This window comes from Bos taurus, chromosome 5 (assembly GCF_002263795.3).
Source record: "Bos taurus isolate L1 Dominette 01449 registration number 42190680 breed Hereford chromosome 5, ARS-UCD2.0, whole genome shotgun sequence".
Taxonomy (NCBI): domain Eukaryota; kingdom Metazoa; phylum Chordata; class Mammalia; order Artiodactyla; family Bovidae; genus Bos; species Bos taurus.
The window spans coordinates 30713462-30832168 of NC_037332.1; the positions used below are offsets into that span (position 1 = coordinate 30713462).

The 118707-nt window shown below is 51.4% G+C and overlaps 6 protein-coding genes and 1 non-coding gene across 26 annotated transcripts; all 7 read left to right on the forward strand.

The window, feature by feature from the left end:
- The first annotated feature begins 471 nt into the window (after nucleotides 1-471).
- On the forward strand, nucleotides 472-12867 carry LMBR1L (limb development membrane protein 1 like). Of its 4 annotated transcripts, none has more exons than XM_003586053.6 (17): nucleotides 472-702; nucleotides 3255-3339; nucleotides 4354-4387; nucleotides 5389-5528; nucleotides 5715-5818; nucleotides 6705-6831; nucleotides 7342-7410; nucleotides 7548-7612; nucleotides 7910-7982; nucleotides 8074-8157; nucleotides 8255-8331; nucleotides 9293-9370; nucleotides 9522-9595; nucleotides 9831-9921; nucleotides 10050-10116; nucleotides 11939-12100; nucleotides 12263-12867. In XM_003586053.6, exons 1-17 carry the CDS (start codon nucleotides 631-633, stop codon nucleotides 12328-12330), a joined length of 1470 nt encoding a protein of 489 aa, XP_003586101.1. In that variant the 5' UTR covers nucleotides 472-630; the 3' UTR covers nucleotides 12331-12867. The 4 variants fall into 4 exon arrangements, with proteins under 4 accessions (XP_003586101.1, XP_059742888.1, XP_059742886.1 ...); XM_059886905.1 differs by having other exon boundaries at nucleotides 472-525; XM_059886903.1 differs by lacking the exons at nucleotides 472-702; nucleotides 3255-3339; nucleotides 4354-4387 and adding an exon at nucleotides 4823-5244.
- An 82-nt stretch (nucleotides 12868-12949) lies between these two features.
- Nucleotides 12950-24012, forward strand: DHH (desert hedgehog signaling molecule). Its single transcript, XM_024992456.2, has 4 exons — nucleotides 12950-15507; nucleotides 18213-18474; nucleotides 18739-19318; nucleotides 19842-24012. The coding sequence occupies exons 1-4, from the start codon at nucleotides 15205-15207 to the stop codon at nucleotides 19900-19902; spliced, it is 1206 nt and encodes a 401-aa protein (XP_024848224.1). The 5' UTR covers nucleotides 12950-15204; the 3' UTR covers nucleotides 19903-24012.
- Nucleotides 24013-39285: 15273 nt separating this feature from the next.
- Nucleotides 39286-42513, forward strand: RHEBL1 (RHEB like 1). The gene is made up of 8 exons (NM_181668.2): nucleotides 39286-39521; nucleotides 40131-40202; nucleotides 40562-40629; nucleotides 40906-40988; nucleotides 41079-41135; nucleotides 41336-41383; nucleotides 41720-41801; nucleotides 41973-42513. The coding sequence occupies exons 1-8, from the start codon at nucleotides 39470-39472 to the stop codon at nucleotides 42060-42062; spliced, it is 552 nt and encodes a 183-aa protein (NP_858054.2). The 5' UTR covers nucleotides 39286-39469; the 3' UTR covers nucleotides 42063-42513.
- Nucleotides 42514-45518: 3005 nt separating this feature from the next.
- Nucleotides 45519-85637, forward strand: KMT2D (lysine methyltransferase 2D). 13 transcript variants are annotated; one of them, XM_059886906.1, is made up of 56 exons: nucleotides 45519-46702; nucleotides 50889-50974; nucleotides 51224-51350; nucleotides 51525-51748; nucleotides 51864-51973; nucleotides 52107-52269; nucleotides 52839-53004; nucleotides 53097-53211; nucleotides 53361-53518; nucleotides 53715-53860; nucleotides 53999-55621; nucleotides 55709-56814; nucleotides 57591-57704; nucleotides 58052-58162; nucleotides 58703-58807; nucleotides 59500-59681; nucleotides 59833-59997; nucleotides 60091-60200; nucleotides 60294-60341; nucleotides 61004-61225; nucleotides 61740-61859; nucleotides 61947-62060; nucleotides 62275-62405; nucleotides 62492-62639; nucleotides 62823-62888; nucleotides 63072-63182; nucleotides 63342-63479; nucleotides 63584-63668; nucleotides 63901-64142; nucleotides 64239-64312; nucleotides 64524-64574; nucleotides 64698-66509; nucleotides 66597-66776; nucleotides 66854-66990; nucleotides 67209-69070; nucleotides 70620-70743; nucleotides 70890-70974; nucleotides 71065-71146; nucleotides 71238-71470; nucleotides 71571-74531; nucleotides 74667-74807; nucleotides 74932-75099; nucleotides 75258-75417; nucleotides 76046-76121; nucleotides 76304-76479; nucleotides 76588-76718; nucleotides 77369-77501; nucleotides 77580-77707; nucleotides 77861-79001; nucleotides 79962-80098; nucleotides 80213-80343; nucleotides 80832-80879; nucleotides 82036-82321; nucleotides 82554-82627; nucleotides 82756-82864; nucleotides 82997-85637. In XM_059886906.1, exons 2-56 carry the CDS (start codon nucleotides 50926-50928, stop codon nucleotides 83087-83089), a joined length of 16932 nt encoding a protein of 5643 aa, XP_059742889.1. In that variant the 5' UTR covers nucleotides 45519-46702; nucleotides 50889-50925; the 3' UTR covers nucleotides 83090-85637. The 13 variants fall into 13 exon arrangements, with proteins under 13 accessions (XP_059742889.1, XP_059742897.1, XP_059742893.1 ...); XM_059886914.1 differs by having other exon boundaries at nucleotides 75327-75417; XM_059886910.1 differs by having other exon boundaries at nucleotides 71080-71146.
- MIR2426 (microRNA mir-2426) lies at nucleotides 71162-71235 on the forward strand. Its single transcript, NR_031000.1, has one exon. It is a non-coding gene; the product is annotated as a microRNA mir-2426 (primary transcript).
- Nucleotides 85638-86140: 503 nt separating the features above from the next.
- PRKAG1 (protein kinase AMP-activated non-catalytic subunit gamma 1) lies at nucleotides 86141-100972 on the forward strand. Its single transcript, NM_174586.2, has 12 exons — nucleotides 86141-86149; nucleotides 91157-91205; nucleotides 97953-98062; nucleotides 98277-98358; nucleotides 98455-98513; nucleotides 98652-98697; nucleotides 98800-98854; nucleotides 99145-99271; nucleotides 99369-99534; nucleotides 99683-99720; nucleotides 99989-100135; nucleotides 100266-100972. The coding sequence occupies exons 1-12, from the start codon at nucleotides 86141-86143 to the stop codon at nucleotides 100368-100370; spliced, it is 993 nt and encodes a 330-aa protein (NP_777011.2). The 3' UTR covers nucleotides 100371-100972.
- An 89-nt stretch (nucleotides 100973-101061) lies between these two features.
- DDN (dendrin) lies at nucleotides 101062-107963 on the forward strand. 5 transcript variants are annotated; one of them, XM_059886743.1, is made up of 4 exons: nucleotides 101062-102235; nucleotides 104070-104141; nucleotides 104567-106379; nucleotides 106613-107963. In XM_059886743.1, the coding sequence occupies exons 1-4, from the start codon at nucleotides 102093-102095 to the stop codon at nucleotides 106619-106621; spliced, it is 2037 nt and encodes a 678-aa protein (XP_059742726.1). In that variant the 5' UTR covers nucleotides 101062-102092; the 3' UTR covers nucleotides 106622-107963. The 5 variants fall into 5 exon arrangements, with proteins under 5 accessions (XP_059742726.1, XP_059742725.1, NP_001095771.1 ...); NM_001102301.2 differs by lacking the exon at nucleotides 101062-102235 and adding an exon at nucleotides 103039-103219 and having other exon boundaries at nucleotides 104020-104141; nucleotides 106613-107959; XM_059886742.1 differs by having other exon boundaries at nucleotides 104567-107963.
- The last annotated feature ends 10744 nt before the right edge of the window (nucleotides 107964-118707 follow it).

Here is a 118707-nt window from a genome sequence, read left to right on the forward strand (position 1 = left end):
GGATCTTGGGTTACTGAGCAGCGCTACCTTTCAGAACCCCTATGGTACTCTCACATCCCACCTGGCTGGCCTGATTCAAATGGCTCATCTTGCCAAGGTCATACTGGTCGTTTATCAACTAAGGGAGGTGAAAAAGGCAGTTGCTTAGTTTTAGAAGGAGCACCGGTAGGCCCCAAAGATCCCGCCTCTTTCCACGGGGCAAGCCTATCAGCGTTCCTCTAGCGAAGAGCGGCAGCTCCCTAGAAGCCAATGAGTTCCGCTCCCTAGAATTATCCCGCCCATCCGTTGTGTCGTCACTCGGCCTCCAGTAAAATAGAACCAAGACTACGCTTCCCCTTAGCTTGCCTGTTGGCGGGTGTTTGCGTTGAAACTATACTGAAAGCCTGACCTTAAAGGGGAGGAAGCAGAGGGGACCCGGGGCCCTTTAAAACGAGGCCAGCTGGTGCCTGCCCCTTTAAGGGCGGGGCGCTCAGACGACAGAATCTGAGCCCCAGATTACTCCGAGTTTCCGTCACAGGCTGCAAGGTAAGGCTCCTTCGCTGGGTCCGGGTGCTTGGCGGCGGCGGTTTCATCGCCGCTGGTCCTCCCCGGGCCCAGAGACACCCCAGCCCCAGTCATGCTGAGCAGAGTATGGAAGGAGCTGACTACGAAGTGCTATCCGTGCGAGAGCAGCTATTCCACGAGCGGGTCCGCGAGTGCATTGTGAGTCCGGGATCCGGGCTGGAAGGGTAGGACCAAGTTGGGGAGAAGCACGGGTGTCGCGGGAGAGGGAGACGTCCAGATCGGAGTGAGACCCCCTGGGCACAGCGCCGGCAGACCCTGTTTGGTCCAGGGGCGAGAGACCAAGAGCCCTGGTCCGACTAGTGCTCGGGCTGGCGAATCCCTAGATCGTCTCCAGCTGAGTAGCTGTGCGATAAACAAAGCCGATCGGTTTCCGTTCCTCCCCTCTACACGCCCCTCCCCTCCCCGCCCTCCCTCCTGTCCGCCCCCCCGCCCCCCGCGCGCCAGTGATCGGAGTGCGGGTCTTCCCGTGTCTGGGAATCTACTGAGCCTGCCGATTTCAGTCAGATGGTCGGAGAGGGATGGGTTTAACTTGGGGAAGGCTTGTTTGCAACGACTTCTCAAACCCAAATGATGTTTGATGAAGGGGAGATGAACCGGGAACTTTGGGGGGTTTCTCACTTTGGAGGAAAGGACTCTTCCTGGGGTGGATTCTACCGTGTAGAAATGGAGAACAACTAAAGTGTCCCCTTCTTTTCCTCGCCCTTATTGGTGTTTTGTTAGAGACCCTGCAAGCCGAGTTTCCTAGCTTCGCAGCCATTCAGGGATTTCCTCTGAAGGGTCGTCCCCGGTGCGACGGAGGGCTTCTGGCTGCTTTCCTTACTCGCTCACTGCCACCTAGAGTAACAGCTGAAACTGTCACACAGCTAGGGACTCCTCACTTCTGGGCCAGGGGCACCCAGGGGAGCTTAGGGGATCGCATCTTTCTTGCACCTGCTCTAAACTCTCATATCTTTCCTTTCTCCTTTCCTTCCTCAGAGCGCCTCAGGGTAGCCCTCACCCCCAAATACTAAAGGGAAAGGGAAAGGTTTAGAAGAATAGAAGTTAGTGAGTGGAGGACCCACTGTAGGGGTCGTCCTTCATTTTTCTCAGACTGGGCTCCAGTCTGCCCTGGGCAGCTTCAGATTGGAGGAGGGCTAAAGTGAGCCAAGGCATAACTAGGTCTGCCTTTATCTGTGAGGACTGAAAAGTAGGGAGTTTATCAGTCCATGCGTGGGAACTCCAGATCTGCTTTCAGAAAGCTTTCCTTGTACGTTTCTTAGTGGGGGGTTGCACATGGCAGGGTTGGGCATATCCTGGAGTCATACCCGGGCCTTGAGACAGTGGAGAGCCAGAGACCCACTTTCCTAGAGAACAGGGAGGGAAGAGATCTTGGAGAGAGAAACAGCCTCCTGGATGTCGTCCCATCCTTTAGTCCCATTAGCTGAGGACATCAGCGCTGGTCAAGGGCATCCTGAGGGCTTCTAGTACATCTCACACGTGGCTCCAGTCCCCTGCTCTAGAGAATCACCTAGCCTCTGCTGGACCTGCATGGAACTCCAGCCTGACCTTTTGAGCCCTCCTGCCTTCCTGCTTATTACGCCCGCCCAGGGCAGAGCACTAGGCAGTAAAAATCTTGGAGCTGAAATCCAAGTGGCTCATTCTACTCTACTTCCCTATTGTTAAAAGCTACAATTTTGTCCTAGACCCATGTTTCTCCTGGGGTCTGTGTCTTCTCTCTTTGCTTAGATAGCTGTATGCAGATTCCCTGTAGGGTCAGCTTCTCTTGGGGACTGGAGCACCTATGAGACTGATCCTGCCTTCTTAGCCCACTTCAAACACAATAGCATCTCAAGATTCTCTGACCCTGATTGTGGAGCCAAGGTGACCAGTGGCTCCTCCCCTGGGCAATAGCAGCTTACTTGGGGTAGGGTGGGAATGTATGCATGTGTAGGATAACCTGGTCAAGTCCTGCCATAACTGTCCATTGGAGGACTAGTCATGAGGGGCATGGGACAGACCCTGAGAGACCTACTCTGGGAGCTGGAAATTACTTTAGGTAGGGACCATGGATTGATAGCTTTTAAAGGTTTTGATTCCAGCTCTAGAAGCTTTATAGATGTGGAACCCCAATTAAAGCCTACTATTGTGGGCAGGGCATGAAAGAGACTCTGGTTTGGCCCAGAGCAGACCTGATCTTTTAGGGCCCCTGAATAAACAGAGTAGAAGTTCTGAGTTGGTCTAGGAACACAATTCCTACTTATTCTCTCCTGGAGCTTAGATCAAGGTGGGAGTGGAGGGAGAGGGAGTGAAGTGCCAGCACAATGAAGACATCCCTTTCTTCCCCTCAAATTTGCTTTTCTCAAATTATGTACTAGGAAGAAATCCTCTCTGGTTCTGTGGCCTTTTTCAGATGTGTGGATATGTGCATCTCTAGGAGTCTTCTCTGCCCATGCACCAACCAGGGTTCAGCTGAAACTATTTTCTCCCGGGGAAAAAACCCTCATAGAGCTGGACATGGTGCTCTGTCCCCAAGTGCATGGGTCAGTCCCTGAGGCCTTGATTAGAAGGAAGTACTGGGGAGAAAGATGGAACCCCTGGATGTATGGAGTCTAGTTTGGGGAAAGTGTCCCCATGGAATTAACAGAGAGGCCGCTGGAGCTGTGAAATGTTTGGGGATTAGCGCTTTTCATCTTGCTCTCTTTCTGCCGCAGATCTCAACACTGCTGTTTGCGACTCTCTACATCTTCTGCCACATCGCCCTGACCCACTTCAAGAAGCCTGCTGAGTTTACCACAGGTACCTGTGACTTCCCTCCCTCCTGCCTGCCCTCTGCCAGTGTTCCTGTTGCTATGGCACCAGCCTCAGGGGAAGAGGGCTGTGTTGCTTGCTGGGAAAGTAGAGGTGTTTGTTCTTGAGCTTCTGCCTCCCTTCCTCCACAGGCAGAGACAAGGCGGTAGAGTGGAGAGTCTAGGAGGGCCAGTCATGTAACTTTTATGACCTCAGTTTCATTCTCAAAAAATAAAATAAAATGAGCCTAACAATTTCTACCCAGTCCATTGTTATTGTGTGGACCAAATATGATGGCTAATGTGAAAACTCTCTGTGAACCTCAGCAGGGCAACTGCAGGGTGAATGTTGTCATGGGCACAAGCCCTGTCATGTCCTCTCCTAGAGCTCCTACACCCAGGACCAGAGGCCTCCCGGACCACTGGGTCCCACCCCAGTGGTGATGGTGACCTTTCTCTTTGCAGAGAATTCATATTAAGGCTTTCAGTAGGCATTCTGTGATTGAGGGGGACGCACTTGTCCCAGTTCCTAACTCCAGATCGTCCGGTCCTGACCGGAACCTTTCCTCCCCTCCAGATGGCTTCATGCACCCTCAGCCAAGGAGGCAGCTACTCCTCAGCGTGATTCCCCTGGGGACTTTCTCTGTGATTTCCAATCCCTCTCCCCATTTCCCTTCACTCTACCTTGCCACTGATGTAACCAAGCTCACAGACTGGTCATTTATTGTATTTTCAGCTTACAAAGAGGAACCTATGGTGGAGAAGATCTGGGGAAGGAGGGAAGTGGGGGAATTTCATGCTCTCACCCCCTGGGACCACTGATCTTTAAGCTGCCACCCAGGCAGAGTGGATTGTGGGGTTCATAGTGTGAGCTCTCCTGAGCCTCCTGTCCAGCTCTGCCTCAGTGGGCCCAGGCCCCTCTTCAGGGGACAGAGAGGGAGCAGGAGGGTGCTGTGTGACACAGATCGTTCCCAGAGCTGCCCACTGATGACCTGCCTCTTCCCCATGCCTCTGTCTTTTGTAGTAGATGAAGAAGATGCCACGGTCAACAAGATTGCGTAAGTACTGCTGCCTCAACGCCGGCACTTGTAGCCTTTGGAAGCTGGGATCTAGTGAGGCCCTGGGAGCAGGGAGAGAGTGAAATGTCAGAAACAATTTCTGCTTCCGCCCCATTTCTGCTTTTTTCCGGCTTTACACCATCCTGGGGACACTTGGAAAAGCTGCTCTTCCTGTCCGCCTGGTTTGGCTGGGAGCTTCAAGGAGCCTCTTGGCCAGGAGCTGTCTGCTGGGGGCCTGAGTCACCAGAAGCAGCTCCAACTTGGCTCCACCTCCCAGCAGCCATTGGAGAAGGGGTGGGGTAGGGTTGCAGACTGATGGAAATGCCAGGGGATAGGGAAGGTGGAACCCCCAAGGGTGGGGCTTGCTTGGTTCTGAGAGAATGGCCCTAACTGTAGGCTATTATTATCTACTAGCACTTATAGAGAAAAATAAAGAGATGACTCCTGTGGTTCAACAGACAACAAATTAAAAGGCAACCCCCACTCTCATCCCTCATGGACCAACTAGATAAGTGTCCCTTCTTTTGAGCTGATGCAATCTAGTGCACAGGTCTTGGCTGTGAAGCTGGGTTTCAACTCCCCTTGTCTCCCTTTGCCTTAGTGCCCTTATGCATATGGGGTGACCCTACTCTCTCCAGGCTCAGAAATCCACATCCCTGAGGTGAGCAGAGAAGTCAGGCCCATTATCTTGGCATCATGCCTGGCACACCCTACAGACACTGCAGGAAGACCGCATTCCTGGGGACAGTCTGGGCAAGTGACATGGCTGGTGACCAGGTTCCCATGAATTCCTGAGATGTGCCCATCCCATGTGCCAAGGCTTCCCTGGAGGTGAAGGCTGGGGTATGAGGCAGCAGGTAGAGTGCCAGCTCTTTCCCTGGGTCTGTCATTGCTCCAGCTGGTTCTAGGAGTCACAGGTGCCCATGGGATGGATGGGGCTTCTTAGGCCCAGGGAAGTGAATGTCGGAGCTAAGCAGGGGCACTACCCCTTCTCTGCCCAGGCTTGAGCTGTGCACCTTCACCCTGGCAGTTGCCCTGGGCGCTGTCCTGCTCCTGCCCTTCTCTATCATCAGCAATGAGGTGCTGCTCTCACTGCCTCGAAACTACTACATCCAGTGGCTCAACGGCTCCCTCATCCATGGTGCGTTGATCCTGGTTGCAGCTGAGGGTGGGGACCGGGAGCAGATAGGGTCAGGCAGACACAGCCTGGGGCTAGTCAGTCATAGATCACCCTATCCCTTCCACTTTCCCTTGTCACATGGTCAGTCCTCAGTGGGTTGGGGCGTCCCCCTTAATGACCATCTCTGCTTTTCCTTTTTTGCACTAGGCCTCTGGAACCTTGTTTTTCTCTTTTCCAACTTGTCCCTCATCTTCCTCATGCCCTTTGCATACTTCTTCACTGAGTCTGAGGGCTTTGCTGGCTCCAGAAAGGTGAGTCGGGGAACGTATCAATCAATCAATGCAGACCGGAAACAGTATTCCACTGAGATGGTTCAACTGAAGAGTTTTTAATGAAGAGACTATTTGCAAAGGAAGGAAATGGCAACCCACTCCAGTGTTCTTGCCTGGAGAATCCCAGGGATGGGGGAGCCTGGTGGGCTGCCGTCTATGGGGTCGCACAGAGTCGGACACGACTGAAGCAACTTAGCAGCAGCAGCAGTCAGCACTGAGGAGCTTGAGGCACTAGTGACAACAGGAAGTCATTACCATCCTCGACCTGAGGGAGCCAAAGGAAGAAATAATTTCTAGAACCCACTGGTAGTTGAAGCTGAAGAGGTGTGGCCACCCAAGAGAGGAGTTAGTGTCAGAGGTGCCAAACAGAAAAAACAGCCTGGCCTCTCTTTCTTCCTACCTTCCACTCTCCTGCCAGCCCTCTCCATTGGGCAAGATGAACAGAAAACCAGAGCTTGATTTTTTTTTTAAGTGTCTTGTGGGATCTTAGTTCCCAGTCCAGGAATTGAACCCATGCCCCTTGCAGTGGAAGCTCAGAGTCTTAACCACTGGACTGCCGGGAAAGTCCCAAGAGGGCAAAGAGCTTGTGTGATGCAGACCTCGGGGGTCAGCTTCCCAGGGCAAGACAAGGATGGAGAAGGGGTCTGGGAAGGGGGGTTGCAAATGAAGAATATCCAGTAGAGGGAATGGCCCCAGATTGCTGGGTAGGAGGACAGAGTAACTAAGCAGAATAAGAAGGAAACACCCTCTGCTGCCTCCTGAATCCAGTCCTCTCTGGTTCCCAAGCCAGGCTGCCATCTCCCCTGTCTCCTTCGTTTCCCACACTGCCATCCCCACCCCCGAAACCTACTGCCTCCTCCCACAGGGTGTCCTGGCCCGGGTCTATGAGACGGTGGTGATGCTGATGCTCCTCACTCTGCTGGTCCTGGGCATGGTGTGGGTAGCCTCTGCCATTGTGGACAACAACAAGGCCAGCAGGGAGTCCCTCTATGGTGAGAAGACCAGCTTCCTCCCCACCCCTCAGCTGGCTCACGTTCCTCTGTCTAGAACCAATATATCCCTCTAAAACGGCGGAAGTTGGGACCTCCTCCCTTAGACTGAAGTTTCAAAACTGATGGGCTTCAGGCCACATCTAACCTGTGGAAGTGTTCCGCTGGGCTCATGCAATGAGTTAAAAAATATATGAGTCTGTTGAAATTGGGAAATTTCACACTGATATCCAGGTTTCTGGTTGTGCTTAAGCAGGTTGAGGACCTGGCCACACTAGGCCCCGGTGACTTGGGCCAAACAGTGGCTGTGCCCTTTAGAGAGGGCTGAGGAGCTGCAGTTTGCTGTAGTCTCTGCCACTCCCTCTCTTGTCAGCCAGTCTTCCTCATCTTCATGACTTACCTTGCCCCTACAGACTTCGGTGTCGCACCCCTGCCTGGTCTCTGGGGCCTGTCAGCCCCGAGTAAGCAGGAGGAGAGAGCTGGGCTGACAGTCCTTTTTTTTTTTATCTTCAGACTTCTGGGAGTACTACCTCCCCTACCTCTACTCCTGCATCTCCTTCCTTGGGGTCCTGCTGCTCCTGGGTGAGTGTCCAGAGCCCAGGAGCGGGTGGGGAAGGTCCCGGGGCCAGAGCACCCCCTGTAGAAGGCGGAATGCAGGGGCGGGCAGGGCAGGCGGTGGAGAAAAGGCTCTGGCGGGTGACTGCCTCCTGTCCCCACAGTGTGTACCCCACTGGGCCTCGCCCGCATGTTCTCGGTCACTGGGAAGCTGCTGGTCAAGCCCCGGGTATGTAGTGCTCCTTGTCCTTGGACCCTGCCGGGGGAGCTTTCTGAAGAGCTGGGGCCTATCTATGAAGCCACTGTCCAGCTGTTCTGTTCATACCTTGCAGAGGGCCACAGCCTTTGCTGGCAAGCAGAGCACAAGATAGTTGGGAGGGACTGGATAAGGTCACCAGTCACAGGGTGATGATGAGGGGAGGGGAAGGAAAAGGACAATGGATCCTTAAGGTGAGCAGGGAGCTCTTGGGCTCTTGTGATCAAGGAGCCTCTGACAGTCCATCCCTCCCTTTCCTGACGCCCACAGCTCTTGGAGGACCTGGAGGAGCAGCTGCACTGCTCAGCCTTTGAGGAAGCAGCTTTGACCCGCAGGATTTGTAGTGAGACACAGTCCTTCCCAGCTGGCATGATGGGCGTGGCTTGGGCAGGGGTGGCGGGACTAGGACACAGCACTATCATCTCTGCCCCCAGATCCCACCTCCTGCTGGCTGCCCTTGGACATGGAACTGCTGCACAGACAGGTCCTGGCTCTGCAGACACAGAGGGTCCTGCTGGGTATGTGGGTTGGTAGGCATTGGGATGCCTGGCTTTCCCCAAGGAGAGAAGCTCCTCCTTTCAGGCCCTTGCAAACTGCTTTCCCATTCCTGCACAGAGAAGCGGCGGAAGGCTTCAGCCTGGCAGCGGAACCTGGGCTACCCCCTGGCCATGCTGTGCTTGCTGGTGCTGACAGTACGTACACCAGACTTGGTGGGGGTGGGCAGCGGTAGCACCTTGAGTACTTTAGCCCTTCACAGGGAGGAGGAAGGAGGTGCAAGGACCTCCTTCAATAATAGTAGCTGCCTCTCAACGAGTACCTACTTTTGTGAAGCACATCAGTCCCCATTTTGTAGATGAAGAAACAGAAGTTTAAAAAGTTACCCAAAAAGAGGGAAAAAAAAAAAAAGAATTTACCCAAGGTCACACAGGGCCTAAGCCATTATGCAGGTTTGCTCTGGGATGAAAATAAAGGTTAAAATCCAGTCCATCCCCTCAACTTGCTACATCATGGACTTGGAAATAAGTCTTATTGGTTTGAAGAAAGATGTATCTTTTTCTCTTTTGCCTTTTGGGGACTTCCCTGGGAGCTTTAGGTGGCGCTAGAAGTCAAGAACCTGCCTGCCAATGCAGGAGACATAAGAGATGCAGGTTTGATCCTTGAGTTAGTAAGATCCCCAGAGGAGGGCATGACAATCCACTCCAGTATTTTTGCCTGGAGAGTCCCCGTGGACAGAGGAGCCTGGTGGGCTACAGTCCATAAGGTCACAAAGAGTCAGACACGACTAAAGTGACTTAGCACGCACACATGCACAGGACCTCCCTGGCAATCCAGTGGTTAAACCTGCACTTCCACTGAAGAGGGCATGGGTTCGATCCCTGGTTGGGGGAACTAATATCCCATGAGCTGTGTGGCACATCCAAAAACACCCCAAACAAATAAAACTATTTGGGCTTTTTGCATCTGTACCTGTAAGTTCGATATAAGGTACTCTCAAAGGTGCTCTGTTGCTAGCATTAACCTTTGGGAGGTCCCACACATCTAACTGAAAACTGAAAATGATGGACCAGAGAGTCTGCTCTTAACATTCTCAACTCATTGGATACATTTGTGGGCTCAGACAGGGGTGGGAGTCCATGACCTTGCCTCCCACAGGGCCTGTCTGTGCTGATTGTGGCCATCCACATCCTGGAGCTGCTCATTGACGAGGCTGCCATGCCCCGGGGCATGCAGGTACCGGGCTGCCCACCCACCACATCTTTTTGGGGAGGGCCTAAGCAAGGCTGGGTGAGGGGGCAGAAGGTGAGGCCAGAGGGGAGGCCGGGCGCTGGTGGTGGTGATGACTATGGGGAGTGCTGCACAGTGACACCTCTTTGTCCCTCAGGGTGCCTCCCTGGGCCAGGTCTCCTTCTCCAAGCTGGGCTCCTTTGGTGCTGTCATTCAGGTCGTCCTTATCTTGTATCCTTCTGGAAATCCACCATTGCTTTTCTTCTTCAAACCCGTCTCCTCTGGGGCTTTGGGCAGAGCTACAGTGGGAGTGAGGGGGAAGTGGGCAAGACTTGGCCAGCCCGAGGTTCAGAAAGAAGAAAAACAGTTGATTCAAAAGGAGGGCTGGAGGAAGAGAGGGCCATCCCCTTTGAGACAAGGCATTGATCCTTGGGAGTGGGCCAGTTCTTCCCTAACCCAGTGGCAGTTACCTGATGGTCTCCTCAGTTGTGGGCTTCTACAGCTCTCCACTCTTCCGGGGACTGCGGCCCAGATGGCATGACACGGCCATGACGCAGGTAGGCCATGATGCAGGTAGCCGGGAACCTGCCAGACGGGAGTGGAGGAAGCATCCTGGGGGCGTACCTGGGCACTCAGTGCTGGCAGCTCTGTGACCCTGACCTCCCCTTTCCTCACTCCCACCCAGATAATTGGAAACTGTGTCTGTCTCCTGGTTCTAAGCTCAGCACTTCCTGTCTTCTCTCGAACCCTGGGTAAGTAGCAAAAGGAGGTAAACAAAGTGGCTTGTTTTGAGTAGCTAATGGTACTAGGCAGACCCCTTATATTCTTGCTCTCTCTGATTCCCACAACAAACCTATGAGGAGGTATTACTTTCATTATACAGATGGAGTAACAGAGGCTCTATAAAGTGCTGTGCTGGGCTTCAGAGTAGTGTTGCTTCAAAGCTCATATTTTTTTCCATTTGCTACATCCCATGGCCTCTCTTATTTATTTCCATTTTTTCAGTGAAGAAATACCACTTTCCCCAAAATCTTTCTTTGGGGGATCATCTGATAAACATTTTTTTTTTCTTTTGTCTGCACCCATAGGGCATGTGGGATCGTAGTTCCCCAACCAGGGATTGAGCCAATGCCCCCTGCAGTGGAAGTATTGAGTCTTAACCACTGGACCACCAGAGAAGTCCCAACATTCTCATTTTAGAGATGAGAAACAGGACAGCTACTTGATTTACCCAGAGTTACACAGCTAGCTTGAGGCAAGGCCGCGTCAGGCCAGAACCTCTCTACCCTGAGCCCCCGTCCAGTGCTTTTTCTGCACACTGGGCATCAAATGTTAAGCTCAATTCTCCTCCCATCTTTAGAGCTAGGATCTAGATGATGATGGGGAAGAAGGGGAACCTATGCGACTCCCCTACTACTTCGGGGTAAACTAGTTACACTTTTGAGCATTACCTGGTAAAAGTGTTCACCCCAAGGTAGTCGGGGAGTTGCATAGGCTCCCCACCTCTCCCACCATTATCGTCCATCTATTGTACATTATCAGTCGTGTTGGACTCTCTGCAACCCTATGGACTGTATCTTGCCAGGCTCCTCCGTCCATAGGATTCTCCAGGCAAGAATACTGCAGTGTGTAGCCTTTTCCTTCTCCAGGGGATCTTCCTGACCCAGGAATCAAACACAGGTCTCCTACACTGCAGGCAGATTCCTTACTGTCTGAGCCACCAGGGAAGCCTTATTTAGTATTTAAATCAGTTCTATTTGGTTTTTAAGTTTATATTCTCTCTACTCTGCCATTTCTACTTTATGCCTTGGGATTTAGGATACTTGGCCTGTGTGTCCAGCAGTTAGTTCCTTTTAGGTTGGAAGCTGGTAGGAATATTTTTTTAAGTAGGGGAGGGGCTCAAGAATATTAATTTATGATAATTATATTATTATTGTTAGGGGCTCAGTAAGTGTTGGAATAGCACCTGGCACATATGGTTCCTCATGTGTGTTGTCTCATTTAATTCTCACAGTCCCATTATTTTGTCTACTTTTTTTTTTTTTAATTCCCTACTTTATAGTTGAAGAAACTGAGGCACAGACGTTTAAGGAAGTTGCTTCAGATCACAGTTAGATGAGGTGGAGTTCAGATATGAACCAAAGCAGCCACAATAAGAGCCCAGTTTCTCAGCTGCCACACTGCTCTGTCTACTGAAAAAGAACACTTGGTGACCAGCTTGAGGTTTCTGGCCCAGGAACAAGGAGCAGGCCCAGGGAGCTCCTTGGGACACGTGGAGCCAGAGGGGATCCCCCCAACCCCAACACACACAGACACATACACACACACATACACACTCCAGGAGAGGATGCCAGACTCTGGAAGGGAAGTTGGAGCAAGCCTAGCAGCTGATACTTGCTTCAGCTGCCCTGAACTGTCCCTGAGACAAGTTGGGATGTAGGAACAACTAATGTGTAGAAGCCAACCTATCCGTTGCAGTGTTGAGATGTGGCCACCAGGAGGCAGCAGAAAGCTCGGCTCTGAGCCAGGGAAGGATTGGGGAGCCTACCTCCCATCCTGGCCTTTGTACTTCAGGGCTCACTCGCTTTGACCTGCTGGGTGACTTTGGACGCTTCAACTGGCTGGGCAACTTCTACATCGTGTTCCTCTACAATGCAGCCTTTGCGGGCCTCACCACTCTCTGTCTGGTGAAGACCTTCACGGCAGCTGTGCGGGCAGAGCTGATCCGGGCCTTTGGTGAGAGGGTGTCAGGGAGAGGCTGGTGGGGTGGTTGTAAGATGGAACTGTCTGGAACAGTGGTCATCCCAAGCAGGGGAGATGGCATATTCACCACCCATTCTGTGGCTTCTGAGGACTGACCTAAACCCTGCTTCTGACTATCCCCTGCCTCTTCTCCAGGGCTGGACAGACTACCGTTGCCTGTCTCTGGTTTCCCCCGGGTGTCTAAGAAGACCCAGCACCAGTGACCTTCAGCTGGGGGTGGGAGGGAGAAAACTGGACACTGCCATCTGCTGCCCAGGCCTGGAGAGGCGCCCAGGGGTGGGTGACCCTCAGGACCTGGAATCTGAGAGGGTGGGTGGCAGAGGGGAGCTGAGCCTTCTGCACTGCTGCATAATCTGAGCCAGAGTTTGGGACCAGGCCCCCTTGCTTCTGCAGATTTAACTGTGGGCCCCAGCATGGGGTGGGGCTGAAGACTGGGTCTGGCTCCTGGTCTCAAATCTGTTTACACGTCAATCTGCCTCACTGCTGTTCAGGGCCATGCCCTTAGCCATGTTTACATGATTTGATGTGCAATAGGGTGGGGTGGGGGCAGGGGAGGGTCAGAGCCAGTGGCCAACTTGGGAGGCAGATTGTCTTCCCTTGCCTCTGGCCCAGCAGAGCCTAAGCACTGTGCTATCCTGGAGGGGCTGTGGACCGCTGGAGAGACGAGGGCATAGGGAGGAAGAGGCCACAATCATCAGCAATAAAGTTGATACCAGGGTTTTCTTTGGTATTTTTTTAAAGGTCCTGTCTGTCTGTTTGAACAGCTTTGCTCCCACCAGTCCTGAGTCTACAGAGGGAAATAGAGGGGTCCTTCCCACCATCCTTTCCCTCTTCTCTATCTGCATTCTGGGGACTTGGGTCTGGTGTTAGGCCATACAATCAGGCAGTGGGAAGCTCCTCCTCCCTTGGCCTTGCTAAAACCTGGCTGGTCACCTGACTTTTCCTTATACCCAAGCCTTATTTCTTGGGTGCCTTGGTTATTGGGGGTAAATGGGCATCAGCATAGGAAGAGGTAAAAGAAGGGGCTGCCTGACAAAGGTTTGTGATTCCTACCTCTGAAAAGAGCCTAACTCTGTATTTCCAGAGGCTATCGGTGCCTTGAATATTCTGCAAGCCCTCCTGCTATATTGGGGGTAGGGACAATGTTTCTGCTCATGGTTATGCAGATTATACATTGCACAGCTTCCAGGGGCACCATTCACCTCTTAGTCACTGTATGCATGGTTACTACAACTATTTTTTTGCAAATGGCAAGCCAATGGCTTGAGGAAGGGCTGCTTTTTTCTAAGGTACACAGGTTACTGTGAATACTAGCCATGGAGCTGAGTGAGTATGGGATCCAAAAAAAGAATGTAGTTGCCACAGATACACAGATATAGTAGGCTGAACACCTACTATAGGCCAGGCACTCAGCTAAGTTTGTATTTAGGAATTGCTTTGTCTAGTAAGGGTGCGTGTTTATGTACATGCATGCTAAGTTGCTTCAGTCACTCTTTGCAACCGTATGGACTGTCCATGGGATTCTCCAGGCAAATATACTGGAGTGGGTGCCATTCCCTTCTCCAGGGGATCTTCTTGACCCAGGGATTGAACCCGCGTCTCTTAGGTCTCCTGCATTGGCAGGCAGGTTCTTTACCACTAGTGCCACCTGGGAAGCCCCCTGATAAAGGTGACATAATTTTAATACCATACTGCGATAAATGGTGGTTAATTTCTCATTCTCAAGGAAACAGAGGTCCAGTGTCAGTACATTAAGGAAGGCTTCTTAGAGAAAGACTTCTAAATGACAGTAGATCAATGGGTGAAGTGTTGCAACTTCAAAGCCTTTGACATGAGAGAGACCTGAGTGGCTAGAAGCAGAGCTCCAGAAGGTTTGGAGAAGGAAAAAGATAGAGATGCCATGTGTGTGTGTGTGTATGTTAGTCGCTCAGTCGTTTCTGACTCTTTGCAACCTCATGGACTGTAGCCTGCCCAGCTCCTCTATCAGTGGAATTCTCCAGGCAAGAATACTAGAGTGGGTAGCCATTCCCTTCTCCAGGGGATCTTCCCAACCCAGGAATTGAGCCTGGGTCTCCTGCATTGCAGGCAGATTCTTTACCATCTGAGCCACCAGGGAAGCCCTAATAAGATGCCCTGATGGAAGGTAAAGGGAAGTGATCATCAGTCTGTTAGAGACTATGACTTTTAAGTACCTGCTGAACAGGTCCTCCAGCAGTTTCCAATCCACAAACTGGGTATCCGGCAAGGATAAGAGAGGGGACAAAAGTTTGAAGTCCTGAACCAGACTATCACTATGAAGATCTGTTCCTGATTCTGAGGAAGCTCCTAGCAGAAGACTACAAAGCTACCAGGGAAAAGGGTTCTCTGGTACCCATCCCTTCCAGTCCTAGTTACTGCTAAGGAGGAGAGATGGAAGTGGGGGAGGCTGGGGGAGGACACAGAGAAAGGAGTTGTGTGCCCAAAGGGCTTTATTGGCCTTGGGCAGAAATTGGATCCCATACCTCCTAGACGGGACGCGCTATCAGGGTAGGCTTGGGGAGAGCAAATATCTAATTCAAGTATCAGAGGAGGATGGTTTGGTGCCACGCATAAACTTAGAGGTAGAAGGATGCTTATCCAGGCAGCCAAGGATTAAAGCTGCTAGAATTTCCGAGGCAGGTGCCTGCCTGGCTTCCGGGATGGAAATGAAGTGGACCAGTGGTGGCCGGCTAGAGCCCCCGCCCCGGTGGGAGGGGGCGGGACGGTCCTGGGAGAAGGGCGGGGGGCGGGGCCAGGGGCCACTTAAGGCGGAGCCGGCGTTCTGGCAGCGCCGGAGCCAGGCGGCAGAGCCAGCAGGGTTGGCACTTACCCACGACCCCCCCTTCCCTGCTATGATGGCCCGTCAGTAGCAGGTTCCAGACCCCCCAAGGGTATGTAGGCAAAGCTAGCAGCAGCCAGGTGCGCAGAGCCACAGAGCTCTAGGGCACTCTGGGGGCAGCTCTGCCTGCTGCGCTCTGTGGTGCCTGGGGAGATGCCCAAGTGACGGGCGAGCTGGTGAGAACAAGAACGTTCCCTTTTGGCCCGAGTCCGCTGCATCTATGGCGCTGCCGGCCAGTCTGGTGCCCCTGTGCTGCTTGGCACTTCTGGCGCTGCCGGCTCAGAGCTGCGGGCCGGGCCGGGGACCGGTCGGCCGGCGCCGCTATGTGCGCAAACAGCTCGTGCCGCTGCTCTACAAGCAGTTTGTGCCCAGCGTGCCTGAGCGGACCCTGGGCGCCAGTGGGCCAGCTGAGGGGAGGGTGACAAGAGGTTCTGAGCGCTTCCGGGACCTGGTGCCTAACTACAACCCCGACATCATCTTCAAGGATGAGGAGAACAGTGGTGCAGACCGCCTGATGACCGAGGTAAGGAGGGCCTCTCCCCACCTGCTCGAGGGCACGTCAATTTCTCTGCTCTCCTCTGGCAGCTGGGGGGGAGGGATGTTGAGCTGAATTTCATCTATAGAGACCTTAATCTCAAGGACCTACCTCCACTTCTCACCCCCTCCCCCCCCCCCCCAAAAAAAAAGAACACCTCTGCTGGCTGGATTTACTGATCTAGAGGGATCCAGGGAGAGGCCGGGCTGGGGAGGGGGAGGAGGGACTAGTGAGAGTGAAGCTGGGAGAGACAGGGAGGGCGGGGAAAGGAGGATGGCGGCAGGCGAGACGGGAAATGGCTGAGGCGTGGACCGGGGGTCAGCTACCGAGCCAGGCAGGAAGGGCTGGGGTGAGCTGGGGGCCAGGAGCTGGCTAGGCAGCAGACAGAACTCTACCCTTAGCCTGGCTCCTGACCCGGTAATGTTAAAGCTCAAGGGCCAAAGGTACTGATGGGACTGGGAAAGTGGTGACCAAGGGACAGATCATCAGGGACATCTACCTGAGGAGGGCTGGGCAAGAATTGTCTTTGGTATGGGGGAGGCATCCCAGAACTGGGTAAAGCTATCTATCTAGAGTCTAAACCACTGTCCTGGAGCAAAAACCAATCTCCAATGGGAAGAATAGATGGACACACCTGAGACCCAAAGGGTTCCTGTGTCCCTCAAACACAGTTTAGCTCAAGGACTTTCCTTGGAATTAAAGGGTTAAAATGAATTCAACGACTATGTATTGAGCATCTGCTGCAGACCAGAACCTAACCAACAACCTAGGGTGCGAGGAGAGGGACCACCTCTGGCCTGTGATCTCAACTGTCAGAGCTGGAAGGGAACTTGGAGGTCACATTCTTCCATCCTCCACCTCCCATTTTTACATCTCCGAGCTGGGCCCCAGGAGGAAAAGTGATTTAATCAAAGTCTTAAAACTAATTAGTGGCATGGCTGAGTCTAGAATTCAGGACTCCTGATTCTAAGTCCTATACACTTTCCATTACACCACCTAATTGTGTATGGAGTGGGAAGGTGGGGGGAGCGGGAGGGGGACGGATTTCCTCTGATTAACTGCCATAGTTTTCCAGGTTACTTTGTTAGGAAAACCTGTCCAGGGGAGAAAGAATTCCCTGAAGCCTTACCTACCCAGAGACTGGGAAGGGGAAACGCCTTCCCTCCTTGGTCATGGAGTATCCTGGCCCTTTCCTCTGGCTTCCACCTGCAGCAGAGGGGGCAGAACAAGGGACAGGACCAGGAGAATTTCTGACAGGCACGGGAACCCCCTCCGTCCTGCTTATCTCCCACACCCTGGCTGCAAAAGGCCTTCATTGAGTTGGCTCTGCACTGGGCTGCTGCCCCCGCAGGTCAAGGCCTCAGGGCCTCCGTAGGGGACAAAACGACAAAAAGTTGGAAGGAGTTACCACTTTTCCTGTCTTCCCCCTCCCCTCCTCTCCAACCCTGCGGAGGTGTAGAAGACTCGGGAAAGAAGGGCAGGGGGGAAATGTCCCTCTGGCCAGTTAGGAAAAAACCAAGTCCGAGGAGAGACCGGAGCGGGGAGAAGAAAAGGAAGCGGTCCTCTGCGCCTCCTCCCGTGAGGTCCGTGCTGTGGTGCGCGCCAAGGTCTCCGGCTCCCAGACTGGAGCAGCCGAGATAACCGTGGTCTCCCTCCCCCGGTGCAGGCTTCCAGCCGCGGCTGCTTTTCCTCGTCTCCACTCCCACCCTGCAGGGGGCCCCCCAGATCCGCGCAAGGGCAGCTCGCGTTAGTCTCAGGTGCTACTCCCACGCCTTTCTGCGCGGCCTCCGGAACAAGAGACCGAGCGAATGGGGGGTTCTCTAGGGCTGGCAGAGCCTGAGCTGGAACTGGGAGGGCTGGTCGCGCTGGGGGAGGGGACCCGGCGGGCCGGAGCTGGGATGGGGGGCGCGGCTTTCTGCCCTTTCCTCTCCCTGCGCCGGGGCGGCTGAAAAGCGCCTTTGTGGATGGAGCTGCTGAGTCCGCTTCTCCCGGCGCGTCCCCGGCCTCGGCCCGGGATTCTCGTTCGGTTAAGTCATCCCGGAGAATGGCCATTGTACTTCGCGCAGCCCCCGCCACCCCAGCCCTTTTTCCAGCAGCCTAGATCCCGCACGGCTCCGCTTGGGCACCTCTGTGGGGGGCACTCGCACCACGAAAGGGTTAATGCTAGGGGCTGAAAGGAGGAGGAGGAAGGAAGGAAGGAAGCGGTGCCCGGTGCCAGGGAAGGCAACGAAACAAAAGATGAATCAGGAGGAGGGAGGGGAGCCGGGGCTTGGGGCGGGGACCAGGCTAAAACAGGGGCTCCTCTCGCGGAGCCAGGCTGCTCAGCCCTTCCTTGACCAAGCTCCCACCCGCTTTCTTGCCCTCTACCAGGTTGAGCTGAGGTTCCAGAACAAAGTTCCAGAACAACTAGAGATGAAGGGCAGAAATCAAAAGTAGGGGAAAGAACTAGGTTTGGGTGCTCCCTTTCAACTTCAGGGTGACTCCGCAGGTCGCAAAGCCGCCCTGGAGGGCGTAGATTAACGACGACACCCATTCAGATTCTCACTTCCCCAGGGCACTCAAAATCTAGGAGGGAGTTCGGTGTGGGGGGAGGGGTGCGTCGGGAAAACAAGAATCAACTCTCCCGTCCAGGTCGCTTTTGCCCCCGTGGTGGTGGTCGTGGTACTGAGCAGATTGACTTTATTCCCCGCCAGCGTTGTAAGGAGCGGGTGAACGCGCTGGCCATAGCCGTGATGAACATGTGGCCCGGAGTGCGCCTACGGGTGACCGAGGGCTGGGACGAGGACGGCCACCACGCGCAGGACTCACTTCATTACGAAGGACGTGCCTTGGATATCACCACATCCGACCGCGACCGCAACAAGTATGGGTTGCTGGCGCGCCTGGCCGTGGAAGCCGGCTTCGACTGGGTCTACTATGAGTCCCGCAACCACGTCCACGTGTCGGTCAAAGCTGGTACAGTAGGGGGTGGGTGGTGAGGTCCCTTCGGGAAACTGAGGGTGCACAACCCGGTTGCGACCCTAGGGGAGACCAAAGAGGCGTTGGCGTTGTTAAACCAGCCTTCCATTTCTGCCCGGTTGGGACCCGATCTGGGGGAACGTGCTTGTTGTTCCGGGACTGGTGAAGTCTGTCCTGAGCTTGACCCACGTCCTTCAGAATCTTTACTAACATTCTGGAACCGCTGGTCTTCAGTCCTCTCTCTCTGCTTGTTCCTTGCAGATAACTCCCTGGCGGTCAGGGCAGGCGGCTGCTTTCCGGGAAATGCCACCGTGCGCCTGCGGAGCGGCGAGCGGAAGGGGCTGCGGGAACTGCATCGCGGAGACTGGGTGCTGGCGGCAGACGCGGCCGGCCGGGTGGTGCCCACGCCCGTATTGCTCTTCCTGGACCGGGACTTGCAGCGCCGGGCCTCTTTCGTAGCTGTGGAGACCGAGCGGCCCCCGCGCAAGCTGTTGCTCACGCCTTGGCACTTGGTGTTCGCGGCTCGGGGGCCAGCGCCCGCGCCAGGCGACTTTGCACCGGTGTTCGCGCGCCGGTTGCGCGCGGGGGACTCGGTGCTGGCGCCAGGCGGGGACGCCCTTCGGCCGGCGCGCGTGGCCCGCGTGGCGCGGGAGGAAGCCGTGGGCGTTTTCGCACCGCTCACAGCGCACGGGACGCTGCTGGTCAACGATGTCCTGGCCTCATGCTACGCGGTTCTCGAAAGTCACCAGTGGGCGCACCGCGCCTTTGCTCCTTTGCGCCTGCTGCACGCGCTGGGGGCGCTGCTTCCTGGCGGGGCCGTTCAGCCGACTGGCATGCATTGGTACTCTCGGTTCCTCTATCGCTTGGCTGAGGAGCTGCTGGACTGAGCGTTCCAGGCATAGAAAACTCGTGGCACCCGCCTAAACGCGAGCGTGCGGGCTGAGATCCGGGGATATGCGCAGCAGACGATGCTGATGGCGGGGAGGGGTAGGGAGAAAATGGATGAGATGGTTTAGGGGCAACCTCTAATTAGGAGGTTGGGTCCTAGGTAGATGGAGTTGATGATGGATACTCCTTGACGAGGACTATTTCTCCTCTTATTCCCCAGTGCCTCAGCCCCACTCGATTATTTTATTTTATTTTCTATTTATAAATTGTAATATAATGATCTGCTTGCCCAGCCTGGCAAGATGAGGGGCCGAGGCATGGTCATAACATTTTCCTACAAGTGGGCTAATAAAAGAAAGGGTTCCAGGAGCTTATTGGGAAATATCTCTATTCAGATGGTGATTTGCCTCCAGATTGGGGGAGGGGTATGGAGAAAGGGGACCATACCTTACTTCCCATCCCCCCTTGTTTCCCAGCAGGTCGTCCTGCCTTGCTTCCTCCTCTCTGGAGGCCTCCCTGTCGACCAGCAGCAACTGAGACCAGAAGAGTCTGCCCTTTTCTAGGCTGCTAGTTCTTTTTCCCATCAGAGAGGACTAGCATTCTGCCCACGTGTCTGCATATCCGACTGTTGAAGAGACCAGGGTTATCCAAAGAACAAGACAACTCAAACGCATTCTTTCTCTGTTCATAGGGGCTCCAAAGGAGGTTCAAGCCATTTTAGGTACTGATACTTAAAGAATTCTGGCTCCCATTTGTTAGCCTGCAGTCTCCCCTGCTCAAGAATCACCATAGCCTGCATTCTACTCTGGTGTGTGTGCAGTGGGGGGTGAGGGTGGGGTGTCTACATGGGACTGATTTTTTTTTTCTCCTTGGGAGGAGACTGGACCAACTGACAACTCATGGCAATCCCTCAGCTCAGTTCAGTCGCTCAGTCATGTCTGACTCTTTGCAACCCCATGGACTGCATCACACCAGCCTCCCTCTCCATCACCAACTCCCAGAGTTTATTCAAACTCATGTCCATTGAGTTGGTGACGCCATCCAACCATCTCAGCTTCTGTCGTCCCCTTCTCCTCCCACCTTCAATCTTTCCCAGCACCAGGGTCTTTTCAAATGAGTCAGTTCTTTGCATCAAGTGGCCAAAGTATTCGAGTTTCAGTTTCAGCATCAGTCCTTCGAATGAATATTCAGGACTTATTTCCTTTAGGATGGACTGGTTGGATTTCCTTGCTGTCCGAGGGACTCTCAAGAGTCTTCTCCAACACCACAGTTCAAAAGCATCAATTCTTCGGTGGACAGCTTTCATTCCAACTCTCACATCCATACATGACTACTGGAAAAACCATAGCTAATTCATAACTGGTAGTCTCCATATATTCTTGATCAAGAGAAAGAACCTGCACAGAGGGCTGGAACCTGTTCTTCCTGATGGGCTGAGCACAGAGAGCAACTTCAGCCCAGATGTATGGCAGCAGAGGGGACACAGGCTCTCCAAGCAAGGGAATATAGGAATTAAAAACTGAGTCCCCTTTCTGATCAGCTTCCTGGTTGTTGTTTCTACTGGCTTCCTCCCCCTTTCCCCTCTCCCCTCTCCCATTATTGCTAGCTCTGCTTCCCTGGAATCTAGGCAGGCAGGTGCCTCTGAGTTAGGAATGGAAGCTCCGAGGGAGTTGCAGTGCACTGGAAGGAGAGTGTCAGGGCCTGGAGGATGGTTAAATGTTGGTACCACCAGGAGCCCACCTTTCCCTGTGGCAGCTGTGCTCTTCCAGGGCAAGGACCCTGCTATACACTGCCCTCTAGTGGCCTTCAGGATCGGTTCCCTTCTAGCCCCGAGGAAAGAGGAACTATATGCTGTACAGATGGTGGATGGATTTGTGCAAAAGGCCTTCTCCCCCGGGGCAAGAGGGGGTGGATGGGCCTGTTAAGCTGCCAGGCTGAGCCACAGGTGTCAGGGGCTGGTGAGGAGCCCACCTGCCTCTCATTTGGAAAGTGGCACTTTTGCATCCCTCTTTCTTGGTTTAGCCCTGTGGCTCCTGGAAGCTGGAAGTATATTGTAGCCTGTAGTAATCCAGACTTTGATGTGCATCCAAGTTAACCTACTTATCTCCCTCACCCTGGGCCCCTTTGGGTTCAGTGTTTGGAGGTGAAAGCATATTTAGGGTTCCAGGTAGTGCTTGATAAAACCAACATTTGGAAACAGGCGAAGTTTACCTTTGTTCAGTAGTAAAGAATCCACCTGCCAAGCAGGAGAAGCAAGTTCAACCCCTGGGTGGGGAAGATCTCTGGAGAAGGAAATAGCAACCCACTCGAGTATTCTGGCCTGGGAAATCCCATGACAGTGGAGCCTGGCAGGCTACAGCCCATGTTAGCGACTAAACGACAACTAAGTTTACCTTTATATTCTTCCACAGCCATTTCCCTCTGTCCTCACCAAGTGCCCATTACCACCACCCTTCCCCTTTCAGAGTGACTTCAGAAACACACTCCAAGCTGTGGACCTTTCCTACTTTCTAAACCTGCCCTTGTCTCATTCTGTCAGATCCTGATGCCCTCCTGTCATGTCACTCCAGGTGATGACTAAACTTACAAATTTCTATGTTGTTGATGGGCTCCTTGTTTTTACTACTCTTTTCATATGATGCATGTATTTAAAAGACCTGCTGAAAATAAGGCCTTAAACCATAAAGCCATAATGGTGCTGATTCCTAGCACCTTAATGTGTTGGGCAGGAGATATTTGGGGACAACAATTAATTGGTTTCCCTTAAACTACATCCTATAGACTACTTCCCAGGTTGAAGGCTCACCTCTCACCTCCCCCACTCGCACCCCCACTCTCATTCCTCATTATTCTTTTCCTCTGAGGCTCTCCTAGCTTCCTAAAATAAAATCCATTACCTTCCCTCAAGCAGCAAAGAACACCATCTCTATGAAGATGGCCAGGAGGCATATTCAACTGGGCCACAGGACATCTCTAAGTACAACACCCCTTCTCATTAACAAAATAGGCAGTGAGAATTAGGGAAAGGGCATGACTTGGAAGTCAGGCAGACCTGGAGTTACTGATCCCTGCCTGACAAGATCGTTGACAATAGCAGTGTATGTGCCCAACTGGAATGGAAACTACCAAGTGTTCTATGCTCTGCATCTGTTTCTCGCTGCCTTTGCTGCTCTGCTGTCTATAGACTGTCTGCTTCTCTCCATACCACTCTACCAGAATCAGCATTATCAGTGGTTCCTGGACTTTTGAGGGGTTGTGTTGCCTCTTTACTTGTCTGATTTCATAACATTCCGTTCTTCAGAAAGTGCTATGTGACAGATGTGGGTTTGCTTTAGAACTGAAGTATAATTAAAAGTAATCTTGTTTTGAGAATTTACAGAGCATTTTGTTGATCATCCTGCCAAGACCTCTTGGCATTTTGGGAAACTGGAGTTGAGAAGCACTGTGTTGAGGTTCAGGTGAACTTTGGGGGCTTCCCAGGTGGCTCAGATGGTAAAGGTTTCTGTGACCTTTTTATTACCCAGAATTCAGATTTTTCTCCCCTTCCTTTCTTCATCAGGATTTGCTGAACATACACAGTGTAGCATCATATTAGACACAGAAAAACATAAAAATTAAGAAATAGTTTCTCAAAAGTTTAAGATGGTTAACTACCTAAGCAACAGTGTTACTTAAGATGAGTTGAATGGGTGGTAAATGTCATATTTGTACCCAGAAGGCCTTGTGGAGAAAGTAGGGCCTGAATAGGATGTTTTAGAATGTGTAGGTGGAGGAGACTAGAAAGGCTATTCCAGATAGAAGTAACAATGTGAGCAAGGACTTGGAATCTGGAATGCGAATGCGCAGGCTGGTTAGAACAGGAGACTGGGAAGTGTAACTATAGCTAACGCTGCCTGAGAACGTACTATAGGCTAGGCCCTGTTTTGGCACTTTACCTGCGTCCTCATTTAGTCCTCACATAACTCAGTGAGATTTATTACAGAAGAGGAAACTGGGGCAGGAATAACTATAAGACTGCCTTCATGGATGGGGCCACATCCTATGGGGTCTTAAGCTAGTGTTAACTCTTCCTCATTCCCTTCACTGAGTCACTAGTAAGTCTCACTTTCTGACAGTACTCTCTCATTTTCGTTGACTCTTCTTCCTCCTGTCTGGAGGACTGGCTTCCTTACCTAGCCACTGCTTAAGGAAATATAGATGTAGGTGCAAGTTTCTGGCAGTAATCCATAGCAGGTGGGTACACCAACCCAGAAAGCAAGAGAAGACTCTCAGCTCTTTTTGAACTAGAGGAGAGGAAATATTGAGCTTTGTTATGGACTGAATGTATGTCACCCCCAAATTCATCTGTTGAAGCTCTCATGTCTGTGTGGCTATATTTGGAAATGGGGCCTCTAAGGAAGTAATTATGGTTAAATGAGGTCATTAGAGTGGGCCCTGATCTGACGGGATTAGTGTCGTTTCAAGAAGACACAGGAGAGTGCTTGCTTTCTCTCTCTTCACATGCTCAACGATAGGCCGTAGTGAGAAGGCAGCCATCTACAGGCCACAAAGAGAGCTCTCACCAGAAATTGCATTGGCTGGAACCTTGATCTTGGATTTTTCTAGCTTCCAAAACTATGAGAAAATAAATGTTTGATGTCTAAGCCACCCAGTCTATGATATTTTGTTATGGGAGCTCTAGCAGAATAAAGTAAGCTTCTAGAAATGTTTGAAATAAGAAGAGGCCAGGACTTCTCTGGTGGTTCAGCGGTTAAGAATCTACCTTGCAATGCAAGCAACGTGGGTTCGATCTTTGATCTGGGAAGATCCCGCCTGCCTCAGGGTAACTAAGCCTGTGCGCTACAACTGCCGAGCCTGCACGCCCTAGAACTTGTGCTCTGCAATGAGAAGCCACCACAAGGAGAAGTCTGCGCATTGCAACTAGAGAGTAGCCCTTGATCCCTTCAACTAGAGAAAGCCCACACACAGCAATGAAGATGCTAAACAGCCACAAAGCATAAAAAGGACCCAGTGCTAAGATGGGGTCCTTAGTAAAAATAATGAACTCTGTTTGAAAAATTAGCATTTCTGACCTAGAGTCTTGAGATGTTTATCCCTGACTGCTTTTGTAGTTCCTGCTCTATTGGAGGAAGCTTTCTTCTCTGTCTGGGAGCCTGAAGCAGCTGTCTATGGGAAGCAGTCTATGGCTGGTTGGGGTATTTCCCTACGGGGGATTTTGTGGCCAGTTAGCACATTCAAGCCCGCTTCTCTGTTATTGTCTCTATATGTGACCTGGTTGAAGATGAACATCTCCCATGAGAAAGGGGTATCTCTAATCAGGGTTTGTTGAGTACCTGCTATGTGCCAAATATGGTGTTGTACCATGGGGATAGGACAGTAAAGTCAAGCACAGTTCTTACAAGTCCTCTGGGGAGATAGGCATAAGTGGTTAGAAGGTGGTTGAGTGTGGTGAGGAGATGAGAAATGACGTTTAAGCTGAGACCTGAGAGATGGATAAGAGTTGTTCAAGCAAAGAGAACAGTATGTGCCAAGGATTGGAGTTGGGGAGTGATGATAAGATGAATCTGAGGAGCACTGACAGGTTCAGTACAGTGCAAGGGAGATGCGGTAACTTGAAGGATTTTCAATTCTGTCTGAAATTTGGAAAACAATTGCAGGATTTGAAGCAGGTGAAGAGGAAAATCAAACTTGCACTTAAAAAAAGAAACTGCTGGGACTTCTCTGGTGATCCAGTGGTTAAGAATCCACCTTCCAATGCAGGGGACATGGGATTGATTGCTGTTTGGGGAACTAAGATCCTACATGCTATGGGGCAAATAAGCCTGTCCGTTGCGACTACTGAACCTGAGTGCCACAACCATGACCCACTGCAGCCAAAAATAAATATTTGTTTAAAAAATAAACTCACAATTAGATGGGCTTTTGGGGTTATCTTTATCCCTAAGTACATTAGTCCTCATTGGAGCATGTGAGTGTCACTAATTCTGATCACAAGTAGGAAATGCATCCATTCCCATGGGGGACATGTTATGGAAACCCATGGTGGTGGGGGAAGTGTAGGGAAATTGAAGCAGGACAGGAAAGGAAAGGAGAATTGAAGGCAGTACCTCCAGTCCTTGCTTTGCTTCTCTCTGAAACCTAAACCCAAACTGTCTCTCAACTTCCCTCCTTGAGACCACATAACCTAAGAACACAGTTGTCTGATTTCAAACCACATGATGTCCAAACAAAAGTTCTCGGAATTGGGGACTCTCTGCTATTCTCTTTTGCTTTCCAGCGATTCTTTCCACAGAGCCTTGACTTGCTTGGAGCTGATGGCCTTAAGCTGATACAGAGCTGCCACCCTGAGAGCCGGGTCTGGGCTGAACATTGCAGCTGCCCAGGGAACAGCTGGTTAAGCCCTCAGCAGCTGCAGCAGCTGGGATTCCACCCAACATTTGAGCTGGGATTAATCCCATTTCCTCCACACACATCCTTTCCTTGTTCTAGTCCTGGCTAGTCTATAGGAGCTCGTAGAATCTCTGAGGCTAGAGAGCCTGAATCTCTCCCTGAGCTAAGCTGAGGCCCAAGTCACCCACCTTCCTCTTCTCTTAGAGGCAGCTGGTCAAGGTACCTTAGCACCACCACAGGAGGGAGAACTGGTCTCTCTCTCTCTCTCTCTTATGGCCTGCTTGCCCTCATTCTATCCCTTGATAAACTGGCTAGGGTAGATTATTCTTTGAAATGTCTCATTGTCTTTTTTTTTTTGAAATGTCTCATTTTCAACAACTGGTGGAATTGTCTAAAGATGAATGGGACTTCTTTGGGAGGGTAAGAAGGTGGATTTCCTTTATCTTTGAAAGACTCTATATGAAGGCCTGGAAACTTGGTGGGAGTGTAGCAGGAAGGTCAAACGTCCTACTGGTGGTTGTCACTTTTGAACTGTGATTGCCTCTCACTTGACAGTGGTTCCCCAGTTAAGAACAATAGGGCTGTATATTCTATTTGGTGCTTAGTCACCAGTTGTGACCTTGAGGAAAATCACTTTGTAATGCCAGAGGCTACTATACTACAATGAGGTGCTTCCAGGGGGTTGGAAATAAGGAGGTGCTCTGAGATTTAAACAAGTCAGATTAACACACAAGAGACAAGGCAGTTCCTCTCAGGTCCAGAGACACCCTTCCTTCAACAAATATTTATTAAAGCTCCTGCAAATACTATTTCAAATCCTAAAAGATGATGCTGTGAAAGTGCTGCACTCAATATGCCAGCAAATTTGGAAAACTCAGCAGTGGCCACAGGACTGGAAAAGGTCAGTTTTCATTCCAAACCCAAAGAAAGGCAATGCCAAAGAATGCTCAAACTACCACACAATTGCACTCATCTCACACGCTAGTAAAGTAATGCTCAAAATTCTCCAAGCCAGGCTTCAACAGTACATAAATTGCAAACTTCCAGATGTTCAAGCTGGGTTTAGTAAAGGGAGAAGAACTAGAAATCAAATTGCCAACATCCACTGGATCATCGAAAAAGCAAAAAAGTTTCAGAAAAACATCTTTTTCTGTTGTATTGACTATGCCAAAGCTTTTGACCGTGTGGATCACAACAAACTGTGGAAAATTCTGAAAGATATGGGAAGACCAGACCACCAGACCTGTCTCTTGAGAAATCTGTATGCAGGTCAAGAAGCAACAGTTAGAACTGGACATGGAACAACAGACTGGTTTCAAATAAGGAAAGGAGTACATCAAGGCTGTATATTGTCACCCTGCTTATTTAACTTCTATGCAGAGTACATCATGAGAAACGCTGGGCTGGAAGAAGCACAAGCCGGAATCAAGATTGCCGGGAGAAATATCAATAACCTCAGATATGCAGATGACACCACCCTTATGGGAGAAAGTGAAGAAGAACTAAAGAGCTTCTTGATGAGAGTGAAAGAGGAGAGTGAAAAAGTTGGTTTAAAGCTCAACATTCAGAAAACTAAGATCATGGCATCCAGTCCCATCACTTCATGGTAAATAGGTGGGGAAACAGTGGAAACAATGACAGACTTTATTTTCATGGTCTCCAAAATCACTGCAGATGGTGATTGCTGCCATGAAATTAAAAGATGATTACTCCTTGAAAGGAAAATTATGACCAACCTAGACAGCATATTAAAAAGCAGAGACATTACTTTGCCAACAAAAGTCCATCTAGTCAAAGCTATGGTTTTTCCAGTAGTCATGTATGGATGTGATAGTTGGACTATAAAGAAAGCTGAGCGCCGAAGAATTGATGCTTTTGAACTGTGGTGTTGGAGAAGACTCTTAAGAGTCCCTTGGACTGCAAGGAGATCCAACCAGTTCATCCTAAAGAAAATCAGTCCTGAATATTCATTGGAAGGACTGATGCTAAAGCTGAAACTCCAATACTTAGGCCACCTGATGCTAAGAGCTGACTCATTTGAAAAGACCCTGATTCTGGGAAAGATTGAAGGTAGGAGGAGAAGGGGACAACAGAGGCTGAGATGGTTGGATGGTGTCACCAACTCAGTGGAGATGAGTTCATGTAAACTCTGGGAGTTGGTGATGGAGAGGGAGGCCTGGCGTGCTGCAGTCCATGGGGTTGCAAACATTCAGACGTGACTGAGCAACTGAACTGAACTTGCAAATACTACTAGGCATTGTAGCAATACTATACTAAGGATTTTTGACATTTTTCTAGGAAATAAGCAATCATTTTATTTTTTAATATAAATTTATTTATTTTAATTGGAGGCTAATTACTTTACAATATTGTATTGGTTTTGCCATACATTGACATGAATCTGCTGGAAATAAGCAATTATTTTAATGGACTAAATTAATTAGGTTTTAGCTGAAAGGAGTGGCTTGATTAAATTTGGGTTTTGAAAAGGTCATTCTAGCTCCTAAGTGGAGAATGGATTAGAATGGAGTTAGTGGAGTTAGAGGGGAGCGAGCAAAATGGATAATGAGATAATGAGTGATGGTGTTGGTTGAGTTAAAGAGATGGCAGTAGAGATGGAAAGGACAATTTCAGGAAACAGTCATATTTGTGGGATTGATAGGACTTGGTGGTTGATTGGATAAAGCAGGGAGTGAAGAGTAAGGCAGAAAGAGAAAAAGATTTCTCTCAACTTTCTCTGCTTTATGTTAATGTATCTGAAATGAAAGAAAGAAAAGTAAAACATCTGAATGCAGAGTTCCAAAAAACAGAAAGGAGAGATAAGAAAGCCTTCCTAAGTGAAAAATGCAAAGAAATAGAGGAAAACAATAAAATGGGAAAGACTAGAGATCTCTTCAAGAAAATTAGAGATACCAAGGGAACACTTCATGCAAAGATGGGCACAATAAAGGACAGAAATGGTATGGACTAACAGAAGCAGAAGATATTAAGAAGAGGTGTCAAAAATACACAGAAGAACTATAAAAAAAAGATCTTAATGATTTGGATAACAATGATGGTGTGATCACTCACCTAGAGCCAGACATCTTGGAATGTGAAGTCAAATGGGCCTTAAGAAGCATCACTACAAACAAAGCTAGGGGAGGTGATGGAATTTCAGCTGAGCTATTTCAAATCCTAAAAGATGATGCTTTTAAAGTGTGCACTCAATATGCCAGCAAATTTGGAAAACTCAGCAGCAGCCACAGGACTGGAAAAGATCAGTTTTCATTCCAATCCTAAAGAAGGGCAATGCCAAAGAATGTTCAAATTACTGCACGATTGCACTCATTTCACATGCTATCAAGGTCATGCTCAAAATCCTCCAAGCTAGGCTTCAATAGTACATGAATGGAGAACTTTCAGATGTTCAAGATGGATTTAGAAGAGGCAGATGAACCAGAGATCAAATTGCCAACATCCGTTGGATCATCGAAAAAGCAAGAGAGTTCCAGAAAAATATCTACTTCTGCTTTATTGACTATGCTAAAAACTTTGACTGTGTGGGTCACAACAAACTGTGGAAAATTCTTTGGGAGATACGAATACCAGACCCCCTTACCTTTTTCCTGAGAAACCTGTATGCAGGTCAAGAAGCAACAGTTAGAACTGAACATGGAACAACAGAGTGGTTCAAAATTGGGAAAGGAGTGTGTCAAGGCTGTATATTGTCACTGTTTATTTACCTTATATGCAGAGTACATCATGCAAAATGCCAGATGGATGAATCACAAACTGGAATCAAGATTGCCAGGAGAAATATCAGTAACCTCAGATACGCAGATGACACCATCCTTATGGCAGAAAGCAGAAAGAAACTGAAGAACCTCTTGATGAATGTGAAAGAGGAGAGTGAAAAGCTGGCATCTGGTCCCATCACTTCACAAATAGATAGGGTAAATGTTAAAACTAAACATTATAAGGTCATGGCATCTGGTGCTATTACTTCATGGTAAGTAAATGGGGAAACAATGGAAATAGTGAGAGACTTTATTTCTTGGGCTCCAAAATCACTGCAGATGGTGATTGCAGCCATGAAATTAAAAGACCCTTGCTCCTTGAAAGAAAAGCTATGACAATCCTAGATGGTGCATTAAAAAGCAGAGATATTACTTTGGCAACAAAGGTCCATCTAGTCAAAGCTGTGGTTTTTCCAGTAGTGATGTATGAGAGTTGTACCATAAAGAAGGCTGAGTGCCGAAGAATTGATGTTTTTGAACTGTGATGTTGGAGAAGACTCTTGAGAGTCCCTTGGACTGCAAGGAGATCAAACCAGTAAATCCTAAAGGAAATCAAGCTTGAATATTCATTAAAGACTGAATTCATTGGAATTCATTGGAAAGCTGAAGCTGAAGCTCCACTACTTTGGTCACCTGATTCAGAGTCGACTTATCGGAAAAGATTCTGATGCTAGGAAAGATAGAAGGCAGGAGCAGAAGGGGACGACAGATGACGAGATGGTTGGATGGCATCACCGACTCAATGGACATGAGTTTGAGCAAGCTCCAGGAGATGGTGGAGGACAGGGAATCCTGGCGTGCTGCAGACCATAGGGTTGTAAAGAGTCGGACACAACAGAGGGACTGAACAACAACAAAATGAAAGAAAGTGTCCTTGATCAACGAGTATCAATCTATTAATCCAAAATGGAATGTGGCAAATGGGCAACTCAGTCAATCAGTTTGTTACCATGTGTCTAGAATTATCTTTCATTTATGCATTAATTTATTATTTTGGGGGAGTTGTGCTGCATCTTCATTGCTGCGCTCAGAATTTCTCTAGTTGTGGCGCAGGTGGGGGCTGATGTCTAGTTGTGGCGCATGGGCCTCTCACTGCGGTGGCTTCTCTTCTTGAGAAGCATGGGCTCCAGAGCTTGTACGCTTCAGTAGTTGCGGTGCACAGGCCCAGTTGCCCTGCAGTGTGTGGACTCCTTCCAGACCAGGGATGGACCAAGGATTGAACCTGTGTCCCCTGCGTTGGCAGGCAGATTCTTAACCAATGGACCACCAGAGAAGTCCATGCCTAGAATTATCTTGAGGAGAGAGGTGCTGAATGTGGTCACTGGTGGGTCAGGGATGGTTCTTTGGGTCTCCATATGACCTGGTTGAAATACCTTCTTCTTTATCCTAATTTTCCGTTCATCAGGCAACAAATTGGTACCTCACTGGAAAAGGGAGTGCCCTAGATAGAGGAGCACAGACTTCCTCGGTAGTGGAAAGGGAAAGCATGGTGGAAACCCAGATCTGGTGTTCATGAATTAATTTGAGGCTTCCCTAGTGCATGACCATTTGGAGGTGTCCTGAGAAAGTCCAGTTCCCAAGCTGGCTAGACTGAGTGCTCCTCCCTGCATTGCCTTTCTCAGTGGTGTCCAGGGAGGGAGCCAGGTCATCTGCTTCTGTGAATACCTCTCTGGCCAAACTGCTCATTCATTTTCAAACTAATAATGATAGTTCTTTTGATGGCTTCAATTTAATGAGTACCAAATATTTTTCAATTGAGTGATAGGGATTATCTCATTTACTTCTCACAAGAGTTGTGCAAAAGCCAGTATTTGATTCCAGAAAGATTTTTTCAGGTCATAGGAGGGCTAAAGGTCTGGTTCCAAGGTTGTACAGCCAAAAACAATGCCTCAGATGACAGAATCAAGCCAGGGACATTGTGGCAACTGCCATTAAACACTGGACAGTGCAGTGTGCGGGCTGATGCCCTGACTAGAGGCTGGAAGGCACCGCTGACACCGTGGCCACTACCTGGCAACTCAGTCTTTCTGTGGCAGCTGGAAAGAATGACAAATGTTTACTACCTGGTTATTCTAACCATTTCATAGAAGAGAAACTGAGGCTCAGAGGAGTCAAGTACTTGCCTGAGATCACAAAGTGAGTCAGTCAGGATCTGAAACCAGGTCTGGTTGACTGCAAAGTCCATATTATTTCCATGATATTTCACTGGTATAATGCACTTTACTTCTCCAGGCTGCATTTTCTCAGTCTGTAGTTTGGAGTAGTTGTGCTCCATCAGTGGTTCTCAAAGTGTGGTCTGTAGACCAGCAACCTCAGAATTGCCTGGAAACTTGTTCAAAAGGCACATTTTTGGTTCCTACCCAGACCTATTGAATCAAAAACTCTGGTGTAGGGTTCAACAATCTGTGCATTAACAAACTCTCTGAGTGACTCTAATATGTCCTCACTCTTCAGAATAACTGTACCAGATAATCACCAAAGTCCTCCAGCTCTCATATGTTATAATTCAGTTATTTTGGAAGTTGCTGATTGTGGTCCTTGGATCAAGCAAGGTCCCTTTAGAGGAGCTAAGTACTGCTAATTTTTCTGAAATGAGTTGGTGTTTATCAAACTCCATGATAGCAAAATTTAAGAAGAGGGATAAGGATGAGGAAAGTACAGATGCATGAACATGCAGGGGAGATACCTTCACGTGTATCCTGGTTATTTTTTCTGGTGAGTGCCTAGAGATATATGTCCTTAACTGGCTCATTAATATGTGAACAGCTGAAAGTTGTCTCAAAATCCAGAGGTCAAAAATAAGTACATTAGAGACTTCCTTGGTGGTCTAGTGGTTAAGATTCCGCACTTCCACTGCAGGAGGCATGGGTTTGATCCCTGGTTGAAGTACAAAGATCCCAAATGCCGTGAGATGTGGCAAAAACAAAAAATCCACAAACAAACAAAACAACTATGTAAAAAATCAGTGCATTGATTCAATACTCTCCCCATTCCCCCACTAAGCAATTCCTGTTCTCCCCATGTCCTCCACATCTATAAATGGAATTTGGCCTCTTTTAATCAGGTCATCATCTTTTAAAGTTCTGTCTGGAGCACCCTTTGTATGAGTCCTTGGCATCCTCTCTGTTGTTGTTGTGGTCCAGGCCCTCATCTTTCTCCTCCTGGATATCAGCTTCCAAATTGTGCTGCTGCCTCCAGCCTCAGTCTCTCCTGGTACACCCTTCTCCACAGGGCCACCAGCGAGATCCTTACAAAGCACAGCTGTCTTCATGGTACTGTCCTCCCCACAACACTTCCACCTGGGAAATAGCAAAGGTCCCACTGCTCATTGCAGAGCTTCCGAAACCTCTTACTATTTTGATGACTATGTCTATAGTCCCATTCCACCCATATAATTATTTAGTATTTTACTGTCTTTTCTTTCTATCAGTTTCAGCCTCATCTAAGCAAGAATATTTGTGAAGTCATCGTTTTGGCATTAAGGCTCTTATTTTTCCTACCACACATTAAAAATTACATAACAAAAAAATTTGTTATGTACTTTTTAAGTTTGTGTATTAACTAAGTCATCTTACATACCGCTAGTGGTATATTTTGAAAGCCCTTGGGATACTGAATAAAGATCAAATTTTTAAATCTGGCATTCAGAATCCTCCTTGAGCTGATCCCAGTCAAATCTCCAGCCTTAATTTCCACACATAGCCTACACACATAGGATGCTGCAAGTACAGGATCCACTCTGTATTTCCAAATACACTGTGCTTTTGCTCTTCTCTTAGCATTTTGCCTTAAAACTTTTTTTTTTTTTTTAATGGAATGAGAGTTCCTTGGACAGCAAGGAGAGCAAACTGGTTGATCTTAAAGGAAATCAACCCTGAATATTCATTGGAAGGACTGATGCTGAAGCTGAAGCCCCAATACTTTGGCCACCTGATGTGAAGAGCTGACTTATTGGAAAAGACCCTGATTCTAGGAAAGATAGAAGGCAGGAGGAGAAGGGGACAACAGAGGACGAGATGGTTGGATGGGATCACTGACTCAATGGACATGAGTTTGAGCAAACTCCGTGAGTTGGTGAAGGGGAGGGAGGCCTCGTGTGCTGCAGTCCCTGGGGTCACAAAGAGTTGGAGACGACTGAGGGACTGAACAACAACAGCAACATATTTGATTTACAATGTTGTGTTAGTTTCAGTGCAGTGATTCATGGCAAAGTGAGTCAATTATATATATTTCAGATTCTTTTCCATTTTAGGTTATTACAAGATATTAAGTGTAGTTCTGTGTGCCATACAGTAGGTCCTTGTTGGTTATCCATTTTATTTATTTTTTTAGGCCCAGTTGTGTGGCATGCAGGATCTTAGTTCCCCAGCCAGGGATGAAATCCGTACCCGCTATGTTGGGAGTATGGAGTCATAACCACTGGACCACCAGGGAAGTACCTCCATTTTAAAAAAATAATAATTTGATTTATTTTTGACTGTGATGGATCTTCACTGCTGCATGGGGGCTTCTCTTCATTGCTGTATGCAGGCTTCTCACTGCGGGGGCTTCTCTTCGTTGCTGTATGCAGGCTTCTCACTGCAGGGCTTCTCTTGTTGCAGAGCACAGACTCTAGGCGAGGAGCTTCAGTAGTTGCGGTACTCAGTAGTTGTGTTAATCCCAAACTCCTAATTTATCCCTCTCTATCCCAGCATTTTGCTTTTTTGCTCAGGGCATTCTTGAGCAATGTTTAAGTTTCAGCTCATTTATCAGTTATCATGTGAAATCTCTTTGATCTTTCCAGATAGAATCAATCACCTTTTCATTCTTCCTTCCTCCCTTTCTTCTTTCCTTCCTCTTTTTCTTGTTTTTTTTTTTTTTCTTGAAGAAAAATTTCTTCTATGGTTCTAGCTAGTTTTACTGTAATGTGAAACTTGCTATAATTTTGTTTGATAATTTTTCCTACTACGACATTCGGAAGTGTATCATTCAGAATCCTTGAAGGAAACAGATTGCATACTCAAATGGGGAACTGAGGAGCATAGAATGAAAGGAATGTTCATAAAAGTGTGGACAGGATAATGGAGTACCTACAAGTGTTTTGAAGTATTCAGAGTCTGTCTTCAGTGGGGAGTCACCAGAGGTGCTAACCCCTAGACCTGAAGGCCGAGGGAAGAAAGGGTCTCAAGAACCCGAGAGAGGTGTAACTGTAACCAGTTGAAGGAGAGGGCCTTCCAACAGGGTGTGTGGCTTCTGTTAGCCCCATGAGTGAGTCCAGGAGAGCCAACAGAAGAACTGCCAATTCAATCCATGAAATCATCAGAAATAATACATTGATGTTGTTTTAGACCACCAAGTTTTGATATAGTTTGTTATGCAACAATAGGTAACTGATATATCAGCAGGAAGGTGAAGCCATAACTATTCCTCCACCAAAACTGTGAGAAACCAAGAAGATCTGTGAAATGGGAACCATCATTTCAATGCAAACATATTAATAGTAAAAACATTTTATTTTCTTCAAGATTTTTGTTTGATGTGGGCCATTTTTTAAAAGTCTTTATTGAATTTGTTACAATGTTTCTGTTTTATGTTTTGGTTTTTGGCCTCAAGGCATGTAGGATCTTAGCTCCCCAACCAGGGATCAAACCAGCACCTCCTGAAATGGAAGCGCACTCTAGAGTGCAGGGAAGTCCCTTCATTTTTCATAGAGATACTTAAAACAGTTTTCTGGCAGCAATTCATCTTCATTTTATCTCAGCTGTTTGAAATAGAGCAATGTATGATGCTGTCTCTAGAAATTTTATGCTAAGCTTATTTATTGAACATTAGGGTAGTTTGCTTCCCTCATTTTATCCTTTATTGGTGATCTTTGCATATCTGTGATCTTTATGAAGTAACCATTTATGCCATCCCTTTATGGTGATTGATATTTAACAAATATCTTGGTCTCAAGATACGCAGGTCTATTAGAATGGCTCACTAAACATTTGTTCCTATTCTCTTTTGCTTTCCTTTGCAAAGAGTGGAAAACAAAATGCTAAACAAAATTTCCTGGCTCTCTTGTAGGTAGAGATGACCATATGATACAGTTCTGTTCAAGATGTAGGAGAAAATTTTCCATGAGATCTTGTTTCTGCATAAAAAAAACAAAAAACAAAAAAAACACCTCGCAATAGAAAGTCCTTTGTTTTAGTCCTTTTGCTTTCTTCAAGGTGCAGGCAGGGTGTAGGAAAACAAAGGGGATAGAGCAGCACCCCAGGTGAGTATCAGAGAAGCTCTTAACTACTGTAGGCCTGAAGGGTGAGGGAGGCAATTACTGGAAATAGAACATGAGAGCTGCCTGTGTTGGGGTAAGGGGAGTGCTTTGAGAGTTGCTGTGACCTTCATAGTGGGAATAGACCATCTCTTCCTTCTGTTCTGTGAGTACTCCTCTTTGGCTGAACCCACCTGGGATCCAAGGATCAAGGTCTACCTCTTAGACACAAATCTAGGTGGAAAAGGGTAGAAAGTTAACCTGGAAAGACAAGCAATAAAAAAGGCATCTATTACTTACCTTTATATACCTACTGTGCAAGATATGGTAAGAGTGCCTGATACAAAGGAAGGGATGAAGAAAATTTTATTGAATTGAATCCAGTTCTTTATTTTATCCTACAGTGTTTAAAACCTAATCTGGGATTACTGCCAACCTCATTCAGGCCCAATAATCCAACATAAAATTGCTGCTCTACAAGGAACTTCCTTTACCCAACAGTAAAGGTCCTTTTCTGAGACCAGATTAAAAAGTGGCTCTTTGAAATAACTTTTGTAGATATGGATTTTTTTTTTTTTTTTTTTACTGCTGCTGCTAAGTCACTTCAGTCGTGTCTGACTCTGTGTGACCCCAGAGACGGTAGCCCACCAGGCTCCCCCATCCCTGGGATTCTCCAGGCAAGAACACTGGGGTGGGTTGCCATTTCCTTCTCCAGTGCATGAAAGAGAAAGGTAAAGTGAGGTCGCTCAGTCGTGTCCAACTCCTAGCGACCCCATGGACTGCAGCCTACCAGGCTCCTCCGTCCATGGGATTTTCCAGGCAAGAGTACTGGAGTGGGGTGCCATTGCCTTCTCCGATATGGATATTTTTAAGCATGAGATGGTTCTTTAGTTTTATAAAGCCTGTCCTCTAATACAATCTAACTCCTACACACTCACCTCATCAGGGTCTTCCAGAAGAAATAACTTTTGTATGCTACCTATATGACTAAGTCTCAGTTTCTACATCTGTAAGAGAACAGTAATAACAGCTACCCATTACTCAAGTCTTTCTGGTGGCTCAGTGGTAAAGAATCCACCTGCCAATGTAGGAAATGCAGGTTTGATCCCTGGGTCAGGAAGATCCCCTAGAAAAGGTAATGGCAACCCACTCCAGTATTTTTATCTGGGAAATCTCATGTACAGAGGAATCTGGCTGGCTGCAGTCCATGAGGTCTCAAAAAACTTGGACATAACTTAGTAACTAAATAACAGCAACAACTCAAGTCATGGACACAAATGTTACCTCCTCAGGCTTTCTAGGATATATAAAAAGAGAGTATGGGGCTTACCTGGTGGCTCAGTGGTAAAGAATCTGCCTGCCAAGGCAGGAGACACAGGTTCTATCCCTTGTCTGGGTAGATCCCACATGTCACAGAGCAACTAAGCCTGCGAATCACAATTATTGAGCCTGTGCTCTAGAGCCTGGGAACCACAACTACTGAGCCCACATGCCTAGAGCCTGTGCTCCAAAACAAGAGAAGCCACTGCGATGAGAAGCCCAAGCAATGCAACTAGAGAGTAGCCCCTGCTCTCTGCAAAGAGAGAAATGCCCAATCAGCAACAATGACCCAGCACAGCCAAAAAAATGAATAAATACATAAAATTATTTTAAAAGGAGAGGAATAACACCCCAAGTTACTTTCTAGCCCACTAATGTCTTATTTATTTTTTTCCCATTGCAGTTATTACTTTTTAAATTGTAACTTATTTACTGTTTGCTTGTAGATTGTTGGTCTTCTCCCAAAAGCAGAGACGTTGTCTGTATTGTTTGTTTGTTTGTTTTTTTCGTTGTCTGTATTGTTCACCGCTGTATTCTAAGCACCTGGAAGGGTGACTGGGACATGGTGGTTGTTTGATAAACATTTGTTGATGAATGTGTGAACAATGCCAATTAACAACCTCAGGCTGTGGTGAATATTAAATTAGATGACAGTGCAATGCTCCTGGCATAAAGTAAAACTCTCTCTAAATCTAGGTGTTTTCTTTCCTCTTTTTCCTTCCTCACCTTCTGTATCCACACCTTCAGCAAGCAAGTGAACTTAACCTCAGCCTCAAAACACACCCCGAATTCTCTGAATGAAATTCATTCATCACTATCACTCTTGTCAAGCCACTCTCACTCCTTACCTGGTCTACAAATAACAGTCTCCTGACTGATCTCCCTGTTTGTTCCACTTGCTCCTGTTTCTCTCAAACCCCAGTCCATTCTCCACAGTCAGAAAGATCTTTTAGAAACACAATTCAGATCATGTCATGCCCCAATTTACTTAATGACACCATCAACAGCCATCACCAGCAGCTTTCTAGGTATTTAGAATTAGCCCAAACTACTTTACAGGGGCTAGCACCTGCGATCCTCTTAGACTTCATCTACTTTAGGCTAACTGGCTTTCTCTCTCTTTTCTGGATTTTAACAAACTTATTTCCATTCTAGTGCTGGTGGATTCTTCTGTCTGAATCTTTACCTAGCTGGCTCCTTACTGTCATTTGAACTTCAGCTTAAATGGGGCTTGTTTTGAAATGAAAAGTCACTAATTTGTGTCACTAATGACTAATCCAGTCGTTTCTTACCACAGTTCCCCCCCCCCCTTTATTTTTATTTATTTGGCTGCGCAGGGTCTTAATTGCAGCATGTGGGATCTTAGTATCCTGACCAGGGGTTGAATCTCCGCCCTCTGCATTGGGAACGAAGAGTACTCTGCATTAGACCACCCAGAAGTCCCTTGTAACACTGCTTTTTTTTGTTGCACTTAATATTATCTAACATTTACTTGTTTATGTTTGTTTCTTCCCAACTGAATTTTAAGCTTGTGAACTCAGAGACCTTATCTATTGTGTTCATCACTCTATCTTCAAAGAGCAATAACTAAAACATATCAGATCAGATCAGATATATGCTTAATAAATATTTGTTGAATAAATAAATGCTTTGATTGTAATAACGATAACAGCTAAACCTCAGAGGACTTGGCCACAAATTCTAACAATTTTTCAAGGAATAAGACTCGCAGTTCCGAAGTTAGATCCTGGAAGACTACAGAAACCTGACAATAAAATATCTGGGGCTAAAGTTTGGAGGGGGATATATTAAAACTTTGGCCTTTTTCCCCTACCCAAGGACTCCGGAGATCTTGGAAAAGGGAGACCTAGAGTCTTTTGACCATAAATTCTAGCCCAGCCACAACGCTTTTCCATCCACGATTCTTTGCAGCCACTATTACTCGATTGCAAACGCGCAAACACCTCTAGGACCCCGGGTTCCTTTCTGTTTCTTTATGAATGAACCGGGTCTAGTGTGCGCATGCGCAACTCCTTTTTCTCCCGCTCCACGTGAGGCCCGCCCTTCCCTCCTGCTAACGGCTCCGCCCCTATCCTTTCTAATGGACCAATGGCGAGCGGCCTGGGGGGCGGAGCCCTGAGCGGCGCGGCAGTGTAGTTCCCCGGTCGCCCGGCTCCCTCGCCTTAGTCTTGCTGTGTTGTGATCACGTGGCCAGCTCCGGGCGCGGCGCTTGTTTTGGTTTCCCTCTAGCTTGCCCCTGGCAGCTTCAGAGTGAGCGACTTTCCCGTGCCGGTTGCCACACCTGACTGCACTGCGACTTTCTCTTCTTGGGGCTCTCTCAGCTCCAAGTTCTGCAAGCCCCTCGGGGCCGGCTCCTGCCATGCCGTTAGTTCGCTACAGGAAGGTGGTCATCCTCGGATACCGTTCTGTAGGTGAGTCTCCGTCTAGGGCAGAGCACCAATGCACCGCGGCTTTGTGGCCAGAGGAGGCGCACTGCCGCGGGAAGGCGACCCAGGGAGAAATGGTGGCATCCTTAGAACCAGCTTGTAGAGCGAGGACTGAAAGGTTGGAGTGGGAAAGGCTGGGGTGGTGGTAGTGTTCAAGGCGGCAGGAAGCTGGAGCATGGAAGAGTTAACATGGGCTTACGGCTTGAACATCACAGTGGTCCTCAGTGTTCGTTACTCTGGGGGGTGGAGGTGGGGGCAGGATTTGATGGCGGGGGCGCGGTCTGGGTGGGGCAAGTCTCAGGTGTCGGATGCAAGGCTGACTGAATCCTGGGGAATCCGGATCTTCCCAGGAGTTGGGTGGGGAAAGACAGCAGGAAAGGCTTCCTGCGTCGCTACTGTATGCATCCGGTGGCCAAGGTGCAGAGACCTGGGGCGAAAAGAGGGTGAAGGAGTCTAAGGGACAGCATTGCATGGGGCATTCACAGGCTAGGATGCTAATTCGGGGTTTCCTTTAGTCCAGGGCCACAGCCCAAAAGGACAGAGGAAATGAATGTGGATGGGTGATTTGGCTACAATTACCTCTGCTTCCCACAGGGAAGACATCTTTAGCACATCAATTTGTGGAGGGCGAGTTCCTGGAAGACTATGATCCTACTGTGGAGAATAGTGAGTAAATTTCTCCCCTTGGGGTGAGGTAGGGAGGGCTTGGGTGCCCCCCCCCCCCCCCCCCCCCCCCCCCCCGCCAAGGCCACACTTTGGGATTTTCCGGGTGCCAAAGGGATGATTTAATTAGATATTAAATCTAATCTCTTCTCTATCAATCCTGTTCTGTGAGTGGAGCTAGAGTGTGCATTTTCCAAGATACTGAGTCCAGGATAGTGCATGTGTAGACAATAATAAGCCTAACATTGTATCTTAAGTTTCCTGGAGAGCTCCTTGAACCTGGCCCATCTGTGTTAATATATAGGGGCACAGATTGCTCACCCTACAAGGTACCTCACAGTCAAGTTTTCTTTTCTTTTCAGCTTACAGCAAGATAGTGACTGTTGGCAAAGATGAGTTTCACCTACACCTGGTGGACACAGCAGGGCAGGTACCAGTTTGGGGTAGGGTGTCTAAATGTGGCAGTTCAGTCCTGGGAGATGAAGTCTGGTAGCCTCTGAGGCTCATCTGTAAAGTAGTATTAAAAGAAAAGCATTTTAGCAGTATTTCAGTGTGCAGTGCTGTTTGGAGCTACTCTATAAGTACTTGTTGGATAGAAGTGACTGGAGTAGGGAGTGCCACAGGGAGGGTCCCCAGGATGCAGCCCAGCAAACTTGGCCATCTGAGTCTTGTGAATCAAGGTATTGATGTTTTTATTTCTTGTCAGGATGAGTACAGCATTCTGCCCTATTCATTCATCATTGGGGTCCATGGTTATGTGCTTGTGTATTCTGTCACCTCTCTGCATAGGTAAGTGACCAAGGTTGAGAGTGGGGGACTTGGGAGGACCTGAGGGCTGTCCCAGAATAAAATTGTAAGATTCTTTTCTTGTGTTTAAAGCTTCCAAGTCATTGAGAGTCTGTACCAAAAGCTACATGAAGGCCACGGGAAAACCCGGTACGTGCCACAGGGGATAAAGACATAGTGTGGACACCAGGGAAGAGGGAGGGCAGAGGGGCGTATTGATCCAAATTAAGGAGGAAGCCGGGACATAGATCCTATCTGGTTTGATGGGGAGTTGTCCAGCTATGAAGTGAAGGAGGTTGGGGTCCATGGGGAACAGAGGGGATTCTGTTGTAACTGCTGTTTCCTCCCAGGCTGCCAGTGGTGCTGGTGGGAAACAAGGCCGATCTCTCTCCAGACAGGTATGGAAATCTCTGTAGCTTAAGGCAAAGGAAAGTGTGTAGGAATCAGTCAGGCTCTTGTCCTGGCTCTGCCACTGATTTGAACCAGTCGTTTTACCTCTTTGTTTCTAACTTGAAGGTTAAGACAAAATGATCCTTCTATCTCAAAAGCTATAATTTCATATTTCAAGCCTTAGTCCTAGGCTCCTTTGTTTTCTTGTATTTTCTTCTTTCCCAAACCTTCTCCCAAACCTTGGAATGAGACGAGTCAGAGGAAGTCTAGTTTCTGTAAAGATTTTTCAGAGAACATGGGGCCTATTGCTATTCTTCATTTTCATGTCCTGAATTTGCTTTTAGGGAGGTCCAGGCTGTTGAGGGGAAGAAGCTGGCAGCATCCTGGGGTGCAACATTTATGGAGTCATCTGCTCGAAATAATCAGGTACTGGGCCTGAAGAGTAGGAAGGTGGTGGGGGTAGCAGTGTTTTTCTTTTTATGCCACTGCTTGGTGGTGGGGATGGTGGGGGAGTGGGGCATTCACCTGAGAGTTGGGTGGTATTGGCAGTGAACTCAACCAATTTTTTTTTTTGCCCTGAATCCTTATCCCTTGCAGCTGACTCAAGGCATCTTCACCAAAGTCATCCAGGAGATTGCCCGGGTAGAGAATTCATATGGACAAGAGCGCCGCTGCCATCTCATGTGAGCCCAGAGATGAGCTCTTGAGCAAGGGGCAGCTGCCTTGATTCTGCCCCTGGTACTTTCCAAGCTCCAGTGGGGGCGTGTGGGGGCGCCCTCAGGACTTCACGGGTTTGTTTGGTTGCCAGCTGTGTCCCTGGCCCTCTAGGCACACAGTGAGGTACCCTCATGTTTGCACACTTACCCAGGCTCCAGTGGCCTGGTTGTCCATGTTTACAAAGAGGCAAGGATGTCTCATGGGCACTGTCCTCTAGCTCTGTTTTTGCTAAATATATGAACTGTGATAACCTATGGGGTTGGTATATGAGTCCTGGGCATTGTTTATTCAGGACCCAGTCTCCTCTGTAGGTTTTGGGTGTTGGCTGGGTGAGGGGAGCTGGGGACTCCTGAAGCGAAGCTGGCTCCCAGGAGTGACAATGTACATATGCAAATAAACTGAGAAATCTTTTTGTAATTGACTTCTCTGTGTCTGGGGAGCACTCAGGGCCAGTATCTTCTTTTCTAAGGAGTGATGACTGTGGCCTTTGGTAGAGAATCAAGGTTTTTACTCCTCCAACCTTGTTCCTATTCCTTACCCCTAATTCATTCAGGACCATCACCCTAAGACTTACTACTTATTTTTCCCAACTTTCTTTTCTACCCTGTTCTCCCATACAGGTAACCAACTGACTGCCACTCCCATCCAAATTTGTAGGCTCTCACAACCCCCTTAACTACAGAAACACCGCCCTCTAGTGGCCAGCTGCCACATGCTGCCCTAGCTTCCCTCCTGGGGCCTTGGGATTTGTTGGAACTCAGAGAGGATACGTTTGGGTTGGAAGAAAGACCCTTGTTCCTAATGATGTAACAACTGTGAAGTAGTGTGAAGGCAGGGACTAAAGTGTTGCAAAGATTTTAATTTTTTAAGAGAGTTGAATAAAGGAAGGAATAATGCCCCGATCAACCCTCACTCCCTGCCCCTGATCTCTTCAAGTGCCTTTCATTAAAATAGATGTTCTTTGCTTTTTTCATACCTTTCACACTTTTGAAGTTGTGTTACCTTTTCCAGGTGTCAAAGGCTATTGCTTCTGTTCTTGTTGACCCACCACCTCAGTAGGAGGATGGGTTCAGCTAGGAAAGTTTGGTCCTAACTGCCTTTACCCCCACCCCCTCCCCAGCAGCCCTAGGTCCTAAGTGGCCTAATACCTCCTGCAACGACTTATAAGGGTGACCTGAATGGTATCCTTCACAGGAAAGGCATAGAGTTCTGCCAACTGGGAGAGCCTGAGGTACTCTGTCAATGCACTTAATTGGGAAAAATGGACAAAATCCGGGTGTGATTTTTAGCTATGACCTTGTTATGGCCTGGCTCCCGGCTAGTTGGGCTTATAACTGGGGGTGATGGTCTGTCATGCTTGTTTTTAAAAGTCCTGCTGGCAGCTTCTGCATCTCTGATATTGAATCTAAAAAGAAATAAGGGCTGCAGAAAAAAGCATATTCCAAAGAGCAATCTCTTAGGGGCTCAGGAATCTCTTTAGGGTTCTCATCACTCTCTCTCCTTACACTAATATTAGGTCTTTTTGCACATCAGACCTGGAATTCTCATTACAGGTATCTATACTATTGTTATGTCCATGAGGTTTGAAATGGGATAACAAATATCAGGTTTTTGAGAGGCATATCAAACAATCTCAAAGCCTGATAGTAGTAAAGAATAGTGGTTAATGGCTGGGTTAAAAAGAGTTCCTCTTCCACTTAACTGTGTGATGCTAGGAAGACACTTAAACTCTCTGAGCCTCTGAACCTCTCTTAGTGTCTCATTTACTATGTGTAGTTAAACCTTCCTCATAGGATTGAGGTAAGAATAAAACTAAGGTGATATATGAAATGCTTAGCATAGGTCCTCATACATAATAAACCCTTAAAAGATGGCTATTGTGTATTATTTGAGGTTTTTCTGGTGAGGATCTGCCTCCTGGCCTCTGGGTGCAGAAAGTAGGGAGAGGCCTTCCATTTACAGGTGAGGAGTTACTGCTGGACTTTTTTTTGCTGAATTAGACCTGAATGGTCAGTGCAGAGCATATTACAGTGTTTGGCTAGCCAAGACATACCTAGTCCTGATCCCTCCTATGACTCTGGCCAGTAGGCATTTAGGTCTTCTGCACTGTCCAGTATAAAAGCTACAAGTCATATATTGCTATTTAGTTTTAAAATTTTTTAAAATTAAAAGTTCCTCAGTTGCACCACTTACTTTTCAAAGTACCCAATAGCTACATGTGACTAAGCCACATGAATGTATAGGGCGTTTCTATCATTGCAGAAAGTTCTATTGGACAGCACTGTAAACCCCTTCCCACAAAACCAGCCCTGCACCTGGTTTGTGTCTTTCTCCACATATTAAAATAAAAATTTAAAAAATATTTATATACACATACACACATCCTAGGACAAACATGGCCATTGGCTTGCATTACGGCAAGGCTCAACTTCTCACTAGATGTGGTTTGTTGAACAATTTTATGTATTTTAGTGTCAATCTCTTCATCTGTAATATGGACATAATTCCACATTAATTCATAACGAGGGTGAGGAATAACTAAGAATATTTTAAGTATCCAGCGCATTTGTTAATTTGTCTCCTCCTGTCTATCCCGTGGGTAGAGTTAATGCAGAGAAATCATTCCAACCCTTTCTCATCCAGACTAATTGGTGGCGGGGGGTAGGGGGAAGGGGGGCGGGAGGGGGCGGGGGGGGCGGGGGGGTGTCCCTGCAAGCTGTTTTGGGATCTTGCGTAGAATAACAGTACTCTAGCCAAGTAGCAAGGCTACAAGTTACATGCCCTCTGTTTACTGAAAAGGCGGGGGGGGGGGCGGGGGGGTGCTGGGGAGCACAGGCCCTGAAGATTCGGAAAGAAGGGCTGGGGCTGGGAGCACCAGGGAAAGGAGGGGAAACTCTGCATTTCTGTTTTGACAGGGGAGGTGATTGTGGAGGCACTAACAGTCCTCTTTCCTCTCGAGGGGGGTTGAGAGCCAGCAGGAACGACTAGGGACTCGTTCCGCTTTCCTTTAGGCCCCCGAACGTGGCAGGAACCCACCCTTTGCAGCGCCAGGCGCCGTGCCTCACTTTCTCCATTTGCGGACTCCAGTTCCCAGGATGCAGAGCAGCGGCCAATCTCCAGGCTCTTCTTCCATCCCCCTCCCGGGAAAGATTGCTCTTGGCCAAGACAAGGGGCAGCTAAGAGTTTCAGGGACCGATAACTCCAGCGAAACGGAATTAGAAAGTGTCCAGAGTCCTAGTTTTACTAGCCTGGTGGTAAAGGAGGCAGTTCCAGGTCTGGGGCGAAGAGGAGGGGGGCTTCATTCCCACGTGTCTGCACAGCGGCCGGCCCGGCGCAGTCGGGGTTAACCTATGGCGGAGGGATCCCGCTGCGTGTGCGTAGAACTGCAGAGTCACAGCCTTTCCTCCGAGAGGACCGAATCCCTCCGCCGCTCCGCTCCAACACAAAATAGGGCCGCGTCTTCTCTTTTCTCCCCTTCTGGAGTGGGGTTCCCCGGGCAAAAGGGCCACCCGGATCTCGCGCCGGAGGCTTCCTGAATCTTCACGACCGCTGCCGAGATCTCGGGCCAGGAAATAGCCCCTTCGCAGGAACCACCCTACCGGCCGAACAGGAGGCGGAGGGGGGGGGAGGCGGAGCGGCGCCGCGCTGCACTACTTTCCTCTCCGGTTGCAAATGGCTGCCTCGTTCCCCACTTTCCGCTCAGTTTCCTGACCCCCCGGCGCCGGGAGCCGGGGTTGGGCCATGCACCTCTAGGCCCCCCGCGATCACAGCCAGCCGGGGGTCGAGGGGGTGCCGCCGATCTGAGCCGGCCAGGCCGGGGGCGGGGCAGCTCCCGAGGCCAGAGGGGAAGGGAGGCGAGCGCAGGGCCTGGAGCGGCCGGAGGGGAGCGGGCAGAGGGCTCGCACCGCCCGCCCCTTCCTCTTCCTCGCCCACCTACCCTCCTCCCTTCCCCAGGGGGGAGCAGAAGGTGGGGGGCTCGAAGCCGCCGAGGGAGAGTGCTCGGGGTCGAGGAGCCCAGCACTGGGTGTGTGTCAGGTTCAGCCCCGCGGCCCCGCCGGCTCCGTGTCGCCGTAGCTCGCGCGGCCCCGGGGCGCCGGCCCGAGGGGGAGAGGGGCTCGGCGCTCCTGCGAGGGTCTCACGTTCCATCCGGGCCCGGCGCGGCGGCGCGGCATTCCTTCCGGGCTGCTGGGGAGGCGCCTCGACGTTCCATCTGGAGAGCCTCGACGTTCCGCCCGAGCCCGGCGCGGGCGACCGGGGCGCTGGCCCGGCCCTAGGACTGAGAGGCCGCCCGGCGACGCGGATGCGGAGCCTGCTCGCCCAAGATCAAAGCCACCGGTGCTCTCTTTGTGTCCGCTCGGGATTCGCCGCCTTGGGGCTGTCCATGGAAACCTAAACTGCTGGAACCCGAGGCAGAGAACCCTTCTTCGGCTTCTTGCTTTTTTTGAGGGGGGGGGAGGGTGGCCACTCCGACCTGGATTTACCGTTCTTGGCCCCCTTAAGCCCCCCCGTGCGGGGGGCGGCTGTGATCGCTCTGGCGGTTGGAGGTCGGGGAGCGGCCCGGGCTCTGGCCATGTTCTCGGATGAGGATTTCTGGATCGCCCTGTGAAGAGGTGAGTGAAGTCCGCCCGGCCAGGGCCCAGAAAGGGTTGGACTGGGGGCATAGCCAGATGGACTATCTTGGCCCGAGCTGGCCTGTAGGTTGGAGAAGGGGGTGCCAGAGCTGAGGAGGGTTCCTTTGGCAGGGTCTGTCAAGGGAACCTGAGCCAGTCGCCAGAGGAGAACCGAGGCCTGGTGTCCTGGGGTGTGCCTCTTTAAAGACTGGGGGGTTCAGGGAACCACGGGAGTTTGGGAACCTGGCCAGAAAGTCTCTCTGCCTGTTTATTTTTGTGTTGGGGGGAGCTCTACTAAACTAGGACCCAAGCCCTGATGCCAGCACCAATCCCAGTCAGCTGCTTCTCCTTCAGGGTTCCTTGTGGGCCTTGGGAATAGAACAACTTGGGAACGGGGGTAGGGTGCCACTGCCAGGTCAGACTTAGTGCCAGGTTGGACTTTAAGGTTGTTCTTGCTCATCCGGGCACTGAGAGCAGTCTCTGGGAGACTCAAGGAATCCTGATTCCTGCACTAGGCCTTATTTCACTGTGCATGGGGCAGAGTGGAAACTGACTATTGTGATGAAGGAGGTGGCTGGGGCAAGAAGGAGGCGGGGCTGGGGGCAGCTCTGGCCTTGCTGGTCAACTTTAAACTACCCCTGCCTGGCAAAGTGACCCCAACGAGGCCTAGTGCTGTCTTAGCCTGCTTTGCTTTCCCTCCTCTTGGGATGGACATAATCTCTAGGGGATTATAGAGGAGGCCGTTGAGATTTGCTCCCTGTGAATGTGGGCTGCAAAAAATGGCTTTTGTCTCCTGCTTTCTCCGGGCCTGGTCGCCCGTAAGTCTCTGGCCAGTCCTGCAGGGCCCCTCCCAGACCTCGCCAACCTTTTTCAGTCAGGGAATGTTAACTAGTCCTGTGATCCTGTCCCAACCCTGCAGAATAGGGTGGCCAGTACCTCTTTGGAGGAGAAATGACCTGATAGGAGCATGTCTCTGAAGCCAGTGTTTTCAGCCCTGGCAGGAGGTGTTGGGGAGAAGGGGTGTGTGTGTGTGATTGCATGAAGGGTGCAGCGTGAGCCTCTGGACCCTGGGCTGGGACAGCCCCTCTCACAGCTGTCATGCTGCCCAGCCAGGATTTGGCTGCTGTATTTTGCTCCCTCACTTTGTCTCCTCCAACATACAGAGGCTCAACCACTTTGAGCCTGGTCTTGGAAAAGACAGAATAGGGGTTTGCCCTTGAAAGGTTTTGGGTGGTAATCCTGAGGTGAGAGGTGGCACAGGGGTGCTGAAATGAGGCTAGCTGTCACCCATGCTGTCTGCCCCTGCCTCCTGTGGAGGGCCTCTCCGGCTGTCTGTCCCTAAAGAACTTCCTTAAGAGACACCACTCCTTTTTGGCTGTAGCTGACCCTAGAGTGACCCAGGGATATAGTTCAGAGGGTCTCCAGAGCCCCTGTTGCCATTTGGGTTCTTCCCTGGAGGGCCAGCCCAAAATGGGGGTGGGGAGAGGTGTGGTTTGATTCTCAGGCTGGGAACCAGGAAGTCCTGAAGTCCTACAGAAGAGCTGTTCACTCAAGGGCCTGCTTCAGCCTTTCACCTCTCCAAGACTCCATTTCCCCTTTGGCTGGCATAATGGAGCTAAAGCTTTTGGTCTGGGATGGAGGCAGAGGGGAGAGTGGGTTGAGATGAATCTCTGCCTTCTTTCTTGCTGTCCTGGGCCTCTTTAGCCTGGAATCAAATGGACCCACCATGGTTTCACTCGCTAGATCTGTGTTTCTCTAGGATCCCTAGTTCCCTTGAGGAATCCTGGCCAGGCCTTAGCCCAGTTTAGACCCAGGGAAAAACCCTTGGAGTATATGTGTGTTTCTGGTTTTGAATGCTGAGACAGGGGAACCTGTGGTTTTTATTTGTTTGGATCTGTTCAGGGGCCTGACAACTCGGACTCAGCATTGGTGGGGGAGGTGCTGGACTGTCCAAAGGGAAATGGGACTCCTTAGAAGAGCCTCTGGATTCTCTGGTCCAGCTTGGAGGACACTCAACCCTTGGCTTATCTCTCATCTTCCATGATCCCATAAATGAGGCTGCAGCTTTGGAGGATGTTGGTACTGTTTCCCAAAGCTAGATGCAGGTGGTTTCTGCACCTCCCCAGGCAGTGCCAGCGTTACCAGTTTGAGAGGGCTGCGCTTGTGGGAGGGCGGAGGAATTCGTCCCTCTGGCCTTGTGTGAGGCAGTCCTCCCACCCACTGCGCTATCACTGTTGCTTTTGATTTCTTGCTGTTTGTGACTCCTTTAGCCTCAACTTTGAGAGTACAACAGTTGGAAGCTCTTGGGGATATTTAGTGGTAAGGTACCACGAAAATTGCACATGTTTAGGAAACTTTGAAGCCTTCTGGGTGTGGTCAGGCCTTGAGTGGCTGAATAGGAAGAGGAGCCTAGCTGGTGCCCTGACCTCCAACCCCTACTTCACATAGGTGGCTTCTGGGGGGCCCTTGAAGTGCCAGAGCATCTTTTCTCTGGGCTGGCTAGATGGCCACCCTGCTTTCCTTTTAGGTGTGATTATGTGAGTGACAGTTTTGGGAAAGAGATGATCTGGGAGTAAAGGTAGCAGGTATCAAGTGATACTTCACTTTCCCAGTCTAGTAGAATCTAATAGTGTAAAGGGAAAGGAGTAAAAATTGCCCTTCCTGTGGCATGTCCCATGAGGCCCATTGCCAGTCTTTGGAAATGGAATATTAACTCAGGGAAAGAGCACTGATACTGTGGTTCTTAGGTGATTGATTTATGGATCCTGGGCACCTTTGAGGATTCCCCCAGCCTCATCTGCCCCATGCACTCAACCCCAAGTGGCTGACTGGGGTATTTGGTGTGGGGAGAGAGGCTTGTCTTTACAAAGGTTGGTGTGGTCCTTCTGGTTAAATAAGAGGAGTGGAAAAGGGGAGACAGAAAATTCTCAAACTTTCATTTAGAGTTCTGTAACCTGCTCCACCTGCTATGGGAAAATTATACTTTATATAGTTTCTCTGCTTAAGCCCCTACCCTTCCCACTAAGAGCGGTTGGCACCTGTCCCTTTCTTCCCTTCTTCTATAGGACCCCTTTCCTCTTCCTCAGCTCTGTAATTCTTTACTTCTCTCTTTTTTGTACTGTGTTTATTAGTTTCCTCTGAGATTTAGGAAAATATGCCCAAAGGTGTGTATCTTGACCTTCTTAGGTATAACTTTAGTGTGTTTCATTTGGCTCTGGGATAGGCAGGCATATCTTAGAAGAGGGGACCGTTACCCCCCACCCCCATAGTGTGTGTGGAAACCCTGCCTGATGGAAGAGGAAGGAAGCTGCTTTGCTGTGTCCTGCCCCCGTTTAGAACAGCTCCAAGTGGCTGTGTGCTTCCTGAGACTACAACTCCCAGCATGCCTAGCGTCAGGCCTGGCTACACATGCTCAGTAACTCTTAAGGCCCCTTCTGTTAACTTCTAGGGACATCTAAGGAGGAAGGGCAGTTGGCGTTGCTAAGGGCAACGACCTGAGGCCTTCAGGCTGGGTGAGAACTTGAGCTCAGTCATGGCAGGGGCCAGGGGGTGGGCCTGAGCTAGATTTAGATGGGCAGTTGGTGGGAAATTGGGAGTTTCTTCTGTTATGATTGGAATATTCTGGTTGAAACCAGTGGAGGTGGGGGAGATCCATCCAAAGCTGGGATTTCGTTCCAGTAACATGTTCTACATCTTGCAAGACCCCAAATTTGGTCTCCAGTAGAGGGATTTCAGCTGAACTCAGACTTCTTGGTTTATGACTACTCCTGGGTTAGCGCTGAAAGACCTCTAGGATGGTAGCTGACTTGAGAACTGAGGGAAAAGTCCAAGGGATAGGGCCTGCCAGAAGCCAAGAACTCAGATGTGAGGCAAAGAGGGGTACTAGATGTAGCTTGTGGGTGCTTCTGGTTGTCCTGGGAACTCTTAGGCAGGAGATGGGAAGTGGACCCCCCCGGGAATTCAGAGTGGAAGAAGAGGATATGTGTTTATTGGAGGGGAAGTAGACGGTGGGACAAGGGTTGGGGAGAAGGATTTTCCTTGTCATTAGTACAGGAGTTTGTAGGTGTGGTTTTGCTCTGATTTCTATAGGTTCTAGATAACATTAGCTGCCTTCTCCTCAGGATTTGGAGGAAAGTGTTTAGTGGGAAGATTTCCTAGACAAATAGATATCTCTTGGCTCTGACAGGTCTCCCCGAGAGGGCTCTGCCCAGTCGGAGAGAGGGATGGACAGCCCGAAGCCGCCTGGTGAGGATAAAGATTCGGAACCAGCAGGTGGGTAGGACGAACAGTGGGTTTCTGTTCTTCCCAGGAAATCTTAGATTTCTGGTCCTAGCACAGGGACAGAAGCTAAGTCTGTCTGATAGACAGGTAATAATTGAAGGACTTTGTTCTTTGGGACGGAAGTTGAAATGTCATCACTGTTATCCACCAAGGGTTTTGGGTAATCTCATGGGTCTGATGAGTGGACTGGTATTAAACAGAGGATAATGGCTGATACATGTTTTTTCTCTGTTCATTCAGCTGATGGACCTGCAGCCTCCGAGGAGTCAGGTGCCACTGAGCCAGACCTTCCCAAACCACATGTTGGGGAGGTCTCTGTGCCCAGTTCTGGGGGTCCCCGGCTTCAGGAGCCTCCCCAGGACTGCAGGTAACTAGTTTGGGGAAATGAGAATATAAGGATGTATGAAGACTTGATTTGAGCATCTGGGGCTTTCAAAGTGGAAGATTTAGGAAATGAGTGTTCAAGAAGCATAGGTGTGCCAAGTCGTGGGGTTGTTGAGGGTGCAGGACTGGCGTGGTGCTGATGCTTGTGTGTTCACAGCGGGGGTCCGGTGCGGCGTTGTGCTCTCTGTAACTGCGGAGAGCCCAGTCTACATGGGCAGCGGGAGCTACGGCGCTTTGAGTTGCCATTTGACTGGCCCCGGTGTCCCGTGGTGTCCCCTGGGGGGAACCCAGGGCCCAGTGAGGGAGCGCTGCCCAGTGAGGACCTATCACAGATTGGTTTCCCTGAGGGCCTGACACCTGCCCACCTGGGAGAACCTGGAGGTAAGGGAAGGGAAGTGGGGTAGCTGACTTGGGGAGGAAATGGGGTAAGGGCTAGGTGGTCCTGAACCAGGGGTCACGTTCTTGTTAACTGTTTTCCCTCTTTCCACCTATAAAGGGTCCTGCTGGGCTCACCACTGGTGCGCTGCATGGTCGGCAGGCGTATGGGGGCAGGAGGGCCCAGAACTATGTGGTGTGGACAAGGCCATCTTCTCAGGGATCTCACAGGTGGGGCAGGGGCCAGGGAATGGCACAGGCAAAGGGCAGGGTGGGCAGAGGGCATGCTGGGTTAGAACTGGTGCCTGGCCTGTGGCTCTGGAGAGAGCTGGCCAGTCCTGAGGCTTTGTTTCCACCCTGGCAGCGCTGCTCCCACTGCACCAGACTTGGTGCCTCCATCCCTTGCCGCTCGCCTGGATGTTCACGTCTTTACCACTTCCCCTGTGCAACTGCCAGCGGTTCCTTCTTATCCATGAAAACACTGCAGCTGCTATGCCCAGAGCACAGTGAGGGGGCCACACATCTGGGTGAGGAGTCCTGCCCCTTGGACAGGGGACACGTGAGGGTCCACGGCTCCTGGGGTTTTTATGCTCTGCAGAGTGCTCTGAAATCTGTAATTACGTGCTGTCAGTCTGCCCCATGAAAATAGGCTTGGACTCTGAGTGCAGTGGCTCTGCCTGTCTCATTTACCGTGGTCTCTGCAGTACCTGGGTTTTCCAGGTGGCACTAGTGGTAAAGAACCTGCCTGTTAGTGCAGGAGAAGTTAGAGACGTGGGTTTGATCCCTATTTGGAAAGATCCCCTGGAGAAGGGCATGGCAACCCACTCCAGTATCCTTGCCTGCAGAATCCCATGGACAGAGGAGCTTTGTGGGCTACAGTTCATGGGGTCTCAAAGAGTCAGGCACGACTGAAATGACTGAGCATACATGCGTGATGTAGTGCAGTGCCTAGAGCAGTGCCTGGTGTATGTTAGGCAGACACTTACAAACTTTGTTCATTCTGTGTCTGTGGAATGCCAGTTATGTAGACAGCACTGTGCTGAGTCCTGTAAGGAATCCATAGCTGACCTGTGTCATCCTTCCCTTCCTACTGCAGAGGAGGCTCGCTGTGCAGTATGTGAGGGGCCAGGGGAATTGTGTGACTTGTTCTTCTGTACCAGCTGTGGGCATCACTATCACGGGGCCTGTCTGGACACTGCTCTGACTGCCCGCAAGCGTGCTGGCTGGCAGTGCCCTGAATGCAAAGTGTGCCAAGCTTGCAGGTAAAAGTGGGAGGGCAGAAGGGAACCTTAGGTGAAGCACAGGTCAGGGTTGAAAAGGAGGGCAGGGAGAACCCTGTTATGTGCCCCCGCAGGAAACCTGGGAATGACTCTAAGATGTTGGTCTGTGAGACGTGTGACAAAGGATACCATACCTTCTGCCTGAAACCACCAATGGAAGAACTGCCTGCTCACTCTTGGAAGTGCAAGGTGAGTGTGCCCCAGTGCTCCTTACTCTCCCTAATTCCACTTCCTGCAGCGCCCCAGGTTTCCCCTTTGGGACATGCCCTGTGCTCTTCTCCCGTCTCTGCGTCTCTGTTGTCTGACCGGTGGCCATTTTGCTTGTTCCCTTCCGCTAGGCATGCCGGGTGTGCCGGGCCTGTGGGGCAGGCTCAGCTGAGCTGAATCCCAACTCTGAGTGGTTTGAGAACTATTCGCTCTGTCACCGCTGTCACAAAGCCCCGGGAGGACAGCCTGTCAGTTCTCTTGCTGAGCAGCACCCCCCGGTCTGTAGCAGGTAAGTGGTGTGGATTGGCAGAGGTGGGGAGGGGGCCTGGGAGGTACTGAGATGGGCAGGGGCTGTGTTCAAGCAAACAGCCTTTGAGAGGAGGGCCATCGGGTGAGCAGTGCATTCTAGAGCATCCATGCCTCACCTCTGTGTGCTCTAGAGGGGTCCGTAGGTGATGCGAGTCTGCTTCCTGTGCCCTCTGCAGATTCTCACCCCTAGAGCCTGGCGCTACCCCCACTGATGAGCCCAATAGTCTGTATGTTGCGTGCCAAGGGCAGCCAAAGGGTGGACACGTGACCTCTATGCAACCCAAGGAACCGGGGCCCCTGCAATGTGAAGCCAAACCACTAGGTGAGTAGGGTTTGAGGGTTCCTGAAAGTAATCCCCTTCTATCCTGCAGCAAGGGCCAATCTCTGCTTTGCCCCGACCCTATACTTGCTGTGGGGGTGCAGCTGAGCTAGGTAGGAGCAGAGTGTGTTATGTCTGCAGGGAGAGAAGGGGCCCAACTTGAGCCCCAGTTGGAGGCCCCCCTAAATGAGGAGATGCCACTGCTGCCCCCACCTGAGGAGTCGCCCCTGTCCCCACCACCTGAGGACTCACCCACGTCCCCGCCGCCTGAGGCATCGCGCCTGTCCCCACCGCCTGAGGACTCACCCCTCTCTCCACCGCCTGAGGAGTCTCCTCTGTCTCCCCCACCTGAGTCACCACCCTTCTCTTCCCCAGAGGACTCCCCCCCACATCCCCCACTCGATACACCCTTACCCCCACCACCTGAAGCGTCACCCCTGTCCCCACCACTGGAGGAGTCTCCTCTGTCCCCTCCCCCTGAAGAATTGCCTACTTCCCCACCACCGGAAGCATCTCGCCTGTCTCCACCACCGGAAGAGTCACCCATGTCTCCGCCACCTGAAGAGTCACCTATGTCTCCGCCACCTGAGGCCTCTTGTCTGTTCCCACCATTTGAGGAGTCGCCCCTGTCCCCTCCACCCGAGGAGTCTCCTCTCTCCCCGCCACCTGAGGCGTCACGCCTATCCCCACCGCCTGAGGACTCACCCATGTCCCCACCACCTGAAGACTTGCCTATGTCTCCCCCGCCTGAGGTGTCACGCCTGTCCCCCCCGCCTGAGGAGTCTCCCCTGTCACCGCCACCTGAGGAGTCTCCCACATCCCCTCCACCTGAGGCTTCACGCCTGTCCCCTCCACCTGAGGACTCCCCTACATCTCCGCCACCTGAAGACCCGCCTGCTTCCCCACCTCCGGAAGACTTGCTCGTGTCCCTGCCGCTGGAGGAGTCACCGCTGTTGCCACTGCCTGAGGAACTACGACTTTGCCCCCGGCCTGAGGAGCCACACCTGTCCCCTCAACCTGAGAAACCACGCCTGTCTCCTGCACCCCAGGAGCCGCGTCTGTCCCCCGCATCCCAGGAGCCGCGTCTGTCCCCTGCACCCCAGGAGCCGTGCCTGTCCCCTGCACCTGAGGAGCCACGCCTGTCCCCCGCACCCCAGCAGCCGTGCCTGTCCCCTGCACCCGAGGAGCCGCGTCTGTCCCCCGCACCCCAGCAGCCGCACCTGTCCCCGGTGCCCCAGCAGCCGCACCTGTCCCCTGCGCCTGAGGAGCCACGCCTGTCCCCTGCGTCCAAGGAGCTGCGCCTGTCCCCTGCACCCCAGGAGCCCTGCCTGTCCCCCGCGCCTCAGGAGCTGCACCTGTCCCCCGTGCCTGAGGAGCCACATCTGTCCCTTGCATCCGAGGAACCACGCCTGTCTCCCCAGCCTGAGGAACCATGCCTGTCCCCCCGGCCTGAGGAACCGCGCCTGTCCCCTCGGCCTGAGGAACCGCGCCTGTCCCCTCGGCCTGAGGAACCGCGCCTGACCCCCCGGCCTGAGGAACCACACCTGTCCCCTCGACCTGAAGAGCCCATTGAGGAGCCAAGCCTGTGTCTTGCATCTGAGGAATTGCCCTTACTCCTCCCACCCAGGGAGCCACCCTTATCCCCTGTGCTTGGAGAGCCGGCCCTGTCTGAGCCTGGGGAACCACCTCTGTCCCCTCTGCCTGAGGAGCTGCCATTGTCCCCATCTGGGGAGCCATCTTTGTCACCTCAGCTGATGCCACCAGGTAAGGGGCTCTTAGTACCCTGTTACTCTGGGATGGTCTTTAACTCTTTATGGCACATCTAATCTAAGAGCTTCTCTTTTCCTCCAGATCCTCTTCCTCCTCCACTTTCACCCATCATCACAACTGTGGCCCCACCAGCCCTGTCTCCGTTGGGAGAGTTGGAGTACCCCTTTGATGCTAAAGGGGACAGTGACCCTGAGTCACCACTGGCTGCCCCCATCCTGGAGACACCTATCAGCCCTCCACCAGAAGCTAACTGCACTGACCCTGAGCCTGTACCCCCTATGATCCTTCCCCCATCCCCAGGCTCCCCCATGGGACCGGCCTCTCCCATCCTGATGGAGCCCCTCCCCCCTCGTTGTTCCCCTCTCCTCCAGCATTCCCTGCCTCCCTCAAACTCACCTCCTTCCCAGTGCTCTCCTGCCCTGCCGCTGTTGGTTCCTTCCCCGCTGAGTCCCATGGACAAGGCAGTGGAGGTCTCAGAAGAGGCTGAGCCACAGAAGATGGAGACTGAGAAAGCCCCAGAACCTGAGTGCCCAGCCTTGGAACCCAGCCCTACTAGTCCTCTTCCATCTCCTCTGGGGAACCTTTCCTGCCCTGCACCCAGCCCTGCCCCAGCCCTGGATGACTTCTGTGGCCTGGGGGAAGATACAGCCCCTCTGGATGGGACTGACACTCCTGGTTCACAGCCAGAGGCTGGACAGACCCCTGGCAGTTTGGCTAGTGAACTTAAGGGTTCTCCTGTGCTCCTGGACTCTGAGGAGCTGGCCCCTGTGACCCCTATGGAGGTCTATGGCCCAGAATGCAAGCAGGCAGGGCAGGGCTCACCCTGTGAAGAGCAAGAGGAGCCACGTGCACCAGTGGCCCCAACCCCACCTATTCTCATCAAATCCGACATCGTTAATGAGATCTCCAATCTGAGCCAGGGCGATGCCAGTGCCAGTTTTCCTGGCTCAGAGCCCCTGCTAGGCTCTCCAGATCCCGAGGGGGGTGGCTCCCTGTCCATGGAGTTGGGGGTATCTACAGACGTTAGTCCAGCCCGAGATGAGGGCTCCCTGCGGCTCTGTACCGACTCGCTTCCAGAGACTGATGACTCGCTATTGTGTGATGCTGGGACAGCTATTGGAGGAGGCAAAGCCGAGGGGGACAAGGGGAGGCGGCGCAGCTCCCCAGCTCGTTCCCGCATCAAACAGGTGAGGGGCTATCCAGCCGCTGGGTGTGTTTGATGTCCCGTCACTGTCAGAGGTACGGTTCTGTTACTCACTGATACCTTCCCACCTGACTTATTGAATCCTAGGTTCTCAGAGGGAGAAGGCAATGGCAACCCACTCCAATACTCTTGCCTGGAAAAATCCCATGGACGGAGGAGCCTGGTGGGCTGCAGTCCATGGTGTCGCTAAGAGTCGGACACGACTGAGCAACTTCACTTTCACTTTTCACTTTCTTCCATTGGAGAAGGAAATGGCAACCCACTCCAGTGTTCTTGCCTGGAGAATCCCAGGGACGGAGGAGCCTGCTGGGCTGCCGTCTATGGGGTCGCACAGAGTCGGACACGGCTGAAGCGACTTAGCAGCAGCAGCAGCAGCAGGTTCTCAGAGATTCTTGAGTTCATCTTGTTATTTTATTAAAGAGAACACCAATAACAGAGGGGAAAATAACTTGCCCAGGTTCTTGGTTCCTCAGTCAATAGAATCGGTACTAGAAACTCAGATCTCTCAAGCTACTCTTTTTTTCTTACTGTATAGTACTATGTTGGCCACTCTTTCTTGGAAGATCAGGAGTGGTTTGGACCAGAGCTTCTACCTGTTGCTACCCTAGAGTTTGGGCTTCCTCTCTGGCCCTGACTGGGAAGCCTGGTCTTTGTTACCTGCCATGCTCTGTCCCTTTGTCTCTTCTCTTGCCGATAAGCCTATGGACCCCACCTGTTAGCCCTCTACTTCTCCTGTAATCACCCATTTCCCTCACTCAGGGTCGCAGCAGTAGTTTCCCAGGGAGACGCCGGCCACGTGGAGGAGCACATGGAGGACGTGGGAGAGGACGGGCCCGGCTAAAATCAACTACTTCTTCCATTGAGACTCTGGTAGTAAGGAGAGGCCTCCCATCCCCCAAACATGCTTCAGCTGGCCCCTTCAAGATTAAACACCCTTTAAATCCTGCCAGTCCCCTGCACGCTCTGCCTGCCTGCTAGCCTAGGGCCTGTCCAGCTATGTCTGTGCTCCTTCTGTCCTCTTGGTCCCCAGGCTTCTCTGAAATGTGATGTTGGGCTGAGGCCCAGTTTGGGAGCTGGGGTGTTCTTCTGCTTCTTAGTCCTGGCTCCTGGCCTTCATCTTAGCCGGGGGTTTATGCCGCCTTCCCCCAACACCAAAGAGGAAAGCAGCTTAGTCGGGGCAGATTTAGCTGCCTCACTTTGCACAACTCTCTGCCTATAAGGTTGCTGATATCGATAGCTCTCCCAGCAAGGAGGAAGAAGACGATGATGATGATACCATGCAAAATACTGTGGTTCTCTTCTCCAACACAGACAAATTTGTGCTAATGCAGGTACTGTACTTGACTCAAGTAGTCCCATCTTCAGCAGTAACACCTGGCAGACTGAATGCCAGGATGGCATTTGGATATATGTGTTTTGATGGGAGGGTAAATGAGGAAAACCAAAGACCTACTTCTTGGAATACTAGAAAATGAGCTTGACACTGAACTGGGAGCAGGGAATGTAGCAGTGAAAAAGGCAGAAACAATTTCTGCTCTATTGAAGCTCCTAGTCTAGGAACATGAGTAATCTTGAAGCTACAGAATTTGTCGTGTAAGTTACTGTGATCCTGATCAGTCTTCACCCACCTTGTCTTTCACTTCTCATTACCTCTATCCACGGTAGGCTGTATCATTTCAGATTACCTGATCAGACGAGCAGGCAGGCTAGGAAGGAGCAGGGTCCTGTGATGGCTCACTGTGTCCTAATGCAGGGATAGGCTTTTGGTTCTCTGACTCTCTCCTGTCAGATTAGTGTCATAGTCAGTCACGGGGACTGAGTGGTGCTGAGGATGTGAGGCGGGACACTTGGGTTTCTGTGTGTTTCCCCAGGACATGTGTGTGGTGTGTGGCAGCTTTGGCCGGGGGGCAGAGGGCCACCTCCTTGCCTGTTCCCAGTGCTCTCAGTGCTATCACCCTTACTGTGTCAACAGCAAGGTGAGTTCAGAGCTCCAGAGATCTGGTCTGGGGAATGGGATCAGTTATTATTTATCCTAGGTCTCTTTCCTGGCCACTCTACTTAAAGTGGTCACTGGTCATGGAACTTGTTCCTCAGTTTCCAGTGGCTGTCAAATTCATCTTGGGAAAAATGTTTTGGAAAACATAGTGGTCTTATAAGTTTCTTTGTGATAGGTCATGACTTCCTAGTATAATTGAGTACATTGTATAAATTGTGAGAACTTTTCTAGTAGAAAACATGGTCTGGATATAAAATATAAAATCAGCACCAAACACATGTTCACAAAGAGAAAGCAGTTTTTGACTCAAGCATGATCAGTCATTTTGGGGTTTTCATTAACATTTAGAACTTGTCCACTGCTAACATTCACTGACTTGGAGCAGTATGTTCAAGAAAAGCTGGGGGAAATACAACCTGGGTAGTGAAAGATCTTAACCAGGCAGTGGCTGGGTGAGGCTGTTCTTTGATCAGCGGAGATCCCTGGAAGCCTAAGTTTAAGAGCCACTATTTTAGGGGTGAGGGTGCTCCGTGTATCTTCCCTGTGCTCAAATGAAGGTCTGGCCTGGGTATGGGGGTCCTCCAGCCCCACCTGTATAAGTCCCAGCACCCCTGGAGAGGTCTGCCCTGCCCTCTGCATCACCCCCTGAGGAATTGCCATCTCCTGCACCAGATCACCAAGGTGATGCTGCTGAAGGGCTGGCGTTGTGTGGAGTGCATCGTGTGCGAGGTGTGTGGCCAGGCCTCAGACCCCTCCCGCCTCCTGCTCTGTGATGACTGTGACATTAGCTACCACACGTACTGCCTGGACCCCCCACTGCTCACCGTGCCCAAGGGTGGCTGGAAGTGCAAGTGGTAAGGAGACTAGCAACGTCAGATGGGCCTGACATGTTTAAGAGTGGGTATGATGTTGAATACATGGCTGAGGCTGGGTTTAGAAGGCCAGGCTGGTTTGGGTACTCTGGGTAGGTCAAGTATTGAGGGTCTGTCTTTCTGCCCCCACCAGGTGTGTGTCTTGTATGCAGTGTGGGGCCGCCTCCCCTGGCTTCCACTGTGAATGGCAGAATAGTTACACACACTGCGGGCCCTGTGCCAGCCTGGTGACCTGCCCTATCTGTCACGCCCCCTACGTGGAGGAGGACCTGCTGATCCAGTGTCGCCACTGTGAACGGTGAGGGTGCCCGTCTCCCCCAGATAGGCCCCCCTCCGCTGTTTTCAGCCTTTCGTTGTTTCTGTTCACCTCCTCCTGTCTCCTTTCAACCAGGTGGATGCATGCTGGCTGTGAGAGCCTCTTCACAGAGGATGATGTGGAGCAGGCAGCTGATGAGGGCTTCGACTGTGTCTCCTGCCAGCCTTACGTGGTCAAGCCTGCTGGTGAGTCCCGGGTGCTAGGGAGAGGGGAGGAGGGGTCAGCGCAGGGATGCTTTGCTCTGGGCCAGGGCCTCCAGCTGTTTGTCCTCTCCACAGCACCTGTCGCACCTCCAGAGTTGGTACCTATGAAGGTGAAAGAGCCTGGTGAGTCACAGTAATTCTGAATGCCAGTGCCAGAGAAGACCCTTAGACACTTAGTCCAGCTCCAGTCCCCCAATTTTATCTTATTTTTCACAGAAAAAAAGCTAAGACCCAGGGATGTTGAGTGACCTGCCCAAGGTCACCCCGTAGGTCAGTGGTGAAGTTGTGGTGACACTCAAGGCCTTTAGGTTCCAGGCAGAATTCCATTCACCAGCCAACATGGCCTTTGTACAGCCAGACTCTCATTTTCAGAGAGCACAGAACTCTTTCTGAACCCTGCTCTTTTTCCTTAGTGAAGGAGCTCTCCCACCTCCATCCATCATGATGTGGGCACTGCTCCTGGCATCTGGGGCACGATGAGCTGGCATTCGGCAAGGAGGGGTGGTCCATATAGCCAGAGAATATATTTGGTGACCTGAGGGTTCATTAGGAGCAGAGTCTAGCTTCAGCAGCCGCTGTCTCTCAGACCCCCTCGGGTCACTGAGAGAGCACTCAGGTCTCAGCTGGTGCCTATCAGTGGTCTCTCTATAGCCCTCAGATCCCCAGTCTGGACTTCAGTCTGTTGTCTCTCATTGCTCTTGTCCCAGCTAGGGACTTAGGCCGAAACTCAGAGTCCCAGTTTCCCTGGGGCTCCATGGAGTCACGTGCTTTCCCCCTTTGTGCAGAGCCCCAGTACTTTCGCTTTGAGGGCGTGTGGCTGACAGAAACGGGCATGGCGGTGCTGCGTAACCTGACCATGTCGCCTCTGCACAAGCGGCGTCAGAGGCGTGGACGGCCCGGCCTCCCAGGCGAGGCGGGGCTGGAGGGGGCTGAGCCTTCAGAGGTCCTGGGCCCTGATGACAAGAAGGATGGTGACCTGGACACGGATGAGCTGCTCAAGGCTGAAGGTCAGCCTAGGGGATCTCGGGGAGCACCAGAGTTCTGGGATCACGCCTGTGAGAATTGAGTGTTGGGTCAGGGCAGCATTGCCACTCCCAGTCACCCTTGGGCCACTGTGGGTCTTGTCCGATGGCTCTGTGACAGGGAACTCAACTGTTCTTTTTTGTTTTGCCTGTGTTGTCTTTGTTGCTGCACGTGAACTTTCTCTAGTAGCTGTGAGTGGGGGCTACTCTATAGTTGCAGTAGACAGGCTTCTCATTGTGGTGGCTTCTCTTGTTGCAGAGCATGGGCCCTAGGGTGTGCGGGTTTTAGTAGTTGTGGCTCACAGGCTTAGTTGCCCCTTGGTGTGTGGGATCTTCCTGGACCAGGGATCAAACCCATGTCCCCTGCATTGGCAGGCAGATTCTTAACCACTGGACCATCTGGGGAGTCCCCAGTTCTCTGTTCTTAACTGACAGGATGACAGGGTTCAAAGGATCCAAGCCTCTGACCTGTCTCCATCTCTTCTGTCTCCATACACAGGTAGTGTGGAGCACATGGAGTGCGAAATTAAACTGGAGGGTCCTGTCAGCCCTGATGGAGAGCCTGGCAAAGAGGAGACCGAGGAAAGCAAAAAACGCAAACGCAAACCCTATCGGCCTGGTGAGGCCCTGGGATGTGGGTGGGGTGGTGAGGGGCAGCTTACCAGGTCCCCAGCAGCTTCTTAGCCTCAGCCCTGCCTCCTTACAGGCATCGGTGGTTTCATGGTGCGACAGCGGAAATCCCACACACGTGTGAAAAAAGGGCCTGCTGCACAGGCGGAGGTGTTGAGTGGGGATGGGCAGCCCGACGAGGGTGAGACGGGTGAGGGCTCCAGTGGGGCCTGGGAGAAGGTGGGGCTCGCAGGACCCGTGGGACATTGCCAGGGAGGCTGGGGGCAGGGGTGCTCTCAAAGGGTCAAGGAAGTAGTGGGCCCAATTGGTGTCGGGGGAGAATAGGCAAAAAGTGTCCCCAGGCCAACCTGGGAGCAGCGTGTTCACAGTCCCCAGAGAGGCTGACCCTCCTGTTGGGTCCTCAGTGTTGCCTGCCGACCTGCCTGCCGAGGGCTCTGTGGACCAGGGCTTAGCCGATGGGGATGAAAAGAAGAAGCAGCAGCGGCGAGGGCGCAAGAAGAACAAACTGGAGGACATGTTCCCTGCTTACCTGCAGGTGGGTCTTAGGCTCTGAGGGCCACTGGCCAGGCTCCTGGCCTGCAGGGCCTGAGAAAGCCTATTTATTTCTGCTTCCTCCCACAGGAAGCCTTCTTTGGGAAGGAGCTGCTGGACCTGAGCCGGAAGGCCCTGTTTGCAGTTGGCGTGGGCCGGCCAAGCTTTGGATTGGGAACCCCCAAAGCCAAGGGCGATGGAGGCTCAGAGAGGAAGGAGCTCCCGACCTCACAGAAAGGTCAGTCATGTGGGGTAAGGTAGTCTGAAGGGGTCCAACTTCACTTTGTACTTGGAAGCTGGTAAGAGATTTTGGTGGGAAATGGGCTGGTCTCTAGGAGTTGAGGATTGGCCAAGGGCCTTGGCCTTGGTGCTGGGGTCCTGTTCTGGGCATCTTTGATTGAAGTGGGGCTGTTGCTCATAGGAGATGATGGTCCGGATGTTGCAGATGAAGAATCCCGTGGCCCCGAGGGCAAGGCTGATACACCAGGTGAGGGCTGCTGGGAGGACTGGGTGCCATCTTGGTTTTGCTTCTGTCAACCTGTTCTGCCCCTGAGCACCATCAAGGTTGGAGGCTGTAAAGTGTTTCAGGCCTTCTGTGGTCCTTGCCAGAGTGGCCATTGTGGTGCCTCCACACCGACCTTAGCTGATGGGCTTTTCTTGGCAATTGCAGGACCTGAGGATGGTGGCATAAAGGCATCCCCGGTGCCCAGTGACCCTGAGAAGCCAGGCACCCCAGGTGAAGGGATGCTTAGCTCTGACTTAGACAGGATTCCCACAGAAGGTGAGGCTGGGACCCACACTCTTCATGTATAAGGGTCCTTTCCTCTGCCTGAGGGACTCGTTTATATAGCTCCTCTGGTGGGGAGTCATGGGCACCTTCCCTGGTATCCCCTGAGCCCCCTAGTCTTCCTCAGCAGCATGTTTCCTTGATCCCTCACAGAACTGCCTAAGATGGAATCCAAGGACCTACAGCAGCTTTTCAAGGACGTTCTGGGTTCCGAACGAGAGCAGCATCTGGGTTGCGGAACCCCTGGCCTGGACGGCAGCCGGACACCGCTGCAGAGGCCCTTTCTTCAAGGTGAGCCGATGGGGGTGGTTTGAAGACTGGGTGGGCAGGTACCATCAAGCCTGCCTCCAGACTGGGCCGCTTGCTCCCTCTCTCTGATCCTATGCCTCTTGTAGGTGGACTCCCTTTGGGCAATCTCCCCTCCAACAGCCCAATGGACTCTTACCCGGGCCTCTGCCAGTCCCCATTCCTGGATTCTAGGTTGGTATTTGTGCTTAACCTCTGTGGGCAGTCCCTTCCCTCCAGTGGGGCCACACTGGGGGAGGGAATGTTGGACTCTCGGGTGCTGCTGTGGCAACCCCTCCCTCCCTCTGCTGCCTTGCTAGTGACTGTCTTCTGTTGGGGCAGGGCAGTAGCCTGGGGACTCTGGGCAGTTTGTCTGGGGTGGGCTTGGCATCCCTGCCCTCTGTGACTCTCTGCCCCTGCGCCCCAGGGAGCGCGGGGGCTTCTTTAGCCCGGAACCCGGTGAGCCAGACAGCCCCTGGACAGGCTCGGGGGGCACCACGCCCTCCACCCCCACCACCCCCACCACGGAGGGTGAGGGCGACGGGCTCTCCTATAATCAGCGGAGTCTTCAGCGCTGGGAGAAGGACGAGGAGTTGGGCCAGCTCTCCACCATCTCACCTGTGCTGTACGCCAATATTAACTTCCCCAGTCTCAAGCAGGATTACCCAGGTACCTGTGGGACAGAGCAAGGGAGACAGCCTGCGACACGACCAGTGCAGGGGTCACCTGCCAGTTCTTCTCTCACACGTCGTCTCTGTCCTCCAGATTGGTCAAGCCGCTGCAAACAAATCATGAAGCTGTGGAGAAAAGTTCCAGCTGCTGATAAAGCCCCCTACCTGGTGAGACAGAAGGAGCCTGGAGTGGCGTGGGAAATGAGTCATAGGCAGCGTGTCTTCGGGAAAGTCACCTTCATTCCTTCTACTTCCCACTTTCATGGCAGCTGGGCCAGTAGGGGTTGGCTTCTGTGTGGGGAGTGTGAGGGCATGGTGAGGGAGTGGGACTGGGCTTGAGACTGAGTCCCAGCCTCAGGCTGTGTCCTCTGTTCCTCAGCAAAAGGCCAAAGATAACCGGGCAGCTCACCGCATCAACAAGGTGCAGAAGGTGAGTGGGCTCAGGGTGCGCAGGGGCATCCAAGTCTGGTTGTGGGGCAGCCTCCCTGAGGATGGGGGTCAGAGGGCCTGCCTACAGCAGCCTAACTGTTCTGTGCCTGGTCTCCTCCTGTAGCAGGCTGAGAGCCAGATCAACAAGCAGACCAAGGTGGGCGACATGGCCCGCAAGACTGACCGACCGGCCCTACATCTCCGCATTCCCCCCCAGCCAGGGGCCCTGGGCAGTCCACCTCCTGCTGCTGCCCCCACCATTTTCATTGGCAGCCCCACTCCCCCCGCCGGCTTGTCTACCTCTGCGGACGGGTTCCTGAAGCCGCCGGCGGGCACGGTGCCCGGCCCCGACTCGCCTGGTGAGCTCTTCCTCAAGCTCCCGCCCCAGGTGCCCGCCCAAGTGCCTTCGCAGGACCCCTTTGGACTGGCCTCTGCCTATGCTCTGGAGCCCCGCTTCCCCACAGCACCACCCACCTACCCTCCCTATCCTAGTCCGACTGGGGCCCCTGCACCGCCCCCGACGCTGGGCGCCTCATCTCGTCCTGGGACTGGCCAGCCAGGGGAGTTCCATACTACCCCACCTGGCACCCCCCGACACCAGCCCTCCACGCCTGACCCCTTCCTCAAACCCCGCTGCCCCTCCCTGGACAACCTGGCTGTGCCTGAGAGCCCAGGAGGAGGGGGAAGCAAGGCTGCTGAGCCTCTGCTGTCGCCCCTGCCTTTCGGGGAGTCTCGGAAGGCCCTGGAGGTGAAGAAGGAAGAGCTTGGGGGATCCTCTCCGAGCTATGGGCCCCCAAACCTGGGCTTTGTTGACTCTCCCTCCTCAGGCCCCCACCTGGGTGGCCTGGAGTTAAAGGCACCTGATGTCTTCAAAGCCCCCCTGACCCCTCGGGCATCTCAGGTAGAGCCCCAGAGCCCGGGCTTGGGCCTAAGGCCCCAGGAGCCACCCCCTGCCCAGGCTTTGGCCCCTTCTCCTCCCAGCCACTCAGACATCTTTCGCCCTGGTCCCTACCCTGACCCCTACGCCCAGCCCCCGCTGACGCCTCGGCCCCAACCCCCACCACCTGAGAGCTGCTGTGCCCTGCCTCCCCGCTCACTGCCCTCTGACCCTTTCTCCCGAGTGCCCGCCAGTCCCCAGTCCCAGTCCAGCTCCCAGTCCCCATTGACACCCCGTCCTCTGTCTGCTGAGGCTTTCTGCCCATCCCCTGTTACCCCTCGCTTCCAATCCCCTGACCCTTATTCCCGTCCACCCTCGCGCCCTCAGTCCCGGGATCCATTTGCCCCATTGCATAAGCCCCCCCGCCCCCAGCCCTCTGAAGTTGCCTTCAAGGCTGGGCCTCTAGCCCACACTCCGCTGGGGGCTGGGGGTTTCCCAGCAGCCCTGCCCTCAGGGCCAGCAGGTGAGCTCCATGCCAAGGTCCCAAGTGTGCAACCCCCGAATTTTGCCCGGTCCCCTGGGACCAGTGCATTTGTGGGCGCCCCTTCTCCCATGCGTTTCACTTTCCCTCAGGCGGTCGGGGAGCCTCCCCTAAAGCCGCCTGTCCCTCAGCCTGGTCTCCCTCCACCCCATGGGATCAACAGCCATTTTGGGCCTGGCCCTACCATGGGCAAGCCTCAAAGCACAAACTACGCAGTAGCCGCAGGGAACTTCCGCCCATCGGGCAGCCCCCTGGGGCCCAGCAGCGGGCCCGCAGGAGAGGGCTACGGGCCGTCCCCACTGCGCCCCCCGTCAGTCCTGCCCCAACCCACACCCGATGGGCCCCTCCCCTGCCTGCCCCATGGGGCCACACAGCGGGCGGGCATCACCTCTCCCGTTGAGAAGCGAGAAGATCCAGGGGCTGGCACGGGCAGCTCTTTGGCGGCACCTGAGCTTTCAGGTACCCAGGACCCAGGCATGTCTGGCCTCAGTCAGACAGAACTAGAGAAGCAGCGACAGGTGGGTCGACATCTCTGTTTGTGGGCCAGCCCTTTGGGCTTTGGTGCTCGTCCAATGGACTTACCATCTTGTCTGTACCCTGCACAGCGCCAGCGACTACGGGAGCTATTAATTCGGCAGCAGATGCAGCGCAACACCCTTCGGCAGGAGAAGGAGACTGCGGCAGCTGCCGGAGCGGTGGGACCCCCAGGCAACTGGGGTGCTGAGCCTAGTAGCCCCGCATTTGAGCAGCTGGGTCGAGGCCAGACCCCCTTTGCTGGGACCCAGGTAGGTAGAGTGGCAAGAGGTGGTGGATCCAAGATGCTGAAGGTGGCCCCACTTTCATCTACCCTTATCTTTCCTAGGACAAGAGCAGCCTTGTGGGACTGCCCCCAAGCAAGCTGGGTGGCCCCATCCTGGGGCCAGGGGCTTTCCCCAGTGATGACCGACTCTCCCGGCCGCCTCCACCAGCCACCCCTTCCTCTATGGATGTTAACAGCCGGTGAGGCTCCTGGGCTTCCCTCGGGGAAAAATCAAGGGAGTATATTGTATCCAGTGTGCACTGCCCCTGATTTTCCTGTCTCTCTAATCCTCAGCATCACTTTCTTTTCTTCCCCATTCCTTCCCCCTCACTGCATTAATTCTTTCCTTCTTTAGGGAAGCCCATGTTCTAGTTCTTTTTTCATTCTGATTTTATCTTACTACTGCGTATACTTCCAGGCAATTGGTGGGGGGCTCCCAAGCCTTCTATCAGCGAGCACCGTATCCTGGGTCCCTGCCCTTACAGCAGCAGCAGCAGCAGCAACTGTGGCAGCAGCAGCAACAGGCAACAGCAGCAGCTTCCATGCGACTTACCATGTCTGCGCGCTTTCCATCAACTCCTGGGCCTGAACTTGGCCGCCAAACCCTAGGTTCCCCTTTGGCTGGAATTTCCAACCGCCTGCCTGGCCCTGGTGAACCAGTGCCTGGCCCAGCTGGTCCTGCCCAGTTCATTGAGTTGCGGCACAATGTACAGAAAGGACTCGGACCGGGGGGGCCTCCATTTCCCGGTCAGGGACCTCCACAGAGACCCCGTTTTTACCCTGTAACTGAGGATTCCCACCGACTGGCCCCTGAAGGGCTTCGTGGCCTAGCAGTCTCAGGCCTTCCCCCACAGAAACCTTCAGCCCCACCAGCTCCTGAACTGAACAACAGCCTCCATCCAACGCCCCACACCAAGGGTCCCAACCTGCCCACTGGCTTGGAGCTAGTCAGCCGGCCCCCCTCCAGTACTGAGCTTGGCCGCCCCCCTCCTCTGACCCTGGAAGCTGGAAAACTACCTTGTGAGGACCCTGAGCTGGATGATGACTTTGACGCCCACAAGGCCTTGGAGGACGACGAGGAGCTGGCTCACCTGGGCCTGGGCGTGGATGTGGCCAAGGGAGATGACGAGCTGGGCACTCTGGAGAACCTGGAGACCAATGATCCCCACCTCGATGACCTGCTCAATGGGGATGAGTTTGACTTGCTGGCCTATACTGACCCTGAGCTGGACACGGGGGACAAGAAGGACATCTTCAATGAGCATCTGAGGCTGGTGGAGTCGGCCAATGAAAAGGCTGAACGAGAGGCTCTGTTGCGAGGGGTGGAGCCAGGACCCTTCGGCCCCGAGGAGCGCCCTCCCCCGGCCGCTGATGCCTCTGAGCCCCGTCTGGCGTCAGGGCTTCCCGAGGTGAAGCCCAAGGTGGAGGAGGGTGGGCGCCACCCTTCCCCTTGCCAGTTTACCATTACCACCCCCAAGGCAGAGCTGGCACCTGTCACCACTTCCCTAGGCCTGGGGGTGAAGCCAGGTCAGAGTGTGACGGGCAGCCGGGACACTCGAATGGGCACAGGACCTTTTTCTAGCAGTGGGCACACAGCTGAGAAGGTCCCCTTTGGGACCACAGGAGGACCACCAGCTCACCTGCTGACGCCCAGCCCACTAAGTGGCCCGGGAGGGTCCTCCCTACTGGAAAAGTTTGAGCTAGAGAGTGGGGCCCTGACTTTGCCTGGTGGACATGCATCTGGGGATGAGCTGGACAAGATGGAGAGCTCACTGGTAGCCAGTGAGTTACCCCTGCTCATTGAGGACCTGTTGGAACATGAGAAGAAAGAGCTGCAAAAGAAGCAGCAGCTTTCAGCGCAGCTGCAGCCTGTGCAGCAGCAGCAGCCCCAGCAGCATTCCCTGCTGTCCACCCCAGGCCCTGGCCAGGCTGTGTCTTTGCCCCATGAGGGCTCTTCTCCCAGTTTGGCTGGCCCTCAACAGCAGCTTGCCCTGGGACTTGGAGGCTCCCGACAGCCAGGCTTGGCCCAACCATTGATGCCCAACCAGCCACCAGCTCATGCCCTCCAGCAGCGCCTGGCCCCATCCATGGCCATGGTATCCAACCAAGGGCATATGCTAAGTGGGCAGCATGGGGGACAGGCAGGCTTGGTGCCCCAGCAGAACCCACAGCCGGTGCTGGCACAGAAGCCAATGGGTACCGTGCCACCGTCCATGTGCATGAAACCACAGCAGCTGGCAATGCAGCAGCAGTTGGCTAACAGCTTTTTCCCTGATACAGGTAATCTCAGCTGGGGGGAGAGACTGGCTTAGTAACTCAGGAGTGATCACGGTTACCACTAACTGAATTCTCTCTGAGGTTGCAGACCCAAGATACTCCCTAGTTTAAGGAGACTGGACACAGAGAGTGGTGTAGACAGAAACACTGTACCTTTTAAGGGAGAATAGTGCCTGGCATCTAGCAGGTGTTCAGATGTTTGAGTGAATGAATGGAATGGACACCTGAAGTCTGATTAGCAGAGTCCTTGTAGCTGTGGTGAGACCCAGAGCTTAGGACTTGGAGCAGAGTGGTGCAAGAAGTAGTTGGCCTGGTAAAAGACTTAATGAGACTTAGTGGCAGGAAGGTCAGGTGTATTTGGAGACCATGAGTGGACTGCTTAGGCTGGGGTAGGCTTTGTGGAAGGAAGCGAGTGGGCACTGCCCTAACTTTGGAGAGGTAAGGTGGGGGCCCAGATTGAAGAAGACCTCAAACTATAATAGTATCTATTGAATAATGACTGCTAAACACTGCTGAGGACTTTGCATTTATTGTGTAATATCATCACAACAAAAACATTAAATAGGTACCATTATTTTTTTTTTTAACTTTTAATTTTGTATTGGGAGAGCATCAGGTGAACAGCTAAGGGACTCAGGCGTACATATACATGCATCCATTCTCACCCAAAGTCCCCTCCCATCTTGGCCACCACATAACATTGAGCAGAGTTCTGTGTGCTGTACAGTAGGTCCTTGTTGGTTATCCATTTTAAATACAGCAGTGTGTACATGTAATAGGTACTATTATTATCTTAGATTATAGAAAAGAAAACTGAGGCAGAAAGATTAACTTGCTCAATATCATACAACTAACAGCTGGAATTTGAAGCCTGGCCCTCATATCCTTTTAACTGTTTTACCACCTCAGAATAACCAGGAGAAGGTGTTTGGTTAATCTTCTTAAAAGTAGGGAGTCAGTTAAGCTTTCTGAGTAGTGGAGAAATATGCAGTGTATAAGATTTTAGGATGATTTGGTATCTGCTTGTTTCTCTTTTTCTGCCCTGTGTCCTGAACAGGTAGAATAGTGGTTTGTAGGTGGTGTGTGTTGTGGCCAAAGCAACTCTGGCATTGGGCTTTGGCACCCTGCCCATATCTTGGGTTCTTGGGCTGCACTTAGTTGTCCTAAGAACATGACTTTTGAAGATTGTTTTCTAGGTCATAAAGTAAACTCATATTCTGGTCATATATGATCTTCTCAGTAGCTCCATGAGATAAGCAGAATAAGGAATCATGATCTGTGTCAAATAGAAGAGTAAACTGAGGCTCATAGGGGTGAAGTGACTTTAATGCATTGGTTCAGTAAATATTTACTGAGTACCTTTTCCTAACACCATGCAAGTAAAAACAGCTATGTGTCCTGTGAATAACAGAATTGAGTCACCTATGCTACCTGGCTTCTAGTCCAGTGGTCTTTCCACTATGCCATGCCATTGTTCTGCTTGGCTTGGTGGAAGTCAAAGAGTTGCAACATTGACCTCAATGCCAGGCTCACTTGGCTCTTCTGTCTCTAGACCTGGACAAATTTGCTGCAGAAGATATCATTGATCCAATTGCAAAGGCCAAGATGGTGGCTTTGAAAGGCATCAAGAAGGTGATGGCTCAGGGCAGCATTGGAGTGGCACCTGGTATGAACAGGTAAGAGGTATGAGGTGGGAGCATTGGCTTTTTCCTTTTCCAGTCCTTCCCCTATTCTTCATGATCCTCCTTCCTACTTGTCCCACCTCTCTGCCCTTCAACTTTCCGCATCACTAACTCATCCTCTTTGCTTTGGCGGACTCCAGGCAGCAAGTGTCCCTGCTAGCTCAGAGGCTCTCAGGGGGGCCCGGCAGTGATCTGCAGAACCATGTGGCAGCTGGGAGTGGCCAGGTAAATGGTCTGGTGGGAGCAGGAACTTGGGTCCAATGCCTTCGGGCCATACTTCTTAGGGCCTGTTACAGAACAATGACCCTTCAGCAGTCTTTCTCATCCCAGGAGCGGGGTGCCGGTGACTCCTCCCAGCCTCGTCCCAATCCACCCACTTTTGCCCAGGGAGTAATCAGTGAGTATGGTGATAGGGAGGAATGTACAAGGAAGTGGCTTGGGGAAAGAGGGGTTTGGATCCCCTGACACCGGTCCACTTCCTTTCCCAGATGAGGCTGACCAGCGGCAGTATGAGGAGTGGCTGTTCCATACCCAGCAGCTCCTACAAATGCAACTGAAGGTGCTAGAGGAGCAGATAGGGGTGCACCGCAAGTCCCGGAAAGCCCTGTGTGCCAAGCAGCGCACTGCCAAGAAGGCTGGCCGGGAGTTCCCCGAGGCTGATGCTGAGAAGCTGAAGCTGGTTACAGAACAACAGAGCAAGATCCAGAAACAGCTGGATCAGGTAGGGAAGGCAGACTTCAGCCTAGCAACCAGGAACTTGGGAAGAGGGGTGGCACTGGTGGGTAGCCTCCCTGCTGACCTCCCTGACCCTCCCGTGTTAGGTCCGGAAGCAGCAGAAGGAGCACACTAACCTAATGGCAGAATATCGGAATAAGCAGCAGCAGCAGCAACAGCAGCAGCAGCAGCAACAGCAGCAGCACTCAGCCGTACTTGCCCTTAGCCCTTCCCAGAGTCCCCGGCTACTCACCAAGCTTCCTGGTCAGCTGCTCCCAGGCCATGGGCTGCAGCCACCTCAAGGACCCCCTGGGGGCCAAGCTGCAGGCCTTCGCCTGACCCCTGGGGGCATGGCCCTACCTGGACAGCCTGGTGGCCCCTTTCTCAACACCACCCTGGCCCAACAGCAGCAACAGCAACATTCTGGAGGAGCTGGGGCCTTGGCTGGCCCCTCAGGGGGCTTTTTCCCTGGCAACCTTGCTCTTCGAGGCCTGGGACCTGACTCGAGGCTTTTACAGGAAAGGCAGCTGCAGCTCCAACAGCAGCGCATGCAGCTGGCCCAGAAACTGCAACAGCAGCAGCAGCAGCATCTCCTAGGACAGGTGGCAATCCAGCAGCAACAGCAGCAGGGCCCGGGAGTACAGGCAAACCAGGCTCTGGGTCCCAAGCCCCAGGGCCTTCTGCCTCCCAGCAGCCACCAGGGCCTCTTGGTCCAGCAGCTGTCCCCGCAACCACCCCCGGGACCCCAGGGCATGCTGGGCCCTGCCCAGGTTGCAGTGTTGCAGCAGCAGCAACCACACCCTGGAGCTTTGGGCCCCCAGGGCCCTCACAGACAGGTGCTCCTGACCCAGCCACGGGTGCTAAGTTCCCCCCAGATGGCACAGCAGGGTCAGGGCCTTATGGGACACCGGCTGGTCACATCCCAGCAGCAGCAGCAGCAACAGCACCAACAGCAAGGATCCATGGCTGGGCTTTCCCATCTTCAACAGGGTCTGATGCCACACAGTGGGCAGCCCAAAGTGGGCGCTCAGCCCATGGCTGCCTTGCAGCAGCAACAGTTGCAACAGCAGCAGCAGCAGCAGCAACTTCAACAACACCAACAGCTTCAACAACAGCAGCAACAACTTCAACAACAGCAGCAGCAACAGCAGCTACAACAGCAGCAGCAGCAGTTACAGCAGCAGCAGCAGCAACAGCAGCTACAACAGCAGCAGCAGCAACAGCAGCTACAACAGCAGCAGCAGCAGCAACAGCAGCTTCAACAGCAACAGCAGCAACAGCAGCTTCAACAACAGCAGCAGCAACAGCAGCTTCAACAACAGCAGCAGCAACAGCAGCTTCAACAACAGCAGCAACAGCAGCTTCAACAACAGCAGCAGCAGCAGCAGCTTCAACAGCAGCAGCAGCAGCTTCAACAGCAGCAGCAGCAGCAGCAGCTTCAACAGCAGCAGCAGATAGGCCTCTTGAGCCAGAGTCGAGCTTTACTGTCTCCTCAACAGCAACAGCAGCAGCAACAGATGACACTTGGCCCTGGCATGCCAGCCAAGCCTCTGCAACACTTTTCTAGCCCCGGAGCCCTGGGCCCAACCCTTATCCTAACGGGCAAGGAACAAAGCATTGTAGAGACAGCTCTTCCTTCAGAGGCCAGTGAGGGGTCCTCCACACATCAGGGAGGGCCCTTACCAATGGGGACTGTACCAGAGTCCGTGGCCCCTGAACCAGGAGAGGTGAAGCCCTCACTGTCTGGGGACTCACAACTCCTTCTTGTCCAGCCCCAGGCCCAGCCTCAGCCCAACTCTCTGCAGCTGCAGCCACCTCTGAGGCTCCCAGGACAACAGCAGCCGCCGGTTAACTTGCTCCACACAGCAGGCGCAGGAAGCCATGGGCAACCAGGCAGTGGATCATCTGAGGCCTCGTCTGTGCCCCACCTACTGGCCCAATCCTCTGTTTCCTTAGGGGAACAGCCTGGATCCGTGACCCAGAACCTTCTGAGCTCCCAACAGCCCCTTGGACTAGAGCGGCCCATGCAAAATAACATAGGGCCACAGCCTGCCAAGCCGGGATCTGTCCCGCAGTCTGGGCAGAGCCTGCCAGGGGCTGGGGTCATGCCTACAGTGGGTCAGCTTCGGGCACAGCTCCAAGGAGTCCTGGCCAAAAACCCACAGCTGCGGCATTTGAGTCCTCAGCAGCAGCAGCAGCTCCATGCACTTCTCATGCAGCGGCAGCTACAGCAGAGTCAGGCAGCACGCCAGGCCCCACCATACCAGGAGCCTGGGACCCAGCCCTCTCCCCTCCAAGGCCTCCTGGGCCGCCAGCCCCAACTTGGGGGCTTCCCTGGATCCCAGACAGGCCCTCTTCAGGAGCTAGGGGCCGGGCTTCGACCTCAGGGCCCACCCCGACTCCCCGCCCCACAAGGAGCCTTATCCACAGGACCAGTTCTTGGCCCTGTCCATCCCACACCTCCACCATCCAGCCCCCAAGAGCCAAAGAGACCTTCCTCCCAATTACCTTCCCCTAGCTCCCAGCTCCCCTCAGAGGCCCAGCTCCCTACCACCCAGCCAGGAACCCCCAAGCCCCAGGGGCCACCCTTGGAGCTTCCTCCTGGGAGGGTCTCACCTGCTGCTGCCCAGCTTGCGGATACCTTCTTTGGCAAGGGACTGGGACCTTGGGACCCCCCAGACCACCTAGCGGAAGCCCAGAAGCTGGAGCAAAGCAGCCTGGTACCTGGGCATCTGGACCAGGTGAATGGGCAGGTGGTACCTGAGCCACCGCATCTCAACATCAAGCAGGAGCCTCGGGAAGAGCCGTGTGCCCTGGGGTCCCAGGCGGTGAAGAGGGAGGCCAACGGGGAGCCTGTGGGGGCACCAGGTACCAGCAACCACCTCCTGCTGGCAGGGCCCCGCTCAGAAGCTGGGCATCTGCTCTTGCAGAAGCTTCTACGAGCAAAGAATGTGCAACTCAGCACTGGGCGGGGGCCTGAGGGGCTGCGAGCTGAGATCAACGGGCACATTGACAGCAAGCTTGCTGGGCTGGAGCAGAAACCACAGGGTACCCCCAGCACCAAGGAGGTGAGTACTCCAGTTAGAGTGGAGCAGACTTTGTGGGGCCTGGAGCCCAGGGGCAGAGCGAGCAGGTCTGGGTGAAACAAGAGGTGAGGGCGCTGAGGGGCACGGTGGCCTTCACTGTGGGTTTGTCCGACTTAGGATACAGCAGCAAGGAAGCCTTTGACACCGAAGCCCAAGCGGGTACAGAAGGCAAGCGACAGGTTGGTGAGCTCCCGAAAGAAGCTGCGGAAGGAGGACGGGGTCAGGGCCAGCGAGGCCTTGCTGAAACAGCTGAAACAGGTGACCCCCAGGAGCCAGTCCCCTGGTCCCATCCCAGGATAAGGGGGCAGCCTGGCCCCCAGCTGTGCAGTAGCAGAGAGGTACATGCTGCAGGATTCCAACCTTGTCATCTTTCCCCTTCTAGGAGCTGTCCCTGTTGCCCCTCACGGAGCCTACCATCACCGCCAATTTTAGCCTCTTTGCTCCCTTTGGCAGCGGCTGCCCGATCAGTGGGCAGTGCCAGCTGAGGGGGGCCTTTGGAAGTGGGGTGCTGCCCACGGGCCCTGACTACTATTCCCAGCTGCTTACCAAGGTCAGAAAAATGGCAGTACCTTTTGGGGATGATGAGGTTCTTGGGGAGGTGGAGTTGGGGGTGGCAGACTTGAGCAAAGGGCTGATGGAGTGTGGGGCCAGGAGATTATGTCAGTCTCCCTATGCCATCTTGCACACAACACCCCACCCCGCCCCCAGAATAACCTGAGTAACCCGCCGACACCACCCTCGTCGCTGCCCCCCACCCCACCCCCATCGGTGCAGCAGAAGATGGTTAATGGCGTCACTCCATCCGAAGAGCTGGGGGAGCACCCCAAGGATGCCGCCTGTGCCCGGGATACTGAAGGGGTGCTGAGGGGTAAGTCAGGGGCAGAGTGGGCTGCCTCTCGGCCCCGTCTTGGTGGCTAGGGTCCTGTGGTAGGGTTTGGGGTAGGAGTGGGTTGTGTGTTGCTGTGTGTGCATACACAACAGATGGTACTTGAGATAGGAAGGGCCTCTTCGGGACTGATTTGTTGGAGCCAAGGAGGGGCTTCTGGAGTCCAGAGCAAAGGCAGCAGGGCAGGGAGAATATTAATGAAGCTTTTGTTTTTGAGGAATGACCCAAGTTTCCTTACCCACAGGGTATGAACTCCAGTCAGATCTGGATTTGAACTCTGGCTCCTGCATTCATTTAGCTGGGCTACTGCAGCCGAGTAACTTGATTGACTTGTGTGAGCCTCAATTTTCTCACTCTAAAATAAAAACAATACTCACTTAATGGAGTTGTTGAAAGACTATAACCAATGAGCGTACACTGCAGAGTACATTCTTTAGAAAGGCTCAATAAATTTATAGCTCATGTACCCCAAACTGGCAGATGGGTGGATGAGTAGATAGTGGTCATAGAACTGAGCTAGATCTTATACCCGTTAGGCCTGAATCGTGGGAGAAAGCACAAGCAGCTCTGGCCTGACCTCAGCCTGACTTTTCTTCTCCCTACCCTGCAGATGCTTCAGAAGTGAAAAGTCTAGACCTGCTGGCCGCTTTGCCTACCCCCCCTCACAATCAGACTGAGGATGTCAGGTGTGGAGGGGGCAGAGATGGGGATGAGGAATTGGGGTGGGGTACCAGTTGCTCATTTTTCCTTGTTTTTTTCTTTTGACCAATGGCAGATTTCAAATAGGGCTGTAACATCCACAAATCTCTAGATTTGGGAGGGGGCACCTGCTGGGCTATAGCAGTGAGTGTCTACTTTTGGCCCACAGGATGGAGAGTGATGAGGACAGCGATTCTCCTGACAGCATCGTGCCAGCTTCATCCCCTGAGAGCATCCTGGGGGAGGAGGCTCCCCGTTTCCCTCAGCTGGGCTCAGGCCGGTGGGAGCAGGATGACCGGGCTCTCTCCCCCGTCATCCCTATCATTCCTCGGGCCAGCATTCCAGGTAGAGGTGACTCTGGGCCTGGACCCGGCTTGGCCTGGCCAGGCTGCATTGTCAGAGGTCAGGGAGTGAGGCAGCTGGAGCTTACACAGGTCCTTCTTTGTCATTCAGTCTTCCCAGAGAGCAAACCTTATGGAGTCTTGGATCTGGAGACCACCAGGAAGCTGCCTGCCCCAACTTGGGAAAAGGGCAAAGGAAGCGAGGTGTCAGTCATGCTGACGGTTTCTGCTGCTGCCGCCAAGGTATGTCCTGGGGATGCCTCTGGGCCAGGAGGGGATGCCGGTCAGAGGGCAGTCCAGCTTCTCTGGATAAATCCAGTCATTTAAACCTGTGTATTGAGGACCTCCTGTGAATGAAATCCCACACTGAGCTGGAGTGTGGGATTAGAAAAAATGTAGCACAAGGGGCTGCCCTGCCCTCAAGGAGCTCATAGTTCAGGGGTAAAGTGTTACCAAACATGTCCCCCCAGTCACATTGCATGGAATTCTGTTTTTGTTTTTTTTTTTGAAAATGTTATCAGGGTCTTGTGATCAAAGGAAATTGGAAATCTCAGTTAAAATAGCAAAACAGGTTTCTTTGTTACAAGACTCTGCAGATCCTTTACTTTGCTCATGTGTACTGGGACTTGCCAAGGGGTGGATGCAGTGTGTCATTTCCTAAGCCCAGTTACCGCAGGTCTCTTTCTGTGAGCTCCCATTAATGCCCACAGCGATTTGAGAAAGGCTGCCTTTAAAAGAGGTGCATGAGAAGAAGCCAGATGGCACAGGGGCAGGACTGACAGGCCGCTTAGGGACCTGCGTTCTGGGTGTTTTGGTCCCCACCAAGCTGGTGATAGTTCTCAGTCTGCCACTCTGCCGACATGGCTGTCATATCCCCTTTCCTGCCCTGGCAGAACCTGAATGGCATGATGGTGGCAGTGGCAGAGCTGCTGAGCATGAAGATCCCCAATTCCTATGAGGTGCTGTTCCCAGAGAGCCCTGCCCGGGCTGGCATCGAGCCTAAGAAGGGGGAGGCTGAGGGCCCTGGTGAGTATGGCAGAAAAACTCCTTGGGGCCCACGGGGAGTGATTGTGGTGGGAATCTCTGACCCCTTCCTTCCTGCAGGTGGGAAAGAAAAGAGTCTGGGAGGCAAGAGCCCAGAGGCTGGCCCTGATTGGCTGAAGCAGTTTGATGCTGTGTTGCCTGGCTATACACTCAAGAGTCAGTTAGACATCTTGAGTCTCCTCAAACAGGTGGGTCTGTTGTTAGAAGACAGGGTGGGTATCTGGCTAGGACAGAGAAGGCAGAGGGCTTTGGGGCGAGTGGAATTTGGGTGGGAGGAAAGAGGTGACTAGTTAATTGAGGAGCCAGCACTAACAGTACAGGGCTCTCCTATCTTCCCATAGGAGAGCCCTGCCCCAGAGCCCCCCGCCCAGCACAGCTACACCTACAACGTCTCCAACCTGGATGTGCGACAGCTCTCGGCCCCACCTCCTGAAGAACCCTCCCCACCTCCTTCCCCTCTGGCACCCTCTCCTGCCAGCCCCCCTGCTGAACCCTTGGTTGAACTTCCAGCTGAACCCTCAGCTGAGCCACCCATCCCCTCGCCTCTGCCACTGGCCTCATCCCCTGAATCTACCCGGCCCAAGCCCCGAGCCCGGCCTCCTGAAGAAGGTGAAGATTCCCGGCCCCCTCGCCTCAAGAAGTGGAAGGGGGTGCGCTGGAAGCGGCTCCGGCTGCTGCTGACTATCCAGAAGGGTGGTGTGCGGCAGGAGGATGAGCGGGAAGTGGCTGAGTTCATGGAACAGCTCGGCACAGCCTTGCGACCTGACAAGGTGCCTCGAGACATGCGGCGCTGCTGCTTCTGTCATGAGGAGGGGGATGGGGCCACGGATGGGCCTGCCCGCCTGCTGAACCTGGACTTGGACTTGTGGGTGCATCTCAACTGTGCCCTGTGGTCCACAGAGGTATATGAGACCCAGGGCGGGGCGCTGATGAACGTGGAGGTTGCCCTGCACCGAGGCCTGCTCACCAAGTGCTCCCTGTGCCAGCGCACTGGTGCCACCAGCAGCTGCAATCGAATGCGTTGCCCCAACGTCTACCATTTTGCCTGCGCCATCCGCGCCAAGTGCATGTTCTTCAAGGACAAGACCATGCTATGTCCAATGCATAAGATCAAGGGGCCCTGTGAGCAGGAGCTGAGCTCTTTTGCTGTCTTCCGGAGGGTCTACATTGAGCGGGATGAGGTGAAGCAGATTGCCAGCATCATCCAGCGGGGAGAGCGGCTGCACATGTTCCGGGTGGGGGGCCTTGTGTTCCACGCCATCGGACAGCTGCTGCCCCACCAGATGGCCGACTTCCACAGTGCCACTGCCCTCTATCCAGTGGGCTATGAGGCCACGCGCATCTACTGGAGCCTCCGCACTAACAACCGCCGCTGCTGCTACCGCTGCTCCATCGGCGAGAACAATGGGCGGCCGGAGTTCGTGATCAAAGTCATGGAGCAGGGCCTGGAGGACATGGTCTTCACGGACGCCTCTCCGCAGGGTGAGCACGGGACCCTTGCAGCCATAGTATAGCATTGGGCGAGTTTCTCCCAGAGTCACCTTTCCGATGTTGAGACGAGACCTTCAGGCTCCTTATTGAGTGATCTTGTTCCCCCACTTCCAGCCGGTAGAGGTCTCTTGAAGTTCTCCAGAGAAAGTGTTTTGGCCTTTCTCAGCCACTTTGAATTCTCTATGTAATTGAAGATACTTTGCTTCTCTTTCCAGCTCCTTTTCTTAATCTCAGTGGATCTGAAGGATACGGGTCTGAGACCCTGTCACCCAGTTTACCCAATCTCATCCTAGGCTTGAGTTCCTTATGGTTGCTTTCCCCTGGATAAAATCTTTTGATCTTGGTTTCAGTATTAATGGTAAAAGTAACAGAATTAACGTTGTAGTGAGTGTGTATTATGTGCCACAAACTGAGCTGAGTGGTTTATGTAGGTTATTTTGTTCATGCAACCCTTCAAGGTAAGTACTATTATTATGCCAAGTTTATACATAAACTGAGTAGTGGAGAGATTTAAGTAGTGGGTTAGCCAAAAAAATATTCGTTCAGGTTTTAGAAAAAACCCGAACAAACTTTTTCACCTACCTAATATTTGCCTTAAGGGCCCCATGGCCAGCATTAGAACCTGAACCTAAGTCTTCTCACTCCAGAACATGCCTGGAGCTTGAGTTGCTCTGGCTCTCATGTAAGATGCATGGACCGTGTTGCATATCCTGGGCCCTGGGTTCATGTTTCTGTGTCACAAGGCTCTCTGATGCCCCTCCAGGGTGGGAAACCTCCTGGCTTGTTGAGGGAGACTGAGACTGGGAGGCCAAGAGAGGTTCCTGAAGAACCACACACCCTCTTGATAGCAAGGTGGGCAGGCTACAGAAAACCACCCTAGCATCAGATGGAGGGCTGAGGTCAGTAAGCAGAAGTTGCCTCTGAGGGCTGCTGTCTTTCCTTGTCTCGTAGCCGTTTGGAATCGCATCATTGAGCCTGTGGCAGCCATGAGGAAAGAGGCCGACATGCTGCGTCTCTTCCCTGAGTACCTGAAAGGCGAGGAGCTCTTTGGGCTGACAGTGCATGCCGTGCTGCGCATAGCTGAATCAGTAAGGAAAGGGCCGAGGGCTGGCGGCTGGTGGCTGGGGGCCGGGAGGGCCCTGGAAATGTTGGTCTTGCCCCAGAAGTGCTCAGGCTGAAGTGAGTGTGACCTGTGCCCACAGCTGCCTGGAGTGGAAAGCTGTCAAAATTATTTATTCCGCTATGGACGCCACCCCCTGATGGAGCTACCGCTCATGATCAACCCCACTGGCTGTGCTCGGTCAGAGCCTAAAATCCTCACACACTACAAACGGTGAGCTTGTGGGGCTGGACCAAGGGTTGTGGGTATGTGGTTGGTAGGGCCCTCTGGCTAATTACGAGTGTTTGGGGTTACAGACCAGAGTTCCCTTGGAAAGACTGGGGGTTCACTCTAGCCTCCTGACTTGAGGGTATACAGGTACCACTAGGGTATCCTTTTCCTCCCCCAGCCTCTCAGGTGCTTGGGGTTGACCTGCATCTAGGGACACTTCTCTTGGGTGTCCTGGGAATGGCCCTTGGGGAGGTTCTGGGAAGACGGTGGTGAGATCTTATGTGTAAAGGACCCAGATGCCACCTCCTCTCCTGTGTTGCTTCCAGGGGGCCTGTGATTCTCCCCAACCTTAGACAGATGCCCCACAAGTGCTAGATTCACCTTCCCATCCCCAGGCTGAGTTGGTGTCAAAAATAAATAGTTAGGAATATAATAGAAAAAAATAATAAAACCTTACATTTGTATAGCACTTTATACTTTTTTTTTCAAAGCGTTTTCACATCCATTATCTCATTTGATCCTCACAACAACCTTATGAGGTAGGTAGGGCAGGTGGTATTATCCCCATTTACAGCTGAGAAAACTGAGACCCAGGAAAGTTAAGTGACTAGACAAAGGTCACAGCTGGGACCAGAGCCTTACCTCTTGACTTGTGGTTCACTGTTCTTGCTGTGTACCACAGTAGCCTGACCTTGGTCCCTGGGTAGAGGGAGGCAGAATCCATGAGAGGAGGGCTTTCTTGAAGGTCTTCGGTTGCTCTTTGGGCTGTCGTAGAGTGTCAGACTCTACCCCTGCCAGCCCTGGTCCCTGATGCTCTACACCAGTGGTTTTCAAACTGTGTTTCAGAAAGCCCTGGAATACATAAACTGAGTGGGCAGAACTTGGCCCTCTCCATGCATAACTCTCCCCTTCCCCATATTGGATTCAACCAGAAGAGTTCCGTTTCCATCTAGTTTATATATTGGCATTCCTATAATGTTTTGTTAAAGAAAAATACAAGATTTCTGCTGTATGAGAAAGAGTCAGTTTGAAAACCACTGCTCTGGGATGGGCAAGAACTTGGCTGGGGCCCTAGGGTGGTGAAAAGGCATCCTGCTAGGCAGCAGTCATTCCCCTGCACTGAGCCATCTGCACAGAGCCCAATGTTATGGCAGAGAAAGAGAACAGTCTAAAGAAAGGAAAGGATACCACCATTTGGCTGTGAATTCAGGGCCAGTTTTAATTCAAATCCAGCCCAGTGTGGTAGACATGGCCCCCGTTTGCGGAGCTTCCAGCACGAGCAGGAGATAGGACTCAGAGATTTGAACAAATCCGTGAGCCTAAATTCCAGGCCTGGGCTGCTTGGGGAAGACCTCCCAGAGGTCGTGAGCATGGCCTTGAGTCTGGTTTGGCAGGAGGGTGGTAGAAGGCGGGGAGATGGGAGAGCAGGCTCAGTGTAGGGGAATCAGTGCCCCTCCCCTCCCTTCACACCCCACCCCGCCATCCTGGGCTCTCTCCACCACACAGGGTGTTGGAAGGGTCCCCGTAGCTAGTTGCTGCCTCACCACAGCCAAGACTCAGATGCCTCTACTCCACTCCCAAGGCAGCACGTGCCCTCATTGGAGTGTTACACACCCCAGGGAGGAAGCGGGTGGTGTGTGCCCGGTCTGGGCTAGAGCTGTCTTGTCATGGACTATGGACTGTATCACCTCCCAGGCCCCACACTCTGAACAGCACCAGCATGTCCAAGGCATATCAGAGCACCTTCACAGGAGAGACCAACACCCCGTACAGCAAGCAGTTTGTGCACTCCAAGTCATCTCAGTACCGGCGGCTGCGCACTGAGTGGAAGAACAATGTCTATCTGGCTCGCTCCCGTATCCAGGGCCTGGGTCTCTATGCAGCCAAGGACCTAGAAAAGCACACAATGGTCATTGAGTACATTGGCACCATCATTCGCAATGAGGTGGCCAACCGGCGGGAGAAAATCTATGAGGAGCAGGTATGGGCTGGCAGAGGGGCCATCATGGTGCACTTAGCCAAGGGGCAGGGGCAGGATTGGGGCCAGAGGAGCAGGTGGAAAGCTGCTGTGGGAAGAGGAGGGGAGAGGCAGGAGAAAGGAAGAGTAAGAAATGAAGATGAGCTCACTGCCCAAGCCCACCACCTGACCCCACCACCACCACTCCTGCCCTTCTCTGATACTCTTGCCCCTTCTGCAACCTCTGCCTTTCTAGAATCGAGGCATCTACATGTTTCGAATAAACAATGAACATGTCATTGATGCTACGTTGACCGGAGGCCCCGCCAGGTGAGAAGAGGGATGAGCAAGAAGGGATTTAGGAGTCCCTCAGGGTGGTACTCTGGGGGTAGGCCAACAAGGAACCAGCATCATCCAACCCAGTAGCTTGATATTTCTGCCTTTGTCCCACTGCCTAGGTACATTAACCATTCTTGTGCCCCTAACTGTGTGGCGGAAGTTGTGACATTTGACAAGGAGGACAAAATCATCATCATCTCCAGCCGGCGAATCCCCAAAGGAGAGGAGGTAAGAGGAAGCGTCTCTTAGTGAGTGACAGAGCAGCTCCCTCTTCTCTGCCCAAAGTCCAATCCCAAGGCCACCGCCCTCCCCCACTTCCTCTGGCGGACTGGCCTTGATTGTGCCCTCTTCTCTTTCCAGCTGACATATGACTATCAGTTTGATTTTGAGGACGATCAGCACAAGATCCCCTGCCACTGTGGAGCCTGGAATTGTCGGAAATGGATGAACTAAGAAGCTTTGAGGCTACCAGGCAGGGGAGTCCCCCCACCCCCAACCTCTTCCCTGAAAGGGATGAGGGGGAAGAGAGGTAGCAGCCAGAGCCAGGACCCAGGGCTGGGGCTGCCGGCTGACCGGAGCCCCTGGAGCAGGAGGCTGGGGCAGAGGGCCCTAGGCCAAGCCCACCCTGGGCACCAGGGATGACCCTCTTCCCCGCCACCGGCCCCCAGGCTGGCATCTCTGCCCCCAGCTCCAGGAGGGGCCAGACAGAAGCAGCCATTGGGCATCTCAGGTTTGAGGGGGATATGGGCCGGGAACTACCCAGAAGCATCTGGGAGGCAGCAGGGAGGCGGGAGGAGGATGTGTGGCCGGGCCTCACAGCCCTGCTGCTCCCACCGACCTCTCTGGCCCAACTCAAGGCTGCAAAGAGACTTGACTAAGCTTGACAATCCCAAAGGCCGGGTCCCACACCTGGCCCTGCCTGCCGGGTCCTGCCCCCACCCTCACCCCCATCCCCTTCCCTCTCGATCTGTCTCTGTCTCCCTCTTCTCCTCTGTGTTTCTGTCTCTCTATGGGTTGTGTTTCCTTGTTTTCCACTCTGACAAATGCAACATGAATGGGAAAGAGGCGCCCAGCTGCCCAGGAGGGCAAGCCAGGCAAGCCGGGCAAGGAGACCCCGCACCCACACCTACCTCATTTAAGTGTTGGATTTTTTGCTGTTTTGAAATGTGAGACCCTCTCCAAGCCCCCTACTGCCCCAACCCTCTCCCCCACCTCACTGCCCTCTTCTGAGTGGGTGGAAGGGGGGTAGGAGGAAGAAGAAAAAACAACAACAAAAAATCCATCTTTGTTTTTAATTACGGGCATGGGATGGTGGTTGAGGCTAATGATGATGAAGATTGGGGATGACTGGCCCCTAGTTGCTCTAGGACTTCCTTCTCCATCTGGACATGGGGGCAGGAGGGGTGTGCTCAACTTAGGACCAGAGTATCTCCCTCCTGTTTTCCCAACCCCATCATGAGCCCATTTGCCCTCCAGCCCCTGGATGGGGTGGGTGGGTGGTAGGGTGAGGGCTATCCCTGAGTGGCATGCCCATACCCAGTGAGGCAGGGTGTGGCCCGGAGCTCCCACTTTCCCTCAGTCACCAAACTGCTGCTGGTCTGGTGAGAAGGGGTGGTGATGTGGGGGTGGGGGAGCTTAGTGTCAGCGCGGGGAGGGTGGGGGGTATTTATCTATTTATACATGGGATTGTACATAGTCTTGTGGGGCATGGGGGAGCCGGCTGGAGGTGAGAACCCTCCCCTCTCCCCCCACCCCCGGGGAGAGCAAATGTAAAACTACTAATTTTTGTGCTTTATATATTCTATATAAATATATCTATTTTCTTTTTACAAAACCAGTTTATAAATGGTAGGGGGGTGTGGGGCGGATACATGGAGCTCCCCTTGTGGGGGAGCCCCCTCCATTACCCAACCTACCGCCCTTTTCCTCACCCCCTCCTCCCCACCCCCTGGCTGTGACTGCTGTAAGGTGGGGGTATAGAGGCTGGGCGATTCCCACCCCCTTTTGTATAGTTGGACTATGTTATAACGCACAAAAGTGAGCTGGCCCCAGGGGGAGCCAGAGGGTAATGGGTTCCCCTGCCTCCCTTTCCTTCCCCTTTCTGCCCAAGCTTGTGCTGCAGTTGAACCTCTTCCTGGGGGTAGGGGTAGATCAGGGGGTGGGTGAGGCCCCAGACCCCTCTCTGGTAGGGAGCCATGGGGATGAAGATGAAGCTTATATGCAGTTCTCTCCTAGGGGCTGTGGGCAAAGGGCATTTTGTAATTAATATTTTCAAGAATCAAATGTCTGGAGTGTGGGGGTGGGCTTGGTGGTGGTGTATGGGTGGGCCTGCTGGAGGGGGAGCACGGTCGCTGTTGTGATTTTAGGTTTGTTTTTGTTTGTTTTTGAATTTGGGGGGTTGCAGATTGATGGGGGTAGGGAATTTTTTTTTTTTTTAAGCTGCTTCCTCAACTGTTTCAAGCTGCAAATGTTTTAAGAGAATAACATCCCCCACCCCCACAGAAACCACTGTAATGAAATCACAGTGGGGAGACTGGGCTTCTGCCCCCAAAGGTATTGGATGTTCCTTTTCCAAGAGCAAAAGGTCTAGGTTACAGGGAAGGGGAGATTGGCTCCTGCCAGTCAGGCTCTGATTGGGGCTTGGGCCCTGGGATTGGGAAAAGGGGATGGGGCAGACTTTGTAAGCATATGCTAGGTATCTGATAGTCCTGTAGAATTTAGTGAAGAAACCTTATACAGTTTTTAATTTTTATATAAACTAACTCAGACCCAAGCTACAAGGTTGGAATTTTGGTTGTTGGTTTTTTTTTTTTTTAAGTACCCCGCCTGTATAATTGCATCAGAATTCCCTCCCTCCCCCTCGCCCCCCCCCATGTTTGTACTTTGGGTTGGTTTACACTTGCACATATTCAATTTTCAGTTTTTTTCCCATTTATGGTCTTCTCCCCTCACCTCCAGGACCCTCCCCCTTTTTAAAAAATAAATCTCTGACAAGTGTGAATCCCGTGAAGACTTTATTTTGTGTTGTGTGTATCCTGTACAGCAAGGTTGGTCCTTCGTAACAACGGATGAAATGATTCCCTTTTTTAAAGTGCCCTCTCTCCTTCCACCCCCAGCGCCCCTGTCCTTGGCATGTTTTGTATCAGCGATCATTCTGAAGTGTACATAATTTATGTTGCAAGAGGCAAAGGGCAAGTTTTGGATTTTGCTTCTTCCAAGTTTGTTTTTAAACGACAAATAAAAAAAAGAACATTTTAAATACAAGCGACTCCGTCCCGTCACCCTCGCCGCCGGTGGGATCAGTGAGGTCTGAGGACCCGGGGAGGGCGGTTTCTGAGGCCAGGACACACCAGAAGGGTGAGCTCCCCGCTTTCCACCCTTGGCTTGCGTAGGTTCTGACGTAGGCGGAAGTGCGTCGCGGTACCGGACGTGGGGCGGGGCCTTCTCCGCCCCCTTGCCCCGGGCCAGCTTCCTAAAGCGAAAGAACCCAGCCGGCGTCTCGCGATGGAGGCGGTGAGGAGCGCGGGAATGTGGCGGGGGGCGGGGGTGCGCTGTGGAGCCCGAGACCCCAGTCAGAGGACTGGGGAACCGGGACCGGCGCTGGTGCCCAGTCAACGAGAAGCAGGGTGTCTGTCCTAGACCGTGACCCTGCTCCTCCGCTCTTTGGCTGAGCGCATCTCAGCGACTGGGCCGCGCCGGTGCCTGCCTTCGGTCCACGATACTTTAAGCCCGAGCGGGCAATGACTCCTGCCTCCCTCCTTGAAACCCACGCACTCTCTGGCGATCTCGGACCTCCTCCTCATTTAGCACCTCAAGCCCTTCAGAGGTTTGCCTGAGAGAGAAGGGTCGTGAGCCAGCTTCCTTAGGTGAAGCAGGGGGTTCCGAGGGACCCCCGCTTGCAGGTAGCACCTGGTCCCCAGTTGTCCGAGTGTGATCCATAGAATCTTTGGCAGGAGGGACGTCTGAAAGACTTATACTGCTTTGAGGTGTTCAGCGAGATAACTTAGCCTTAATAAGACTGAAAAGTGGGGTTTCCCTGAAGGAGGGACTTTTCCAGTGTTTGAGGCCACTGTGTCCCTGATCTAGTTTAGGTCATGCCCTGCTCTGCGATTCTGAGCAGGTGTGTTGGCCTAGCTCCTTCTTGGGTAGCAGGCATTGACAGATTGTGGCAGGACCCTGTCATCCTCCCTAACTTGCTGCAGGCCCCCTACTATCTGCTTGTACCTCCCCTCACTCTCAGGAGCCTTGGTCTGGCACTCTGGAACCCTTCCCATTCTCTTCCTTCCTTCCATGTATTCTTTGTCAGAGTAGCTCTTCCTCTCCTGGTTTTTTTATCATCTCCTACTGTAGTTGTATGACGGCTGCAGGTTCACCTTTCTCTCCATCAGTTACATGCCCAGAGTAATTCCCTTATTGTGCTCTTTCTCTGCCTGCAGAGAGGTCATGTCCCTCAGGTTATAAAGAAGAAATCAAACCAAAGTAAAATGATTTGCAGCTGGTCACCCAGGCAAGGGAGTAAGTTCTTATAGATTAGAATTTTGAGCAAAAATAAAAGGTGTTCTTCCATTAAATTCAAAATGACATTATTTTTTACTTATTATATGGATTTTCTAATTTAGCCATCATATTTTATGTACTAGATTAGAAGCTTCTTGGAATAGAAATTGTTCTAAAAAGAAAAAAAAAGGGAGTACACTGGCAGTCCAGTGGTTAGGACTCGACCTTTTCACTGCTAGAGCCTGGGTTTGATTGCTGGTGGAATTAAGATACCACAGGCCACGTGGTGCAGCTGATAAATAAATAAAATGAAGAAAAAAGAGAAACCCCACTTTGAAAATGCTTAGCCTAACTGCAGTGGAGGCAAGGGCAAGTCAGTGACAGCTGTTATTTAAGGTAGATTGTAGTGAATGCTATCATTAAGATGCAAAAAAAGGACTGTGGCACCTTAGGGGAGGGAGAAATTACTGTCAGCCCACTAGAGGGCATTGCGGGTTGAGAGAACAGTGTGAGCAAGGGCATAGAAACTGGGGTGTGTAGCGATTAATTGGGGGTCAGCCAGTGGCTGACCAGCCAGTTATGTCCAACCTAGATAGCATATTCAAAAGCAGAGACATTACTTTGCTGACAAAGGTCCGGCTAGTCAAGGCTATGGTTTTTCCTGTGGTCATGTATGGATGTGAGAGTTGGACTGTGAAGAAGGCTGAGCGCTGAAGAATTGATGCTTTTGAACTGTGGTGCTGGAGAAGACTCTTGAGAATCCCTTGGACTGCAAGGAGATCCAACCAGTCCATTCTGAAGGAGATCAGCCCTGGAATTTCTTTGGAAGGAATGATGCTAAAGCTGAAACTCCAGTACTTTGGCCACCTCATGTGAAGAGTTGACTCATTGGAAAAGACTGATGCTGGGAGGGATTGGGGGCAGGAGGAGAAGGGGATGACAGAGGATGAGATGGCTGGATGGCATTGCTGACTCGATGGACGTGAGTCTGAGTGAACTCCGGGAGCTGGTGATGGACAGGGAGGCCTGGCGTGCTGCGATTCATGGAGTCGCAAAGAGTCAGACACGACTGAGTGACTGAACTGAACAGTGGCTGATGTTGCTGGAACTTTGGATTTTGATCATAGTTGGAGAAAAGACTGGGAAAGTAGGTTGAGGTCAGGTTGAAGATATTGCATATCACATTAAGTTTGAACTTTGTTTTGTAATAAGGGGACCCATGGAAGATTTGGGGCTTCCCAGGTGGTGTGAGTGGTAAAGAACTTGCCTGCCAATGCAGGAGACACAAGAGACACAAGTTCAATCCTTGGTCAGGAAGATCCCCTGGAATAGTAATGACAACCACACCAGTATTCTTGCCTGGAAAATTCCATGGACAGAGGAGCCTAGCGGGCTATAGTCCATGGGGTTGCAAAGAGTCGGACATGACACTGCATGCACATACACACACACACACAGATATATGAGCAAGGTAGTGAGTGTACTTTAAGAATATTCCTAATAACTTTCTGTAAATGGAGGAGCTACTTCAGAAAGTAGTGAGTTCTTGGTTCCTGGAGTTGAAACCTGAGATGCCTGGGGAGAGAACTTAGTGACAGCATGAAAGACAAATTGAAGAGGAAATAGATTTCCTCTTCTCTTGAACTGTCAGGAATAACAGTTTAGAGAATGTTGCAGAAATGTGATGTAAGAGGCTATGTTAATGCTGTGAAAGTGGAAAGGAGCGAGATAGATTTGAGGCATTTATTTCTAACATAGCAGCTTAGTTGATAGACATTTAGGACAAGTTTAGGTCACACCCTGCTCTATCATTCTAAGCAGGCATGTTGGGATAGCTCATTCTTGGAGAAATCAAGACCACAGTTCAGGCACCTGGGAAGAGAGCAATACAAAAGCAGAGGTGGGAACCACAGTTAAGAATAATAGGATTAAAAAAAAAGAATAATAGGATTGGAGGGACAGATGCTCTTCTGTCTTGTAGTGAAGCATTTGAGGCGTCTCTGTGACAACTGTGGTGGTCCAGCAAACAACTGGAAAGGTGGATCAGGAGTTTGGAAGAAATTGTGAGTCTTGTAGCAGATGTAGGGTGTGTCTCTGTGAATAATATTTTGTACTTATGTAGTACAGTAGTCTCAAGTGCCCTCTGTTATTAAATGTAGAGAGAGTAGACATAATTGCCCCACTCCTGTGTGGAGAAACAGGCAGAAAGAAAGTCATATTCAATTGTGTCTGACTCTTATGTAGGTATATATGTCTCTGTTTAGCTGTATGTCTTTTCTCTCTCTGTAATGTAGTCTTAGATCTCTCTGTCCATATCAGTGTGAATCATTACCAGTTTGAGTGTTGAGAAGCAAAACACTTGAGAATTATATGCAAACCCACATGCTAGGTGATATGAGAGAAAGATACAAAGAAGTGTAAGATAGTTTCAGGCTTCCAGGAATTTACAGTCTGTTCAGATAGATAATGAACAAAATAACTGTAGCACAGTGAAGTAAGTAAGTATCAATCATATGGTCGGTACAATAATTTCTACAGAAGTCACTGTTTCTGCTTCTTTGTATAGGTCTTTGTGAGACTGCTTTACTGCTAAACAGACCTCTCTCCCACTTATAAATGATGAGGCTGTTGTTCCAATAGCTATGCCAAAATGCCAGGCCATGATGAAAGTCTTATGCAGCCTAGAGAGAAGAGAGGGAGATTACACCCCTGCCCCAACCCTGGCCTATTAGAGGAGGGAAATTTAGAGCTATCCAACCAACTTGACCCTGTTTACCAGCCACCCTCCCAGATTCAAGCCAAGGCCTTTAAATTCATGTTACTACTGCAGCTGTGGAGGTGAAGTGTGACTTTAAGTTACTTTGGGAATATTACCCAAAAAGAGCAAATAGAGTCAAAACTATTGATTCCAGCAGACAAAAATGATCATGATCTCTCCTGGGTTTCTAGATAACAATGAAATTTCCAAATGTTCCCACTTGAGGGAGCACTGAGATGCTCTGAAGGTTTCTCTGTATTCAGAGCACTTTCTAATCTCAGACTGTCTTAAACAGGGAAGCTTAGAAAACCAGTCCCCTCTGGGCTATAGCAGGCTTTGACTCACAGGGGTGCTGAGAGGACTCAGTTCCCTAGTTTCAGAACATTTATCCTTATCATCTACCCCTCAGTCATTCAAACTTTGATCCTTGGTGACAGCCAACTGCTGGGACCCTCCCCAGATGCGGCCCTCTCATGGTAAGGTGCATGTCGGTGACTCAGGAGCCTGCGCCTACACTTAGTGACTATTTGAAGGAAAGCAGTGTTGTCTCTCCAGCTTCCAGGTTTTTATAAATAAGTCTGTGAAAGTCTTGTGGGGCCAACTTTAAGCTCATATTTTCTAGTGTCAGCTTTTAAGTCCTAATGTTTCATTAGGCAATGTAGTATATAAGACCATGAGCTTTGGAACCACACAAACCTGTATTCAGATCCCCATTTCACCCCTTGCCAGCCATGGGCAGTTTGCTTAATATTTCTTGAACCTCAGTTTCCTAATCTGTGAAAATAAGGCTGATAATAGTATTCACCTAAGGGTTATATGGAGAAGGCAATGGCACCCCACTCCAGTACTCTTGCCTGGAAAATCCCATGGACAGAGGAGCCTGGTAGACTGCAGTCAACGGGGTCGCTAGGAGACGGACACGACTGTGTAACTTTCAAGTAGACAACCTGAGCGACTTCACTTTTACTTTTCACTTTCATGCATTGGAGAAGGAAATGGCAAGCCACTCCAGTGTTCTTGCCTGGAGAATCCCAGGGACAGGGGAGCCTGGTGGGCTGCCATCTCTGGGGTCGCACAGAGTTGGACACGACTGAAGCAACTTAGCAGCAGCAAGGGTTATAAAGATTAAATGAGATAATATTTCTGAAGGACCTTGTAGTGCTTTAAAGGAAGTCATTAGTTCACCAGCCCTTCCCCTAATGTTTCCAGGCTCAGATGGATGGAGCGTAAGACAGGCTGAATCTTTGTTTCTCTTGTCTTTCCAGGTCCCTTCTTCAGATAGCTACCCAGCTGTGGAAAATGAGCATCTTCAAGGTAAGTTTACTGAGGAAAGGCAACTGGTATGAAAACAATAACCTGATCCTAATTCGTATTCAGCAGTGCTTTTGAATTTTTCCCAGAGTCTTCCCTGGGAAAATCAAGGCTGGGCCAGATAATGTGCCAAACCACATAAATCAGGAACAAGTGATTTTGTGAGAAATCCTAAGAATAAATCTTGGGCATGGTGAGGATGATTAATATCTTCAGTCATCAAACCACTTGAGAGAAACTTTTGAGGTACAGGGAGAACTTCCATAGGCAATTCTGGGATGGCTAACCATGTTTTAGAAGTCCCTGGAATGTTCTGAGTAGCCCAAACAATGCCACTAGGATTTTACCATCTAGCGATCTCACTAAAGCCACTGAGTATACACAAGAAATTATAGAAGGGACTTGAAAACCCTTAGAACTAATCCAGAAATAGAGGCACTAAACCCTAAAATTCAGGACACAGGAGAAGGGAATTCCAGCATCTGCCCAAATACCTGGTTAGAGCAGGGTGGTCCAACCCGGTCATCTGGAAAGAAGCAAAATTATAGGCATCTCTGGTAAAGGGTTTTGCCCAGGAACACTCTTAGTCTTTCTTGGACGTGTTTATGGCATTAGGAATACATACTTTCTCAGAGGATTAAAATATGGGATGAGATTCTGGGATATATTATTAAAGGTCTGTGAGTTCGCCACAAGAATTTTTAAATGTTCTATTTCCATGTCGTTAGTATCCAGAAATTAATATAGTCATATTTTGAATTTATCTGGATGATTCTTTATAATTGATGACTGCAACGTGATGTCAGTGCTTATTTTGTGTTTCTGAGTGCATTTGCATTAGCATCAACTGAGGCAGGCGTAAGAAACTCAAATTGTCTACATGGATCAAGTAGTGACGTGGGTTGCATATGATTACAATAACCTGTGGTTCTCGTTGCATCTAAAAGGAGGCAGCAACTAGCCTAGTCTGGTTAATTGCTGCTGTTCAGGAATTCAAGACCTAGTTTTGTCAGATCTTCTGATTATGAAAAGAAACTTAGAATTTGGATTCTTATAAATCTCCAGAATTTTTTAATTGGGCACTAATTTAAATTATTTAAATTAATTATTTAAATTAATTATTTAAATACCATGAAAACCAAACCAAATATGTTTGCAGGCCTGTAGCCTGTAATACTGGAGAAGGCAATGGCAACCCACTCCAGTACTCTTGCCTGGAAAATCCCATGGATGGAGGAGCCTGGTAGGCTGCAGTCCATGGGGTCGCTAAGAGTCGGACAAGACTCAGCGACTTCACTTTCACTTTTCACTTTCATGCATTGGAGAGGGAAATGGCAACCCACTCCAGTATTCTTGCCTGGAAAATCCCAGGGACAGAGGAGCCTGGTGGGCTGCCGTCTACGGGGTCACACAGAGTCGGACACGACTGAAGTGACGTAGCAGCAGTAGCAGCAGCAGCAGCCTGTAATATTATTTAACTATCATTGTAGCATGTCTTGAACTGGTATCAAAAGACACGTTCTTGGGAGTCTGTGAGTTTTCAAATTCGAAGAACAATGGTGGCCTTCCAGTAAGAGATGGTGGATTTAATACATGTATCTACTTTTGTTCCTTCACAAAAAGCCACTATGGAGAAGGAAATGGCAACCCACTCCAGTACTCTTGCCTGGAAAATCTCATGGACTGAGAAGCCTGGTAGGCTACAGTCCATGGGGTCGCAAAGAGTCGGACACGACTGAGCGACTTCACTTTCAAAAGAATGCTGATTATCCCCATAAAAGCACTAATTTGCTGAATTCTAAAATATTTCTAAAATAGTTTCAGAGTTGCTTTTTTCAAACCATTATAAAAACAAACCTACTAAAAAAAAAAAAAGCCACTAAAGCCACCAGAAGGAATTATTCTTGAAGGTACAAAAACCATCAAAATAGGGAGAACAAGCAAGGAGACAATGGCAATGAATTTTTGGAAGCTGGAAAGCAGACAGAAGGGTGGTAAATGACTTAGCATACCTGAGAAAACTCAACTGTAACTAGCAGAGGGGAAAGCCTAGAAGCGCTGAAGGTCTAAGGAGGAGTCACATCCCAAGACTTCCTACCCCACTAAGTGCAGCTGGAGAACTGCCCATCCTAACTTTGGCACAGACTGGAGGTACAGAAAGGGGCTGAGGTACTGTGCTGAAAACATAAGCGTGAGGTGAACTAGATGCTGAGACCCTAGTCCTTTTCCCGCACTCAGTTTTCAGAATGCTGACAGAAAAGACTTCATCCTCAAGCACAAAGTCAAATGAATAATCCTTTTCTTCAGAATCCCACTGAAGGAAAAACCTAAAAATATTAGTACTGACTGTTCCCCATCTAAATGGTTCACAGTTAACAAGGCTCATCTACACACATAGAACTTCTAATCAGCTTTAAAGACTCCATTCTTAAAATATGGTTTGAATCCTCCTTTAAACCAAGGATTACCAGACATCTAAAGAAAGCCTCTAATGTGAAAAGAGTGATCCAAATTGTCCCCCCAAATGAAGAAGAAAAAAGAAAAAGATAAACAGGAAAAAAAGCAACAGTGGGAAAAGTCAATGCATAAAGAAGAAAACTTTAAAAACTAACATTAATACTTACTCAAAGAACATATTTCCACCATGAAGCAAGTATAGGATGCAATTTTTTAAAGAAAAGGAATGTTCAGAAAAGAAAAAAGGAGCTCTTAGAGATTAAAAATATAACAGCAAAAGCGTTAAACTAAGTAGGAGGTTTGGAAAATCAAGTTGAAGAAATCTCTCATAAAGTAAGAATTAAAAATCAAAGTGAACTCACAGACATAGAAAATAAACTTACGGTTACCAAAGAAGAAAGAAGGGGGATTTATTAGGAGTATAGGATTAGCAGATACAAACTACTATATATATAAAAGAAACAACAAGGTCTTACTGTATAGCACAAGGATGTTTTGTATTTGGTATCTTGTAATAAACTATAATGAAAAAAGTGAAAAAAGAGAAAATAGAAAAAAGAAACAGTGGTTAGTACCTCCTTATCCTTGGGGGATACATTGCAAGATTGCCAGTGGATGCCTGAAACCACAGATAGTATTAAATTGTATATATAATGTTTTTTCCTATATATCCTGACTTATATACATACATACCTATGAGTGTATGCATGCTAAGTTGCTTCAGTCATGTCTGACTCTGTGTGACCATATGGACTATGTAGCCTGCCATACTTCTCTGTCCAAGGGATTCTTCAGTTCCCATGCACTCCTCTGGGGGCTCTTCCCTACCCAGGGATCGAACCCACATCTTTTGTGTCTCCTTCATTGACAGGCGAGTTATTTACCACTAGCACCACCTGGGAAGCCCCGTGCATACCTATGATAAAGTTTAATTTACAAATTAGGCACAGTAAGAGATTAACAACAACAATAATAAAATAGAACAATGATAACAGTGTACTAAGAGTTATGTGAATGTAGTTGGTCAGTCTAATAAGAATAAGGTGTATGTGTGCTCATTTGTGTCTGACTCTTTGTGACCCCACGGACTATAGCCTGCCAGGCTCCTCTGTCCAAAGAATTTTCTAGGCAAGAATACTGGAGCGGGTTGCCATTTCCTACTCCTGGGGATCTTCTCAACCCAGGGATCAAACCTGCATCTCTCAGTCTGTCTACCTCTAAATATCTTACTGTACAAACATAATACTTTTCACATCTTGACTAAGCACTTTTCACACACTGACCCTATAACTTTTGCAATTGAATTGCAACAGCAAAACTAGCATAATTTCCTGTTTCTTCTCAGTTTCACAGATAGAAGATTCATTTTTATCATAGATCTTAGCAACCTCAGCATATGATTGTTTTTCTTTCCCTTATTAAGTTGAGAACTTTCACCTTTTCACTTATAGGAAGCATTCTAGGTTTTAGGACTTCCCTGGTGGCTCAGTAGTAAAGAATCCGCCTGCTGTCCAGGAAATGGGTTCCATCCCTGGGTTGGACACTCAAAGAGTTGGACACCACTGAGCGACTAATCACACACACACAGCATTAGGGCTTCAATTTTACATATGCTTTATAGCCAATTAGTAAATAAAATAAGGGTTTGTTATTGTTGTTTAGTCGCTAAAGTAGTGCCAGACTTTGCAACCCCATAGACTGTAGCCTGCCAGGCTCCTCTGTCCATGAGATTTCCCAGGCAAGAATACTAGAATGGGTTACCATTTTCCTTCTCCAAGAAACTCGGAGTCTTAACCACTAGGCCATCAGAGATGTTCTCCAAAAAAAGGGTTACTTGCACACAAGCACAGTGATAACATCCATGACAGTCTGATCACTGAGAGAGCTACTAATGAGTAGTGGATGGGATGTGGTGGACAAAGGGATGATTGCCTCCCAGGGCTGGAACTGAGCTGAATAGCAAGAGATTTCATCACGCTGCTCAGGATGCCACACAATTGAAAACTTATGAATTGCTTGTTTCTGGAATTTTCTATTTAATATTCAGACAAGGTTTGATTGTGGGTAACTGAAACGGTGGAAAGTAAAACCCTGGATTAGGTGAGCGGGGCAGGGGGAACTACTGTGTTTTAAAAACAACAAAAACAAACGTTAAGGGTTAGTTTTGGAAGTCCAAATAACAGGAGTTACAGAAGGAGAAAAATGACAACACAGAGGGAAGGAAACAATCAAGGAAGTAATTCAAGAACATTTCCTAGAACTGAAGAACATTAGTTTTTTCGTTGAATATTCAGCACAACGGGTGAAATTCTCCCACCCAAAGCACAATCATCATAAAATTTCAGAACACCGAACAAAGAGAAGATCCTGAGTTTCCAGAGAGAAAATAACAAGACATATACAAGGAATCAGAAGGGCCTAGGACCCCAAACTCTCAATAACACCAGAAGCTTGGAAGGCAATGAAGCAGTGCCCTCAATATTCTGCAGGAAAATAAAGTTCAACCTAGAATTCTGTAGCCAGACAAATTTAAATCAAAGACGAGGGTAACATAGAGATGTCTGCAGGGTGCAAGGTCTCAAAAAATTTACCTCCCATGCACCCTTTCTCAGGAAGCTACTGGAAAATGTGCTTCACCAAAACAAGGGGATAATCAAAAAAGAGGAAATCATGGGATACAGGACACAAGAGTGCTAATACAGGAGAGACGTAAAAGGGGTCCCAGGATGGAAATGAAGGAAGATCTCAAGATGTCAGAAGTGCATGGCAGGCAAACCAGCCCAGATTTGAGCAGGTCAGAAGGCTCCAGAGAGACTTCTTTGGGTAGTTAAATTGATAGACTATCCCATGCTTCTGAACTTCTTGAAAGGAGACTTAAACAATTGATAAAGAGTTTGGGGATTGAATTAGTTATAAGTACTAAACACAGAGAACTAAGCAAACAGACAATTATTAACTCCAAGGAAAACAAAGTTGTGAAGGAAAAAAAAAATCAGACTTTACTACTTGACATAGCTCAGAATAATGAATATTCAGTCAAATTACTTAAATACTGATGCAGTTTAACTTCTGGGAGAATGGAGAGTTAGGAGGTACAGGTTTATAATGGGGTCCTGGTAGGAAATAGAATTGAAAATTTTCATCTTCCTCATATGATAATAGAGAGTGCTTGTCATCTTCCTTGCATGATAATAGTTAATGCCTAAAAGTGAAAAAAAAAAAAAAGGTAGCAATATAAGCATATTATTTATATACATAGAAATAAGTACCAAATAATCAGCTAAAAGAGGTTTCATCTCTGGGGAGGGGTGAAGTGAGGTGGGTGCTAGGAACTGCAGTTTGTCTTAACAAAATTATAGAACTATTTGACTCTCTAAACTGTGTACCTATATGACTTTGGTAAAAAAAATTAAAAATGAAAAACAACTGATTAGGATTTAAGAGCATGAACTTTGGAATCACGTAGATCTGTGTTTGAGCCTTTCTTGTTACTAATGATATGACGTTGAACAGTTTTTGTTTTATGGCTTTCTGTCTGTTTTCTCAGCTGAAAAATGACAATATTTGCCTTACAGATTAAATGACATAATATTTTTAGATATACAAGCATACCATGTAGCACATTTGGGCTGTTCTTTTGGGGGTTGCTGCTCCAGTAGAGCAAGCAGTTAAAATCAGAGGAATGGAAAGCCATTTGTCTAGAGTAGGTGGGGTGACTTCTGATTCACACGGTCATCCCAAGATGGACTCTCAGGTTGTTTGGGACCAGGTCAGTTGAGCACTGGGCTCTAACTTAGTGCTGTTCTAAAATGGCCCACCTTGGTCCATGACTTCCTCATCTGTGAATCTAACAAGAAATTTTAAGAAGTTTACTTCTTGGATTTTAAGAAGCTTAATTACATTTTAATTGAGAAAGAGAACAAGTGAAAATGTGCTAAATATATGAGAAGGAAAATGAGTTAAAGGTGAGGAAAAAAAAAAACTTTTAGACTAGAACAGGTTAATGAAAGTTTAATAGATTTTCTGTTTTAGTCAGCCATCTTTTGCATAAGGAGCCAGTAGATACAGTTCTGCCTGGGGGTGAAGTTGGATGAAATGGTTTCTAAGGAGTTTATCCAGGTTTTGTGGGAACAATAGCAACAAAACAGAATACCTGTTCCTGTTGTCCTTTATAAGGGGGCCTTATAAATCATGCTGTAAATATCTGAGCAACTACAACACTTTTATTTGCTGCCTCTTTTGATTGCGAGTTGTTGCATGGGAGGAAGCTACTAATCATCCCACCCCATGCAGAGACTCCGGAATCCAATAATAGCGTGTATACTTCCTTCATGAAGTCTCATCGCTGCTATGACCTGATTCCCACAAGCTCAAAACTGGTTGTATTTGATACTTCCCTTCAGGTGGGTGAAATCCTCTTTTCCCTTCAGGTGGGTGAAATCCTCTTTTCCCTTACCCCTTCCTCAGAGCCGCTGGTTCAATACCTCATCCCAAGGGTGATGAGCTTGTCTTTCTATGTGGTTAGGGTCCCATTTTCCCCAGCATATCCAACCCCTGTTCTTTTCCAGCCCTGCCTCCTGTGAATTTTCCTTTGTGGTTATTACTCTTTCACTACAGGTGAAGAAAGCTTTCTTTGCTTTGGTGACTAATGGTGTCCGGGCGGCCCCTTTGTGGGATAGTAAGAAGCAGAGTTTTGTGGGTAAGCAGTTTTTGGAACACTGTTTTATTGGCATCTTGTACTGGGCATGGAGAGAAGCTTTTGAGCAGTGCTGAGGGCTGTTATCTTGGCCTCTAGGCATGCTGACCATCACTGATTTCATCAATATCCTGCACCGCTACTATAAATCAGCCTTGGTAAGGCTCCTGAGCCCATGACCAAAACCACTTTCCTGCCCAGAGTCCCTCACTCTCATTTCCTTTCTTCCAAGCAAACTACAAGGGGTTAATACAGCAGAGAGATTGAGTCTCGAGTTCTGTTGCCTCTGCTTTCAGGTGCAGATCTATGAGCTGGAAGAACACAAGATAGAAACTTGGAGAGGTATGTGGAGAGCTGAGGGTTGTAAAAGGATAAAGGGATGGAGAGTTTCCTGGGAAACAGTTTTTCATGGTAATATTTTGTGAACCTCCCTTTTCCCTTCAGAGGTGTACCTACAGGACTCCTTTAAACCACTTGTCTGCATTTCTCCTAATGCCAGGTGAGTTCCACCTACCCATTTGTCCGGAAGGGGAAAGAGCCTTGCCATCAGCATAGCTGAGGCCCTAGATACCCAAAGAGCCGGGAATAGAAGAGAAAAAAAGACACTCCTCCCACATACACACACATGCACACACACGCATGCACATTCTTTAGGTCTGGTCTGAACCCCCTGCTCCTCTCCTTAACCACCTGTTTTCCCTGTTTGTAAGCACACCCTAAATTAGAGCTACTTCAGCACCCTCAGGCCCACCACTGTGGGACTTACCATTAATCCCTGCCTTCCCACAGCTTGTTTGATGCTGTCTCTTCATTAATTCGAAACAAGATCCACAGGCTGCCAGTTATTGACCCGGAATCAGGCAACACCCTGTACATCCTCACCCACAAGCGCATCCTCAAGTTCCTCAAGTTATTTGTAAGTGCTCCTCACCTTCTTAGATACTGGTTGGAGGAGTATCCAAGGGTAGTTTGAGGGGCCTTGAAAAAAATCAAGGTGATGGTTGTTTCCTCAGATCACCGAGTTCCCCAAGCCAGAGTTCATGTCTAAGTCTCTGGAAGAGCTACAGATTGGCACCTATGCCAACATTGCTATGGTCCGCACCACCACCCCTGTGTACGTGGCTCTGGGCATCTTTGTACAGCACCGAGTCTCAGCCCTGCCAGTGGTGGATGAGAAAGGTGAGGGATCGGGCACAGGGAGAGGAGGGCTCCAGGGAGGCTGTGGGAAAATCTGCTGTCCCCTCAGCTCAACCTGGAAGGTGATTCTGTAGGCAGGGGGAGCCTTGGATGCCAGATCCTCCTTGCTGAGCTGCCTCTGTCCCCCTAGGGCGTGTGGTGGACATCTACTCCAAGTTTGATGTTATCGTGAGTGATTGTGGGGGCGGGGTTGGGAGGTAGGGAAAGGGGTGGGGTGTTGAATGTGGAGAGGGAGAAGAAGAGTCTCTTCTGGGACCTAAGGGTTTTGGAAGCTTCCAAGCTTTCAAATTCTGTTTGAAAAGGAATTGAATGAGCTGGGCGAGGCTTGTGGGCATGGCTGACACCTACTTTAAATCACTCTGTGAGGTGGGGTGGGCTCAGGGTTTGGCGGCTGGCTCCCTTGCTTCCCTGCATGAATCTTCCTCTCTCTCCCCAGAACCTGGCAGCAGAAAAGACCTACAACAACCTAGATGTGTCAGTGACCAAAGCCCTGCAACATCGATCACATTACTTTGAGGGTGTTCTCAAGTGCTACCTGCATGAGACTCTGGAAACCATCATCAATAGGCTGGTAGAAGCAGAGGTAGGAGGGCCAGCAACCCAGAAGGAGCTGGGGGAGCAGCTCTGGTCTGGCATGGAGGGTGGGGACTGACGGGCTCACCTTCACTGAGGCTGGCACTGAACATCCCTTTCTCCCTCATGGCTCTATGCAGGTTCACCGACTTGTAGTGGTGGATGAGAATGATGTGGTCAAGGGGATTGTATCCCTGTCTGACATCTTGCAGGCGCTGGTGCTCACAGGCGGAGAGAAGCCCTGAGCCCGGGGGAAGGGGTCGTGCAGCACCAGGGCATATGCCCCACTCACTGTCTGCCCAAAGCTCTGAGAACCACAAATGAGACCTTTAGAGAATTGTGACTGTTCCCTGCCCAGGAGCCCCCTACCCTTCTACATGGGAGGAGGGAACGTGTGGGGGAGGAAGGAAAATGGATTTTTAGCTCTCCTTATCCTCACCCAGCCCATCTTAGCCCCTTTCTTTTTAGACATAGCCCCCTATCTGAGTGACCTATGGACTCTGTGCTCCTCAGGCAAATCCTGATCTCTAAGAGATCCCCAGACCTCATCCAGCCTTTGCCTCTGTCCCTGACTCCACCCTAAGAAAATAGGCACAACAGAACTCTGCATAAAGATGTTTTTATTCATCATGTTTCATGCTGTATGGAGGAGGCTGAGTCCATGTAGTGGCATTTCTTCCTCTAATGCGAGTGGGGAGGATCATGGGGAGGAGGGCCCTTGGCTTCCTGTGCTGTATGCATATGAAAGGAGATGAGAGTTGCAGGGAGGGGGAGGGCAGAGTGGTTAGCTGAGGTTATTGCTTTTCCTGGCAAACCTAATTAAAATGACAGGAGCCTCTTCATGGTATTTCGGTGTTTGATTTTTGTAGTTGCTCCAATGTTTCTACTTCATATGGCTTCTTCAACTCATCATTAAGATCAACAATAATAGCGCACACACACATATATTAAACTGTGTGCCAGCCACCATTCTCAGTGCTTTACATATATTACTTCAATTAATCCTCAGAACAATAGTAGATACTATTTCAGTTTTACAAATTTTTTTTTAACTGAGGTACAAAAAGGCCAAGTAACTAGCCTATGGCCACACAGTTAATAAAAAGTAGAGCTAGGATTTGAGCTGAAACAGTCTTGCTTTAGAACTTATGCACTTTACCACTACAGTAGATGCACTGTCTTTCTAATTCTCCGTTCATAACTGTTTCCCACCCTATTCCCTGCAGTCTCCTTATCACCTCGCTTTCTCCTCTGCCTGGACCATAGCTGGCACCCAAGGAAAATTCCATAACAGTGCTAGGTCTCTGTCTCCAGAGAGTAGAAAGACTGAGGGTAGAACTGAGTAGAAAGAGAGAAAGAAAGTCTCTCTACTAGACAGAAAGACCTGCCACTACCATCCACTTTTCTTAGGGAAGGTTGGACTCTGGATTTTGCTGAGCCAACACTGTCTTTGAACTCATAAATCCCTTTCTTCCAAGGTAGATAAGATCTGGAGAGTGAGGGGTGGGGAACAGCAGGATTATGGTCACCCTGTCAGACCTCTCCCAGTGCTGAAACTACATGGACCAAAGCAGGAGTCCAAGCAACAGGCACCATAAGGGCTGCTAGATGGTTGGGTATGAACCACATTCTGGGGACTGTCTCACCACTGCCTTAGAGATATGGTACCATTTCCTATCCCAGATTTGAAGGAGTTTCTGAGTACTTCCTTGCCCCCACCCAGACCAGGCCTGATAACTCATGACCCCGGGTATTCTGTACTGATTCCTCCAAACCAGGCTTCTCCATGGAACACAGGGAAAAGCACTGGGCACTCATACAAGCTCTGCTCTCAGTGCTGCGTTGTGGGGCTTCTCCAAAGCCCCTGCTTCTGCATTCACCCCTTCAAAGCTCTCACAGCACATTCCCACACTTGAGGGAGGGAGTTATTAGAATTAGGGTATGTTTATGTGAGTGTGGGTGTGTGCATGATGGAAAGGACAGATGTCGCCTTATGTCACATTCCATCGTGTCTAGGGAGGAGGCAAGGACTTTTAAAGCCTTGGGGCTCTGGTGGGACCTGGGTAGAAGGAACCATCTTCAAGCAAGAGCCATCCCACCGGTATAGCTGGTAGGTGTAAAGCGGGCTGAGCATATGGGATAGAGGATGTTTGGGTTCTCTCTAAAGGTCCATGTCAGGGAGCAGGAGGCCTGGGTTTTGTTTCCGTGGTTCCCAGTAAGTCAGTGCCCATTCTAAAACAACCCTCCTGGCTCATCACCTTAAAAGGAAGGGTCTGTGTCCAAGGGCTGTGTATACTTTAGTGGAAAACAAATTGGGATCTGCTTCTCCTGTCCCCCCAAAAAACCCAACCAGGCAGTCTCAGGGTATGAGGACGGAGCAGAAGGAAAAACAAGGGATAAAGTCTGGGAGCCTCATAGCCTTCTAACCTATTCCTCAGGAGAGGTGCATTATCCGTTCTTCAGCACTGTTGCCATACACACACTTTTCTCCCACCTCCCCGCACCCCTCCTCTCCACTGGAGCTGCTGCCATGGTTGCCAGGCATGGTTGCTAAGTCTCTGCATGGAAGGGTTGGCGTGGGCTGCACTGCCACTAACATTACCATGGTGAATCAGGGGACACCTGGTATAGGCTTGGGGGGAGGGATCATGCAGGCAAACACCCCCACTCGGGACAGAATGAGCCTAAAAGGGGGGCACCTTGAGCACCACTCCAGGTGGGGGTTGAATGAGCTAGGCACTGTGGTAGTGGTGACAGAGAGTGCTACACTGGAAAATGGGGGCCAGTTGTATCATTTCAGTTGCTAGGGGATTAGTTTAGCCAAGAAAGCACACCATTCCGCCTCTACACCCTCTGAAAGGGTGCAAGTGCGTAAGCACTCTTTCCTCCACAAGTATGAGCAGAGTTCAGGCTGAGAACAGTAGGACCCCCAAATCCTGGCTTCTGGATTGGGGGTTGGGAGAGCCTGCTTCAGAGAGAGGGCTCCATGGGTGCCCAAGGACAAACATCTAAGGATGAAAGTGTGGGCCGCTTCGATGGCTAAGACAGACTCCTGTCCTGCTGTGGCATCAGCCCTGGGCACAACACTGAGAGGGTAAGGAGTTAAGGGTGTGGGGGTGACCCTTTTTGAGCTTGGAGGCAGCTCTCCCCCAGAGTTGCACAAAGGCTGCGGGCAAGCCACCACCTCCTCCCTCCACCGCATGGAAGCTGGTTACTCATCTCCTCTGCACCCGAACGCCACTGCCGCTAAAAATAAACCCCCCAGCCGTGGGCCAGCCCTTCCTGCACCCCAACTCCCTGGAAACCAGCAGAGAGTGGCAGGCGGGGACCTTGAGTTCTGTTCCCATCACCTCCCTGATGAAGAAATAAAAGTCTGGGGCAGGATGTCAGGGACAGAATGCTGCTGGTCAGGCACCCTGAGAAGCAGGAGACTGAAGGGTTAAAACGGCGGGAAGGTTGAAGAGACGGGGGCGGGGGTGGGGGCACTGTCATCTTGGCAAGAATAAGAAATCCCCTGCCCACTCGTGCGGGTCCCATTAGGCTTGCGGGACAAGAGCAGTGGGAAGGGGCGCCCAATCCCGGGCCCCAGGGGGCGGTCGTGCACGTGGGGGAGGTAGCAGCGCGGAGCCGTCCGCGCCGTGTCACATGCGCGCGCACACACACACAGACAGGCACACACGTGTGCCTGGGTATATATAGTCCCCAGTCGCTGGGCCTGCCGCTCTGCAGTGGGCGCCGGCTCCCCGGGCTGGGAGGGGGCTTTCGGGGCGGGTGGGAGGGTGGGGGGCCGGGGTGGGGTGGGGCAGGATGCTGGATGGCCAGCTCTTCTCCGAGGGGCCCGATTGCCCCCGGGAGCTCCAGGATGAGGAGTCTGGCAGCTGCCTCTGGGTGCAGAAATCCAAGCTGCTGGTGATCGAAGTGAAGACTATTTCCTGTCATTATAGTCGCCGCGCCCCTCCTCGACAGCTCATGGACTTCCAGGCCAGCCACTGGCTCCGCGGGCCCCAGAGCCGCACGTGAGTGAAGGACGGGTAAGGGGAAGAGAGAGGTGGGGCAGGGATTGGGGTCTGGACCTTCCCGTGGGCACCAGCCAGCGCTGCTGTTACCCCTTCTCTTCCCCACGCCACCCCCAACCCCATCCCGAAGGCTGGGGCCTGACTCATCCCGTTTGTTTGGGGGCACAGGAGTGGGCGTGAGAAAGGGCAGGTGAGATGGGGCAGATACTGTTAAAGTGTGCATGGAGAGATGGTGAGGAGTCCCGCTTCGACTTCAACCCTAACATATACGCACGTGCACACACGCACACACGCACACACGCGCACACACTCACACACACCCCTCCACCCGGCGGCCCCAAGTGGCCTCCAGCGCTCCCAGCTCCCCGGACCTCGGCTCCCTTCCCCCACAAACTGCTCACCTGGGTTCCTGCTCATTGTCCCAGGTGTGGGCCGCGCCCGGGATCCCCTGAGCCGCCGCCCCGCCGGCCCTGGGCCTCCAGGGTGCTGCAGGAGGCGACCAACTGGCGGGCGGGGCCCCCGGCCGAGGCCCGAGCCCGGGAGCAAGAGAAAAGGAAAGCGGCGTCGCAGGAGCGGGAGGCCAAGGAGACCGAGCGAAAAAGGCGCAAGGCTGGTGGGGCCCGAAGGAGTCCCCCTGGTCGGCCCCGCCCGGAGCCTCGGAACGCCCTTCGGGTGGCCCACTCTGCAGGGCTCCCAGCTCCCTCAAGGCCCGAGCGCCTGGGGTCGGTGGGGCGACCGCCCCGTCCATCTGCGCAGCCGCAGAGCAATCCTGGGGCGGCGTGGGCGGGGCCCTGGGGCGGTCGGCGGCCAGGGCCCCCCAGCTACGAGGCTCACCTGCTGCTGAGAGGCGCTGCGGGGATGGCCCCGCGACGCCGCTGGGACCGGCCGCCACCCTACGTGGCTCCACCTTCTTACGAGGGCCCCCACAGGACCCTGGGGACTAAGCGAGGCCCCGAGCCCTCGCAGGCGCGCTCCTCTTCAACCTGTGCGCCGACTAGGACAGAGGGAGGGTGCGCAAAGAAGAGGCTAGATCCTCGGATCTACCGGGACGTCCTAGGGGCCTGGGGTCTCCGTCAGGGGCGGGGTCTCTTGGGGGGATCCCCAGGCTGTGGAACAGACAGGCCAAGGCTGGAGTCCGGTAAGGGGCCCGCGGAGAAAAGCCTGAGGCTGGCTGCTGCTGGTCTGAAGAGTGGTAGCGACGGCCATCCCCAAGCTAAAGCCGCTGGGAGCCCAGGCACAGTTCCTGCGGGGTCTGCCACTGCCACCCCTAGCCCCCCGCGTCCCACTCCCAGGTCCAGACCCCATCCCAGAGGCTCCGGGGAAGGGAGGGAAGGTAGAGACCAGACCTGGCTCCCCAAACGCTGGGTTCCCTCCATTAAAAAGCAGCCGCCCCGGCATAGCCAGACCCTCCCCAGACCCTGGGCTCCAGGAGGCACGGGATGGATAGAGTCCCTGGGTCATAGAGGGGAGGCAGGACCCGAGACCTTAGAGGGTTGGAAGGCGACCCGACGCCCCCACACCCTGCCCCGAAGTTCCCGTGGCCCCGCTCGTGGGGAAGGCGTCTTTGTCATTGATGCCACTTGCGTTGTGATACGCTCCCAGTACGTCCCGACCCCTCGAACCCAGCATGTGCAGCTTTTGCCCGCCGGGGTGCCGCGCCTTGTAGGGAATGCCCCCAGCCAACCGAAACCCAATAAAGAGGAGGGAGAGGGGGCCGCGGTCCTTCCCTCCCCTTGCCGAAAGCTGCCATTGAGCAGTCGCCCTTCTCTCCAACCCAGTGAGGGACGCGGGCTCGAAGCTGAGCGCGGGAAGCCCGCGGACTCCTCACTGGAGGAGCGCGCCTCCCGCATCTTGGGGCTCCCGGTTGGCGAAGTAAACCTACAGGATCCCCCCACGCAGCCAGGTAGCCCAGAGCACTCAGCCTTAGGCCCAGCGGCTTCGCGGGGAGCGCGCGGTGCCGAGGGATCGGAGAAAGTGGCGTCCGGCACGCGGCGCGCAGGCCGGGGCTGGGCGCGAGCCCCTGGACCCTATGCCGGGGCCCTGCGGGAAGCCGTGTCCCGCATCCGCCGCCACACCGCCCCGGACTCCGACTCAGACGAAGCTGCGGAGCTCAGCGTCCATAGCAGCTCTTCTGATGCGAGCGACACAGAAGCCTCGGGCGCCTCCTGGCGGAAAGAGCGGACCGGGCCCCCGGAAGGCGGAAAGACGGCGGAGCTGAGCGGCAATGCCCGAGAGATTGTAGGTGTCATCAGCAAAACCGAGGAGGTCCTCTACGGGGCGAGGGACATTACGGGGACTCCACAGGGAAATAGGGAGCAACAGTGAGAGGCCCTTTATTGTATTTGTGTCCCTTTCTTCCTCACAGACTTCCTTGTACCCCTTACCTATACCCACCCATTCCCGTACTCAGCATAGAAGGCACACAGATGAGAGGGAGCACATGTCAATTCATGATTTTTTTTTTTTTTCAGGAGAGTTGAGGGTGTGCACTAGATTTGAATGCCTGTTCCACTCAGTGCCTGTGGGTAAGGTCTTCAGCAGGGCCCAGTGCACTAACATGGAGCTGAGCAGAGAGGCCTAGGTGGGATTAGGCTGGAGGGCAGGGGTGGGATAGTCAGGGCAACTGCAGGACAGGATCTCTGGGCCGGAGGAAGAAGGTGATGGAGAGGCCTCAGACTGAGGATCAGATGACAGAGAGGCCCTTGGCAGAAGCCACCAGCAAAGCAGAAGAGGAGTCACTTTGGTTTCACAGATCTTGGGTTCCAACCCCAACTCTGACACTGATTTGCTGGGTAACCTTAAGCAAGTCATTTCCCCTCTCCAGTTCCCATAATATGTAAAATGAGGGAGTTCTAAGGTCCATTCCTGATGTTTTGGAGTCCTAGGAGAGGCTCTTATCTCAATCCTCCCCTCCGCAAGACAGGAATAAGTGAACAGAGTCTGAGGGTCCCTGGGTGGCTCAATTCAAGAGATTGTGCAGGGTTTGCAGAAGAGCCAAGTAAGTGGGCAAGGGCTCCTATTCCAGTCTCTCAGGTTTAGGTGTAGGATCCCCGAGGCAGAGCAGGATGGTGGCCTTGTCACTGTCCCTAGTTTGTGGTGGTCTGAGCTGGGGAGGGAAGGCACCCAATGAAGCAGCTTGGGACCTTTAGGCCTTCCCCTGTTCCTCCTCCCCAGTGTCCCTTGGTGATGCTCTAAATAGTTACCACGATTTCCCACCCAGGTGGAATTACCCATCTGAGAGAATCCTGAGAATGTCTTACATGTTTCTGCCTCTTCCAGAAACCAACAAGGGAAGGAAGAGGCTAGTCCCCAAAAGCCTGTAGGTGTGGGGTGTGATACTCGCTGTAGCCACTACGGGGCGCGCGCAGGTCGCGGATTTCCCTCGTAGCTAGTCCCCGAGTCTTGCCAACCCCGGCACTGCCAGTTAATCAATTGCTCCCTAGTTCCTGCGCGCGGGTCCCCTGCCCTGCCGTCTCCAGCCATGCGAGATCGCGAGTAGGCCTCTGGCCTTGCAGACCTCTGGAGCGCGCGGAGCCCCTCTCTGTACTCGTCCACAGCAAACAGCTTGGGATTCAGACACTGAAGTATTTTTTTCTCTTCGATCTCTGGACACCTCCTCTGTCTCTATTTACTAGCCATGTGAACTCGGCCAAATCACTTCACCTCCCTGAGCCTCAGTCTCCTCATCCGTCAAATGGGGGTTTATAAACACCTACCTCGCAGGGTTGTTGTGAGGACTTAATGCGATAATGTATGTAAAGCGCCTTGCACAGTACCTGGTACACAGCAGGCGCTCAATAAATCTAACCTTCCCTTTGTCCAGCCTTGGCATCTTTTTCCTCTCACCGACCCATTGCCCACAGCATCTTTCCCCCCAGGGCTCCTGCGCTCCTTCCTGCTCGGTGGGCGGTGGAGGAGACCCCTTTCTCTGATGGAAACTCCGGTGGTCCACCCCTGTCTCCCCCAGTGCGGACTCTCCCTTCTTTGCCCCCCACCCCACCCCCGCTGACTCTTCCCATTGCTTCGATGCACTCCCCCCACCCCCCATTCCGGGCAAGGGCTGAGTCAGCCTGGGTAAATTTAGCCGCCGACTAGGCAGGCGCGGGGGCTTCGCTCATACTCAGTCGCCGAGTCCTGGCCCGGCCCTCGGCCCCGCCTCTGCCCCCCACCCACCCCCACCGAGTCCTGCCAACAGCAACTCCGGCTCAGCGTTCCGATCCCCAGCCCCGCTCTCAAACCACTTAGAGTTTTGGTCTCCAATTATCTCAGTGTCGCTCCCCACCCGCAACCGGAGAGACTGGGCAGGACTGGGAGTGGGGCAGGGTAGGGAGGCCGCTGGATTGGACCCTAAACTGGGCGTCTGACCTTGGTTCAGTGAAAGGGGTTGGGCGGCGGGTGGGAGCGGGGGGAGGGCGCTTTGGGGGCTTTGAATCTAAATGGATAACATTGGTCAGAGTCACCCAGAAAGGTCCGTCCATCTCAGAACCTGCCTGGAAACCATACTGCCAGGTTTCAAGTTAGCTCTTGCTGGAGGAAGTGAAGTAAGTAGGGGTTCACCTTGGGCAGAGATCAAAGGTTTCTGAGTTCTGTCTTCCTTCCACCTACAGTTCTAACTGCTGCTGATTCTAACTCCTAAACATTTACTGAGCACCTGAGAAGAACTGGGCACTAAGCTAAACTCCAAGAAAGAGATGAGTAAGACCTGCCTGATGGGGTGAAGGGAAAACACGTAAATAATGATAGATTGAGCAGTTGGTGTTAAGTATTATAAAGAATCAAACAAGGCAGATTGTACAGATTCTATGAGATCATGAAAGGCTCCATGAAGGAGGTAGGCATCTGAGATAGCATTTGGGGAAAGGGTTTCCAAGCAGAGGAGACAGCAAAAATAGAGGCGTGAATGTAAGGGAAATGGTTTGTTTAGGAAATTGTCAAATGGTCTGGTTTGACTGGAGTTGAGGATACATTCAGAGAAGATATGGACGATAAAGGCAGGCGTGAAAACAGAGGCCAAGCTAGGGTGAGCCTGGTCCAGCTCAGGGGTGTGTGCCTTTGACCTCTGGGCCTAAGAATAGGATGGACTTAAGGCTAGGAGGAAGACTGAGGAAGACCAGGGCAGTAGTGAGAGCATCTGCCTGGATTTTGCTGTAGGCCTGGGGCTCCCAGGCTCTGGGAGTGGCAGGAGAGGTAAGATGCATGGGAAAGTAGAGGGGCTAGCCCTGGGGAGGGGGTTCCACAATGCTGCCTAGGTTTCTTTGAGGGTGAACACACAGGAGGCTAGTTTTAAGAGCTTATGCAGACTGCTGTCATTATTAGAGAACTATGGTAGTGTTGTATCCAGAACATGGACTCTGGGACCTGGCAGCCTGGGTTTAAATCTTGCATCTACCTCATATTCGATCTTCCCTTGTAGTTCAGTCGGTAAAGAATCCACCTGCAATGCAGGAGACCCAGGTTCCATTCCTGGGTCAGGAAGATTCCCCTGGAGAAAGAAATGGCAACCTCCTCCAGTATACTTGCCTGGGCATGGACAGAGAAGCCTGGTGGGCTATAATCCACGGGGTCGCAAGAGTCAGACACGACTGAGCGACTAAACCACCACCACCACCACCACCACCTCATACTAGCTGTGTGACTTTGGGCCAGTTACTCGACATCTCTGTGCCTTAGCAGCCTCAGTTACAAAATGAAGTTATTAATAGTGTGTTTTTCATAAGCTTGTTGGGAGGATTAATGATTCAATATGTAAAGCACTTAGAACATCTCCTGGCACACAGTAAGTGATATATGTATTGAACTCTGTTATTTCTCTTTAGGGCACTTTCTTTAGTGTTGGGAGTATTAGGTTGGGAGATGGGAAGAGAGAAGTAGAGGCAGAGGAATAGGAGGAAGAGGCAGCAGAGGCTGAGAGGAGAGGGGATTCCTGAGGTGGAGACAAGCAGCCCCTTGACTGGGTGAATGGTGTACTGAGAGCACATGGGTGGTTGGGATGTCAAGTGCAATACCCCCTCCCCCAGGACTTCCTCCATCTTTGCCTAAGGATGAAATCAGCACCAGCTGCTAAAGATCTGGGAGAAAGGGTAGGAGAGGAGAAGGGGAGAAGCTAGTACAGGCCTGGGGGGCCAGCCCTGGGTGAGCCATATCTCAGACTGGCCCTGCAGGGCCCTGTGGGTGGGAGGCTGGAGGCTCCCTGCTGTGAAAATGACTTCTAAATCTGGCTGCGTCTGCCAGCCAGCCAGCCTCAAGACAGAGGCCACAACTACACCGCACCCCCTACCCCATGTTGGGACAGCCTTGTAGGGACGGCAATGCTGGAGAGTGTGCTCAGGTCGGGGCAGCAGCCCTCAGGTTACCACAGAATGCTCCTACCCTTCCACCAGCCAAGTTCTTCCCAGGGAAGCCCCTTTCTGAAGGCAGCTAAGAGCCCCCTCCCCCTTCAGACTCTCAGGAGAGCCCCGGGACTTCCCGAGATAGATCACAAATGGGTAAATGAAACAAAGAATCAGGCCATAACTCTGGGACTTTTCGTCAGGAGTGTGTGTGTGTGTGTGTGTGTGTGTGTGTGTGTGAGTGAGGAGGAGAGGACAAGGAGAGATGGCTGAACATGAATATGTAGATATTGTGCATTCACTCAGTTATTCATTTGTTCACTTACCCATTGATCATGGATGCCAGGCCCTAGGGACACATAAAAGACTCAGACCTGTTACCTATCTTCAGGGAGTTCACACATCTAGGCTGTATGAGAAACACGGGAAGGGATTTGGAAGAGGAAACCCACAGAGTCATCACAGTGCAGGCAGTACAATGTAATATATGTTGATAAAGGCATTCCCACAGGGTCTAGGGGAGCACAAAGGCAGGAATGGCTCCCAAACTGTAACTGCTGAGCAGTCGGAATATACCCAAGCTTTTGAGAGACCAGTCACTGAGGGTACACGTGTTAGTGAAGGAGGCTCAGCCTGGGTCCATTATCTCCTCTGCATGTCCTGGTGTGGGGGCTCCCTCCTTTGAAGCCCCTGGTACAACTTAGCCTCTTTTAAAAGTTCTATTTAACATGGACCATTTTAAAAGTCTTCATTGGTGCATCATTTTTGCTTCTGTTTTATATTTTGGTTTTTTGGCTGCAAGTCATGTGGGATCTTAGCTTCCTGACCAGGGATCGAACCAAACACCCCCTGCATTGAAAGGGGAAGTCTTAACCACTGGACTGCCAGGCAAGTCCCTTACATAAGCTTTTGCGAATCTTTTTAGAGACGAGTTACTTCATCCATCCATCTATCTATGCATGCATCCATCCATCCTTTTTTTTATTCATCTGTGCATCCATACATCCCACCCATCCATTTATCCACCCATTCACCAACTCATCTGTCATCCTTCCATCAATTTATCCATCTATGCATTCCTTCCTTCCTTCCTTCATCCATCCATCCATCCATCCATCCATCCATCCATCCATCCATCTTAATGAGGGCATGTGATACACCTAGCTCAGTGTTGCAAGAGATGCCAAGATGAACAAAACATAGAGTCCATGCCCTCAGAAAGCTAGAAGCCAATAAAAATATGAATAACATACACAGATGTTCCACCCATGGAGCAGCCAGTATGTGCTGTTAGTGAAAGCCCCGCCAAGAAGGTGCGTCAGGAGGCAAGGCCACTTCGCCAAGGGAAATTAGAAGAGCCTCATGAGGAAGGCCGGAGAAGGCAATGGCACTCACTCCAGTACTCTTGCCTGGAAAATCCCATGGACAGAGGAGCCTGGTAGGCTGTAGTCCATGTGGTCGCTAGGAGTCGGACACGACTGAGCGACTTCACTTTCACTTTTCACTTTCATGCATTGGAGAAGGAAATGGCAACCCACTTCAGTGTTCTTGCCTGGAGAATCCCAGGGACAGGGGAACCTGGTGGGCTGCCGTCTATGGGGTCGCACAGAGTTGGACACGACTGAAGTGACTTAGCAGCAGTAGCAGCATGAGGAAGGCAGCTTTGAGATGAATTTCAGCCAGGGGAGATGGGGAAAAGGTTCATTCCAGGGTGTGGGTGAAGGTAGAGAGGTGGGAGAGCACACAGCTTTCACAGGCACTGGGGAAGGCAGAGTTGCAAGGGGATGGGATCCTGGAATGATGTATGGGAACCACATCATGAAGTATCCCAGGAAAGCAGGGATAAAACATTTGAGGACTTCCCTAGTGGTCCAGTGGCTAAAACCCCATGGTCCCAAGGCAGAGAGCCTGAGTCGATCCCTGGTCAGGGAGCTAGATCCCACATGCTGCAACTAAGAGCTTGTGTGCTGAAACTAAAAGATCTTGCATGCCGCAACTAAGACCCAGCTCAGCCAGATAAATAAATATTAAACAAACAAACATTTGAGCTTTAGTGAGAGGAACTGAGGGAGAGATGAGGGGCAGAGAGGTTTTGTGTGATTCTCTACTGGACCATGAGCTACTCAAGGGTAGTGCCTTTGATTTAGTTCTGCATCGCCTATAAGCTTGGCCTGGAGCAGGCTCTCAATAGATGCTGGCAGAAAGAAGGAACAAATGATAAAACTGTGCCACAGGAACATTGGCACAGCAATTCAGGGTCCATATATAAGGGAGGGGTTGCTGCTGCCTGGTGTGACAGTCCTTCCTCTACGCCCCCCACCTGCCAGGGATGACCCTGCTTCCTTTGCTGGGGTCCCTCCAGTAGCTCTCCCAAGAGGCACCACAAGGTGGCGATGTTCCGAGCGTAGCACTGAGCTCTGCCAAGATCCTTGACACCAGTAGCTGGTGAGGTGCCCTTCAAGAACTGTCTGCAGATGGTCAGAACTTCCTTTCAGCAAGCCTTGAGGCAGAATGAAGAGTTTGTGTGCGGCTGTGGCAGAGGAGTCGACAGATCGTAACCCCAACGATCATACAGGCCTCACCTACAGTATACACTCATTTATCCTCACCTATCCTATACGCTCATTTGATAGGATCTACTATGTGCCACGCACAGTGCAGGCTCTTAGAAAAACAACAGTAATCAAGACACAGCCCCTACCCTCAAGGTAGGGGCTTACCCTCTAGTCCTTTCCAAAACTTCCTTTGCTATCTTTCTCTCTCTCTTTCTTTTACACCCCCCTCCACCCACACACACACAAACACACAAACCTGTTCCCCAGGGCCAATCCCCTTGACCTGGGAAGCCATCCCCATGTGAAATCTGCTCTTTGGCCCTGCTCCCCTCTTCACATCCAAGTTTCTCCCTAAGGCTATTGCATGGCCACAGTAGCATGAGCCCTCGGTGCTCCTTCCTGTGATGGCTCCTTTTGCTCTTCCCCTGAGCCCAAGCCTATTCTTTTTCCCCACCTCCCCCACCCACACTACTCTGCCAGCCCTGAAACTTTAGGGCCCTCCGTAAATTATACCTGGTATGGGATAGGGCCTCCTAATACCCTAGAACTCTGGAGGCTACAGGAACATGAAGGTGGGTTCACAGAAGGACCCTGGGAGACGCTGGCATCACCAACACAGAGATGAGGGTCCAGAAAACCAAAGACCCCAGAGGCATGCCCTTCTGTGGCTCGGGGGCTCTGCCAGCCAAACCTGTCCCCAGACAGGCTGCCTTCTTTTCTCACCTGCTTTAGAGGGACCTCTCCCTAGTTGCAACTCCACACCGGTTTGGAGGTGAAGCATTATGGGACATTGTCCACTTTCCCATCATGCTCCGGGGCTCCAGTTAGCCCTTGGCGGGTTTGGGAGAGGAGAGGAGGGAGGGCTGGTGCTGAGAGTGGGAGCCAGGCCCGTCGAGGTCCCGGGAGTGAATGCCGCATTGTTGGCCAGGCCAGAGTCACAGATAATTACCTCAATTAGTGACAATGGGAGAGTAATAAATACAGGCTTAGTGTCTCCTACCCCACCAGGGCTCCGAAGATTAATCCAGGCTGACGGGCGGGCCCTGAAAGGCGTGATGGACAATTCATTAAACTCCCCAAATGCCGCACAACCTGGGCGTGAAGGCTGAGTTAGCCCCCTGGGGGCTGCTCCTTTGTCCCGATTGTGTGTCTCCGCCACCGCAGAGCCGAGCAGCCCCCAGAGAGCGGGGAGGTGAGCGGGGCTCTCCCAGTCGGGCCAGGCGGCGGGGGGATTAGGCCTCGGTCCGGCCCTGGTTGCCCTGGCACACCAGCCCGGCCGGGCTGGAATGTCCGTGGCGGGGAGCGGGCCGAGCGGAGGGGCGGGGCCGACAAGGTGGGGTAAGGGGGGCACATAAAACCAGGGGCAGGAGGAGTTAATTAGACGCCAGCCGAGGAGGGCGAGGGGCCACAATAGGGCTGAGGGGCCGCCAGGGACGGCCCCTTCACTTCCGAGGATTAATAGGGAGGAGAGAGAAGGGAGGGGTTCGGCTCTGGGGGAGGAGAGCTGGAGCTTCCCAGGGTGGCACTGCCCCCTCTTGCCCGGCTTGGTACTTACTTGGCAAGTGGTTGGGAGGCAGGGGGCCCTGGCAGCCGGGGCAGGTACCCCCTAGGATCCCACAGAGTGGCTTTTTCTTCCTTGGGTGGTACCTCCATTGGTAGGATGGTTGGGCAGGGAGGAGAGAAGGGACCCTCTCATTTCTCAGGGAGGTAGTAAAAGCAGGAATATTTAGGGGGGCCCTGTTCTCAATGCCCCACCTCCTCAAACCTACTCTGAGGTGGAACCGGGAGCCTGAAGCTTTACCCTTCCTGATGAGGCTGGTAAAACCAAGTCTGAGGAGGGGCTGGAGCTGGTGTGCATGCATGGGTGTAGGGGCTGCTGTGTGCCTGCACACACACATGCACACACTTGTATGTGCAGACATGCTTGTGCACAGGGCCTGGCATTCAACAGGTCCTCTGTTAATATCTGTGGAGTGAATGAGTGAACTTTGGTGTTGGGTGTGAGGAGAAGCGGCGCTGGGCTCCACCGTGACATGGAGTGAATGGACTTGGGCCCTTTCATTCTGAGCTCCCAGTTATGGCCCAGGGAGGATGAGGGCTCCACCTCTGAGCAGATGAGCAAACGTCCAGGAAAAATGAAGTGGCAGTAGCTCTTTCCCTTTGAAAAGGGAGGAAAAATGCAGTGGCCTCTTGGAAGCCCCACTTCCTCCTGGGCCCCAGGGAACAGGGCAGCCCTGGCTCCTCCCTAGGAGCCACCCCACCCTATACCCTCCCAGGGGATGACAAGGGAGCGAGTTGGCGGCAGTTCCCCGGGCATATTTATAACCTGCTGCTCGCTCACCAGCGTCTGCTTTTAGCCCAGACGGGGGAGGGGGCAGGGGGGTGGTCTGTCTCATGCTGGGCGCCCTGGCTGGGTGTGGAAAGAGTGAGTAAGGGTGAGTGGTGGGCAGCTCTGCATGGATATTCCTGCTCACACCACAGCCAAACAGCTTATTTTCTCCTCATTTTGTTATTTTTCTCCCTCTGGCCTGGAGAGGAGGACTGAGCCAGCCTGAGGTGGGGGGTGGGGGGTGCTAGACCCTGGGGTATTTGCAGCCCCACTGACAGGGTTTTTCCAGGGTGCGTGTGGCAGGGTGTGTGTGGTGCCGGCTTGCTGACCCCCTGGGGACTGTGCAGCCTCAGTCCTCTCAGCTTTTCCGCTCCCCCCAGGATATTTCAGGACCAGTGCCTCCCTCACTCACTGAGCCAAGCCTGTGTCCGGGGTCCCTGCCAGTCTCGGATCCCAACTGAAGATCAGAGGTGGGCGGGAGGATAGTGACCCCCGCCTGGGCCTGCTCTGGGCACTGCTGCTTTCCTCCCTAGGGTTTACCTGCTCCGTGTGAGGATGGCACATGTGATCCTAATCAATAATTAGCTCCTAGGTAGTGCTTTGCAGATCTAGCCCTTTTGCTTTAAAAAAAATTTTTTTCTTTTGCTTACTTTTTTTTTTTGCTTTATTATCACATGTCCCTTTGAGGACCCAGCCCCATTCTGCACTTCCCTACCCCCTCCCTTGAAGTTCCTGTGGCTGGAAGTAAAGGACTTCCATGCTGAGGACATGAGTATGGGAGTCTGTCTTTAAACTTCATGCTTGTGCAGAGGGCTTTACACTTCATTGAGCCTTCACAGCACTGCTTCCATTATCCTGACAATATCTTGATGTGCCTGATTCCCTGGCCAGACTGTATACTTCTAGCAGGCTCCATGGCTCATACATCACTATATCCCCAGCATTTGGCATATCCCTGGCACAGAAGAGATGTCAGCAAGTGTTCAAATGACCCTGTATTTCACGTCCATGTACATGATCTTGTCTGAACCTCATCACCTTCCTGAAGAAGACTAAGTGCCAGTAATCATCCCTGTTGAATAGACAAAGCAGCTGAAGCCCAGAAAGCTACGGAGTTTTTGAAAGTCTAGTTAGGACCAGAACAGGATTCACTTCTTCCTTGCCCTTCTTCCAGCTCCTATGTGTCGGCGCAGCTCAGAGCCGCCCGCCCCCCCCCCCCACCCCAGCTTCCAGGCCTGAAAGCAGATACTCATTCTAGTTCGTAGTGTTAGGAGTTAGGTGAGAGTGGTTGGGGACAGCTGCCAACCCTTTGACTCTTCACCCTGTTGCTTCTCCCCGAATCTGGGTATTGTCTGGCAGGGGCCCACACCTCCTCTCCTGCCTCTGGGGGGATCTAGTAGCTCTTTGGATTATAGACTGGACATTATTGCAGGGGGTTCTTTACTGGACACGCAGCCCTGTCAGGTACCTTCTGCCCAGGATCAGTAAGATTTCTATTCCTCCTCCTCAACTGCCCATCAAAGCTGAACTGGTGCTAGCTTGGTGGATGAGAGAAAGGAAAAGGGATATATCACTGCAGGATTGAGCAGCTCCTGGCTCCACTTCCCTACCCCCACACATATCCCAAAGGCCAACAAGGGTCAGAGTTCACACATCCAGGGAGGTGGGAGGCAGCAACAACAGCAAAGAGTCCTGGGGAGAGGGGGAAATTCTCCAGTAGGCTGGGATCAGTCGTTGCCCTTAGGGGGTGGGGTGCTTCATAGCTCCCCCTGTCCTTCAAGCCCTCCCCTGGGGCGGGGGAAGTGTTAGGATTAGAGACTGGCATTAGAGCTTAGCAAGCAGTTAGTGTTTGCCTGAAGTTAGGTTAAGGCTAAGGTTAGACCTAATCCTAGGGAGAGGGAGTGGATTCGAGTTAGAGAGAGGTTTTCGGGCTGTAGGAGAAATTAGTTCTCCCCTCCGATCTGGTGAAATGCACACAGAGGTATCATGTTGGTGTTGTTAGTAACAGAATTCTCATTTGGGCTTTCTATGGGAATGGCTAACCTCATGGTTTGGTTATGGACCACAGTTGGGTTTCCTTTCAGTTACACTGGTTAAAGTCTAGCCTCTATTTGGATTCTAACCCTGCTGTTCCTTTCTTCTCCCCCATTATCCTCTCTCAGCTTTTCACCTGTTCTTTGTAGCCCAAGGTTTGGAAGTTGATGTCCTAATGTGGCATTTCCCTGTCCTGGGAAGGAGAGTGGCTTCCCCGTTGCCCAACACCCTGACCACAGCTGGCCCAGAGAGGCTTTGGGGACCAAAACCTCTACACCCATGAGCCACAGTATCCTTTCTGTTTGGGTTTCTCTTTCTTCTTTGGTTTCTTTTCAGAACACCATCATAGCTACCACTCAGTTGTAGCGATTTTCACAACAGCTCTTCTACATAGGAAAGGCAGGGTCTCCAAGTTTGTTTGTTTAATCCCCACTCAGCAAGGCAAGAAACTGAAGTTATGGACTTTCACAGTATCATACAGCCAATTGGTGTTCAAATAAGGAAGAAGGACCCTGTAGCATCTTTTGGCTCCTGACTGAGTTCATCTGGAGACCTGGATCCCCAGTGGCCTCATCAGGGTCATCCAAGGGACAGAATGTCAGAGTCCTCTTCCAGAGTCAGGAAAACAGTCCCTCAACAATGTATCCTATTTGTTTAAAGGAGGTAAGCAATAGTGTGTTCTGGATTCAAGGAAAAGCCACCAAGTCATTGATAAAAATAGAGATTTTATTCTGCAGAGGAAGATACTACATTGGTGGGGGGCGAGGAGCCACTAATAGCTACAGTGGAAGGAAATACTGATTCCGGAATGCAAAGGCATCTTGGAGAAACTAGGAGAGACAAAGAGGGGTCAGAAAAGGCTGGAGAGCAAAAGGAGAGAAGAATGGAGAAGAATTAGGTTGGGGAGGGAAGTGGTCTCTGCAAACCAGGCTGGAACCCAGCACAATAAATAGTTTTTATTTACAACAACCAAACTCGTGGCTTTGTATCCACGTTTCAGTGCAAATTATTTACACACTGATGAGGAGGCAGGACAGGAAGAGGGTAGGAGGTGGCTGAGGGAGGCATGGTTCGCAGCTGTTCAATGGCTCCATGACAGAGGCTGGGAGAATGGCGATATTTCTCGCGGGTCCCCAACATCATTTTCCACATCACCACAGCTGCCCTCTCACCCCGGAACCTCCCACTTCAGCTGTAGGTGGGGAGGAGAAAGGCCCTGATGCCCAGGTGTGTGTTCAGGGTGTGCACCCTTGACAGGAGAAGGGGAAGGGCATGTGGGGACCTGGAGAAAACGGAGGTTAAAAGAGAAGGAAGGAGAA

Coding starts and splice junctions, on each gene's coding strand:
- LMBR1L (XM_003586053.6), top strand. CDS start 631: ATGGAAGGAGCTGACTACGAAGTGCTATCCGTGCGAGAGCAGCTATTC. Junction 8,332..9,292: donor TGTGCTTGCTGGTGCTGACA/GTACGTACACCA, acceptor TGCCTCCCACAG/GGCCTGTCTGTGCTGATTGT. Junction 9,371..9,521: donor CCATGCCCCGGGGCATGCAG/GTACCGGGCTGC, acceptor TTTGTCCCTCAG/GGTGCCTCCCTGGGCCAGGT.
- DHH (XM_024992456.2), top strand. CDS start 15,205: ATGGCGCTGCCGGCCAGTCTGGTGCCCCTGTGCTGCTTGGCACTTCTG. Junction 18,475..18,738: donor CCACGTGTCGGTCAAAGCTG/GTACAGTAGGGG, acceptor TGTTCCTTGCAG/ATAACTCCCTGGCGGTCAGG. Junction 19,319..19,841: donor CAGCCGACTGGCATGCATTG/GTACTCTCGGTT, acceptor CTTGTTTCCCAG/CAGGTCGTCCTGCCTTGCTT.
- RHEBL1 (NM_181668.2), top strand. CDS start 39,470: ATGCCGTTAGTTCGCTACAGGAAGGTGGTCATCCTCGGATACCGTTCT. Junction 40,203..40,561: donor TGATCCTACTGTGGAGAATA/GTGAGTAAATTT, acceptor TTTTCTTTTCAG/CTTACAGCAAGATAGTGACT. Junction 41,802..41,972: donor CATCTGCTCGAAATAATCAG/GTACTGGGCCTG, acceptor TATCCCTTGCAG/CTGACTCAAGGCATCTTCAC.
- KMT2D (XM_059886906.1), top strand. CDS start 50,926: ATGGACAGCCCGAAGCCGCCTGGTGAGGATAAAGATTCGGAACCAGCA. Junction 53,005..53,096: donor AAAGTGTGCCAAGCTTGCAG/GTAAAAGTGGGA, acceptor GTGCCCCCGCAG/GAAACCTGGGAATGACTCTA. Junction 80,344..80,831: donor ATCCTCACACACTACAAACG/GTGAGCTTGTGG, acceptor TTTTTTTCAAAG/CGTTTTCACATCCATTATCT.
- PRKAG1 (NM_174586.2), top strand. Junction 98,063..98,276: donor TATTTGATACTTCCCTTCAG/GTGGGTGAAATC, acceptor CTTTCACTACAG/GTGAAGAAAGCTTTCTTTGC. Junction 99,721..99,988: donor ACTCCAAGTTTGATGTTATC/GTGAGTGATTGT, acceptor CTCTCTCCCCAG/AACCTGGCAGCAGAAAAGAC.
- DDN (XM_059886742.1), top strand. CDS start 102,093: ATGATGGAAAGGACAGATGTCGCCTTATGTCACATTCCATCGTGTCTA. Junction 102,236..104,069: donor CCATCCCACCGGTATAGCTG/GTAGGTGTAAAG, acceptor CTGTCATTATAG/TCGCCGCGCCCCTCCTCGAC. Junction 104,142..104,566: donor CGCGGGCCCCAGAGCCGCAC/GTGAGTGAAGGA, acceptor TCATTGTCCCAG/GTGTGGGCCGCGCCCGGGAT.